Source organism: Alnus glutinosa, chromosome 2, assembly GCF_958979055.1.
Source record: "Alnus glutinosa chromosome 2, dhAlnGlut1.1, whole genome shotgun sequence".
NCBI classification, from domain to species: domain Eukaryota; kingdom Viridiplantae; phylum Streptophyta; class Magnoliopsida; order Fagales; family Betulaceae; genus Alnus; species Alnus glutinosa.
This window is the reverse complement of record NC_084887.1, coordinates 36,605,069-36,726,724: the sequence shown is the minus strand read 5'-3', so window position 1 is coordinate 36,726,724 and position 121,656 is coordinate 36,605,069. Positions and strand designations below refer to the sequence as shown.

Here is a 121,656-nt window from a genome sequence, read left to right as displayed (position 1 = left end):
TGAATCTGCAAATTACGCTTTATGATGGATTTTTGGCATCCACTTATAGAATGAATAAAAGTAAATTTACATAAACACCTAACTTAAAAGAGAACGAATGAATATAAGTATCATTAGAGCTTTAACATAAAACCATTCACCTAGGTAACTGATGTGCGGTCAAAATACAAGTCTACATTAGAAGGGAAGTAAGAAATGAGAAAATCCAATAAAATAAATAAATAAATAAAAAACGTCTAAGTTAGCATCCCACTTGCATCTAGTTATAATTTTTCAATTTTATCTGTTCATATACAGTAAGTTGAAAAACAAAACCTTTGGCGTCCACCAATGTCCATTTCCTGACGGAGCATACACAAATCATTATCAACCAAGAAAGATCGCATTACAGACGGTGCAATAGCTTGAACATGAACGTTCATTTTAAATGAACAATCCAGATTCTGCCTTGTTATTTAAAACCTAACTCTCTCCTTCAAGCAACAGCCGCTACCCTCACCGCCAACTAACAGTCTCCCACCACCATTGTCAGTAATGGTGGTTGGAGATAACAGTCGGCAGTGCAACAGTAAGGCTGGTGAGGATGGCAACGGCTACTAGAAAGAGGGTGGTGGTGGGAGAGTGGTAGTCAGCGGAGTAACTGGTGAAGATGGTGACAACTACTAGATCGAGAGTTTTAGGTTTTAAATGAATCGGCAAAATCTAGACCGTTCATGGTTCAAATTAGAGCTTTCACACGCATGATATGCAGGAGAATCCAATAGACTGCACTGTTCAAAGATCGTTACTCCAAGCCATATCCCCTGAACCGAAAGCACACGAAGAATGGCCGAATGAAAGAGCAGGCTACGAAGATACTCCAGTGGATCCCAGCACACAACTAGTTACGCAAATAGTGGATATTCTCCTTAAAACGTTCTAATACCGTCAGCAGGCAATGATGTGCAAAATTAGTTCTAATGCAAAGATGATCCAACACGTTACAGGTATCATCACATTCACAGTTTTGTAACAGCTTATTGCCTAAAGCTGTCACAGAATCAGGTGAATTTGAACCATAGGAAGATAGAAAACTACAGTTTGGTTTCAGCGAGCAAAAGCAATGATGAGAATTAAAAGAATATCTTACATATTTACCAAAATTTGTAGCCAATCTCAACCTCAATTGGCAATGTCGAACTCAATATGCGTTAAGCAACCCCAAGCAAATTAACTAGCTTTCTAACCTAATATGACTGCAAACACCGGAAATACGTCAGCAATAAATTCAAGAAAAGCAAATTTCAGGGACAAATCAAATTTCCCCGGATTTCTGGGCTGCTTCAATTTTTCTTTTCCGTTCCTTGAGACGATCAACATGATCCTGCTTCCGTTTCTTGCCATGCTGAATTAAAAAATAAATAAATATTAGCCACACCACAGAAAGGAAACACTTTCAAACTCGAAGATAGTACTTCAGATGGCATATGAAGATTTCAGAGGTAAAAGAGCATTTGACAACTAAACAAAATCTACCAGTGATCAAACATCAGGCTGAAAATAATAAAATATTACCTAGAAAAAATGTAGTAGTAACTCATCCACTAAAGTTATATCAACATGAGAATTAAGAAGCAATTAAAGTACGGATACACAAGTTACTCGCCAAAGAAGAAGAAATTTCAAAAGATTTAACTCTCCCCGATCCCCAATTCTCTGCTTCCCACTCTCCTCTTCCAATGTCCTATTTTTTTTTCTAGTTCCTTAAATCCCCCACCCCCTAAAAAAAAACAAAAACCCCTCTTCCTCAAGTCTAGTGGAAACCATTGCATTATGTTTCAAATATTATTTGTTCTAGAAGCATTTGATCAAAGCATCTGACCACAAAAAAGTTTCCATCTTTAGGCGCTAGGACTATACGATACCAACACCTAATCTTCCACAGAAAGTATATTCATAAACAACCTTCACAAAAATTGTAATGTTACAGTTTACTACCAGATTACAATAGCTTTTAGTTTTTTTAAGAGCTGTCTACTCAATTTACTGTATGAAAAGAAACATGCAGAAACAACTTCTACCTCTTGCATAAATACTTTTAAATACCAAGTCCTGATCAAACTAAGCAACAAGGTATCCGTGACAACAATGTACTCGGATGATAAGCAATCAGCAAAAGGCACGGTTCCATTCAACTATGAAATGCCAGTAACTGAACATTGCACATGGACACATTATCAAAATGATGTACGACTTCCAAGAATCCCAAGATAGTAAACCCCGTGCAATGTGCATTGACCAGATGAAGAACAAATTCAGTATCCAGATATACTGCTGTTAGCTTAGTACATAATTTGTCCAAGGCATTCTAACTTCAAAGCACACTTTCTTTTTTGTCATACAACAATACTAACAGCATAATTGATAAATTTACCTGCATAGCTTCATACATTCCCCTCTTTCTACGTGACATCACAACTGTCGACCTGTTTGCATAATCCTGGACAATTTGTTGCAAGTCCGGCTCAGATTCCCTAGCCTCTGTCCCTTTAGAAGAGCTCTGCTTATTATCTGAGGCAGTTGAAGAATACTGCACACCATCAACTTCCAGTTTCAATTCATCGAGATATTGGTTCTGATCAACAAGCATCTGCATCCATTCCAAAACTTGGTAAAGTCAACAGGGATGTAGTAATGAACTTACTATGAAAATGAAGAAAGCAAAGAGCATCAAATTCAATTTAAAGAACTGTTGTGCATATGATCGACATACAATTCAATTAGTCAAAAGAAATGCCTACCTTGCGCTTTCTCTCAGCAGCTTCATTAGCTTCTGCTCGATCAATAATACCTTCAACCAGTAATTTACGAGGATCTTCTAAATCTTCTGTTTCTTCACCCGGTAATGGAAGGACTTCATTTCTAGCATGAGCCTGCAACCGTTTAATGGTCTCCGCATACTCAGGAATGTAACCTTCAGCCTCATTGTCAACAAAAGGTGACAAGTGTGGTGGAGGAACCCTGTTGACAAGTATCAATAATTCATGCATTGTGATTAGTATCACAAATTGTGCAGCAGCTTTCACCTTTAAAGTAACAATGGAAGTATAAATATTTAATAATAGAAAATTATTCATGTGGTTGATACTAGCAGACATGGAGGCCCACAAAGAACTCTTTTCTCAAGAGAGATGGTTTTGTGTGCAGAATTTATCTGCCCAAGCACAGGAAATCAGAACAAAAATACTTAACAATGGCGAAGGCCAGAGAGATTAACAAAGATAAATCAAGATTATGGACACATATACAAGGGACTTCAAGAAAAATTACCTTCCCACCATATAATCTTCAGTTGGCAAAATTATGCGTGCATTAATACAATCATATACCCATTGTGGTTGCACATATTCTCTGGAGAGGAATATATGACCTTGTGTTGGTCGGTCAACAATCTGCACGTACAAAAAGCAATCGCTCAGAATAATCATTATTAAAAAAATTTCAACAAATTGTATAGATATAATATGTTAATGTGCCATCTCATCTATGATGTGTTTAATGGCAAACCTGATGGGTAATGCTTTGATCAGCTTCCTCATATGGAGCCCCTTCTCCCTCCCAGGAAACAATACCACCAAAAGCAGGAATGATAAAAAGCAACGACTCTCTGGGAGCCTGAACATGGCAAATTACATTCATAAAAAGAGAGAATAATCGCGAGACAAGGAAATAGCATAACTAAAAATGTAGTAGAGACTGTTAAGTTACAGCAAGAACATGCAAGTACTGCCTAGTTCCAAACAAAATCTGTACTATGATTCAAAACAGATACATGAGTGTTCTTCCACATTTAAGTGAACTTTCAGGCACTAAACTAAACATACTGATGCCTAATCCCCACCCCCCCCCCCAAAAAAATAAAAAAAAAGTGGACGAGTACATAGTGAAATACATTTTCCCACCTTAAACCATGTCAGTTTTCTCCTCTCCAAAAATTTATATTTAAGCAAGCAATCAACCCCTGAAACTTTTTTTTAATCTATTGCAATATCCTCCTACTACTAATGTTTCTCTCCATTATACAAATTCTCGTGGTTATCACATTATCACATGCTTATTTAAGGCTAAATATGAAGGAAAAGAAGCTTTTTTTTGCTATTAAAGGTGAATCTCTAACTAAGATAAGGGAACTGTGTTAGTAACCAACATAAATACACTAAATCTCAAAGGAAATCTCTATATATTTTTTTGCAATTAAAAGCCTAACTTAAGCTTCCAACTTTGATGAGTGGCGTATGTGCCTGATAAGAGTTTGGAGGATAAAATATTTCCAGAAGTAAATTACGAAGGCAGCCAAAGAAACCAACATAAAATCTCATATATAATAATAACAAAGGGTTAAGCTTCTGAAGCTATAACGATTAGTGCAAAGCTTTCACATGGAATTTCAAAAGCCATAACATGTGGTGGACAACAGACTAGAGACAAAGGAGACTTCAAAAACTTTTGCCAAAGCTGTTGACTATTCTGTAACCTCAAGAATTCTCATCACAGCTAACTCAAAAGATGAGTTTCTATTCAAACAGCAAGTAACCTAGTTAATAAGTTTTTAAGAAGTTGATACTCCACCAGCGGAACTTGTTCCTCTTTGCTGACCAGCTTTTGTATTTTTTATTGTGTAGTTTTTGTTCTACGTGTCATATTTTATGTGAAAGAATTCACCTCCTTTCATATCCTTTAAGTCTCTTCTCATAATGGCAACTCCCTTTGCCCCACCCACCAAAACAAGAAAAAGAGCAATATTGACCATCTATTGGTGGAAAAAAGATCAAATCCTCATCAAGGTATAAGTTTTTAAGAAGTTGATACTCCACCAGCGGAACTTGTTCCTCTTTGCTGACCAGCTTTTGTATTTTTTATTGTGTAGTTTTCGTTCTACGTGTCATATTTTATGTGAAAGAATTCACCTCCTTTCATATCCTTTAAGTCTCTTCTCATAATGGCAACTCCCTTTGCCCCACCCACCAAAACAAGAAAAAGAGCAATACTGACCATCTGTTGGTGGAAAAAAGATCAAATCCTCATCAAGGTCTCACTAAGGTGACAAACTAATCTCACCTCACGACTCAAGAAGAATTTCAGATTCCTAAAGAGTTTTTTACACTCCCTTGTATCTTCATCCTCTTCATCCTCATTGGCAACATCTTCTACAAGGCGCATCAATGCACCAGGTTCATTGGAAGGAAGTTGATGTTGAAGTTGAGCTAGCCTTAATTCAGACTCATCAGGTGGTATCCCCTTTTGTTGGGTCTCAACTTGCTCAGATCCAGATACACTAGAAGCTTCAGGATCCACCACCAAACGTTTAGAGTTTGCATCAAAGTATCTTGACAATGCATAAAGATCTGCATAATTTAGAAAGTACCAAATTACATTAATAATCCATCTAAAAAATAAACTTAGAGCATGAGCTACCTACCAAAACTATAAAATGCAAAATTCCATGATTAGCTTCAAGCTGCTAAAATCTCTGAATCAGAACTTGGAAATTCATGTCCCACTGAACAGTGAAAAGTGTACCTGATGCTAAAGCTTCCAAGCGTGGATCAAGAATGGGTGGATACTTCACGTTTATTGAATGATAGAGGTGATAATTTATGAATGCGATGAGAGTCTGCACCCAAAACAAATTAAGTATATTAGAAAGATGAGGAGAGATTTAATAGAACAAACATCTTGTGAGCAAGTTTTCCCCTTTCTAACAAAATGTGTTGGGTCCTGACTTAACCTCTTTTGTCTTTGTTTCTCCTGATTAGAGGACACCTTTCCCCTTTTATAAGATATAACTAAGCATGCATAAACAATTAAAAATGTTATTGCTTCCTTATTCACATAAGTTTTAGTTTATAATACTCTCGACGAATTCATATTAAGTCATGTGAACCATCAAAAGCTAACCTCATAAACTTCCACGAAAGTTAGCATGACATTGAAGTCAACATCATCACCAGGAAAAACTTGCTGCAGTGCATGAGGGGTCAACCATGTGATCTTTTGACCTTCAACCTCAGCCTTAAAGGACAAACATCACAAAGATTTAAAGATTATCAACAAAGATAATGATGACCAGGTAAAGATTTACAGCAATAATACACGATGGGTAATGGTAGCTGATAATATATCCCTTTCACAGAAGACTTTACCTGATAATATATGCCTTTCACAGATATGAAGACTTTTCGTAATTTATGAGTACGTGAGATGTATGCTTGCCATTCATGACTCAACCTAGCAAATAAACCATGATTTACTTGAGATAAGTATTCATAAGATGATCAGCCTATATAGTGAAATCATTAAACCAATTGTACTTTTTATGTTGGTAGAACACTGGTATAAATCTGATACCATTTTCACCTCACCCGCTCTTTTTCTTTTTTCTTTTTTTTAGGGGGAACCGGGGGAGGGGGGGGGGGGGGGACATACGAAGTATCTACCTTCGACAATTATGAATGCGCTTCACTGCAATTTTTTCCCTCTCCAATGCAGGTAATGCTGCAAAAAGGTGCACCATCGTGAGACAATCATCCAAATCTCTGAGTGCATCAACAAACTTCGGGTACCTATAATCCAAGCATTACGACAGAAAATGTTAGTGATTTTTCAATAGCAGCAAGCAACCCACAATCACATCCTTCAAAGCAAATGGATGGAGTTAACAAACCTCTCACGGATAATTCTATCTAGCTTATAAGAAGGTGTGCGGGTTCGCAAACGATTTGCGAGATCTGGGTTCTTCTTTGACTCGGCTTTCTTTATCTTCTTCTCATACGCCCTTATATCTCTAAATATCTCAAGCAAAGGCTCATGCTGCAGGAAAGCAATATCCTTCACATGGTAATAAGTATGGTGGTTTCCCTTCACCTTCTTCTTTGGCTCCCGGGGGAATATGCCCTTGAGAATGGATAGTTTCCTACAATTTTCAGGCCGTTAAAATAATGAATCATTCATAGTCCCAGACAAATGATCTTTTCCAACAAAACAAAACAAGCCTCTGACATAGTTTATCCAATAACCAGTAATGACATGTCCCCCATACAGGCATATCGAATAGCACTTACTGACAACTACAAGTATGGGAATTTCCATTAAATTTTAACCTAATATAAGTCACTTCTATACTGCAAACTTCAAAAAGAGCTAAAAACAAAAAAAAAAAACCACGTTAGTGCCCATGACAATGATGCATACATTTCATTTGACATTCTCCACCAGCCATTTTCTTAATAAGTATTACTCAAATTATCAAAAACCAAAGCCTACCCAAATGATAACTATTATGCTACCAGCAACAGTACACAAATAAATGCTACCAAAATAAGTGATTTCACTGTGATTTTAAAGTCGCCAAACGAAGCAAATCCAGCTCGAAACTACACAAAATTTACATAAAACCATAATCATATCCCTAGCCCCCGAACCAGAATACATAAACTATATATATAATCTGTGTGAGAGATGAACCTGAAAACAGGAAGATTGACTTGAAGATGCTTGACTGCCTGTGACCTGGTGATGTACTTAGCAGCATTTCCCTCCTTTTTCTTTCCCTGGAAAGTACGAGAGAAAATTTGAACGGGAAAGGGTGAGAAAATACAGATAGTAAATAATCAATGAAACTTTCGATTTGCATATCGGCCACAGGTTATCGGGAAAACATAGCGGTGGAGAACAAGAACTTACGGCAGGCCTGTAGTGCTTCGGCATGGTTACAGCGAAGCAAGCTGAGCCACAGAGCGAGCGAGAGAAAGAGGGAGATGGAGGCTAAGGAAAGAGGAACAGAGTTACGTAGAGGTCGTTAGGGTTTAAGCGGTTGATATTGGGTCGGGTTATGCAAGTTTTATTATGACCCATCCTCGGGTAACCGGGTTGAATGATAATCTGGGCTGAGCTCCGTTTGGTCCATATAAATAAACGATTTATATCCTGTTTATTGAGAATTTTTTATTTTTTATTTTTTTGTAAGGAGCTATTGAGAATTATGGTGTTTGGTAAAACGTTCAAAACCCTTTTTTTCCCTTCTTGAATATTGAAAAATCTTTTTAAATACCGGTTAAAAAAACTGATATTTAGATGTGGCTCTAATTACTAACATACTTTTCAAAATAAACTACAAAAACACTTCTCAAAAAACATAATACAAAACATTTTAAAAAAATAATTAATATTATATTTTTCAATAGGAAGTTGTTTACATACAATTTGTTTTCTTCATGTGTACAAGTGCTGACTACATGTATAACAAATAAATACAATATAATTTTATTTTTTTAAAAGTTTGGGTAGTATTACTACCGTCTAATAGTTCTAGCCACGAATTGACCCTAATTCTATTTGTCGGCCAGCGGCGACTAGGGCCTTGTTTGATAAGCATGGTTACAGAACAGGATAGTGCTTGGCACTATTTACTGTACTTTTTTATTTTTTCCAACAACAATTCACATCAAAACATTCCTACTTTTTTCACTTTTTATATCACATCAATAATTTTTTATTACTATTCAAATAAAAAAATTCACTACAATACAAAATTTTTTCACTTTTTTATACAAATTCTTTTTATTTTATATCACATCATCACTTTTTACTAATTTCAAAACTAACAACCCACTACCCTGTTCTGTTCTGCTCTTTGCCAAACAAGCCCTAGATCTCTGCTACATTGACAACAATTTTTTTACATTGTTATCTTTTTAGTATTTTGTAAAAATTAAAAAAAAAAATATTGTTTTGTAAAAATACATTTTTTATTTTTATATTATTTTATACAACAACAACAACAAAAAATAAAAAAAATAAAAAATAAAAATAAAAATAGCAAAACACTTCTCAAACTTTTTTTGAACTGCTTTTCTTTTATGGACCCCACATACATCACTTTTTTCAATAGTAACCCCCACCAAATCAATTCTCAATTCTTACATTTTGTAAAACTCAAAGCTTTACCAAATAGAAAAATATTTGTGATTTGTAATTGAAGTCTGAAGTATATGTTTGGTTATATTTTGGATTTTGTTGCCATAGTAATAGTTGTGTGTGACATTTCAAAATTACGGTTTACAAAACGGTATTGAAATTACCTTTCCAAAATCAACAATATGTCTTAATAGAGTCATTTTGTAATAGCCATTGTCAAAAATGTTATGAAAAAATTATTGTTATCATTGACGGATGTTAGTGCTTCTTAATGGCCTTTTAATTACCGGAAAATGATTATTACACTCATACTAGATACATGGAAGTGAACAGTGAGTCCCACTTCCTTGTGTCTAGTGCGAGTGTTGGAGTTGTGGAGTGTAAATGTAACAATCACTCCTCTTAATTACCAAATGATTAGCCTCGTCTACTCCAGCCGATTCGAGTGCCCTCTTATTTGCTATGGCATTCAAGTTCGTTTGTTGCGGTTGGTGTTTCTACGACCATATAAGGACTACCACATCAAACCGCCCGAGTGAGGTGGCCTTCTTCTTGGCCCGGGAGCCAAGACACATATGGACCAAATCAAATTTTTGGTCCATTCCCAGTAGTTATAGGATCTTTTCTACACTACACTGGTTGGCTTATTTGGGTGTTTGTTGCATTCAGCCTTTTTTTTTTAGTGTGTTTGATGTTGTTGTATTTTCCTCTTCCCCCTTCCACTTTGTACTTGCTTAGAAGAAAGAAAAGAAAAAAACCCCAAATGATTAGGTCACCTCGTATGGATTCGAGTATAAACAAAAAAAAATCCAATATTCTACTTTTACTAAATTATTGCTCGAGCCACTCGGTTAATAAGATTAACAATTTTACGGTCCATATTGCTAATAATTCAAACAACAAATATTAGAAACATTTATAAAACCAACTTGTCTTAACAAATTGAGAGATTGCCCAACATCTGCTCAAGAAGGTGTGTAGTGTGCCTCTCTCTTAGTTCTTTCAAAGAGCATGTAAGAATTGAACCTCTTGATCAAAACACCATGAAGGGATGAATGATATCCTACTAGAATTAGGACGGTGTTTGATAACATTTGTTAACTTAGAAGGTGTTTTTTGTGTTTTAGTTGAAAAATAATTTTAATGTGACACAAAGATAAAAATAGTTATAAGTGTTTTGCGAGGAAAATTGTTTTTTTAATGTTCTAACATTTGAGTAGAAATAAAAAAGAAAAGAGATAAAAAGTTGTCAAACAAGCTCGTCAACATAATTGTTTTATATTTTTTTGGTTAGTTTGAATTTTCCATTAAAAATAAGTATACTAAGTCAAAATACAAAACACTTCTTAGAAAACTGTATTCTTACATTGTTATAGGAATATTTTGACGAAACATGTATTTTAACTTTTGTAGGATTATGATCTAAGTTATTATTTAAAAATTTTAAAAAGAAAAAGGATTAGAATGGTCTCACTCTCTCTCTCTCTCTCTCTCTCTCTCTCTCTTTTTAAAAAAGAAGGGTTTGTAATAAGGGTGCGTTTGAGATTGCGATTTCGTAGACAATAAGTGCGATTTTAAACCAAATCGCAGAACGTAGATCGTTTGGGAATTGCGTTTTTAAAAATTGCGATTTGAAAATGCATAAAATATGTTTTTTTTAAATCGCAGATAAGATGATGCTTTTTTGAAAACGCAAAATTTTAAAGGTAAATTCGCGAATTTAAAGGTTAAACTGCGATTTTGCCAAACGCTTAACTACGTTTTTAAAAATCACTTTTTTCAAATCGCACATTTTAAAATCGTTATTTTAAATCGCACTTTTTGAAATCGTAAACCCAAACAGACCCTAAGTAACAAGTCATCTTTACCTTTGTTCGGGTTTTTTCAAAACGCTCAATAGAAAACATTTTTTTAAATATGAACCCCTCCAAAACACAATTATAAAAATACTTATCATTTTAATATCACATCAAAATACATTTTCGAATAAAAAATAGAAAGCACTTATCCAAATACATTAACAAACATTGATTTAATTTAAGTGCCGCAAAAAAAAACTACAATATGCTATAATTTTTTTTAAGTCCAAATTTAATTTAATTTTTAACTTAAAGCCAAACCCAACATAACCGAGAGCTTTACTTACGTCCAACTTTTTCGTCCTAAAAACTTGAGTACGCCGCTACAACTACTCTAATACGACATTTGGTGTTTTTCCCATTAAAAAAAAAAAAGCACAAAAAAAACCCGCGTCCGCCAACATTGAAATTTAAGTTCCCGCCAGTACTCAGAAACAATAAAACCATCTCACACGTGCAAACCCTCATCTTCTTCTTTGCCCCCCCCCCCACTCTGTGCAGCTGCAGACTATATTTCGCAAATGGAGAGCTCGAATCCCCAATCCTTCTTCCACAACATCAGATCCAGAGAGCTCAATGGATTCAGAGGTCCCCTCCCTCCACACACACTCTCTCTCTCTCTCTCTCTCTCTTTCTCTCTATGTATACGTATTTCTATGTAATAATTATCTCACATTTCGCGTACGAATATTTTTCAGTTCGAAAACGGCCCTACATTAGCGACGCGGCGTCGGATATCACCGAAATCGGGGCTGTGGCTGTAGAGCACTGCGGCGACGAAACGCCGCCGCTGGCCATCTCATTCTGCAAGGTACAAAAATAAATTTGTCAATCTGTATTTTATTTTGAGTGTTGGTTGACCAGTTTGATCATAGTTTCAATATTTACCCACAGAGTAAGCAAATTCGAAAACAATTTTTTTTTTGGTTGCAGGCTAGCAAGAACTCGCACATTCTTGCCGTGTCAGATGAGGACGGGTACGTGAGCTTGTTTGATACTCGTCGCAAGTTCCAGTCTTCTGCATCTCAACGGGAGAACGCAGGTCTGATTAATTTTTAGGGTTTTGATTGCTGTTAAAATCTCAATTTTTGTTATTTTTAGTATTACTAATTATTCATTTCTATTAATTCATTGAAATTACCTCTTTTTTTTTTTTTTTAATCACCGGTTCTCAGAAAAAGCCAGGGTTTGCGACTGGGTTGCACATCATAATGCCGTGTTTGATGTATGTTGGATTAAGGTAATTGCCGAATTCCTTGGTGATTTTCCGAGTTGGTCCCTTTTAGAGTGAAATTTTTATACAATTTTCGTTGAAATTGTATAAAATTTTATGTTAAAATCGAGTTTTGCTTATTACCATTTAATAATTTACATCTTAGGATTGTCAAGAACCCACACATTTTCAACTGCTTGTAGGAAATGGGAAGTGAGAATTCTGGGTAGTTATTAATTGTCAATTTGGGTCAAGCAAAAGAGTATTCGGCTCAATTCTAAAGGCTTCAGTCGATGCTATGGTTTATGAATCCAAAATTGAGTAAATAATTTGCTGTGTCATAATGTTGATGTTCATCATAATCTGAACACTTCTGCAGGACGACACTCAAATTCTGACGGCGTCTGGTGATCAAACTGTAAGTGATAAACTTTATAGTAGCTTTCTTCCTCGCATTTAGCATGTTTGATATGTAGAATGTAATCTGAATTTGCTTAGCATAAGCTCACTTTTATTTACAAGTCTTGGCTTCTAGCCTGTTTTGTTTGACTCTGTAGTTAGTCATGTCCGTTCCTCAATTTATGTATTTATTTTTTATCATAGTAGTTATATGCACAAAGAATATTAAGCTATGGAACCAACAAAACATGCTTGAAATGAAATATAACGTAATTGTACTTCTTGATAGTTATTCAACGGGCACCCATGGTTCTGTGATTTAAAATTCATGGGCTGGATGCAAAGTTTTTATATTGGAAGTTAGGTTTGATAATCAAAAACCAATACACTTCCTTAATCAAGTTGTGAGCATGGTTCAGGCTATCTTGGCTGATATGTCAAGGGCATCTTAGTCTTCTGACCGATTCAGTTGCTACTCACCAAGAAAAAATGTAATACATTGTTGCAATAAATGAATTAAGGCTTAAAAAGAAGATTCAAATACCAAAAATTAGAATTTGGCTTCCATTGGAAAAATAGTGGTAAAATTAATGTCAAACTAATGACTTTTCAGTTTCTTAGCTAATTATGTTCTTTGGCCTTTCAACAGATGAAGTTGTGGGATGTCCAGGAAATGAAATGTATTGGATTGTTGACAGGGCATACAGGAAGTGTGAAGTCTATGTATTCTCATCCAACTAATCCTGGTAAGTTTTAACTTTCATCTCTATTTCGATATCTTATATTCGCCTCAATCTCCTGCTATTGTTCTTATTTGGTATGTACTTCACCATAACAACTGCTTTCTTTCCCTGACAGATATTATTGTCTCCGGTTCAAGAGATGGGTCGTTTGCTCTTTGGGACTTGAGATGCAATTCAAGTTCCAAAAGTGGGCATGGGGAGCTTTGCTTAGGGTAAGTTATGGTTTCATGCTTCTATTGATCCGATCAACTAGCTTACGTTTGTGACCCAAACATAAGCATATATATTTTTTTTAGTCCATTCAGTTCAATGCAATTCTGTTTTCCTTTTTTTTTTTTTTTTTTTTTTTTTTTTCTTTTTTTAAATATTCTGATTACTTTGCACAGTTCAACTGCTGTGGTCAAAGGAGCGCATCTTTCCCCTCAAGCAAAACGCACTAGGCGGGGCAAGGTTTATTGCTGATTCTGTTTCTTCCTGATCATTTTTTTTTCCTACTCTTTACTGATTCTTTCAACTTCTTCAGGCAGCTTCGATGAGCATTACCTCGGTTCTCTATCTCAAAGATGAGGTTTCCATTGCAACCGCTGGAGCGGTGGACAGGTATCTATGAGTAGCATTTGCAAGGATACATGAAATTAGTTGTTCAATTCTCTGGTAAGCAGTTATATTATACTGATGCTTTGAGATTATTGTTTGGTTTCACCTGTGGTTGGTTCATTGCAGCATTTTAAAGTTCTGGGATACCAGAAATCTGAAAAGTGTGGTAACACAGACATGCCCTCATCCACAGTCAACTGAAAAGGTACTTTTGACTTTACTGCAAATTTATCATGTAAATGCTTCCTTCCATGAAGTAAGCAATAAATCAAGTTTCATACGTATTGAGCCTTGCAATCCACCTTAGTAGTGAACTCAGGATCAATGCCCAAGTTTGGGATTTAGACGGTGGAACTGTTGGTCAAGGTATTGTTAAAAAAGTTGGAAATTCAGATGTGGCAGAAGATATAAAATGTCTTTCTCCAATAATTCCATGAGTTGAACTTTTGTTATGGGTTTTGGATAGTTTGACATATTGATGTCCTGATGGTTGCTGATTCTTTGTTCTCGTTCCAGGAAAGAAGATTACATGGTATATCTAGCTTGTCCCAAGATTTGACTGGAGTGTTTCTTTCAGCCTCATGCATGGACAATAGGTATTCTACCCATTTGATTAGCATCTATTTCTGCCACAAACAGGGCTAACCACTGTTCAGAGAGCATAATCTTAAAATTGTGAGCATGAGAGCTCAGCACATTGCCCAATGCGATGTAATCCTACGATCAAATACTGCATTTCACATCTCAAAAAATTCACCCTTGCTTTGAACCATAGACAGTAAGCAAATATAAGAGCATTGCTAGGAAATATTTAATGACAATTTTTTCTATTCTTGTTTCTTCCAGAATTTACTTGTACAATTTACTTCAGCTTGAAAAGGGACCTTTGAGATCTTTCTCTGGATGCCGGATAGAATCATTTTATGTAAAGGTGAGCATTGCTTTTTGTAAGCCCCAGAACCCATCTTGAAATTGATGTTCTACCTATTTACATATCTTCAATATGGCTTGCGCAACTGCAGTCAGCAATCAGCCCTGATGCAGCTCAGATAATCAGTGGTTCTAGTGATGGAAATGCCTATATTTGGCAGGTTAGCTTTCTTATTTATTCAGGGCTCTTTGTTTGACTTTGATTGGATCTAAATTAATTGGCCTAGTCAAACCAGGTGAACAAGCCGCAGGGCGATCCCATTGCATTGAAAAGCCATGATGGAGAAGTTACAGCAGTAGATTGGTAACTTTTAAACCCTAATGCTGCTGGCTTGAGTGTAACCGGCAAAAAATTAAGCTCCCAAATTTCTTGTGCAGGTGTTCGTTTGAGGCCGGGAAGATAGCAACTTCTTCAGATGATTTCACAGTAAGCATACATATAAGTAAATTAAATACAGGATGATGCAACTATTAACCTATTGTAAGTTATTATACTATTTAGAATTTCCTGTCTCAATCTGCAAATCTTTGTCTGTTAGGTTCGTATTTGGAACACTCAAAGCAGTTGTTGCGCCAGCACAAGATCCCCATCTTCCGTTCGAAGGAGAGTAATGGCAATCCCGAGTGCGGAACGTCACAAGCTTATGTCAAATGAACCAAGTTGTCTTACAAAGGACCCTGACAATTTGTTTCCTTCCAATGAAGTATTACACCAAACTAACTCATCTGACACAATCACCATGCCCAAAATCAGTACTCCTGAGAGCCAGAAGAAAAGGTTCTTCTCAGGTTCTGATTTAAATGATGAAGCCTTAGAGAAAACCCCTAAAGCTACATTGAAGAGCCCGTCTTCTGTTTTGAACCCTCCGTCCTCTATAAAAAGAACAATACGAGATTACTTTCTACTGCCTTCATAATTTGATGGTTAATATCTGTGGGATATTTTTTTTATAGATACGGTATGAAGGTCAATATAGTGAATTCTATTTCCTTGCTGCATGGGTCAATGGCTTGAGAACTGAGTTGTAGATCCATCACTCTTCTCAGATTATAGAGTAAGTTCAGCTTTTTGTGATTTGATTTTTTTAATATGGCACTGTAAACTGTATTCTAAGGGAAAAAAATTTGATCATGTTTGCCTTTACTTTTGCAGGGTTGTATCGGAAATGTAAAGCAGGATACAGGAGGATTGTTTATAACTATATTACACCTCATCAATTTTCCCCTCATGATTGAGGTCAATTTGGAATTGAAAAAAAATATGTACCAAACTGGAAAGATGCTTATTCCACTTATAAAAGGATAAAGTTTTCCTCTAGTTTGGAGGAATTTTTTTCAATCCAGTTTTACATGTGTTCAAAATGCATTTAATTATCACAAACATTTTGCATTTTTTTTGGGGCACTTGTCTAAAAAGATTTTATTATTATTATTTTTTGTTTTTGTTTTCAGGGGTAAAATACTGAGTGGCATGTTTGATATTGTGATTGAACTATGGAGGAAACCTTATGGTATGCAGCTGTAAGGCATTGTCACGAGAAAAACCCAAAAAGAGAACTTGGTAACAAGCTTGAAAATGTGCAGCTAAAGAGCTCGCAATGAGTTGTAATAAAGATCAAAGAAAGCTCCAAAAGCTCTTGAAACATTTCATTTCAAACAATGTGCATAATATACATTAAAAATTCCCTGAGATGAAAAGAAAACAGGAAAGATTTCATTACAAAGTAAATGAAACATTAAAAATTTGCCAAACGAATAATTATTTTGGCTGTATCCATGCTTTCACTTTGACATTATCCAACCCAAATAAACATAAGCTCTGTAACCAGATAATACACGATAATGTAACCGGATTATGCATGATAATTTGTACCTGTGAAGTGGGACCATATACACTAGAGAAGAGTTTGTTAGTTCGATCTTGCTGGAATCAGTTGTAATACCTGTCCACAAATATAATTTTCTTGGTAAGTATACCGAAAGAAATGCAATTTTCAATGTTGAGTAGAGAACAATAGTCCAAACCCATTCAATTTGAAACTGATGTCTACAAATATAACATGTCATTTAAGTTTGAAATGGAACTTAAGTTCCGTTTGTTTCAATGTAAAACGTTTTCAATATTTTTGGGTGTTTGGTCGTAAAACATCTTCGATCAACCAAACAACACCACTTATTTGTAAATTGTTTTCCACCCACAACTTCTCTCTTCAATCTCTCTACCCTAGCGAACACCCAACCATGACACACCCTAGATACCAGCCCTTCTTCCATGGGCATTGACCCCCACTGGAGCCGCCCCCCACCGAAGCCACCCTTCGCCGGTGCCACCCCTCCAACCTAGCACAAAACCATACACCCCCTTTCAATATCAACTCATTTATACTCTTTCAATGTCGCAGCACACAATTTTGATTGACAACCTTTGAAGATGTTGAGAAAGAAAGCAAGTACAGTTATATCTACAAGGTCCGTGTGATTCATTTCCTATTAAACTTTGAATGCATTATTATGTGACAAATGGTGCATTTAGGTTGTTCTAGATGCTGAGTTTAAGTCATTAGCCTCTAAGAGATCTGATCATGTGGTTGACAAGTAGAGTAATGTCGAGTCTCTTTTTCTTCTTCTTCTTCTTTTTTATTTTTTAGAATTTTAAATTTTAGATTTTTATAGATGAGTAAGAACAAATACAAACAAACAACACGTGCAAAAATAGAAAAGGCCAAAAAGAAACTCCAATCTTGATAACAATCCAGCCACAGCTCCAGATGGGATCCTCGAAGGTGGAGAAGGCAATTGAGAATGCTGCCAACGAAGCTGGTTGTAGCGGCTCATGGTGGACAGTGTAGGTATAACAAAGAGGTAGTTGGGGAGACTAAGAGGTAGTTGTACAGTGGCGGATGAGACACTATCTGGGGTGGTGAGGTAAAGAACCACCAAGCTCGGATATTTTTAAGGTCTAGATCTGGATTTGGAATTTTTGATGGATGAAATGGACTCTAGCTCTACAAAGGAGAGCCACAGGTGCTGTGATGGAAAATATCTGCTGTAGGAGATCAAAAGGAGCGGCGACGCGTGTAACCCATGTATGCCACAATGGCGCATGGGGTACACGCGCGAGGGAGGGGGCCAGTGGAAGGTTGAGCAATGGTCGGCAATGGATGAAGAGTTGTGTATGAGTGGTGGAGGTTGTGGGTTTTCAGTAAATCTACCCTCTAATAACCCAATGGATGAAGAAAATTAGGAAATAACAAAGAGGAGAGTACATGAGGGTTGCAGAGCTCTTCCCTCCTCCCTGACTGAGATCTGAGAAGGAGGGGGAAGTTTTTTACATAGAGCGTTTATGGGAGGGAGAGAGAGTTAGTACCCTTTCCCATTGCTGGTCTAGTGTGGAGTCATTTGTCTCTTCTTTCTCTTTATAATTTTGAGATTTTTTTATAGAGCTATGCAAAAATGAAATGATTTAATGTAATAGAAGTCTCAAAGAAGATATACTATGATGATCAATTAATGTTGTTGCCTTGGGTACGCCTCTTATCCGTTTACATGGTTGACATGTTTACAAAATGAGAGAAAATCAGATGTGCTTGGAAAATGTTTGATGAATTTCAAGGAGTGGGATGATATATAGGTATCCTTATTAGACGGAGGATGGGAATACTTTAAACCATTTAAGCCAAGTTTGTTTGAAAGTTTGGACATTAATGATTTCACATTTCTAATGCAAACCAAACAACTTAAAACATTTTCATGTTGACAGCCTAACACCGGAAAATAAGTTGTTTTTCCATGCGAACATACTCCCCATGCGGGAAACTTAACACGTTTGCCACAACACTACACGTGTCGATACACAGTGCCTAGCATCTATTGTTTACAGCTAGGGGTACTGGGATATCTAATTTCATTCGCTCCCCTAACTCTTAGTAAGAGGGGGAAGGATAAAGAATTTACCCATTGTGAGATGTCACATTGTTCAAAGAACCTAGATGCTGTTGGAGTAAAACATCAGAAAATATTTTACGTTGAAACAAATAGAGCATTAGTTAGAATTGAATCATTAATGAATTTTCTTAACAAGAAGATGCTTTCACATTCAAAATAAATTTCAATTTTGCAATGGCTACAAAATCGTAGAAATTTTTTTAGAAAGTCAGATAAACATGTGAACAATTGTTGAATTTACTGACCTGGGAGCTAGGAGGGAATCCTCACCGTTAGTTTCTCTACTGAATAATATACAGCTCCTGCTTAGCTATGAGGTAACAACCAATGAGATTGCTCGGTTCCATGATGAACTGCTCATGGAATGTTCCCATCCGCTTGCTAGATAAATCAATGGAAAGATCTTTAAAGTTTGGCAGACCCTCTACTTGTATGCCATCTCCACAAATAAGGAATTGATTCCCAATAATGAAGGATCCTGATACCCTAATGGCAACTCCATCTTGACCATGAGCACGGCACTGAAGTTTTTCCACAACATGCACAAGTTTTTCAGGAGGCCAGTCACCAGCTAATGTAGTTCGGATATTTGACAGAGTTGTAAAGATATCATTTGGACCAACAGAGTGTTTCCCAGAGAAACTGGAAGAATAGAAGCTCATATAAGTGATTATTAAAAGCATTACTACTACAAAAAAAAGAAAAAAAAAAAAAAGAATAGTATGATGATAAGCCAACAAGAAGCACACACTATCAGTTTCTCATTTTTAAAAAACTGACTTTTGATAAAACTACATTTGTTGAGTATGGAACACCTCCTTTCCCAGAACCTTCTTCTTCCCATGAAAAGCATTCCAAATTAGCTATGAGACATTTCTTTTCACAATAAGAAATTTCTTTCCTCTAGCAATTAACTTTCACTGACACCATTTTCTGTCAAAACAGGGGAATAACTAATCTTCAAAGTAAAGATTCATTATTTACTCGAAAGGTGTATGAAGCTCCTTTCAGAAGAAGTTTGTATGGACTGACAATGTTTGACCAATTTAAACCTTCCCCTTCCAGAACTAGTAACTTTTGCTTCAAGAAAAAAATTGTTACTGGGTAGTTCAGCACCTGAAAGTTGAGCCTTCTTTATATAAGGTCCTTATATGTTGCCAGTGTTCATCAGGTCCATGAAAAAGTAGGTAGTAATGTATCGCCAGCATCTGGTCAGAAACACATAACGTGTATCAATATCCATTGAGCATAAGCACGAGCAATTAGCTCTTGTTACAATTACTGATTCAAGCTCCCATCCAAGTGCTTTAAATTCAATAGGTCTTTGTTAAATTAAACCATTTCTTTTATAATGTACACCAAAAATCATGCCCTTCAACATGGTAAGGTTTGAACATGCCATATCTACTTGTCAAGGTCTGCAACCAGATCAAAACATTTTATTGATCCAACCTCACATATCTACAAAAATTGAATTTAGGTTGATAAGATAAAAATGAATCTCTCATTTTAAATGACGGAGGATAATTGAAAAATGTGGTGTAGAAAAATTTCAATGCAAATGGTCAACTATCATGTATTATCTAAATTTGGTAAGTTTTAACATAGATGAATTCCTAAAAAGGACCATCCAGTAGGTGTAGGTTCTAAGATGCCATGCAAGTCAAAACTAAAAACAAATTCATGTTTTGGGTGCAAGTTGAAAGACACTGCCCTCTTCGTTTTTGCATTCAAAGCAGCTTGGCATATAGAAGTTTTGTTGTCTGAAAGTTGATATGTACCAGCATTGTAGCCCAATTCACATGCAACACTCCGAGATATGATTTACTAATTTTCTTGTTGACAAATTTTTGGTTGTTAGCACATTTATACGGGAAACATAGAAATTAGAAGCTTTCTGTACTCACATCTGCCAAGTCCTTCATTCTTTGAGTAGGATCAAAAACGCTTTGGACAAATTCTTCTAAATCTACTCCGGCACGTTCATACTTTGTAATAAATGGATGTGAAAGTAGCTGCAGTTGGAGAGTACTAATTAATCAATGTCGAGTAGCCATCATGTCTTTATTTAATGAAGTACCTCAAGGCTGAATTGACCTACTACATTGACATGAGAAATCACATTTGGTCATGACTTTTTCAACGACACATTCAAAAAGGATGAAAAGTGGCAAAAGGATTCTCAGAGTAATTTCTTCAAAACATTAAGCAAGGATGATAAAAAAAAAAAATAAAAAATGTAGGAATAATTAAAAACGGAGAAGTGGAAGTCCATAAAAAAGAACTAAGAACTAAATGTCTGCACAAGCAGATCCATGGGCATTGGGCCATGTAGAAGAAGCATAAAAGCCATCTTTTGGTAATAATTTCAACAATATTCAAAAAATTTGTTAAGTTATCCTTGAACTAAATTTTACCACAATTAAGATTTTTTTTCTTTCAAAACTGATGCCTCTTCTTTTATTCACACTAATTATCAATTTAAACCATAGGTTTATACTTCACCAGCATTTTCCACAGCCCTTAGCATGCAGTTAACTTCTGCCATATTTACTCACCTGCTCTGCTGTTGGCCTAGCATCTGCATCCTTCTGCAAGCAGGCATCAATAAATGAGCAGAATTCCAGTGAAAAATTGCATTTTGATGGTGATGGTGATGGGTCATCCAAAATCTGCCAAATCAAGAACTTTTAGTTGCAAAAAATAACATGACACAAAGGCAATAAAAAGCATAGGAGTTCAATTGCTGAAATAGTATTATAACTGGAAACATTTATTATTATTATTTTTTATAATTAATCGAAATATTATTAAAAGTGGAAAGCGCAACCCAGGACAAATGAAGTGTACAAGAGAAACGCCTATTTAGAAGGATAAAAAATAACAAGAAATTATTACAATTGGGAACATGACCCCAACATTCTTTGATCATGAAGAGTATTACAGCTACTGAAATATTATGTTTGTTATATTGGATATAACTGATATGAAACAGATGCAATTTTCATTTTTCTTTTTCTAATTTTACATACCTGCCAAGGAGTTAAAAACTATTGTTATATGGAACCCTTGTAAACATATCGGCATGGAAATTTTAGAAAGAAATCTGTTTGGAAACAAGTGCTTGGCACTTATCTTTTGAGAGATGTAACATAAAATAAGGGACATGTAACTTCAAAAGACATTGGCATATCACCTGTAACATAAGATTGACAGGTCCTTCATTAGCCGAATATGGAAATTCCCCTGTGCCACATTCGAAGAGAGCAAGACCAAGGCTCCAAATATCAGCCGGATAAGAATAACTCTCATTTCGAATTCGCTCAGGTGACATGTATGTAACAGTTCCAACAAAAGTAGCACACTGGTAAATTACATTCACAGGTAAGTGAGTACCAAAATAAGCAGCTCAACTTTTATGTCTCAGTGTAACTAGAGAGTAGACATGCATTAACAAGCAAGAAGCATACAACAATAAAACCAGCACTTTTATTACTTAGATTGATGTAGTATGTATCACTAACCATTGCCATTGAATTCTCTAAGCCAGCACTTATACCAAAATCTGTTATTTTTGGCTCTCCCTTCAGATTCACAAGCAAATTTGCTGGCTTTATATCTCTGTGAACTAAATGTCTAACTCCATGCAAGTAGCTTAACCCCTTCCAGGATGAAAAACAAAATGTTAATAAAGAAGAATGCACCGTGTTCTGATTAGGTGTCAAGCCTCAATAATGAGGAAAACCCAGGTGAAACTGAAAAGATATTCTTACATGCAGGAGCTTTTGAAACATAGATGAAAGGACAGGTTCGGGTATTCTTTTCTGCAATCTTAAGATATCTGCCAGTGAGCCTCCATCCATGTACTCCAAAGCTATGCTTATTTGCCCAGAGTCTGGAGTATAAAATGCCCCATGGAATTCTACGAGACCCTGATAACAAGGTGCTTCACACAATGTCCGTATCTCAGTAAGAAGCTGTTGCCTTTTCTCCTAGTATGCACAAGGGAATACTTATATAAGACAATATGATAAATGAATACTATATTTTACCCAACATTCCTTCATGCTGAAAATTTTAGACGTGGGTATGTAGATCAAGATTTTGAATTTTGTCTACCATAGAACAGATTAGTACATTTTAAGATCATCTAGAAGGGCAAATAATCTATATTCTATAGAGGCACATAAATTGATACTACAACCCAGAACTTGTTTATTAATTCTTAACTCGTAGGCGGTGCTGCCTCTTCATACACAACGGGACATGTAGGATTTGAAAATCCATTCATGCAATTAGTGCAAAACCAATTTCAGATACTTCAGAACATAGAAGACTGTTAAGAAACGCAAATGAGCCGAACATGAAAATTTACCCGCTTCCTTCATGGCATTGTTCAAACCCCATAAAAAATGAGCCGAATATAATCATATTCTTAATGTACATTTCACAAGCATTTCCTTTACAATAGGAAAACCAATTCCACCAAATGGCAAAGTTATATAATAGGAAAGACGACCCTAGACCGCCTCGTATGGTGATCGAACAAGTAAACCAATTGACCTATTTTCTTTATCTTAGTCCATGAGAAACCAAACTCACATCATTAAATTCAATAGAAATTAAGACTTGGTAAGCAATATACCTTCTCAAAGATGTTGATCTTCTTCAAGGCTAAAATCCTATGACTGGGAATATGTATAGCTCTCTGCACAACACTGCTCGCTCCACTCCCTATTGCCCCAAATATCCTCATCTCATGTGAGGCACACCGGTACGTCCTCTCGCTCCGGTCCTCCTCACCCACCAACGGCCAAGACGTGCACTTTTGCAACCCTAGCTCGTTGATATTGTACACTCCGTACGATCTACTCAACAAATTCACAGTCCCACCGTCCGATAGCTTCACAAAAACAAACAATTTCAATACCAAAAAAAAAAAAAAAAAAAAATCAAAATCTCAATTTTCTAATCCAATTCAAAAAGATTACCGTGTAAGAATCATCACAAGGGTCCAAAGTGGACCCGGACGAGAAGCCCTTCTCGGCATCAAACAAAGGAACAAGCTTTTTTCTTAGCTCCTCCAATCCAGCCATGGACGATTTCGCTACTGTATTCATTAAGAATCATAATGTTTTGGCTTGATTAACCTTGATTATAAATCTAAAAAATTGAACAAAAAATCAATTGGGTATGTACTAAGCAAGTGAGACTGCGATCAGAGACCTTGAATTGAAATTAATACAAGAAGAATTCCGAAAAGAGTTCTCACACTTACAAGTGAAAGCGCTAAAATTCCAGAGCAGTTCTTTTACCTTGAATTTAAATTAACCCTTTTTTTTGGTGCCGTTGAAATCTGAGCCAACTAGCCGATTGGTTTATTTCGTTACGGTTAGGTTTCTGTGCTGCATCTGCAATTTTGATGGACCAGTCACCAGGCGATGACGTTGCTTCAGTTTTGAGCTGGAGATGAACAGCCCCACGATAACGTGGAGTATGTTCTTAGATTCAACGGTAATCTTGGCACTCAATCTATTACATCAATTTCACATTAAGTGTTTTAAGAAGCTTTTCAGGTATTTTATTTTTAAAAAGAAAATTACTAAAAACATGCTATATTCATCGATATAAAATCATGTGGAATGATCGAGCATCTCACAATGTTTTTTTTTGGTGTACATCTAGAAGGATAAAGATGTAATTTTTTTATTAAAAAATTATATTTATATTATCTAAAAAGATATATAAATAATTTTTTAATTACATATATGACATTTCAGATGTACACCAAGAAATGCTTTAACATTCATTTTATAAATGAGATTCATAAAAATAAAATAAAGAATGTAATAATAATTTTTTTTAAAAAAAAAAAATCATGCGTTTTGATGCTAGGTATGTATGAATAGATTCGAGAATTGAATAATTATTCCGTTATTTGACAGTCTTATGAACTCGTTAATTTTGTGTTGAATTTGCAAGTCGTATAAAAGTCAACTCTAATTAATTAAATAGGTTAGATTCTTCTAACTCTAAGTTTTTAACCCGCTAGTTTCGTGTTAGGTTCACGGGTCGTATAAAAAATTATTAGTCCAAAATGTCGAGTGTCGGATTTGATCAAGTCGTGTCAATTAAGGCATAGGTATAACACTATATATATAAGTCAACTCTAACTCGAACTAACCTTCTATTTTCAAGTTGAGTTCGAATTTACGAATATATCAAAAATTGTTAATCATTAACTATGCACACATGGGCGGAGCGACTACCAAGCAGGCTTCAATTTATTAGCCCTTCTAAAATTGTAAAAGCTAATTTCGTCCTTATATACGCACATGCACAAGATAAAATTGTCAAATCAATAATTGACAATGCGCGACAATTTCACCATGCGTCCCGTGTACGTGTATAGACAAATGACACAAACCAACACACATAAACTGAAGCACATGGCCTTCTGCAGGGAATTGCTGCATAGGTATCTCATGTTAATAAGTAAGCACATGGCCTTTTAAAATTGATGTGATTTTTAAAATTACCATTAAATTTTTGATATGTCAATCTTGAATTTTGATTCAACGGTGATTTCAAGAGCCACATCAATTTTAAGAAGGCAAGACGATGATGTATAGCATTACTCGTTGAATTCCTTAGAGAGAGTACTACAGATAAAATAAGGTAAGCGTTAATCAATAATTAGAGGCAGTATGCAGAAGCAATATAATGTGGAATCCACTTTACAAGACACTTTAATTTGTAAGAGGTGCTTCATGAAGCCCCACACCTTCCACTTTGTACGATCAGTTTCAAATCCTCTACTCTTTATAAATTTTGTAAGCTATTTTCCTCTTCATGCATAGACCTACCACCTTCCAATTTCTAATCATTTTTCACTCTCTTTTCATAATATCCATGCTAGCCTTTTACGTGCATTAATTAATAACTCATAGTGCCTGTAGAAAACCATGTAGGTAATAAGCTATATATGATACTATATATTAAAGAAAATTATGTACAAAAAGCTTTGATACTATATATATATATATATATAATATAAAATAATATAATATGAAAGAAAAATAAAAAGGAGCTAGCTAAAGTGGAAAGAGACGTATGTGTTATATCTTGAATGAATTGTATAATTAAAATCACTATATTCAGGGGCGGAGCCACACTTTGGTTTGGCCCCCCAAGCCAAAGGTCTCCCCCCCAAAAAAAAAAAAAAAATCTAAAAAAATAATAATAATAACAACTTTTACCCCTATTTTTTAAAAAAATTTATAGTTTTGGCTCCCTAAATTATTATTTTTCAATTTGGACCCCCCAAAACTTAAAATCTGGCTCCGACTCCGACTATATTGAACTATATACGTATTACAATTTTCTCAATTTATAGAAAAACTAAGAGCAATACAAATAAATTTAAAGTAGACCTAAACTAATTAAAGAATAGAGTAAACCCTAAAAAAAAAAAAAAAAAAAAAAAAAAAAATTGATGGAAAATATAAAGTAGATATATACAATCAAACCTAAATGAAAAAATATTATTATAAAATAAGCCGACATAATATGAAATATATATTATATCAGAGCCACCGCCTTCCACCGGAAAGAGCTGATGTGAAGGGACAACATATATATATATGAAGCCGCTGGAATAATTAGTACAAGGGTGGCTTAATTATAAAAGCAGAAGGGGTTAATTAGAAGAGCAGAAGGGTGTGAAACTCAAGTTGAAAAACTGATCACAGATGGGAATCAGGAGGTCGGTCAACAAAGTACGTACGCGCGCGTTGGAGGACGGTCGCAACTGCAGGAATTGCAAATCCACCACCAAAATTGGGAAGAGAGTGACTGAGAAGCTTCATGCTGTGGAAGTCTTGAAGAGGGAGCTAGGGAAAGTTTGGTGAGGTAGCTCATGACAAAATGCGCGCCTTTAACAACTCAGTCTAGTACTCCGCCAGTCTCCAGGGATTGAGAAAACTACGGCCTTGGAATTAATCATCTTTGAATTCTAGCTGGGGCTGCATGCCTTATTAATTAGGGTGAAGAAGAACAAGGGGTAACTCGATCATTGCCTAAATACAGATTGAATGAAGGCATAGACAAGACAACAGTACTAGTGACTCAAATCAACATCATGTACGTTGCTCAACAAATTACCCCAACTGGTGTACAAACTTGATAACATTTAAACTGACACAGGGAAGAACATATAGAAAATTAATATATACACATACGAGGAATGCTATATAAGTTTAAGGGTCTTAATTAAACAAATTAAAGAAGCTAGGCAAAGATAATATCCGCCCAACATACTCAAAATCCGCGAGCTATCAACCACATGCATATGGACGGATGTCAGATGTTGTATCCGCCCGCCCAAGGTTATGAGCTAAATATTTGTTGTAACTAGGGGTGTAAACGAGCTGAGCCACTCGAGAACTTATTCGGGATCGGCTCGATTTAAACTCGACTCGTACTCGAATCGATTATTAAATGAACTGTTCGTGAACACGAAAATATGATCGATTATTAAACGATACAAACTCGTATAAACTCGGCTCGACTCGATTAAAGCTCGTGAACCCGCTCGTATAAGGATCGACTTGCTTATTAAGGCTCGACTCGTATATATATATATTATATTAATTTGTTAATATATAACTTATTTTTATAATATAGTATATTAATAAACAATATACTAATGTAAGTATAAATTAAATAACAAATAACAGTGGTCATTAGTTAGTATATATTAATTGGTTATATGTATAAAAAATAGTAAAAATGAATAGTATCAATATTTAATTGTTAGTCATATATATGATATGATGACAATCCAAATACTTAATCATATTATTCATGTAATATAATAGGATTAAAGGAATATATGATCATATAATAATATAACATTGTGTCATATGACATATAATCATTTTATTATATGTTATAAGTATTATCATTAGATATTTAACAATTATTACATCATTTATTTTTATTGTAAGTTATATAGTTTATTTAACATAAAATATAAATATATATTGTTTATATGTTATATAATGTAATATTAATTTTTAAATGAGCTCACCCCTTTTTTGTATGTTAAATAAACTATATAACTTACAACAAACTCAGCCGAATCGAACTTAATTTTTAGAACTCCTCATGAGCTCGAGCTCGGCTCGATCGAGTTCATTTAGCTGACTGGAGCTTAATTGTTACCGCTCAAACTCGGCTCGAGTTCGTGATGAATGAGCTCGAGATCGGCTCGGGCTCGTGATGAATGAACTCGAGCTCGTAATGAATGAGCTCGAACTCGGTTCTAGCTCGCTCAAGCTCGGCTCATTTACACCCCTAGTTGTTGTAACCCATGCGGGTTGGCAGATGGCGAAAACGAGCTGATTTTTAACCAATTTGCTGTACAAGCCTAACATGGATAAAATTGAACTTGAATCTTCGGCGAATAAATATGTAAATTTAGGGAGATATTACACTCTTTTTTCCTGTAAAAATAAAAAATAAAATATCAATGTTTTATATAAGATGTTAATAATGACGGGACAAACTGTAACTTCAACTTGGTTAAAAATTGAACAAATTCGAATGCTAACTACAACCAAGGAAGTGATGCAATCATACGAACTTAATTACATAGTCTCGACAATCCTAATAGACTATATATATATATATAAAAGAGTACTATACCAATTAAAGCCCATGGAATTGAGTAAATTATGTATATGCTATCCATTAATGACATGAGAGTGGCAAGTGGCAAGACCGAGTGAAGCACTCAAAAAAAGTATTGGGTTCAGAAATGTTAGGTGAAGAATCAGAAACTTAATTCCTGCAGCCACGGTGGTCATCATCATCATCATCTCTCTCCAAATCAATTTCGAGGTGTTAGAGGCGCAGGAGATCTAGAGGACATATTCTCAGCCCAGAGCGCGAGCAGAAAAGCCCACCCAATTATTAATGTTCATCCCAACCATTATAATTAATTAAACCTAGCTATTCCTGGCGGCCAATTAGGTAGCCTTTTTTGTATCCCTCTTAAACATGAGCGAGGGCTAATCACATGTATCTAATTCAGACAAAGACCAAGACCTCATTAGCCAACCATTAAGAATGAGTGCTCACTGCAAGTTTTAATTGTTAATTCACGAATTGGCGAAGCAGTCCATAATTTAATGAAATAATTAAATAAAAAATTAAATTTGTTAATTTAATTAATAAATGGCATTTGACATTTCGACTATAAGCAAATGATCAACATAATTAATGCAAGAAAAGGAGAAACTGTACATCAAGCCCCGTATAGGGAGACAAAGAAATTAAAATAAATGGTACTCCCCGCCCTTTACTACTAATAAAATGACGAGACGTGCCTAGCTAGTCATGATAAAATGTAGGAGAGAATTGAAAAGCTCGTTTAGGAGCTACCCCATACATTTATGATCTTGAATTTATTCGTGAGATTTGCTATTGTTTTTTTTAGCTTCTATCTTCCTGCTAGCACTCTTAATTATTTAATCAATTACGAACGGCCACATCAATTTATATGAAAATTGTAATAAAAACTATGGTATCCCGGCCAATTAGTATTCTCCATTAATTAAGAAAAGAAAGCTAAAACTAGAAAGTAAGTTAGCTCTTTGAACCTTAATTACCCAAACCAAAATATTCTCACATTTATTTCCCTCCAAAGATAATACACCACGTACAACAGCGAATATTAATTTAGCAATAATAATACTACGGAGGAATCTGTCTTTAGCAATGGATACCGGCCATCCATTGAATGGTGCTCCTGGCCTAATCATGTTAGTCCAAGGCAAGTTGCGTTTGCTGTAAAGGAGATTGATGCAGTATATTATATATATACCTTCAAAATATATAGAGACAAGAGAAGAGAAAGAGTGATTGTGGTTCTCTCGTACGTCCTTAGCTTGATACCTTAGTGAAGAAAGGATGGATGTGGGTTTTTGTGGTCTCCATCTCTTATCAACTAATCCTTTGAATTCAAAATATAATGTAGAATCATTAATCACATTAATTGTTTTCAACATATATATTTATACTGAACTGAGCGTGATATATAAATATATATTCTAGTATATCAACCAATAATTGCCTTGCCTCTCTAATCATTAGGGCCATGCTGCATCATAATTTATTTGATTAAAAAAAAAACAGAAACTTATTTATTTATATCACAATATATGCATATATCCTTTGAAACTTTTCTCGATGATCGATCAGTTGCAATCTGACCCTTATAGTGTGTAAAGAATCCTAGCAGGCATGCAGAAAGGAGAGTTATTGCAGTACTTAGCCAAAAACGCCGAGGAGGACATTAATTAATTATATATATATATATATATATATATATTATATTGTTTCTCAAAGTGCCCACCATCTCTCCACTTGTTTTTCTTGATGCCCAAAGGCTAAATATGATAACATCAAATAATAGTAAATTGAAAGGAAAGGGAAGGTTCATTTAAATTATTTGATCTTAATTTTCATATATATAATTGCTTGTCGTATAATAAGAAAACAAAAGCTTGATTACGCATATCTATGTACATATATACAGATACTGGTCCACATATGATGAGATCGACTACAAAAAGTAGATTCGTGTACCTTAATGAGGAGATCTAAAGGAAAATCATATCATCATTATATGTTCATTACTACCCATTATATTGATCTCCAATCATGAATAAAGACACATGGTCTTAACTAAATACATATGCTTCGTCGACTAATATATAAATTGTACAAACAAATAAAGTTTGATAGAAATTGTGTTTTGACAAATGGGATTGAATTGTATAATATATATCAAAGGCGGATCAAAGCATTCTACCTAACTATATCTCTAGGGAACCCGTTAGGAAAAGAAAAAGAAAAAAATTGTAGGGAACCCACCACACCACCCAACCTTTATATATATAAATATCCTCTCTATATATATATATTTAAGTAATCTCACGCCTTTTTGGCTCTCTGAAAGATCGATCAAACGACACTAGGAATTGAAAGTGTATGCATATATAGGTATATATACATAGACTTGCAAAAAAAAGTGCCAAGCTTAATTAGTTTTTGACTTATGTGACACATATGAGTATTCAACAAGACTACATTGACTTCTACATATTCACATAACATTTTCCTCACTTTATTAAAAGAATATGTTTCGAGTATTACAAATTTTACTATTAAGTCATTAATTTACAAATTAATAATACGACAATCTATAATTAGAATAATTAAGAGAAATTGAAAAGCTATATTTTTAGCTTAATTATTTTACCAATTATAGACTTCAAAACCTTGCACGTCAATTAATTTGTAAAGAACTTTGTAATAAGAGACGTTGTACTTAGTATTTACCTTGGCCGGCCCTAACACCGGTACACTCCTATTCATTTGCCTTGCTATATATGCAGGTGTGTTATACATAAATAAATATTGTTGGTACGTATATATCTTAGTGTTTTATTGTTTCAATGTTTGTTAGCTTGGTTCCTTCAATTTGCAACCAAGATTGTGATCTCATCAGCAATATTAGTCTTCAAATCACAGTTTAAATCTTCAGGTTTTTGGCAATTATTGACTACAAAACATAATTAGTCCGACGTAATTTGTCGATCAGTACTAGGTACGAAAAAAAACTAATTAAAGCGTACGTGCTAGTTGAGAGGTGAAAATGCAAAGAGATAGGCCCAGCCACATTTAATTGGTATCTGTCCTTATATTTCAGCCACGTTTGTCTGTAATTAACTACACCTGTCTACACACTGATTACTGAATACAATAATGGAAGGTAACAGTAAAGCTTTCGGAGTTTCGTGCTCATACTTCTAACTCAATAATTGAAGCCAACAGTGGTTTAAAAAAAAAAAAAAAAAAATCAGAGGTTGGGTGTGCATATATCCTACCACAATATCTTTAAATAATGAACCCCCAAGAGAGTTCCGGTGAGAGAGAGAGAGAGAGAACCCACATGTGTACATTTATGCCACATAGAAAAAGTTGAAAGATTTAAAGATATCTAGCTAGTGTGATTGTTCTTGATCTCTTTGGGATATCTTCATGACCAGGTCTATTTGATTTCTTATATCCAATGGCGCGCGCGCGGCAAAGAACGACGAATTCATGTTGCATGCATACGGTAATTGAGATTTAAGGGGTAGGATGTCGTTTCTGCATATATATTGTTTGTGCTACTGATATTAATATATAGTGACATATATATTAATGCATGCACACCTTTGTGTTACTAGCTAGCTAGCTAGCTAGCTGGGGGGTTTTGATCACAACATATTTCTCTCAGGTGTGTCTCAAAAAACAAAAATTTCCCTAGATGCTCTTTTACAGTGAAAGAGAATTTCTTCCGGCCACCACCTGTAGAAGACTTGGATATACAGGTCAAAATATTTGTATTCAAAGAGAGATCGACTTGTAACATATATATATATATATATGAGAACAGGAGTACTATCATGAAGTTGTGATGGGGGCAAGTTTGAAGTTAAGTTGCCAGCGCCAGGTTATTGAACAGTGTTTGATATTATTATAATGGCAGTGTCGTAGTCACCCTTTTTTTCTTGTAGCCCCATTTATTGCCCTTGTCTTTTGCTTTCCGTTCCTTCCCACTGAAAATGCTCTTTGCCTCCCCTTTCTCTCATCATCCTTACCTTTTGTCACTGTATTTGCATCTCTCTCTCTCTCACTCTCTCTGACCTGCAACTAGCTAGGGTTTCCTCTTTCTTTGAACTCACATCCAATTGTAAATTCCTAGGAATTTTAATTCCTCTCTAAATGGCTGCAACTTCTTTTTCCTTGGGACTATCAGAGAATAGATCTTGAAGGAGCTTGCACGAAGGGAAAAAAAGGTAATAATATTCTTTTCTGATCAAAGAAACCTAGGCAGAAAAGGGTAAGTACAAGGTGCAGCCTCTTTATTTCTTTGTATTTTTCACTAATAACTCTAGCTCCTTTGTTTTCAAATAAAATGTTGCTAGAATTTTCAGGTTATAATATATAAGTTGATCTAGGGTTTTGGGTATGGAATTTGACAGCTGTAGAATTCCAGTACTTCACAGGAGAGATAAAGGTTGAAATTACACTAGTGATCAGAAGCCATACTCTATAAGAGAGAGAAAAGAAGGATGCTAACATGTGGCCGGTAGGTGGTGTAAGTGATTGCCATGAAATCGAGGAATCTAAATTTGTGGTGGTGGCTGGGGGGAAGGAGGCAGAGAGAGAGAGAGAGAGAGAGAGAGAGAGAGAGAGAGAGTTTTTCAAAGGACAAGTATGTTGATTGAATTTTGGAACTATTGACCAAATTGAGGAGAATCCTAACACAGGAAACCATCTTTATCTTCATGTGTCGTATTCCTTTTTCTTTTGTTTGTTTGGGGGGGGGGGGGGGGGGGGGGGGGGGGTCTGTCTAGTAAAATCTAAGATGCATTAATATCCACAAAGTAACACTCATATTCAAGAAAGACTGCTTGGCATGCGAAAAAAAAGTAAAAAGGAATATGAAAAAGTAAAAGATAGCAGCAGATCATGTTTTTAGCAACTACACACCATAAGCAAATGGTGCTAACTGCGAACCCTAGCTAATTCTGTAGTCCCAGAAATCACCAAGTTAAATAGGGTAAAAAAAGACTTTGGTCTTTAAAAGGAAAATACAAAAAGAAAAGGATAATTTATGTCTTCCAATTTCAAGTAAGTTTGCAATAAACTGCTCATGAATAATTAGATCGGTGATTGATTTTTGCTGCAGTGAAGATATATGGCATCTTCCAGCTACTCCAATTCCCCCTGTGCTGCCTGTAAGTTTTTAAGGAGAAAATGCATGCCAGATTGCATTTTTGCGCCATATTTTCCACCTGAAGAGCCGCAAAAATTTGCCAATGTTCACAAGATATTTGGCGCAAGCAATGTTAGTAAGCTCCTCAACGAAGTCCTTCCCCATCAGAGAGAGGATGCAGTCAACTCTCTGGCCTATGAAGCGGAGGCGCGGATAAAAGATCCAGTCTATGGGTGTGTTGGAGCCATCTCAGTCCTCCAAAGGCATGTCCTTCGGCTCCAGAAGGAATTGGAGGCCACAAATGCAGACTTGATGCGCTATGCTTGCAATGATATGCCTACATCAACAACGTCGTCCCAGTTTGGAAGAAGGATGGGTCATGAAGGAGGTTCTTTTGGTCAAAGTTCTGGTTTGTATTATTCTTCTCCATGGAATAATGAGCCTTATGACCAGGATAGCCAAGAGAGAGGAGGGGAAGGCAATATGTAAGATTAATTAATTGTATCATTCTATATATTTAAGTTTTTACCATTTGGGGTTTCTCATAGAATTGGAAGGGGGAATTAATGTGTATCATGGTATAACATGGGTGAATAGAATATGGGGGGTATCACTGAATGCTACCAAACTTCTCAATTGAAAAAGTTATCAACTTAAATATGCAGATATGAGATTCTGCTGTTGCATATGGGAATATTTCTAAGTAAAGCTTTTGAAGAGCGTGGTTCTAAGCTTAATTAATTAACCTTGTACTACATTTATCCTTGCCCCTTGGTGCATTAATTATTTGAGTATAGTTTGGTGCATTAGGAAGACTTCCCGTTTGTTTAAGAAGGATTATGAAGATTCTTCTCTGATATATTCCAACTTTTTCTTTAGCTCAATCATATATAGCTGGTCATTGGTTTCAGAAGATGATATTCTCTCTTTTCTTAATAAACAAAATCATTCAAAAGGTACCCAATTTATGTATCTCTCTAATATGAATTGGGGGTCTCCTTCAGTTTTAAGGCCACTAATCCAACTTCTTTTAAGACTAAACTTAGCTCAATGGTCCACTTGGCAGTGCAGAATCCGCCCAGTACTGGTGTTTATCAATATATAGTGAGGTGTCTTGAATCTTGTTAGTTTTTGACATTATTAACTTAAAAAATGAAGTACTATTTCATGATGTTTCAATGACAACATACTGCATGGGGAGCACAATTCGGTATCCACCTCTTGAAGCATGGACTTCCCTGCCATGTATTAATTGCTTGGTACAGAGGAAGCTGATGCAAATTATGCTACTCAATCCATTGTCTTCAAAAAGATCTAATAGCCTTCCTGCAATATTTTTAAGAAACATCCTTTTTAGGACAATGTTTGTGCTATAATATTTAGAACTAATTAACCAGCTGTAATGCAAATGATTTATCAAATCACAATAGAAAGGGAAAAAGATAACACACATCTCATCCAACTAGTACTAATGGGTTCCCCTTTTTGTTTTGCATGAATGTTATGGACCTACGTGTGAATGAACAGATCATTGGTATAAGATTCTTAGAGCTTTTGGCACATCAATCTTCAAACTCCTCGATGACAATTTTTTTTTTAGAAAACTTTACTTAAACCCTCTTAGCTTTCATAACTTTTGCAATCTATCCCCCTAAAGTTCAAAAACTCTCAATTTAGAATATAATACTTCTAATTTTTGGCAATATCATCTATTCGTTAAGATTTTCCATTAAATCCTAATGGAAGCCTAGAAATTTACCAAAATACCTTCTCTTTTTTTTTTTTTTTTTATTAATTTTTAATTTTTAATTAAAGGTAAATTTGGAATTTCATAAAATTTTCACGGGTATAAAGGTCATATATTTCACACTTTTTGTTGTTTGATTTAACCACAAACCCTAATGGAGGGATGACATTACAAAAAATTAAAAGTTTGAACACTAAATTAAGAGTTTTGAACTTTTTGGATTAATTACAAATGTCATAGAAGTTTATAAGGGCCAAGGTTGGGTGAAGTTTCATATTTTTTAAATTATTCATTATGGAGAAAAGGAAAGGGTTACAAAGGAAAAAAGAAAAAAAGAAAAAGAAAAAGAAAAAAAGAAGTGGGCTCTCCAACAAGGCTCAAATAGTAAATACAGTGCTTAAATAAAATACCACCAAATAACTGGCTATGATTCCAAATTGTACCCAGTCCAATAGTTCTTGTGCTAGAAACCCAAACAAAAAGGGGCCCGCATAGGACAGGTTTTTATGCAGACCAAAGAGAGCCTACTTGAGAAGTCATGCAACATCAACCAATGAAGATGGAGACCGCAGTAGGAGTGGAAGCACGGTAAATACTAAATTTGGATCCGATGATGAGTTCTTTTCAAAAAATTTGCAAGACGGTGCCCGGCTACTAAAGCTTAATAGATCACAATTTATTTTGTTTGTACAACACAAAGTTGGACACATGAAGTAAAAGAGACTGTAACCCGCAATTTATATTTTATATTTTTGGATAACTTCACAAAAGGTATCAAATTATATGCATTTTAGATGGAAGCCTATCAAACTAGCAAACGTTTCAAACTGGCAAACGTTTCAAACTGGGATAGCCAAGGATCCAAACCTCTCATTTAAGGGTATTCTGTCAGGATTCGCTGTTTAATTTTGACGGAGCCCCCGTCACGTGCCATAAACGTGATTTTTTAAACCCAAACTACCCATTTTGCCCCTATCAGTCCCTCTCTCTCTCTCTCTCTCCCTCCCTCCCTCCCTCTCTGCGTGCCGACCGAAGATCCATTTGACAAACACTTCGCATACATGTCCACCAAACAACAACCAATACAAACATCTAAAGCAAATCCCACCTAGATAACCCAAGAATGCAATTGCTGCCCAAGCGACAACAATTTTAACTCTGCACAAGCCGATAAAATTCCACTTAGTGTAAATCGATCCAGAACATTTCCACTCAAAACCATATCAAAGAACAAATCTATAGCCGTTATGCCCCTCAGTCCCTCTCTCTCTCTCTCTCTCTCTCTCTCTCTCTCTACGTGCAAGAATTGGGTGCAAGTATTGGTGCAATTGGTAAGGGCGAGCAAATTCATGTCAGTGTACTAATCAGCCGGCATGCAAAGAGAGAGGGACTGATCAAGGGCATAACGGGTAGTTTAGGTTTAAAAAATCACGCGTGTCGCACGTGATGAGGGCTCCGTCAGGATTTAACAGCGAATCCTAACAGAATACCCTTAAATGAGAGGTTTGGATACTTGGCTACCCCAGTTGAAAACGTTTGCCAGTTCAGTAGGATTCCGTCTAAAACGCGTATAATTCAATAGCTTTTTTTATGAAGTTATCCTTATATTTTTTAAAGAAAGAGCAATAAAGAAGCTAATATGTAGCTCCGGTGATTAAAGAAAACAGTAGAGAAGCGCGTGAAACCACACAAACAAGAGGAGTGAGATAAAATATCTGTGTTTAATGAATCGAAGGTTGAAGGTGTGTTTATTGAAGAATTGAAGCCCAACGACAACTTGCTTCTACTCAGAATATGAAATTCAATGATAAAGAAAAGGTGTCACTGCAAACTTGTTGACTTTTCAACAACTCAATTTATAAAACTGTATAATATATAATGTTTGATTGTGAAGTTCAAGTTCCTCCCCAACAACATTTGTCATTGTCTAGAGCAGTAAGCTACACAGATGCCTATCCTCGTAGGATCGCCACGCGAGGGATTGTTCTCCCATGTGATGAGGGGGTTGAACAGCAAGAAAAAAAGAAAAGTAAACATTCCTTTATCTTCCCTCTACCCTATTTATTTATAAAATATAAGGGTAATAAAAGACTTCATGCCTGTCCAATTCAAACTTTTCCCTAAAACCCAGTGATCGATCAGAAGAAGAATGCTTTTTCCTTTACATCAATTTTTTCAAAAGTAATCACACAAAACTGAGGGCAAACGGTAGCACGTCACCATCCTCATTTCTCTTTATATATGCACTAGGTAGCTAGCTAGGCTTATTAATTGAATATATTTAAATAGTGATCATGAAGAAAACAATTTGATGAGATTGGGATTCACATTGTCTGATGAAACTAATACCGATAATTAAAGAGTCTCTAGCTTAAATGAATAAATTAAGTTATTTTAAAAAATAAAATAAAAATTGGTTGGTGTAATTTTTTTCAACCTAATTTATTAAGTTGAATCACATCCATTTTGGACGTAAACTTTGTTCCTCTTAATCACATGTGGGTTGATCAACAAAGTAAGGCCAATTCATGATTGAAATATTTAACTGAAATTGCGGTTGGTAAATTTTGAAAGTTAGTGTTCAAACTTAAAATCTTTACTTTAATGCTATATTAAATCTTCAATTATTTCATTATTTAAAAAATTAATAAATAATATAAAACATTAATTCGAAATTAAATAACGTTAAAACACTTTTTTCAGACAAGAAAATAAAACACATCTTCAAAAAAAGCATTAAAAGGTAGAGACATAGATGGAGAGGAGAGAGAAATAGATACTTTTTATTTTTTATTTTTGGTTGATGTCTCTCTTTCTCATGCAAAAAACAGCACGCGCACGGCCTACGCCCTAACCGTAACAGAGTTTTGCATTCAGAATGTCTTAATCTGAGACATGGGTCCGAGGTCACGTCTATCTCTCTTTCGGTCTTTCGAATCCACGGGCCAGGAGTCAGGGCCACCCGCAACCGCCCAAAGGATCGAACTGACCCAAAAGGTCCAAGACCGGGACAGCTCTCGATGCAGAAGTTGCAATCTAAGCTGATTGATTGATTGGACGTGCCCGAGCCAAGGGGGCTTATGCACATGCCCACGTGATGAGAGTCTCAATCGGGGACATCCATTCAACGAGATACCCAATTCAAGCGTCACTGTTCATCTGCATGTGTGCATGCGGTATACGTCATCGTGGCCTCTATTGTGGTCGACAACCGCCGGATTTACAGGGTTCACATGAGCTTTGCCTCAGTAAATAAAAAAGGTTATAAATAAAATAATAATAATAATAATAACAAACCGCCGCAACCGAAAAAACTTATAAAGCACCGTCTCATTTAATAATGTAAAATTTAGCACTCATAAACTCATTTATAATCCATCTACTTTATATGAGCTAGTCATCTTCTCAACGTAACTGGTTGTTACAGCTTTTATTATAAATAATATGTAAATTTAATTATTTAGTGACTAACATTGTAGGTGACACGTGAACTGATATGTTAGTTATAAGGACTTACGATAAAAGCTGTAATATCTTTAGCAATAAGAGATGATTATGAAATTTGGACGGTGAAAGACATCGACACTGCTTACGAATAGGGGTACGTGGTTAACATAAATTAATTAATAGGTTTCGATTTTTATATTTAATAATGTCCTAAAGTACATATTATAGTAACATAATTAAAAATATGGGGGAATACGATTTAGTATATAATAATCTCAAACAATAGTCTTAAGGAGGTGTTTCTTTGCATGCTTTTCTTCCTTATTTTCCTCTCTTTGGTCGGAACTCATATCTTTGTGTATCTATCTATAACTTGCATTCTAATTCAAAGATATATACAATTACTTAATATCCGGTGATTGCTAGGATATGGCGTGGATAAAGGGCGTCAATTAATCTATTGGATTCAAACGAGGAATGAATCAACCAAGAATTAATATTATTTATATAAGTCTGAGCTACGTACGTACCCTTAAAACACGATGTCCACATTGTTCTCGGTCTGGCCAGACATATTCAGATATATTGTTCACAAATCTCCTTAAAAGAAGTTTCCTCTATTAACAAAACTATTTTTTTTAAAAAAAAAATAATAATAAAATTATAAAATGACAAAAAAAATTTACAAACCGATTTATAAAAAATTTTATACATTCTACATACAAAAATGACATGCAAATCTCCTAAAAAACATGTGAGAAACACATGCTATTTTAATAGCATTAATTAAAAAAAAAAAACATGTATTTCTCATATGTTTAAAATACACGTATCATTCTTATATGTGGGTTGTATCAAATTTCTTACAAACCGGTTTGTAAGAAATTTCTGTCATTTGCATGAAATTCCTTACAAATTGATTTATAGGAAATTTTTATTCTTTGCAATAAGCTCTGTAGGGTTTAAAAAGCAACTTAAAACTCTATGTGATAAGCATAAATGGCAAACGATTTCACTTTCCGAACTTCCATTTGAAATTTTGACAATAACCATCGTCGAATCACCCCCAAATCCTTGGGGATGGTTTGGCTACTTCTTATGATCATCAATTTGGGGTGGTCCAACCATCTCTTAGCTAGGATTTCTTTCTTTTTTCTTTTTTTAAGGTTATATATATATATATGGGACACACGACGTGTTATTATTGTTGTTGATGAGGCATTTTGATAGTTTTTGGTCAAAATTTTAAATGGAAGTTCAAAGTAGAAAGTTATATTTGTCAGCTATATTATGCTAACCAAAAGGAGTTTTAAGTTAGGTACCTTTAAACTTTAGGGAGCATATTGCAAATTAATCGGTGTAATCAAATAAACTTATAAATCAGGTTAACAACGAATCTAAAAATAGATGTCAGTATAATAAATTAGGTTAAAAAATTGTTTCAACCCAAGTTTTTTTATTTTTAAATGAAACCTTGGCTTCCATCCTCAAATCTCTAATTCAAGTTATAATGGCTCAAGCTCTCTTGTTTAGGATGATCGATAAAGAAGTCAGTTCAATTGGGCTAAACGACTTGACCCATAATTAATCAAGTGCAGGCCCTGTGTATAGCCCACCTAGCTAGCGATTGGCCGGTTTGCTGTGCTTAAACCCCTTCAAATTAAGCTTGAAATCTATTACATGTAAATGTAATCAACAATTACCGTGTTAACTTTAACTTTAATTTTGACAATTAGGTTCTTAAGTTTTTATCTATTTAAACTAAGTCCCTCCATCAACTAACCAAGGGGTTGTCTAGCCTTAAAGCATTTATATGACAAGCACTTATAGTGCTATTCTTTACAACTATTTATCACAACAACACCAACTGACGTAGCGTGTTTTAAATGGCTTGTCACGTCAATTACTTAAAAAAAAAAAACAACAAAAAATGAGTAATATTAAAAATCACATTCGAATTCCACTTTTTTCTCACTGAACTGATGTAGATTGAGTTTATTTATTTATTTATTTTAACAATAATTGATCCAAAGATTTATGAGCAATGCCAAATTTTCCCAATGGGGTCGCTGGGTCGGGGTGTGATTTCTAGAATTTTTTTAAAAGAAAACTACTTAAAACACGTCATAATAAATGAGTGGGAATAACAACATTACTCTTTTTACATTGATAAAAATAGCAAAACGAAGATTGGTGGTCCTTGATCAAAACATTAAAATAAATCCTCCGAACTTATATTGAATTATTATAGGACACATTGTTAGGGGTGGAGCTACATTGGGCCTTGGGCGCCCCCCAAGCCATCATGTTTTTCCTAAAAAAAAAATTAAAAATTAAGATTTGACTCATAATTTTTTGGGGGTTAAATACATAAAAGCTACCTAAACTACTACCCTTTCTCTGAATGATCCCCTGAAATACTAATGCTAGCAGTCCAGTCCTCCCAACTACTAATTGTTTACTTTTTGGCTCCATTCATCACTTTGGGCCGTCTAAGTGGACGGAAACCGAGTCACATGCACGGCACATGACTCTTTTAACCAAAAAGCCCAAAAATACCCATTTCCCAAAAAACAATTTAACCCCCAAAACTACCAGTCATTCTCCAGATAGCCCCCCGAACTACCAATGCTTTGACTTTGGCCCCCCAAACTACCAATTTTTTTTTTTTAAAAAAGTTATTTTTTATTTTTTTAAAAAATAAACTAAAATTTTATTTCTTTTTTTTTTTAAATTTTTTTTAAAAAAATATGGGTGTTTAGGGTGGCGTTATTTCCCAACACCCCTCCGGCCATTGTCCGTTTGCAACACCGTGATGACCGATTTTATAGCCCGGTTCGGCAAGTTTCGATTTGCAATCATCAGCTCGCTGATCTCGGCCTGGCTCAAGCTGGCCCTACTCTGAAAAATATCCTCTACCTGAGAAAAAAACTTGTGATCCTTGAGCCACATGTAGCTATTGGACAACGTTTTGAATACCAAAAAATCACAGAGAGGAAAATGGATATGAACATCGACGAACAAGCTCACAGCCGTTGATTTCTCCGTCGGAAACCGATCGAGGTCTTCCCGACACCCATCCAGTCACCATCCGTTTGCAACACCGTGATGACCGATTTTATAGCCCGGCTCGGCAAGTTTTGATTTGCAATCATCAGCTCGCTGATCTCAGCCTGGCTCAAGCTGGCCCTACTCTGAAAAAATTCTCCACCTGAGAAAAAAACTTGTGATCCTTGAGCCACATGTAGCTATTGGCCAACGTTTTGAATACCAAAAAATCATAGAGAGGAAAATGGATATGAACATCGACGAATAAGCTCACAGCCGTTGATTTCTCCGTCAGAAACCGATCGAGGTCTTCCCGACACCCATCCAGTCACCATCCGTTTGCAACACCGTGATGACCGATTTTATAGCCCAGCTCGACAAGTTTTGATTTGCAATCATCAGCTCGCTGATCTTGACCGGGCTCAAGCTGACCCTGCTCTGGAAAATATCCTCCATCTGAGAGAAAAAACTTGTAATCCTTGAGCCCCAGGTAGCTATTGGCCAACGTTTTGAATGCCAAAAAATCACAGAGAGGAAAATAGATATGAACATCGACGAATAAGCTCATGGCCGTTGATTTCTCCGTCAGAAATCGATCAAGGTCTTCTAACACAATGATAGACTTGTTCGTCGTTTGTACAAAACACAATTTAGATTGGAATCATTCAAAACTTTCGAAAGATCAATATCATAGACATCGAAAGATAGGAAATTAGCCATGTCAACGTTCGGAGAGGCGGGGATGAGTTCGCTAAGCTGCAGGCGTGCATCGTGCCTAATGACGATGTTGGAAAGAAGTAGTACGTCCTTTGGTTGATCGCAATATTTTTTAAAAAAAAAAAAAAGAAAAAAGACAATTTTAGTTTTTTTTTTTGAATTGAAAAATGACACGTGACAAGGATATATTATGGGGATATTTCGCCACAATGAGCATTTTTTAAAGGTTTCGGTAGTTTGGAGAGCCAGAGTGCAAGCCTTGGTAATTTGAGGGGCTATCAAGATAAATAGTGGTAGTTTGGGGGGCTAAATTGTATTTTAGGGATGAGTATTTTCGGGTTTTTTGGCTAAAAGAGTCACGTACGGTGCACGTGACTCGGTTTCTATCTACTTAGACGGCACAAGGTGATGGATGAGGCCAAAAAGTAAGCAATTGGTAGTTGGGGGGACCGGACTGCTAGCACTGGTAGTTCGGATAGCCATTTGGAGAAATGATGGTAGTTTGGAGGGCTTTTATATATTTAACCCTAATTTTTTAATTTTAGTTTTGCCCCCCAATTTTTTTTTTTTTTAATAACTGGGATATTCAAAGCTTTGTCCCAACTAGATCTCTGGGACACCGTGCAAAATACTTCCTCCACACGAGTCGATTAAAGCTTAGGCTTTCATCCGCGAACATTGACCTAAAAAATTATTTGCACTCAAGGAGATCGAACCTTAAACTTATTGTTTCATGAGACATCGGAGTCGAACGACTTATCACTCAAGCCAACTTCTAAGTGCTTAATGTAATTCCATACCAGACGGCCCAAAAAAACGAATTCCTAGGGTTTCGGTTGAAACTTGTCTAGCCACCTTCTAAGTGGTATCCATAAATTGATTTAGACTTTTGTCCAATCCTATAAGCCTCGTGTCCGTTGACAGCCCAATAAACCAAACCACAAAACCATCCACGAGCAACAGGCAAGAGCCCACAAGGCCACCAAGGGCTGCTCCAGCGAGGGACCAAACCCACTTGTTTGATTTGCATGCACTCACTCCATTAGGCACAACACACCCAAGAGCAACAAAGATGCATGTGGCAACATGTTCATGACAAAAAGGCCACGTCACTGTAATCCTTTTCGTTTTTTCCATTTTTTGGTTATGTTCCCAAAAGCCAACATGAAACTTGTTCCTCATGCAAAGCCCTTACTCACCATGTCCCATGTACGTGTCGACACTTGCACACCCCCCACCCCTCTATATAACACAACCAGCCCAAATCTCTCTCATATCTCTCTTGTTTTTCGCTCAATCTCTCTCAAATAGCTCAACCAGCATACCAATGGCTGACCGTCCGCACCAGCTCCAAGTCCACCCACAACGCGGGCAGTTTGAGGGTGGTGTCAAGAACCAAAGGGGGGGTGGTCCATCAGCGACCAAAGTGATTGCAGTCCTTGCCGCCCTCCCTGTAGGTGGCGCGCTACTTGCACTTGCTGGTTTGACGTTCATTGGCAGTCTCATTGGGCTTGCTGTAACCATCCCACTTTTTCTCATCTTCAGCCCGGTTCTTGTCCCGGCTGCTATCGCTGTCGGCCTTGCGATCACCGGCTTTCTGAGCTCCGGGGCTTTAGGTTTGACGGGGCTGTCATCGCTCTCTTGGGTCCTCAATTACCTCCGTCGGGCCAGCCAGTCCCTGCCGCACGAGATGGACCAGGCAAAAAGGCGCATGCAGGACATGGCAGCTTTTGTGGGGCAGAAGACCAAGGAGGTTGGCCAAGAGATCCAGAGCAAGGCCCAAGAGGGAAGGAGAACATGAAAGGCAGAAGAGGTTTCAACTTTTAAGACCACTCCCCAAACAAATTAAAAAACGAAAAAAGAAATAAAAAAATATTAACCTAGAGGGAGAGAGAGAGGAGGATTGGAGGAAGGGAAGATGGGGCTGAAGTTATGTACCTTTGAAGGGTTTCGTTTTGTGAGTGCTGATGTTGGTTTTGTAGGTTCATCTGTGTTGTTAATGTAACATGTACGAGTGTTTGGAGGTACATTGGAATTTAGTTTGTGTTTATGGTTCTATTGTTGAATTTAATGTACTGCGCATGTCCTAGGTTGCATAGTCTCTCTCTCTCTCTCTCTGCTCTTTCGAGAGATTCATTCATGCGTACCACCCAAGTCATTTCTGGTACGGTTTTGAGTCTTCCTCACATACAAAAGGACACATGGCATTTTTATAAATTGGGTTTGGGAAGTTTCTACTTTCTATAACCTGTTTGGAGGAAATCTGTCCCTTTTCAGAATATACGGCCAGATGCATTATAAAATAACAGAGACAAAGCTGATTCAAGCACAAACCAAAACTTTTACAGGCTCAATTAAATTAAGTCAAAGTCCATTATAGTTACAGAGTTGATGTAATCCAGCGATGGAAAATCTGGGCTCATTGAGAAATATGTTCGGATTGACTTGCAGCTTCAGTTTCCATGGAACCAGGTTCAGCATTAGACTTTGAATTGTCGGGTATCCAAAACGTGAGAACAGTTGATGCAGCAACGAACATGGCCCTACGAGGAGCCCACTTTAAGCACGATGCAACACCAATGTGGCTGTTCCAGCATGCCACCTGCAAAGCGATCGAATCGGTGGTTAGCCTTTAGTCTTTCACAGGGTAAGTGATCTAACAGCATATGCAATCAAATTTACCAAAGTCGATACCAGAACCATGCTATACACAGACTGAGGAGCTGGTGTCCAAAATTTGGAAAATGCATGGATTCTCACAGCTTTAATATAATTGAGGTGACAATTCACTGCATCGTTGTGATAAGTGCATAATTGTGATAAGTGTAATGTAAACTTACAAACTCACAGAGTAGCTGATGCTAAATTTAGTATAGTAGCTGATGTGGTAAGTGTTGTGTAGGCTGTCTTATAAGTAGTAAAAGCTGTAACACGTGATCTTAAATTTATATATACGACCAAGTGAAATAGTGAGCTAGGGTTTACACAACGTAACTATATATCATCAGAAAGGGTTCTGTTCTGTCACATGGTTTCCACTATAAAGATTTCTAATGATCACAAGCCAATGCATGTAGCTCCATCATCCCATCTAGAGGCAGATAGTTATCCTATAAGCAGTATAACTGAGCGTTTTGATTCCTCAAGAAAGCTCTTAAGTAAAAACCTGTAACATCCAATACTAATTCCCACTTCACTCCAAGAATAAAGGTCCCATTACTATTATGATAGGCACAAGTCTTCCTTTTGCAACTTTCCAGTATAGTGAGCTCACAAATCACAACATGATACAAGTCACCATCAAAGAGTCTCAATAGTTTTCCAACCCAACTAAATCAATTAGTTTTAGAGGACTATCAATCCTATAGTTGTTGATAGCTTAAATACTAAAGAGTGGAACGTCTAGAGATTAAATTCCTACTAGATAACTGTTAACGGTATAGATTTCTGACCTTCTACCTTTCCTTCATAGACGCGGGAGGGGGGGGAGGCATAAAAGAGAACAGATTGATACCTCATTTCGCATGTTGATGCTCCAGGCATGTAAGGTTCCATCTCCTGCACCTTAACAAAGAGAAAAAACTAAGCTTAGTTCTGATGTATGGTCGTTTGTCAAAAGTTATATAGGGCTGGGAGTGACTTAAAAGTTCGTGCAACTGCTGAAAACGTATAAAGAACTTTTCAGTGCACAGAATTTAATGTTCTCAGAAAGAAGGGTTATGAAGTATTAGCACAGAACGAATGATGGGGGCTATAGGGTATAAAAACTTGAGCAAAAGAAAAAAACATCAAACACAAACAGACAAGAACCAATATTATTTATTATACATGTCAGTTTGTGAAGACGAGTGATTTTCAAGAATGGTTAATGAAGTTTTAGAACATAACAATAATGCGCCACAAAGTAGGACTGCTATAGAAAAATAAACAAAACATGAATCAGAAATTAGGATAAGAACTAAAATAATTCGCTATAACTATTAGTTCGTGAAAACCTCACTGATAAATATTAACAATAGGTATTGAAAAGTCATTCTTGTATTTGAAAAAGATACATGAATTTATAGTTTGAAATCTATAATAGGTATTGCAAGTTTTATTCTTTATTTGTTTCTCCTAATAGGTGACATCGTCAGTTAAATCAGAAGTAAAAGGAGTGGAAGAAAAGTCTGAACATGGACTAGATTCTACATGTTACTTTGTTGTAAATAGCAGGATTAAATACCTGAGACCACGTATTGGCCGTCTGGGGTAAAAGTTGCCTCTATATTTGTTGTTTGAGATGGTTCCAAACTGAACCCACAGCGCTGCACAAGTGAAAGGTTGACAAGTTACTATAAACATCAAGTGTATATCAATTAAACACAACCAAGAAGCCAACAAAATCTGTAGGTCTACTGTCGGTCAGCCTATGCAACAGTAGACAGGCTTTATATGTACACACACACAAAGCTCCAAGCATTATATATATATATATATATTTTTTGATAAGTAAGCTCCAAGAATTATATTTATGAGAAGACAAAATCAAAATTACAAATCAGAGTAGCCAACCTTCTCTCCTCCATATGCATCAAGAACATAAATGTTGTTATTTGTGGTCGTCAATAGCATTGATTTTCCATCATTGCTAAATTTGATATCGCACACCTCAGCCATATCTCCACCAACTAAAAAGGTGTCAAAGGGACCCTACATTTGGAAAATAAATGAAGGATTTTGACATACATATTGGAAAATGGAAGTTAGCGCATTATGTGTAAGAATGTGTAAGAACCTTGTCATAGGAACGTGAATCGAACAATTTAATAGCACCCCCTTCCATTGCCACAGCAAAGACAAGGCCTTGTTGGTCATACGCAACTGTAGGTCTACCACGTAAGCGTAGAATTCCCTGAAAACTATAATGGTAAGCATAAATCATAATCACGTCTTCTCTTAATGAGAAAATGCAGCATTTACAATTCTCCATTGATCCTATCTTCTTTTTTTTAATAAGTAATTCGCTCCAATGGGAGGGGGAAGGAGATATTCTAACTACAAACTTCCGCTTCATGAGGTGATCCTCTTGGCTGATTGGACTACCCCTTGGGTTCCTTCCTTTTTTTTTTTTGAGGGTGGGGGGTAGGAGGAGGGGATGCAGTCCTCATTTAATTAGGCAGGTATACCTCAGCTTCTCTTGATAACGTTTCTGTACTCAACCAACAATTTTCATATGAATCATAAAAACCAGAAACCAACCTGGCAGGCATTTACGCGAAGATCCCATATTCTGACACTATGATCGAGAGAACCAGACATGAAGCTATCATTAATTGGAGACATGCAGAGGGAAATGACTCTACAGAAACACATTTTAGAGCATAATCAGTATCATGGCCTAGTAAAAGAAATACAGGGAAAAAATCCCCAGTATTGATAACTTTACTGTCTTGTACCATGCATATCAATTATGTGAATAGCAAGCAAAAGAGGTTGCCACAGAAAGAGGAAAGTGGGGAGGCGTACTGAAATGTATCAAACAGACTTCGAAAAAATGAAGTGGCCGTGAATGCATAAACTTCATATTGTTTCTTTCTACATTTATCATTTCTAACATGCTTTTCACCAAAAGGTTAAGAATCTACTGCTTCATACATACCATGTAAGATAATATCATCATATTCTTTTTATGAATGGATATGAACTTATTGAAACCACTTTCCCACTTCTTAATAGAGAACCAATAATTCATGGGATCCAAACCTGTCTTTATGCCCTTTGAAGTATCGAAGGCACCGATTATCATACATTGACAGATACCACAGGGATTCTGGCATGTTGAAAAAAAAAAAAACCCATCATTTCTCATTCACAAACACTGGAACTATGGTTCAAAACCATCTACTTTACACTAACAAACTCACCTCCACTGGACTCCAAATTGTATCTTGAAGAGCATATAACAGAGCTAGGGTGGTGCGTAAAGCATATACGATCAGCACCGTGCTTCTTGTGATATGTTGTCTTCAACAACCTGGAGTTCATAAAAAATGTCAATATAAAAACTAAATATAAAAGAAGAAGAAAAATAACAAAAGAAACTTTAAAAAAAAATTAGGCCTCATTATGTAAGTTGTCAGGTTTTATTTCGAAACATAGTCCCCCCTTCCACTATAGATGATATACTTCCTTTTTTAAACAACCCCATAATATATGAAAGTTTCAAAAATAAAAGGCATGTACCCTTTTAAGTTCCAATATTATTGGTAAATTCAAACCCACCAGTTTTAAATTTAAACCCATCTTTCTTGGCCCATCTAAGCAAATTTTAAGAAGAGTACTGGTTTCATTAAAGTGCATGATTTGTAAACTTTCATATGGTATGGGACAGAGGGGGTAATTCACATTCGTGTTGAGGGGTTTGATACGATTAATTAAATGGATCGTATTCGTATTGACTCATATAGTCGTATACCCATGACTCGATATAACAAGAACCTTAACAGGAATGAGGAGTTTGATACGATTAATTAAATTGGTCGTGTTCGTATCGACCCATACAATCGTATACCCATGACTTGACACGAGACAAACTCGAATTGTCACCCATCAGAATGAGGGGTTTGCCACGATTAATTAAATGGGTCGTGTTAGTATCGACCCATATAGTCGTATACCATGACTCGACAAGGTATGGACCCGATCAGTATTCTGGGATGGGTTGGCTCTTCAATCCAATCATTCACACAAACACTAACATCCTCGGATGGCAATACCAAAAAGAGAGAAGTACTCTGGGGGTGCATTCTATTGAGTCTATTGACACATATTACTGAGTTCAAACGCATTTTAGCATCAAAGCTTAAGTCAAACAAAAGAAAGCAATGCACTCCAATTTAACTTTGGTGCATAATATACTTGATTATTGACAGTCCATTCTACACGCTATAATCACCATAGCCATATAGTTCAATCACGGTAAGAGTGAACTCACTTAGCATTTGCAATGTCATAGAATCGAACCGAATCATCCTCACTGGCTGTAACCAGTAAATCTTCCTTCCGATGGAAATCAAGCGAATTTATCTTCCCACCCTGAAAAATTCTCACACAAACTCAATACTAAGGCTCCCAACTAAAAGAAAGTAACAAGCTTTTCTCACCCATTATAAAGAAAGTCTCTTAATTACACAGTGGTAAATTTGACAGCGTTACTGTGGGATAGTAGTAGAATATATACGACTGAATTGAAAGAGAAACAGTTAGTGAGGTTGAAAGGGGAAGCAAAACTTACGAAGTCCGAGAAAACTGCTCCAATTGACATGCTGCGCACCATATCGTCGTCGAGCTCCGTAAGCGACATCGTCCCGGACCTCCTGCTTGATGAATTCAGAGAGAGACAGAGTGAGAAAACCGGTGTTCTTTTTCTATTTTATTTTGATGCTTTTTTCTTTTTCTTGTTGGACCGGACGCGGCCATATAGGGCCTGTGGCCATTCAGGCCCCTCCCCGAGAAAAGGCCCAAAAAAACAAAATAACAAAAAAGTTGTAATGCAGTATTGGCAGAACAAAATTCTCGGAAGAATTTTTTTTTGGTTAAAATTATTTATTAAATTTGACATATGTATTAAGAGCAGGTAATTTTTAAAATGACATATAATTTTTATATATATTTTAAGTGAGAATCAGATACTTTATTACAAATATCAATTTAATAATCACGATTAAAAGAATTTTCTCCATCTAAATTCTTTTATAAATTTTCTCCAACTAATTTTTTTTTTTCTTTTATAAAGAGTGTGTAAAATACTTTAATTATGTGTAAGTGGATAAATTTTAGCATCTGGGCTACCCTCATCCAAGTATTAGCATGCTGCATAACCACTAAAATGATGTAGTTGCGTAATAAATCACATTACCCTTACAAATAAAGGGATCCAAATCTAGAATTTAATAAGAATATTTTCTTTTGGGGTGGGTTTGCGGTTATTCCCAAGCCCGATACCCGAATGGCAGCAGGATTCCGACCGGATTCGGGTAGCACGGGGCGAGGCGGGACGGGTATTACTCGCATGATAATTCTGAGAGACCGTGAGAGAGAGAATCGAGAGATCGAAAGAGAGGGAAAGATAGAGAGAAATACATGAACTCCTCGCCGACGGCAATCTGGAGGGTGTAAGGAGAGCGTGGAGGTGGCGACTGGAGCGTGTTATTTCGCAAGGCAGTTCTGCCCACTCCTTTTAGTATTCAACTGCTGGCTCATAAAAAAAAAAAAATAGCATTCAACTGCTACAAACTAGTAAGGATTGTACCGCATGGGGGGATTACTCTAGGAAGCAAGGGATGAAAGTGGACTCTCCTCTAATACAGAATATGAGCCTTTAAGCCAAGCCCTTGAATTTGAGACTTCAAGATGGAGAGGAGTTGCGGCGGACTGGGTAGGTCTGATTCTAGAGTTTTGGGGGCAATATACAACAAATAACCTCGGGGCGGGGCGGGGCGTGCTTGCGGGTTGGAAAAACCTATTTCTGCAAGCCGCCCCGTAAGCCAAGGGTCAACTAATTATAAGCCCGCCTCATGCATTTTTTTACCAAAGATCCGTAAATTTCGAGTCGGTGCGGTTCGGGACGGATTCTCGGATACGGGCTGGTTCGGCCTACTTCTTTGCCGCTGGGCATAACTATTTTTAAATTTTTTATACAACCCCCCAAAACAGGTATGTGCAATTGTGCACCTATATAAAATCCGCAGGCAAAAGTAAATTATTATTGCAATTATTTTTTTTATTAAATTTTGTCTTTTAATTTTGACATATCTTGATCAAAATAATAATTCCGCCACTTACTATACAATATTGTAATAAAAATTCATTACAAATGCCCTACGAGACTAGGAAGCCAGTATCCTTATCTAGTAATTCGTCACGAAATTAAAGGAATTGACACGCACTATTTTTTGATCTGTTATATTCTTCATTGCAGATCATTTCAAGTACTTTGACCTTATGACCTCTTAATTTCACTTGTTTGAGCTAGAACACCCATTTTTACCCTTGGACATTGACATAAGTGTCAATTTAGTTCTTATATTTCTAATTAAGCAATTTAATCTTTACACATTATATTGATGAGAAATCAGACCCTTTCTTGGTTTTTTTTTAATATTAAATATAACAAATGCTTTGTCATTTATCAAAAAAGAAAAAAAAAGAAAAAAAAAAAAGAGCTTTGTCAAAAAGAAAAAGAAAAAGAAAAAGGCTAATAGTGTACGGATATTTACTTGACTAGACGGCGTCGTTTGCTTTTACAGTTACAGCCATCGACCATCGTTATCTTCATGTTTCGCTTTATGCTACAGATACTCTCACTCTCTCTCTCTCAATGGACTCGTACGCTCCCTTACTCGAAAGGACCAGAGTGCCGCAACCTTCCCTCCAGAAGTTCGCGGTTATTTCGATCTTCTCTAAGCTCCGGTCCGCCCCGAAGTACCTAGACTCCGAATCCGAACCCGGAAGAGAGGCCATCTCTCAGTGCCTCCAGTCGCCCTCCCCGCCCGTCGTGGACCAATCGGTTCGCGAGCTATGCCGTCTCGTTACCGACTCCCAAATGGACATCTCTCGCGGGTTGCTGGAGCTTCAGTCCGCTCTCGAAGGATCCGACTCGAAATTCGCCGACCTTTTCGTCAAAGCGCTGGGGTTTCTGGTTCGATTCTGGTTTCAGAAGCACAATGGCTCTTGGAGATTTGCTTCCGCGGAGACCCACCCGTTTGTCAAGGTGTGAGAAATGAATAACTCTTTTTAAGGCTGTTTTTGGTTGTGAACTTGTTTATATTAGAATTTAACTTTTCAGTGCGGTTTATTGGGATTCTGGACTGTAATTTTCACTCTAGAACTTAAATTCGGGATTTACATAATTGGAATTTAGTTCCGAACTATAGTTGCTAAAGCAATAACGCTACAGAATTGCATTTAAGCCTTCGGGTACAAATTCAATACCACCAAATGCAGTCTTAGTCTTTGGAAACTTTGAGTATTGTAAGAATAACATTCATTAAGTCATTTAAGTGAACATATTAACAAGTTTTTATCTTTAGGAGCAATTAGCTAAATCATTGTAGAATTTGGGCCTTCAAGCAGTGTTTGTAATTGGTGGCAGATTCTCTTGTGCCGATCGGAGGTTCAGTCCGAGCTCATGCAGCAAGTATTACTGTTTATGTCTCAGAATAAGCGGTTGGGAATGGTGGAGGTTTGCGAATTCTTAAGACCCTTTCTAAATTATTCGATTATGAGGATTCCCTTTTCGGATTTGTCATCCTCTTTGTTTGTGAGGCATTTAATATCATCGATGGCATCTCTTTGTTGCTTGTTCCCTCACGAGGCAATGCCAGTTCTTGAGTTGCTAATGGAATGCATTAAGTATCTTGCCCGCAGAAATTTGGAAGTAAGTATACTTGTTAGGCGAAGTATTGTCTCCATGGCTTCATTTGCTTCTGTTAAGGGGATTAGTCTATGTAAAGGGTTGATTGTTTCCACGCAGATTCATGCTACTTAGGTTCTCATTTCTTGATAATTCTCAGGAATTTAGGAATTTTACGTACTTCGTGGAATGTATGGTGGACGCGTATATCGTGGTGTTGAGAAATTTGGCTGGAAGGGGATTGGTATGCTCTTATAACTTTACTTCGATGTATCTTGGAGTTATGAAATAATTTTTCTTGCTTGTGGTGTCTTCACCTGCTGGCAGTTGATGCTGTACTACCTTGTTTCTTTTGTTGATGCTTTTTTTTTTTCCTATGTCTATATTAGCAGCTGATGAATAAAGCTCAACTATGTGGTGTGGAACTGTCAGGGACTGTTCTTTCTTTATGTACGTGGAATCACAGGCACTCTGGTGGGAATGAGCCTATAGTAGAACTGGTGAAGCGATTAATGTTTGTCCAGAAAGATCTTGGGTTGCACTATGTGCCTGAATTATCATCAAGTGTGCTATCCTTATTTGTTATCCTCGTTCAGTCTGAGCTTGAACATGAACAACTTTCTATATTGAAGTTTTTTCACTTCCTCCTAAAGTGGAAATATGAAAATGGTATGTTAAACTGACAAGTTCATAAATAATCTGTTAATCAAAATACATGTTGTGCCTGACACATTGTTAAACTAGAGTTTATGAGTTTTAAGTTTATAGGTTTTTGCGAATTTGAATCCATGAAATTCTTCAAGAATATCTATGCAGTCTCTCAATCTTTTTATATGCCTTGTGCGCCTAAAACTCCATTTGGTTACTGGTCTATTACAAGTCTATTTGCCTTGTTCTTATTATGTGCTTGTGATCATGAATTGTTTCCTTATGAAGGTATTATTTATGCTTAACTTCCTGGATTAATGTGTAGTGTGACTATGATCTTACTTTAATCAATTTTTATTTTTTAATAACAGCTGGTCTCACTATTCATCTTGCTTATTGTTATCCTGGATGTGGTCCTCTGTTTATTTGAATTTGTTACTGATTCTTTTATATAATTGTTTTTCTTACTTTTCCTGGTACTTTGCTTATATTGTATTTGCTATTGCAGAATATGATATTGGCAAGACTGCATCTGTTCTGAGTGAAGAGCTTTTATTCATATTTCCTGTCATCAGCCTTATGTCATCTCCTTCTAAATGCATCAAAGGGGCAGCAACTGATTTGCTTGTCACATTAGAAAAGCTTTTAGTAAAAACGTCAGTGGCACCAAAGAATGAACAGGCAATGGAAGGGGGATTTCCACCTCTCAGTACACCTGGAAGTGTAGCTTTTAGGCTTTTGCAACATTTATGGTTTCAGGTTTCTTTTTGCTATCTGATATCTGGATCTTTTCTTTGTTTGAAATGATATTTTCTTGATCTTTGATTTTATGATTATTTATTTTTTAGTGTTAAACAGAATGTTGAACGGAATACTTTAAGCGCTTAAAGTGGTCTCTGTTTCAAATTCATGATTTTCATTCTGAATTTAATTTTATGTAACTTGAGACAGCCTAACAATCATTACAATTACTTGTCAGCCTTATATTTAGGGTGGGAAGGATGAGGGTGGTCCAATTTTAGGGATGTAATAATGTAGATATGTAACTCATGCCAGCACTATAAAATTTATTTTTGTTCTGTTTTTCAGGATCAGTATTCTTTATCCAGTTTTATGTTTTTAAATTTTGCTTCCACTCGTAAAGCTGATGGCAAACAAATGCTTAATTTACCAAGATCCTGGGCTTCTCAACTAAGACAATACTCTTTATGGATCGTTGACAGACGAAAATCTTCCCTACCTCTCTCTCGGTCTCAAGAATTGTTTGTAACAGGTAATTGGTTGCGTTCCTTAGCATGCAATAATGGGGAGTTGTTCGGTTTGGCATAATTGTTTTAAAGGGGTGGGATCTTTTGCGTTATATTTTCATTGTCCCACTATTTTCCTTGTAGAAATGCCCTTGTTGCTCAGTGCTGTTGCTGGTGTTTTGGTGATGCATCAGTCACTGGGGAGTGCTGCTCTAGATTCTTTGGCCGCTATTGGCGTTATGGATGCTAAACTGGGAGTTCCATTATTGTTAGCAATTCTATTTTACAGTAACATATTCACCAGGAATGATATTATAAGCCATAATATGTTGGTTAGCTTTCCTTAACTATGCTGGTTTTGTTCCTCTTGTTCTTAGTGCAGGGAGTATTAGCTTTTGCCTTTTGGCTCTGTCTTATAACCATTATCTTTATGTTCCTTTTTCAACTGTTCTTGCAGCTAAAGATTTTGGGAATGCTTCCATCACTTGCCTCACATTCTGTGATGATTCCACTCATAGTTCAAACTATCCTGCCAATGCTTCACAAGGATGCAAAACCGTATGTTCTCCGAAGAAAATATCCTTTATGTCTTTCATTTCATTCTTTTGTGATCATTTTAATGGCCTCACCTTGTGACAGCATGTTTTTTGACAATTTTTGCTATGTCGTGGAGGATATTCATTAACACATACTGATGTTGATAATTACTTGTAAATTGGTTCATCTGACTTTTATTTTGTGACTAATAAAATTCAATATGAATTAGCACATGATTCACATGTAGATGAAGAATGGCCATAACTCGGAGAGTGAAGTTTTATCATGCTTCCTGTTTATTTTTTTCTTTATTCTAACCCAGAGTCTTTTTCTGGAAATACATACTATATAGCTTCTCTGCATGAATGACTGTATTTTGATTTGGCAAATTATATGACCTTAGATGCAAACACAGGGCTATTGTCCACACACCTCATTGCCCTAAGATATGCTAGTGAAGTAATCCAACATTATTATTATACCTTCCCAAGCACATGTACCAGAAGGAATATTGCATAAATCCCAAGTGATAGGACCATGGGTTTTGTCTTCTAGGAGGACCATGGATTGCTTTGTCTCAGAATAGAACTCCATATATACATTATATGGTTTTGATCAATTTCTCCTACTATATTAAATTGTGAGTTTGAAGCTTTCTTGACATATTATTTAACTACCTAAGGGTTGCCGTTGTTTGCATTTTGGATGCTCTTACGACCTCTTGTTACTGTTCCTAGTGGTTCATATCTACATCTCAATACTGTGTAGTGTGGCAATTCTCTTAAAACCAAATGGGGCCTTGAACCATCTCCATGCCTTCAAATATATTAAAGCTTCTATTTTTGCTGTATCTGGTTTTTTAACTGACGACTTGTCAGCAGTATAGAGTGGTGCTTGTCATGTAGGCCTAGGTCTCATATGAAATTCAAGTGGGGCTTATGAGGAGACTTAGGCACTTATGTTGCTTGTTATCATTTGAACATAACATGTACAATTAGGTTGTCTGCTTATGTTGTTTTTAGCATGTCTTACTAATTTTTATTTTATATTCAGAACATTATACGCTACAGCCACTCGTTTGCTTTGTCAAACCTGGGAGACCAATGACCGTGCCTTTGGAAGTTTGCAAGTAAGAACTCTGTTGTGCTTCTTTCCTATTGGCTGATGGCATATTGCCTTTGTTGATTTATAGACAAAGGTTGGAACAAAATGCAGACAATATGAGGATTGCAGAAGGGTACAGTAGTAAATATTGTGTGATGAGGGTCCATTTTTTTTTCATAGGGGTTGCAGGGGAGATTGATTGAAGGAAGTATAACAGTGTGATTATTTTCTAAATTTTTGGTGTATGTTGGGCATTGATCTAAATAGACAGTCATGGTGGTGTATCTTTAATTTCTCCAGTGGTCTGAAATATCTAATCAACTATGTCAAGAAAATGCATCGAGTAAATATTATAAAATTAGTTTTGGGCGGCACACACTAGTTTTAAAGAATTCCAATAATATGTGTAACTATTTGGTAGGACTGTCATGGGTGATTGTCTTTGATATTGTTAATATGGTTATGTATGTTTGTGTGTCAGTATGTATTTTCTTTCTAGTCTTGAATGAGATAAGTGTTTGGCCTTCTTTTGCTACAATTTACTGACCGTAGTCTAGCAGTGCACCTATATTTGGGGTGGCAATTTGCCAAGCGAGTGCCTGGGCAGCCTTGGCACACAGATGATACTTGGGTGAGGCATGGTCCAGTATTTGGGGCTGTAACCCAGACCAGCTCTTATTAGTAATGTCGGTACTAGTTTCTTTACCAACTCATATTTTATCGAAGTCAAAGGGAAAGAAGCATGTTGGTTATGGAAAAAAGATAAAAGAAAATGCTCTCTTTTCTGCTTGGTTTTTATGATGATACAGATGACCTGTTCTTTTGGACTTCATACCAAAATACCACTTCCCATTTTCTCAGTTATTATTGCTAATTTTTCTCTTTTAATTCTATTTTGCTTCTCAACATTTAGGGTGTGCTACTTCCAAAAGGGTTTACTGAATTCGTATCTGAGAGAAATATTTGTATCAGTATCGCTGCTTCCATTCGGGATGTTTGCAGAAGAAACCCTGATAGGGGTGTAGACCTTATCATGTCCGTTTCGGTATGGGTTTTCAAAGCTGGTTTGTCTTTGCTTTGTCTATGCATGCAGTTCTAAAATAATTCTTTTTATCTTCTAATCCATAGGCTTGCATTGAGAGCCGAGATCCTATGATCCAAGCTCTTGGTTTTCAAAGTCTTGCCCACCTTTGTGAAGCTGATGTAATTGGTAATCTTAATTGTTCTGTGAATTTAAACTCTTTTTCCATTTCCCAGTTATTCCTTGAGTGCAGCTTAAATTTGGAAACGTGGCCTCTTGAATTTTTTTAACATATCTGCTGATTGTCTGAAAACCTCACCCGATCTTCAGCAACCATTACTAACATCGTAAATGGTGTTTGATCTTTCTCAGGTTTATTGTGAGTGGTCAAGATATACATAAGATTTCTCATTTCTTTCTTCTTCTTCTTCTTTTTTTTTTTTTTTTTTTTTTTTTTCTCTGTTATATATATATATATAACTTGTCGTCACATCAGTAAATACCTCACTGTGGCCTGAACTGTAAAGATTTTATAAAAACAAAAGATGCCCTGGAGGTCCTGTGATTCCTGATTTGCATGTTTACTCGGCATCAAGCAAGGCATTATCCTGAGTGAACTGAGAAGCCAATAGTAGTATTTACCTATCAGTTGGTTAAAATGCTGCTTTTACTGCACATAGTGTTTATTTGGAATCCTGAAGAGCATAATTTATGTTTCAAAATGTAATCAACACATAGTTGTGGTTGTCCATCCATGATCACTTCAAGATTTAACAATTTGTTTGGAACCTTGGATGATAATCCTTTTTATTTATTTTTTTATTTTTTATAAGTAATTGAAATATCTTTAAAAGCGTAAGGCGTACCCGGGTACACGGGAAATATACATGAGAAAACACCTAACTAGAAGGAGTAAACCTTGGATGATAATCCTTGGCACTATCTAGATTGGTTGTTAAGCCGCCTCGTTAGTGAATAATAAGCCTAGGTTGGGTTCAGATAAGCATTTTTCTCCAGTTTCAATTTAGTGTGTTACAAGGGTGAGTACACATTCCTTTCAGTATACTCAATCATTGTTGCTGATATCTTTATATCTAAATAGGTGCCAATTTTCAATGATTTGCAATTTGTTAAACATTTTCATTTTTCTGAATGTTTCTGAAACTCTTTTTTCCGGACCAAACTGAAGTGATTGATACTCCAAAAATGAAAAAAGAAAAAAAGAAAAAAAAGAAATTATATGGGAAAGACAGGATATCATGGTTTAAACCCATTTGTACTTTGTGGAATGCTTAAATGTTGTAATCCGTTCCAAGAATTTTACTTCTGATGTTTTTTCATATGAATTACACTTGCTTATCAAAAAAAAAAAAAAATTACACTTGCTTATTTCGCAAATAAAAAGTATTCTGAAAGTATATGCAATAAATTGTCTGTGCAGATTTTTATACAGCATGGGAGGTCATTGTGAAGGATTTGCTAGATTACTCTGCTGACCCAATTCTCGCACAAAGGTAAGTGTGTCTGGATATGATCTTTATTTTGGATTATGGGTTCATTCAACCGGCACTGATTACCTAATTAATGTTGGCAAAATTTTATAATAAAGATGAGCCATGTTGGATTCAACTTACCAAGGGACTTCCTTGCCTTTTGCAACCACTAGGCACTAACAACCAGCATTAAGAATATTTTATGTTTAGCCTGGCAGATAAATAAAATAAAAGAGAAGGTCCTGGAGTGATTTTGAAAACATTGCCAATATTGCTGGAAATCTTCCATGTAATTTTAGGAAAAACGTCTCCATAAGCCCTCACTTGCTGAAATAGTGATTCTTTCATCTTTTCTGTTGTTCATTCATTTATCTTGGACTTTCTGCCACAATATGCTATTTCTGTATTTTTATTTGAATGTGGGAGTTGCTTCTACTGTACAGTATTTTTGCTCTCATTCATTTGTGGGGCAAATGGTTAAAATTTTGATATTTCTTAATAAATTTTGTTATTGTGTCTTCAAATCCAGTGATAATTAAGTGCCTCTTAATTTTTGGTTACTGGCAGCATTTGCCTACTGCTAAGGTGGGGTGCAATGGATGCTGAAGCGTACTCAGAAGCTTCATCAAATGTTTTGCAGATTTTATGGGGCATTATTGGTTCCTCTAATCACCCTGATCTTGGGTTACAATGGGCAAAGGCAAGGGCCTCTGGTTTTGAGGCCTTGATCCAATATGAGGTAAATTTATGAATGGTTTCAGTCAACTTCAGCCCACTTTGATCACCTTATGCATTTAATAAGTGGACCTTAACCAATCCTGCATTTGTTTTTGTTTGCTGCTCTTGCGATATCTCTGTATTTGAATTTACTTTCTTTTTGATGCAGTCCTCTTAAATTTTCCTTTAAAAACATTTTCCCAGGTATCACATATTGATAAATATATTCCAGAATTCAAGAAAAGAACCACAGAGTTGCTTTTTTCTGAGACCAACCCCAATGTACTCAAGGCCATGGAAGAATTTCAAGTCAAGATCATAAAATACGAGCACATGTAAACTATAAATTTCCTTCTAATTTTTTACTACTCCATGGGCTTGAGATATACTTGATACTGATTTTTGTCAGTATGCTTCAGCACTCGGCGAAGATTGGTCAAGGAGAAAAAAGTCGCAGGAAGTAAGATTGAGAAGCTGCTGGATGTATTTCCCCAGGTTATCTTCTCTTCAGGTAGCATGAGCTTACTGGTCCATATAGTGTCCTAAATATAAATGCTCGTTACTTTGAATTTCTGCTTTGTTGATTGGAAAAGAAAAAAAAAAAAAGTCTGACTGATAGTACTTAGAATTTCTTCATCACTTTGGCGGCATTATGACAAATATAGCTGAGTACAAAAGTTTGCTTAACTATTTCCACCTGAAAACATACAAAATGTTCTTTGAAAAATTAAGAGAAGATGGAAGTATAAAGTGATATGTTACAAAAGATAATTGCTTTTCTTCAACAAGTTTAGGCATTTAGCTGTGTTGGCGGCTTTTGTTGATGGTAATTAATCAAAATTGTTTATGTTTGTGAATTCTTCTTATGTGTTTTAACAGTATATAGCCCCCTCCCCTCTCTTGTTTTTGTTCTGACCTTATAGAAGTTGCATTTGCAGAGGAAAGAAGTAATGCCACAGAATTACCTGGTGCAGCTCTGTTATGTCTTTCCTTCACTCCTAAAGATGTGGGCAACCGAGGGGCATTGAGAGTAAGATAATCACAATAGATGATATCCTTTTCTTGAGGATATACTCTAATATTACATAGTGTTCAGGGATTACAAGATCCACATGCTGGATATGAGAATGCAATGGTGGAAATAGCGGCATCTCTTCAGCTATCAAGAAATGTTTTTGTTGCACTTCTTTCGCTGCAGTCATGGAAACCCTTCATTCAACGTTGGATGAGAGCTAATATCTTGTATTTTGATGCTAAATCACCTCACAGCGTCTTGGATAAATCTTCTAAAGCTGCTAATGATATTCTTAAGGTTGACTGTCGCCTTTGGCTTTCATTATACTGCTTCATGACTAGTGTCTTTCTGCACCAACTTTAAATATTCAGTGTCAACCGTGATGCAATTATTATTTTTTATCATGCAGAGCTTGATACAAATGGCAGAAGAAGCTATCCCTAGATCTTCTGAAAATATTGCACTAGCCATTGGTGCACTTTGTTTGGTAAGAATTTTATATGATAGTGTATTTTTCTCTAGATTTCATAATTTTGGTCAACTGTCAAAGGAAATACATGAGATCAACAGAACCATCACGAAATAATTCTATATTATTTCCAATGATATGACGAGATGCAATATGTCGATTGTGGGAATAAACCCTGCCTCATTTTTTCAATTATAGACAGTTTTGTTGTATATATGTGGCAGGTGGCAATCCCATTTTCTCAAAGTATCTTATTACACCTCTTCCTCATTAAAATTTAAAATTTTGGATCAGTTGGCAGGCTCAGCAAGAACCCTGCTTCCCCCATGTGATCCTCTCGAGTGTCTTTTGTGCAGTCAAATTTTTTGTAATGAATTTCTTAATCAGTAATGTCACTTTTTACTAGTAGGAATTTGATTTCATAATTTGCATTCTTTACTTAGTCCAATGTTTGGTTTTGATTGCTTTTATCAGGTCCTGCCTCCATCTGCCCATAGTGTTAAATCAACTGCTTCAGAGTTCTTGTTGAATTGGTTGTTCCATCATGAACATGAACACCGCCAATGGTCAGCTGCAATTTCTCTTGGATTGAACTCATGTTGCCTACATGTAACTGATCATAAGCAGAAATTTCAGATCATTAGTGGACTTGTTGAGGTGTGCACAGTTCTGCTTTTGTACTGATTTGGGTTTTTTTTTTTTTTAATTTAATCATGTATAGTATATGTCAAAATTCTATGCAAAACTAAATAATTTGCTCTAATTTGTTTTTTTGCTTGATCAGTCAAGTCTAAGGAAAGGCTTGCATAGAGTAAAATACTGTGTCATTTTCCATCTTGTCTCACCATGTAGTTCCAATTAAATGCCTACTCGTTGCCTCCAATCTTTGAGGATTGGAGCATATTCTTGAATTCCCATCTACAATAAGTTGATATTTCCTTATGCAATTTACTTCATGGTTACTCCTCTTATATAAGACTGTTAAGTATACTCTTGCCACTCTGTTCAGGGGATCACTTTTTCTTTTTCTTTTTCTCGTTGTCATCACCTTTGTGGTGTCCTTCTTGGGAACCATTATTTTTCTTCTCAATTATTAAAGAATCTAAGATGTTCCCACATTGATTGGAAGTTTTATGGAAATATTTTAGAATAAATTAAACCAATTTCCCTCAAGGTTTGGGGAAATGTTAGGCATTTTCCTCATTTTTGAGATCGATAGCCCCATCCTTTGAGTCAATTTTTATTTTCCTTGTCGTCTAACAGAGGTCAAAGGATCCCCACCTGATTTTACTTTGGATATGGATATAGTTTGAAAAATAAATATATATATTTTTTTTGATAAGTAAGAGAAATATCATTAAAAAGCGCAAAGCGCAATCAAGTACACATGAAGTATACAAGAAAGGCTTCTAAGAGGAAGTAGAAAACAATACAAGGAAATCATTAAAACTAAATGTTAAAGATGCGAAGAACGCAGCCGACCAAGAGTACAAAGAATGAAAGAAAAAGGAAATGAGATCCTCAATGGTTCTTTCTTTGTCCTCAAACTGCGTATCATTGTGTTCCCTCCATAAGCACCACAAAAGGCAACAAGAGACCATCTTCCACACGGCTGCACTCCGGGAGCGACCACCCGTTCACCAGCAAGCGAATAAATCTACCACCCGAAGAGGCATAACCCAAGACAGACTGAAGCGACTAAAGATGGCGTTCCACAAAACGCGTGCAACCTCACAATGGAGAAGAAGGTGATCTACCGACTCCCCATTCATTTTGCACATGCAACATCTATCAATCACAATGACACGCTTCTTCCTGAGATTGTCCAAGGTAAGGATTTTCCCTTGCACTGCCGTCCAAGCAAAGAAAGCCACTTTCAAGGGAACTTTGGTTCGCCAAATACTTTTCCAGGGAAAATGAGTAGCCTCTTTGCAAGCAAGAGCCTCATAGAAAGATCTAACATCAAATTTCCCTTTGTGAGAAGGAGACCACCATAGCTGATCCTCCCCATCATAATTCACTCTGGTTGAGTACAACAAAGAGAAAAAAGAGGCCAAAACATCCACCTCCCAGTCGTGGGCTGCTCAGAAGAAGCTAACATCCCACTGATAAGACCCGCTCACCACAACCAAATGGTCTGCAACAAGAGCATCCTTGTCACACGCAATGTCATACAAAATTGGTAAAGCTTCCTTAAGAGGCACCTCACCACACCACACATCATCCCAAAAACGGATCCTAAATCCTTTTCCCAACAAGAATCTGGTATGGTTGCAAAACAAACTTCATCCCTTCCTAATATTCTTCCAAAGCCCCACTCCGTGAGATCTACGGTGAGCTGAAGAACACCAACCATTCCAACGAGAATCGTATTTTGCATCCACAACAGATTTCCACCAAGCCTCTCTCTCATGGACATAGCGCCACAACCACTTCCCTAAAAGAGCCTTATTGAAAATCCTCAAATTCCTGATGCCCAAACCACCACTTGAAATAGGAGAACAAACCTTGGACCAATTAACCAGATGAAATTTAAATTCTTCACCTATGCCACCCCACAATAAGTCTCGATACAGCTTCTCTATACGACTAGCAACACTGGAAGAAATAGGGAGTAGAGATAGAAAGTACGTAGGAAGATTAGAGAGTGTTTTTAATCAGGGTTACTCTGCCACCCTTCGACAAATACAACCGCTTCCAGCTAGCCAGCCGTCTCTCGATCTTTCCAACTACCTCATCCCAACTAGACTTAGCCTTAAAAGGGGCCCCCAACGGAAGACCAATGTACTTTAAAGGAAGAGAAGAGACTCCACAGCCCAAGATGCCAGCAAGATTATCCATATTATCCACAAGGCCCACAGGAACCAAAACTGACTTATCCCAATTAATCTTCAAACCTGAAACAGCTTCAAAAGACAGTAATAACATACAAAGATAGAGAAGATGATCAGGACTAGTCCCGCAAAAAACTAAGGTATCGTCTGCGAATAATAGATGAGAAATATTAATCACTCCATTGCTGCTAGAGCCCACAGAGAAGCCAGAGAGAAATCCCCTTTGAACAGAAATAGAGAACAACTTACTAAATGCCTCCATCACAATGACGAACAAAAGAGGTGACAGAGGATCACCCTGTCTAATACCACGAGAGCTGCTAAAAAAACCATAAGGGATGCCGTTCACCAAAACCGAGAAACGCACCGAAGAAATACAATGCGCTATCCAAGAATACCATCTCTCCCCGAAGCCACATCTTCTCAACATATACAATAAGAAGTCGACAAGGGGATCCTTTGTCTCCGCTCTTGTTCGTGATGGTGATGGAGGTTTTCAGTCGGATGACATATGCTGCAGTGGGTAGTGGGCGGCTATCGGGTTTCTCAGTGGGATCGAGTTCCCAGGTTGCCATGAAGGTTTCCCATTTATTATTTGCGGATGATACGTTGATTTTCTGTGATCCTGTTGTTGATCAGGTCCGAGACCTGAGGTGTTTGTTGCTTTGTTTTGAAGCAGTTTCGGGCTTGAGAATCAATTTATCCAAATCTGAGATGGTTCCGGTGGGTGAGGTAGGGGATGTCGAGGAGTTGGCTTGTATCCTTGGGTGTGGTGTGGCATCGCTTCCGATTAAGTATTTGGACCTTCCGTTGGGTGCTAAATATAAAGATACTAATATATGGAACAATGTTATTGAGAAGATGGAAGCTAGACTAGCAGGGTGGAAGAAGGTGTGTTTATCTAGAGGGGGGAGGTTAACTTTGATTAATAGCACTCTCTCTAGCCTTCCTACGTATTTTCTTTCTCTTTTCCCTATTCCTGTGGGTATGGCTAATCGGATGGAGAAACTTCAGAGAGATTTCCTTTGGGGTGGTGTTGGTGATGAATTCAAAATTCATTTGGTTAATTGGCGTACGATTTGCTCTTCTAAAGCTTCGGGAGGGTTAGGAGTGAGAAGTTTGGTTAGATTCAACAAAGCCTTGATGGGTAAATGGTTATGGAGATTTGCTATGGAGAGAGATGCTTTTTGGAGAAAGGTGGTGGAGGTCAAATATGGTAGTTTGAGGGGTGGTTGGTGTTCTAAGGAGGTTGGGGGTTCTTATGGGTTTGGCGTGTGGAAAAGCATTAGGAGGGGATGGGATGATTTTGCTGCGCATGTGAGATATGAGATCGGGAATGGCTCGAAAGTCTTGTTTTGGCATGATGTTTGGTGTGGGGATATTCCTTTGAAGATCCTCTTTCCTGAGTTGTTTCTTATTGCTAGAAGAAAGGATGCTTGGGTGGAGGATATTATGCAGAGACAAAATGGCATCATCTCATGGAATATATTGTTTGCTCGTCCTGTTCATGATTGGGAGGTCGAAGCGGTTAGTAGGTTTTTTGGGATTTTGTACAACTTCAAAGTTAGCAGCGAGGGAGAGGATAAGTTGTGTTGGGTGCCAGCCCGTAAGAAATCTTTTGAGGTAAAGTCCTACTATCAATTGATGTCGAGTCATTCTCAGTTCTCTTTTCCATGGAAAAGTATTTGGAAAGTTAATGTTCCCCCGAGAGTGGCTTTCTTTGTTTGGACGGCTACTCTAGGGAAATCCTTAACTTTGGATAATCTTCGTAAGAGAAACTTTATCGTAATGGATTGGTGCTACATGTGTAAATCCGCTGGAGAATCCATTGATCATTTATTTCTGCATTGTATGATGGCTTCTGAATTATGGAGGGCACTCTTGCAACTGTTTGGGGTGGAGTGGGTAATGCCGAAGTCGGTGAAAGACATGTTGGGGAGTTGGAGGGGCCAGAAGGGTAATCGGACCTCGTTACAGATTTGGCGCATGGCTCCGTTGTGTTTGATGTGGTGCATCTGGAGGGAACGGAATGCTCGCTGCTTTGAAGATTGTGAGACGGATTTGTCGAATCTGAAGAGAAAGATGTTTCAAATGTTGTATATGTGGAGGGATAGAATTAAGACTATGCATGAATGTTCCTATTTTGATTTTTTAGATAGTTGTTTTCTTTCCCCCTTACCTTAGGGGTTCCTTGTATACATCCTGTGTACTTTGGGTTGCGCCCCTTTGCGCATTTTCAATAAATTTTACTTATATAAAAAAAAAGAAGTCCCAGTTGACATGATCATAAGCCTTCTCAATATCCAGTTTACAGAGTAACCCTGGCTTACCTGATTTGATGCGGCTATCCAAACACTCATTCGCTAAAAGAACAGAATCAAGAATTTGCCTTCCATTCACAAAAGCATTTTGGGGATTCGAGATAATCTTCGCCACAACCCTTCTGAGTCTATTAGCAAGAACTTTAGCAATGATCTTGTAGACACCACTTACAAGACTAATAGGCCGAAAATCTTTGAGCTCCACAGCCCCAAACTTCTTCGGAATTAATGCTAAAAAAGTGGCATTAATGCTTTTGACAAACTTGCTATGAGTGTGGAAGTCCTGGAATACCCCCATGAGATCAGTCTTGATCACCTCCCAACAATCTTGGAAGAACGCAAGAGTGAACCCATCGGGACCTGGAGCCTTATCACGATTCAGACCTTTTACCACCTCTAAGACCTCCCTCTCCTCAAAAGGAAGTTCTAAGGAAGAGGCTTCACCCGCATCCAAATTGTCAAAGACAAGGTTATTCAAACTAGGCCTCCAACTGAAAGGTTCTGCAAATTACAGTTAATTATGGCATGTGAGTGTAAGAGTATATTCTGTTATTTTTCTTTGAATTAGGGGCTTCATGTATACGTCCTGTGTACTATGGGTTGCGCCCCTTTGCGCTTTTTGAATATATTTTACTTATTAAAAAAAAGAGTGTATTCTGTTATTTGAATTGCCAACTTCAGGTTTTAAAATGCCGTTTCTGAAAATAGGAGGTGCCTGACATTTCACCAAACCTCAGTAGAGATTGGTGTAATTTACCGTCATTTAATTACACAGCTAATCAATTCCAGCTCCTAAGTGAGTGTAAGTTTGACCTGAAGCCAAACTTTAATGCATGCTACTGCTGCTTTTTTTCTTTTCTCACCTATTATATTTTCTTCTTCAGAACAAGTAGAAACTAAGCATTTCGTTGTTACTTCTGTGCTATGTTCTTGTCTAGCTTAGGCGTCTAATTCATAGTGGTGTGCTTACTCGAATAGAAGAAGAAGCACTGATGTTTTAGAAGCACCAAGAGTTTTGTGTTTGCTCAATGCGAATTTAAAATGGTTTACCAAATTATCTGGTGGTGTACTTTACTGATAGTGCTCTGCTTTCAGGTTTTAGGTAGTAGCAGAAGCACCCTTGTCAAAGGAGCTTGTGGCGTTGGCTTGGGTTTTGCATGCCAAGATCTTCTTACAAGGGTTGAAGCTGCTGATAACTCTGACTTGGACAAAGAAACCAGAAAGATGCAGGAAGAGGACTTACTAGGAACGATACTAAGAGCCTTATCTCTAATGATATGTAACCTCACTCAATCTTCATCGGATATCTTGGAGAGTATCTGTGAATTTTTCACATCAGACAAATATGATCTTGATTCTATTAGAACTGCTGACCTGCCACGTGAGAACTGTGATGACTTGGAGGAAGATATCTGGGGCGTTGCTGGACTTGTTCTTGGTTTGGCAAGCTCTGTTGGTGCGGTATACAGAGCTGGGGCACATGATGCTGTGATCAAGATAAAAGGCTTAATCATATCATGGATTCCACATGTGAACACTCTAGTTCATAATTATGGTTCTTGCAGTGAAGGTCCTGAGATTGTATTGGCAGTTGGATCCTGTCTTGCACTTCCGATTGTAGTGGCTTTCTGCCAGAGAGTAGAACTGATGGATGATGATGAACTAGATCATCTGGTGAATGGCTATAGGGAGCTCATTTCTGAGTTAGTTTCTGTTAAAAAATCTGGCAGTTTTCATCAGAGTTTGTTGATGGCATCATGCATCGGAGCTGGAAGCCTCCTTGCCTGTATTTTGAATGAAGGGGTGCATTCTATTGAAGTTGAATTTGTCAAAGATTTACTTGAATTATTTAGAAAATGTTATTCCAATCCTTACCCGCCTCTCATTCATTTGGGTGGGTTGCTTGGAGTTGTTAATGCTATGGGAGCAGGTGCTGGGATTTTGGTTCATGTGTATACTCTAACAATGCAGACTGGTTATGAGCGAAAGGTGATTTTGCTGTTCTTACCAGAGTTTTTTTTCTCTGATATTCATTTTCTTAATTGGTAATGTGTACCGATAAATATTCTTTTGTTTTCTGAACAGGAATCTCGTTATCTCAGGGGTCCTCTACTTTCAAGCCCTGTTTGTGAGCCGAATTTGACATCGTTGATGCAAGAGATATTTCTTGTTGCCCAGAATTCTGATGACCATCAGCTGCAACAGTATGCAGCATGGGCGGTTTCATTTCTTCGACATCATTTGTGGTCCAACGAACCTCTGAACATTGACAATAGTATCAAGAGTAATGCAGAAGGTTCAAGATCTGTCTCTCAAACTTTTTCGGAGGACAGTGTAGTTATGAGGCTCTGTTTGTGGTTAATGCATCTGAGTGTTTCTGAGGTAGGTCTGTTGCTATAACTCCTGCAGTTGACTGTGAATTGATGCTATTCCAAAGCTCTTTTGTTTTCTCAGGAAGTTCCTTAAAAACTAAGATATATGTGCATTATACAAAATGCTTATCAATGCCATTTCTTCTCACTGCTGATGTTGTTATTATATTTTTTCTCATTTATATATGGTTGACATGGTCTCTTTGATACTCCAGTTGGTGGGTGGTGGACATGAAGTCATGAGTGATTGTATGTTGATGCGAAGTCTTCTAGTTTTTTTTTTTTTTTAAAAAAAAAAAAATTCACATAGGACGTGAGGTTCTTTTTTGTTGCATTGTATATCTGCTTATATGAAAGAAATGAGACTTGTGAGAAGGTTGAGCCATCACTTGATAACTTGTTCGCAGTTATGTATGTTTTTAGTCATGTGCATGAATTATACTTATAATCCAAGAATCAACTTTTGATTACTTTCATTACATTGTGTTCTACATGTTAGTATGTGATAGAAGCCAATCCTTGGCTCTCTCTCTCTCTCTCTCTCTCTCTGTGTGTGTGTGAGAAAATTATGTCTTGTAAAAAGATTCTGCTGGCCAGTCTAACTAATTTCTCAGCTTTCTTAAATTCAGACAGATACTGTCGCACATGTTGGCACTATAGTTACTGTGTTAAGGTGTCTTTCACGTGCTCCTAGGTTGCCGGTCTTGGATTGGGGTGCAATCATAAGACGCTGCATGAGATATGAGGCTCAAATTGATGAGTTGTTCCCATCAGATTCAGCTCTCAAGAAAGGAATCCTCAGGGAGGAATGCTTGCAGTTTTCATTAGCTCATGCAAACCAATTTGATCCACTCTTAACTTTCCTCGATGAGCTCTCTGACCTGTCCCGGTTTAGGGTACTTGAGCTGAATCTGCAATCATACCTGCTCATTCATCTGGCAGACCTGATAAAAGTATTCTCAGGTTCCAGGCTCGAGAAACTTTTCAATGATATAACTCTCTACTTGTCTTCGGTTACTTCAATGTTACGGATTTCATGCTGGAAGGGTCTCTATCAGTGCCTAGATGAAGCTTCTCTCGACTCTGTAGACTACACATCCCACGTGGAAAGGTGCATGGAGGTGCTGTTTTCCTTGTTGCCAGAATTTAGATCTGCCACAGTCATAGAAGTGGATCAGCTGAGTTCTGTGGAGGAGTGGTCTGAGGCTGTTAGATGCTTAGGGAAGGCTCAGCGTGGTTGGTTATTGGATTTTCTGCAGGTATACCTATCCCCTTGAGAAATTTTTTGTTTCATCTTGCTGTTTCATAGATATTCTGACGTTGAGATTAGATGATTGGCAACATTCTTTACGGGTTACACTCTTTAAAGGAATGTCATGCCTTCCATTGTTTTCTTGGTACAGATTAAGTGGAACTTTTTCCCTCATGATTCACTCCATTAACATGTGAATTCTGATTTATTTACATTGAATTCATAAATATATGTGTAGCTTTTAAACCTTCTACTATGTTATATGCTCGATACCTTTAACTGCCATTTGCACCTCACAGGTTTCACAAGAGGACCTAGTCCAAGGAGATGGTCAGTTTATTGAAGTGGTGAAAAAGATTCAAGCCAAAGCCAAGCTAGTTAGGATTGGTTCCCTCCCATTGACTGAGCTGGGAAGACTAAAAGCTTATATATTGAACTCTGAATCACGTGGTTAGTTAACCAATATGATATCTGCTCATACTTGAAAGCATCTAAAGTTGCTGATATATCTACTCTTACTATTTTCAGGTGTCTGGGATGTGCTCGTTGAAGTTGTGGCAGCTCTACAACATGCAGAGGGAAGTGTCAAAAGACAGTGGGTTGTCAACGCAGCGGAAATTAGCTGTGTATCAAGTTATCCTTCTACGGTAGGCACTAGGCATAAAATCCCTCTAATGTGGAATGATTACATTAAAATTTATACTTGGTACCATTGTTATAAACACGTACACGGTCAAGTCTTGCATCTATGCAGGAGTGGAATAAAAAAAATCCATGTTATTGGTGACTTGAACCAGAAGAAATGAAAAAAGTTAATCCATGTTGATGATATACCAAGGACTTCCTACCGTATTGTTGGTGAAGCCTGCAATATGAAACCATTTTGTTTGGCAGTGAAAGTGGTGCGATGTTGGAGTTTATACATATTAAGTTCAAATACTGCTAACAGTTACTTTTTGGGGCCTGTTTACTTGTCCCACGGTGCTTCCCTTTTTTTCCCTTCTCTAAACCAAGTGTCTTAAAGGCATTTAGGTGAAGAGCTAGTGTATTTTAGTACTCCCCCTTGCTTTTTAAAGTCATTTAGGTGAAGAGCTAGTGTATTTTAGTATTCCACTTGCTTTGACTGCCAACTTGGCATACCCTTTTGGACAGTGCAGTGGCTTGCCATAACTGGGGACTAAATGAAATATTAGAAGAGGAGAATTTTTGACTGTCAACTTGCCCACGTTTTTAACTAACGTTCTCTCTTCTCCAGGCGCTGCAGTTTCTTGGTCTGCTATGTGGTAGCTGCTGCAAATATATGCCTCTTCTGATCGTGGACCAACTTACTGTGTTGAGTGATCTACCAGTTACCCTCACTTCTCTTTTGTCAGACCCCAGTTGGGATGTTGTTGCAGAATCCATTGTTTCTAATCTTTGGGCATCGATGGGACGCATTTACGACTGGGCTGCGCATAAAGTACACAGTGATGATACACCTGGCATACAACCTATTGATGAAAGTGAGAATGATATGGCTGTGTTTCTATTGCGTGTCTTGCATTGTGCGTGTCTATCTTTAAAAGACCTCTTGCCTCTAGAGAAACAGTTGAAGCTTGCGGACATGGTCATCACTTAATGAACACTTTTCTCTGAAAATGTGGCTTTTATATGAGCTCAAAACCAGAATGTAAGGGGCATTTTTTTTGTTCTCTCTTTAACATGGTCAAATTGTGGCCTGCTAAATTTGTATCTAAATTTTTAGAAACTACTTCCATTTTTTAAACTTTAAAGAATGATAGAAAAGAAATCTTGTATATATTTAGTGGAAGAATAGCGTCATCTTCTACTTCCTCTTCTTCTTTTAATATAATACTTTATATAACAGAAGTTCTATGTCTACTGACAAAGTTTTTTTTCAAACTGGATTGAAGGCTCAATCTATTAAACTAACATTTGTCTTTGGAGCATGTGAATCTCGCATGCATTTTGAAATTATAATGCATGTAAGAATCACATTCTTTTAAGTCAATTTAATAGATTGGGTTGGAGAAATTTCTTCCCACCCAATTTTGAGGAAAACTTTGTTCATAAATTAATTTCTAAGCATTTGCTTGGAGTTGTATTTATCTTTCACAGGTCTTTCCATTGTCTTGCGGAAAATCATTTGGAATGAAAACCACAAATTCTAATTGACCAGTGCAGCTGATTTTCAAATTTCTTTCTTTTTACCCCTTGTATCATTATTCTGGGGAGATGACTGCTCGGAAAATAAAAGACGACCAAAAGTTTTTAGCAGAAATTTTGGGTACATTTGAGGGACAATGGACTGAGCAAAGCTGCAAGTTCTGAATTTGCCTCGTGATTAAGGCATTATTACCTCAAGTTAAATCGGTAAGACTTTCTTTCGGGAATTTTTCTACCTAAACCCCAAACGAACTCCATCACTAACAAAATAACAAAAACGAGAACAAAATAGCTGGGAATGTCATCTGCTACTACTACTACTACTACTAGTGCAATAGTTTTAATATGGCGTCCAAAAATCTGCCAGTGTCATCTACTTGGCGAAAAATGTTTTTCAATCACATTTTCAGCAACCTCTATGCCCACTCTTGCTCCTGATCTTCTGCCACCTCCTCACCATTGTCGAACTTTTATCCCTTCACCTTAATCATTGCCGTCCTGTCGTGCAAGGTGGCCATACCAACTTTGGATGGTGGAACTATCCCTTAGACCATTGGATGTATACCAAGTGGTTTCCAAGGGGCCAACTGGGGCAGATGAATCACCCTAGTGGCCAAATGAGTAGTTTAGGCACTTCCAAATGTGGTTTGGTCAACCAACACAATGGGACAATGATGATAAAGGTGGCAGGATAGGAACTCAATGGTAGTAGGAGGTGGCGGAGAAGTAGAGGAGGAGGCCGTGGGCGGAGAGGTGGAGATGCAAAAAGAAAAAATTAACATAAAAGATGACATCACTTATTTTGAGCGATTCATTTAAAATTAATAGCCGGAATTAAAGCTATTGAATTTGTTACAACATAATTAAAAAAATAAATCTAAATGAAAGTACTTTTTAAAAAAAAATGTTATATATCACATCTTTTATCTTCCTTTTATCTTACGAATGATGTGTTATGTACTATATAGCACTTCTCTTTCTTTCTTTTTTAAAAAATAAAATAATAAATAAATAAATAAAGGAACAACTTCTGTTAATTGAATACCAAAAATAAGTAGGAGAAGAAGAAGAAATTCTTTAAACAGCAACAAACAAGAAGTGTTTATAACAATTTTCCCAAAGCGCGCCCCTTCGTCCAAGTCCAAGGCCTGGTACGCTTCTCTCTCTCTCTCTCTCTCTCTCTCGCTGTGTCTTCAACCTTCATAGCTACTGATGCGTCGAACAAAAACCGGAATCCTCATTGTATCAACCAACGCTGTGTCTCATACAAAGCCGCCGTTGAAACCATTCCCCAACATTAATTTCATTTTCCGATCAACTTTCTCTTCCTCTTCCTCATTTCTACAAACCATACCAGACACAGAATCCAAATCAATCTCAAACCCACTTTACAATCTTCTCCCCCGAACCAAGAACCCCAACAACTTAGTCAATCTCATTTGCTCAAACCTCAAACAAGAAAATACCCATCTAGCTCTTCTTCAAAATGACATTAAAGGGATTCTTCCTCATCTGGGTGCACATGAAATTTCAAGAGTTTTGTTGAGGTGCCAATCTGATTGTTCCTCAGCTCTCACTTTCTTCGATTGGGTTAAAAATGATTTGTGTATCAGACCCACTACCCAGAATTACTGTTTTATTATTCATATATTGATTTGGTCTCGAAAATTTTCGCATGCCATGAAGTTGTTTTCTGAATTGATAGAAATGGTTAAGGATGTGTCACCAAATGATGATGTTTTTGAAAGTTTAGTTTTGTGTAGTGAAGATTGTAATTGGGATCCAGTTGTCTTTGATTTGCTTATTAAGGCTTATGTGAAAGTCAACATGATTCGAGAAGGTTTTAGGACTTTTAGGAGGACTGTGGAGGTTGGTTTTGTCCCCAGTGTGATTGCTTGTAATTTGCTTTTGAATGGGTTGGTGAAGCTGAGTCGCGTTGATCAATGTTGGGAAGTATATGAAGAGATGGGGAGACTTGGGATACACCCGAATGCTTTTACGTTTAATATGTTGACTCATCTGTTGTGCAAGGATGAAGATGTGGATAAGGTGAATGGCTTCTTGGAAAAGATGGAAGAAGAAGGGTTTGATCCAGATGTGGTGACGTATAATACATTAATTAATAGCTATTGTAGAAAAGGAAGGCTTGAGGATGCATTTTATTTGTATAAGATTATGTATAGGAGGCGTGTGTTTCCAGATTTATTTACATATACTGCCTTGATGAATGGTCTTTGTAAAGAAGGTAAGGTTAAGGAGGCTCATCAGCTTTTTCATCGGATGGTTCATAGAGGGCTAAGTCCAGACACCAAGTCATATAATACTCTTATTTGTGGATATTGCAAGGAGGGGAAGATACAAGAGTCTAGGTCATTGTTGTATGAGATGATAGGAAATGGGGTTCGCCCAGATAGTTTCACTTGTGGGATTATCATGGAAGGATATGGAAAAGAGGGTAGGTTGCTTTCAGCTTTGAATTTGGTTGCGGAGCTTGAGAGATTTGGAGTTCCTATTTCTCGTGACATTTATGATTATCTAATGGTCAGACTGTGTCAGGAAAACCGGTCATTTGCAGCTAAAAGTCTTCTGGAAAGAATCTCTCAGCATGGTTATCTGCCTGATATTGATGTCTACAATGAACTGGTTGAGTCGCTTTGCAAATGCGATTATGCAGAGGAGGCTTTGGTTTTGAAAGCCAAGATGGTAATTCAAAATATAAAACCCAATCTTGTTACATACAGGGCTCTTATAAGCTGCTTGTGTAAAATAAACAGAAGTGTGGATGGTGAATCTTTAATGGAAGAAATGGTTAAATCTGGCGTGGCACCCGATCTAGCAATATGCAGGGCATTAATAAATGGATACTGCAAGGAAAGGGATATTTACAAAGCAGAATCACTATTGGGCTTCTTTGCCAAGGAATTTCAAATTTTCGATACTGGAAGTTACAATACACTTGTCAAAGCCCTCTCAGAGAATGCTGATGTGGCCACTTTAATGGACCTCCAGGATAGGATGCAAAAAGTGGGGTTTGCACCAAATAGCCTGACATGTAAGTTTGTGATCCATGGGTTATGGAAAGCTACAGCACTGGACAAAAAGAAGCTTAATGTGGAATGCATGTAGGGATGGAATTGTGCCCTGTTCTCTCTGGATAGATGATCTGAGGAAGTGTCAAGTATCCACGGTCAGGGGGTACAATCTGTCTTGAGTCTACCGCATCAGCTTATTATGTGCTTGATTCTACGGTGGTCTTTCTGCTGCTTGGTGGGTGATGTGGATAAATTAAGAGCTTTCAGCTGAAGAACACAGCAGATAGGGCAGGCAACAGTGGCAAACCCGTGTGGGCAATTCCCAACTTATGGCATGTGGAGGCATTGGCAGTTGGGAACCAAATACAACTCAAAATGATCCCAACTAGAGCTCTAGGACCTGTTATCAGTGATGAGTTCCAGGGCGGCAGCACTTCCCTGATTCTTCTGACCTCCCCTCAAGAGTTCAGGTTTGATGAGGGAAACACTTGCAATTGCTCGGCGGGGTCGCTTATAGAAAGTAATACCAATATTGATACCATGCCTTTGCATGCGTGGTAGAAATTCAAATCATTTTAAGTTTGTTTGTATAAATCATACTTCTACGTGGTCTTTGGAATTTCAATAAAATCCTCTGTAAAGTCAACAGTTGAATAGAACTTTTGACTTCCAGGGTAACATTCTTTGTGAAATCTTGCCTTGTCCAGTAATTATCTGGTTGCACTGGCCACCAAGTATCACTTAAATTGCTGAAAAAATTAAACAATAATAAATATAGGGGAACAATGGAGATTGAAAGAACTTGTTCATTTCATTTGTAAGTGATTCTCTTTTCTTCTGAATATTGCCAATAGATCCTTGCTAGGGTTGGATTTTAAGTCTTGCTTTCCATATCAAAGTGGCAGAAGCCTGACTAATAGCTGAGAGCCATGTACTAATTGACACATCATATTCGACTTTATTTTGTTTGTTTTCGAATTCAATATTAGAGCAGAAATTATTCAGCTCTTTTACTCTGCAATTTAGTTCAGAAATTTCCCTTTTCTTCTTGATTGGTGATAACTTCTTGAAAACTCCATCTTGGCTTTTTCTTGTTTCGCAAAAGTAATTTTCTTTGGCATTGACAAGGAGAATATAGTTTTGCCAAGAGAATATACAAGCCAACTAAAATTGAGAAAAGACAATTGCTTCACATTCTCCGCGGGATTTTGGAATCAGCACTGCAATCACACGTATCCTAACAAGAGATAAAGCAAAAGAATTACAAGATTTGAGCAAGATTTCAATAAAGAGAGACCATCGAGATTCAATCAAAAGAATTAAAAAATTTCAAGCAAAACTAAACAAAACCAAACTAGAAAAGCAGTTACATAATAACATAGAGATATTGTCATCTCAAGTAGTCACATTCACCACAAGAACAGTGTAAGAAAACTAATAAAGAAAGGCATCAAAAGGCCCTGTTCTTGGGAAAAACCCACTTGCCGCCGACCCATTCAAGATGAGCCCTTAACTGAGAGGATGGATATGCAATCTCAACCCCATACTCATCAAAGAACACAAGGTACTTAGACCCTTTCCTGCCACTGATCTTGCCCACCCACCAACCATCGTTGTCAAAGGCATCAACCTCTTCATATAAAGCAAACCCAGTTGCCAAAACTTTGGGTGGCACAGGCCTGGCATCTTCAGCATCGACCACCTCAATCAACGGCCTAGATTCGTCTTCTTCCAACAGGTTCTTGTACTGCACTGCGTATGAGTTGTCCCCATGTTCTCGGATCACGGTTGCTGCATAGTAGGAACCCACAAACCCATCTTGTTTGCTGCATACTTCGACTTCACCCCCTCTAAATAACGACGCCATTCTCGAATGCAAAACACGCATTCTTGAAACTATTTCAAGTTAGAGAGAAACGGAGAGAGGATGAGATTTTGGAATTTGAAGAGAGACTTGGAGAGCAATCAATGTGATGTGTATGATAAGTTGATTACGATCGACCTCGACTGGGTTTTATATTATAAACAGAGTCGGTTTCGTAATCCTTGGCCGACTTGTAATCCGACCGCTGGGGGGAAATTCCCAGAGAGTGCCACGTACCCTTTTCTAAGGTTCTTATTAGCCAAAAGTTTAACGTTGCCTCCCTCAAATACTATAATAATAATTTTTTTTTTTTTTTTTTTAACATGGCTTTTAGTTCTCGAATTTTAACATTTTTCTCGTTATTTAAATTTTCAGGAAGAAATATATCGTGGGTTTTCTTTCATTTTCCAATACATAAACTGCTTATACTATTTGATTTATTTGATTTATTTATTTATTTTAATCTATAAACAAACAAAACTTGTTTATTTCCATTTTTTAATGAATAAAAAGTTCATCACTTTTTATATATAGATTTTACTTTCATTTAAGTTTTTTTTTTTTTTTTCAGTAAAATAGTTCCTTGCTTTTATATAAATTTTTTACAAATGATCACAATCAAACCCAAAGAGTAGCATTACAAAAATAACCCTAACGGAATTATCATATAGTCTAATTTTCTTGTATAACCATAACCATATCCGATTAAAAAAAAAAAAAAAAACAAATAGTGGCATCAAAAAGATAAAAGGTTCATCATCTAGAGAAAGTTTTAATGCCTTATTAATAAAAGAATAATGTTACTCTTAAATTCTTAATAAGTATAGAATGTGGGCATTCTTGTCATTTAAAAGAGAGAAAATATTCTCAAGGCCAATGGAATGTGGATTGCTACACCTCTCTAGATGGGAATCCACATCTCCAGCAAAAAGGGCTCCACTTAAATACAAACAAACGAGATAATCTTTTAGGATTTTGAGAATTCAAAAAGATTATCCACAATCACATCGCCCCCATAAGAGAATTTGAATAAAAACGGAGAAAAATGGAAATAGATTAGCCAAAAAAGTAAAATAGTAAAAGGACAATTTTTCTATGAAATGGGTTGGAGAAAATTTCTCAATCTAGTCTATTAAATGCTATAATATTCAAAAAAAATTAAGAGAATTTGAATAAGAATAAAAATGGAAAAAGGATTAGCCAAAAAGGTAAAATTGTAAAAGGACAATTTTCCTAAGAACAAATGTCTATTTAATAAATTGGATTTGAGAAATTTCTCTTAACTTCGTTTGGAGAAAAACTTTGTCCATTAATATTGGGCAGACTTTGTGAATTTTTGGCTCTCAACCCACGTAGGCTACCAATCTACCATTAAGTCATAAACCAAATGCAGTCTCCCACTTTGATTATACAAGCCAACCAAATATGGAAGAATCTTTAACCCATGATTTTAGTACAACCTCCAAGCAAAAACCCTCAACTCTTAACTATATGGCTATTCTAAAGGGGTGGGCGTCGGTTCGGTAGGCGGTTAAGTTGGTTCAGTTAAATCTGTAAAGTCGGTTCGGTTAAGTCGGATAAGTCAAAATTTTGTCGGTAAGCGGTCAATGTCGGTTCGATTGCAGTTCGGTAAGCGGTTGGTAAGTGATAGTCTGATAATTTGCCCACAAAACGTTTGGTAAGCGGTTAAGTCAGTTAATTCAACTTTGTCAGTAGAATCGATAGGCGATCGATGTAGGTTCGGTAAGCGGTTGGTAGACGGTAGTCGGATAATTTGCTCACCCCTACTATTTTGGTCATCCTTAACAATGGGAAAACAGGATTGGATATTACTAATTTATAATCATCCTGAATGTTTTTACATATTTAATTCATAGACTAGATTTGGATTAGTTTATCAACTTTTAGTGAGCCAATTTGATCAGGTGATTGGACTATGCACGAGAATAGTTGGTGATTTGGTTTAGTCCAAAACAATTCAAATCACTATTTTTAGTAAACAAAAAGTATAGAACGTTAGACCACCCATTTATTATATCTTTATTTGGTCCATTTTAATAAAAAAAAAAATACAGCCTCTATTTACAACAAGAGAATGGAAAATAGGGGAAATTAACCTAAATTCGTAATTTTCTGCGAAGTTCAACTGAGGCGGTGCCTGGCAGTTGATGAGCAAGGGACGACCCTTCTCTCCAACAGCCAAAAAGGGACCTACTCGGCGACATGAAAGAGGGATGGCACAAAGGGTGGAGAGAAGGCTAGCCGAGACTAAAATGGCGCATGGGCTGTGGAGGATGGTGAAAAGTGACGAATCTGGGCTTTCTTCCAAAATGAGCATAAAGCACACTTAATTTTGCAGACGCTTAGAGTCACTCCACGCATGGTGGATCGTTGGTGTTGTGGGACGACCAGGTGGAGGGAGGAGGCAGAGGCCGGAGGGGAACAAAGGGAGAAAAGCGGGGGCATAACTCCTCCCCCGCCACTCGCGGGAGAGGGGAAGGAGGCTCCCACTTAGAAAAAGGGAAGCTCTCACTTACAAAAGAGGGGAGAAGTGGCTCCACTGAATATAGCTGGCGACGTCTTCATGGTACAAATATGTGGAAAAGTAACAAAACCACTGAAGAAAGATGATGACGTCCTCATGGTAAAAATGAAACATAACAAGAAAACGATACTAGGAATTAAAAACCATCCGGATCAACTCAAAGTACAATTTGACTACAAACAGAATGGGAATCAGATCCCAAATCTTCGATATGTAAACATTTGATTAATTTTCAACAGAGTTTTTAAACATATATCCTTTGGTCCTAGACATCTTCTAAGCTAAAAGACCACATGATTAACCTCTCAACTATACCAACCAATATCTCAGGTGGCAGTCAAAAATCAAGAAATCCCCTTTTTACACATCCCCATGCATTCAATAAAAAACGTTGGAAAATCAATTTTCAGCAATTGGTAAAGAAACATTCCTGAAAATTACAGATTAATGATTTAGCATTTTACCTCACTGTACAAATCCGACTAACACATCTTCAACAGACATCGCCTTTAGGCAACTCTTTCTCGCCAGACGTTGAGCTTGCACCAGGCTCTGAATCTTCACCCAGTTCCATATGATCAACACAACTTTCTCTTATTTGATTTTGGGGCTCTCCATTTTCTGATGCAGAAACCTCCTCCTCGGAAACAATACAAGCAAATTTTTCTGCAGCCTGTGCTTCGGGTTCTGAATGCCCCTTTTGATTGGATGGAGAATTTTCTCTCACACCAGGGTCGCTCCTAGAATTGCTAGATGTCAGCCACATAAACTTCAAATTGTGGCCTTGCCAGCATTTTCCATTAACAAATGCTCTCTCAGCTGAACGACGTGCCGCAAAAGTTATACAAGCCGAGCAGTTTTTCAATCCCTCTGACTCGCTAGCTTCTAGATCTTCTAGCTCCACATTAGAAAGATCACCATATGATGAGAAGTGTTCCTTCAAAACAGTAACCTAGAAGACACAATAAAGACATCAGCTTATCTTTCATTGATGCATCAATAAATATCATGACAAACCGATCCTGGAACACTTAATAAAGAGACTGCTGGGGAGATTTGGGGGGGGGAACCAAAAAGACAAAAAGCAAGGAGAGAACATGCAAATAGGTGGTATTTTACTCCTATGGCATATGTACTTCAGGCCTGAGATACATGGTGAAGGGAATTTAAAAAAAAAATTAACTAAATGACAAAGATATGGTAAAATTATTTTAAATGGCATCTGTACAGGCCCACTGTAGCCAACCTCTCCTCTTATATTCTATAACTCATGGAGGGAGTGGGGGTTTACTCACTTTGTATGGCCTACTACCGCTGATTGGTTGTAACAATAACGATATGTAATGCCATAATGCATTTCAGAGTACTTAAGAGAGAAAACATTATAAAAGGAATTGGACTTTATAATGGAGGGTCAAAATCACAGGCTCTCTGCCAGATTTTGTTAAGGTACTACATATCTCAAACACTTAAACTAACAAGAAAAAGTGAATCTACTCATTTAGTTAATATTCTAACAGATTTGTCACAACTTCTTCGGAATTCTTTTCCAAAATATGTCATGCAAAGCAATGATCAATAACTACTAACAAAAGATACACAGCTTCCTCTTGGAAATGCTACACAATTAATTAATGCATTTTTGTTCAACTGTTCTAATTTATATGCAGCTTTATATGTCATCTCAAAAGGTGGTCCTGAGGCCTTGTCTGATGTCTTCACCTTTTAAAACATTAAATAAAAAGGCTCCTCACCACTTCCAATGTTCATGATTCAACACCTAAAAAGCTTAAAACCTTATTCATAAAAGCACCATGCAGGAATGCATTCCAACTACCCCATACAAATCTCTCCTCCTGTATATCAAAAAAGATTATACCACATCCCCAATCCATTGTAAAAACGAACTGCCCTCGTGTATATATATATATATATTACACACACAAAAAGACTTACACTAGCAAGTCCAGGCGGTAAAGGCGGAATAATTCTAAATGCAGGAGGACGATTGTCCAATTTGTATCTGTTCATTGGAAAAGGTGCCCCTCCTGATGCTAATTGACGAATTGGCTCCTTTAAGCTAATAGATTCTTGAAGCACCACGGTTGTTCCTGTTTTAGGACTCTGGGACAAAACATTATCCACTGATTTGTTCTTATCCCCCACCATCTCAGCATGTGGCGATGCCACAGAACCAGGATCAGAGGAGGACCTCGGAGTAGCAGGTTTAGCAATATCAGCCACTATTTCCACTTTAGGTCTCTTAGCAGCTTGTTCAGCAACTACCTCGCCCTTAAGTCCTGAAGCCTGCAAAAGGTCAAAATTTGAGATAGCTGACGAAAAAAAAAATCGAAATTTTAAAGGAGTACATAGATAATAATTTTTCAACCTTGTGATTGTAGGGTGGGAAAAAAGAAGATAAAGATAACTCATTAATCTGCCCTAATCCAGACCTATCCTAACTCATTAATCTGACCAAATCCATATCTATCCCTCAACTATTTTGGTGAAATCAAATAAAAGATACAACTCAAGCGAACCATTTTAAGACTGTCCAAGCAGCAAAAGTACTGAAAAGTGCTCCTTACTGTAACCGAAAAAAATGTATATGCATGTTTGGCTTTTTATATTCAGGACAGTACCTGATACCCAATACCAATACTTATATTACCAGATATAGGCTCATGGCAAGCCAAGAGGTTGCGGGCCGCACATTGAACACGTAACATTAATAAAACATATAGCTAGGAAGTGAAATTTTAAGGGTAAAGATATTCGATTTTACTTGTTTCTCAAGTTTTTGTAACTGGCGCCGGAAGTCATTCCGCTTCTGGTCCAGCAATTCCCGTTTCTTGCGAAGTTCATCTTTCAACTGCTCTAAACTCTCTAGCTTCTTTTGCAGAGGAGGTGCCTTAGGACTATCTGAGATGATGGGCTTAGGATGTTCAGAGACAGGTACAGGAGCATCAGAAGCATGGAGAACACTATTCTTTGGAGCAGCAGATTGATTAATATCTTTTCCTATGCTAGCAACAGAAGGATGAGATGGAACGGAAGTGGCTGCAACACCACGTGGAGTTACAGATACACTACTGCTGCTGCTTATGCCATCATCAGGAATGCTATCGCGATTAGCCCACCACAGCTTGATAAAGCGGTTACCCATTACAGCATCAGGTGCCTTGAGAGCAGCTTCTGCCTCTTCCCTTTTTGAGAACTGGACAAAAGCTCGTTCACTATTTACTGGTATATAAATATCGATTACCTCTCCAAATTTTTGAAAATGAGAAAGAAGATTCTCCCTTTTATTGCTTTTCTGGGGAATGCCATTGACAAATAGAGTGCGCAGTGCCTTTTGAGAAGGCTTCCGAATGTTACGCGTACTATCACCCAGTGTTTTGGAAGATGAATCCATACCTTTTGGGCTGACATTCTCGGTAACAATCCGCTTTACTTGACGGGAAGTGCCTTGAACTCTGGCTAAGGCCCCTTTATCTTCCTGAGCTTCATTCTCAAGATAATCAGAGGAATTCATAATAGAATCAATTTTTGCCTTCGCATCTAATCTATTTTTTGAACTACCGATTCTACCCCAAACAGACGAACTGGTACCCTGTGAACCAACAGCAGTTCCGGTGCTTCTAACTAAACAATCATTATCAGCACCGTCACATAACCTGCCATTATGCCTATCGGAAGGATCGTCATTCAACACAGACTGAGTTTCATCATTGGGTGATTGTAGGGTGAGCAGGGCATTTGATGTTTCAGGACAATTATTATTCCACAGGGGTTGATCAGGATCATATAAATCAGCTCCACCCGCACAACCAGAACCAGAAAATGCACCATTCAAGCCCAAACCATCATCAGCAATACCAGGCTTGCCACTTTTGCTATGCAATCCTTTGCTGTTCATCAAAGTAGTTGAAGAAGCACTAACTGATGATAGTGGTCCAGTTCCAGCAGGTGTTCCCAGTAGGTGCACACTTGGTAGTGAAACAGGAAGGTTAAACTGTGAAAGACTCTGCAAATTGAAAACAACTAATTATTTATGGCAACTTAAGTACACACTCAAGACAATAAAGACCTTGGTCTACAATGTAATAAGTATCATCCGGGAACAAAACCCAGCATAGAAACTGAATGCACAAGTGAACATATGCACTGCATATTTGAATTCTTGTTGATAGATGACTCAAATACATAAGATAATCCTAATTACAAAATATTGACCCATGTGAACCATTTCCCTGATGGCTTGGGATTCCCCAGCAAATGGCCAGGAAATTCAAATTACATGGTTGGAAAGACCTCTGTTGCTTTTGCTCATCTCATGGCTCCTCAAATAACAAAAGTGATCCATAAGAAGGAAGGAATCAGGGATATAGAGGAGGGCCCCACCATCCAGAGGCTTCTCCAGCAGGTTAGATATTCAAAGTCTAATAATTATGCAAGAATGAGATTAGTGTAACAAGAAACAGCAGGAGGTCTGTTTGTGTGGTGCTGTGTCATCTCTGGAAAGTTTGTTAGACAAGGTTATGACCAACAAGACAATATAAAGCTAAACAGAAAATGGCCTGCTAAAAAAAAAAAAAGGGAAATGACAGTGCCCTAAGTTGGTCCAACCAATTACTTAGCAGGCCTTGGAGAGGAAAGACTCAAAATCAAGACATCATTAGGATAGTTTTAATCCCTCTCTATAATTAGTTGATTTTGTTCTCTCTCTTTTTTTTTTCTTTTTTCTTTTTTTATTGGTAAGTTACACACACACCTTGTGGGACTTGAACCCATGACATCACCCTCCACCTTGCTGCAAAGGGAGGAAATACCATTTGAGCTAAAGCTCATTGGCAATTAAATTGATTTGGTTCTAAGAGAGATAGAAGGTTGATTTGGTTATAACGGAAATAGAAGGTTCATTTGGACTCATTAAGTGGTTGGTACGGAGCCCTAATTACGATGAAATGCCAGTTGACTTTAGTTGCCAAATGTGTAAAGCATTCTGCATTCCCAATAAAGAACTATTAACGTCTTGTGGTTCAGCAACAGGACATATCAAATACACATACCTGAACATCTTCAATAACAATCCGATTGACGCCATGCTCCATGGGGCACATGTCCCCTCTCAAACAAAATCCACGCTCCTCAAAGTCTCTACAGCGTTGGCGAGGAATGCCCATATTCATTGAAGAATTGATGGGTGGTCCCAGTGGTCCTTGCAAACCAATGGAATGGAGCGTATCCAGGCCACCAGTTGGTAGTCCCGTAATTAATCCAAAAGCATTCCAGGATGCACTTTGTGCATTTGAAACATTTGGCAACCCTCTTCCATTATATAGGTTTGGAGGAATGGACCCCTGCTGAACCATTTGAGATGCAATGTCAACTGAGCTGAACCTAGAATCACGTAGGTTCCAAGAACCAGAGTCCCTGCCTCGTCCCCTACCAGGACCAGCTCCAGAAAATGTTTGGTTTGCGTGAAATCTTTGATTTAAATCAAAAGAGGCTCGAGGGAGTGACGTTAAGCCAGGGCGTCTTCTTTCAAACTTTGAAGATAAGTCTTTCTCACTTGCTTGAGATTCATTTTCCCTGAAAGGATGCCCATTTTCGAAAGGTTTGTTGCGTTTTCTATACGGCCTTGTTATCACATGTTCCAGAGCATCTCTTTCCAAAGATTGAGAACGAGTCTCCCGCCTACGATGCTTATGGTTTCGATCATCATCATCATCATCACTGACTTCCTTCTCCTCAGGATCACTGACACAATCAGGAGAAAGACTCACTGGCTTTAGAGATGGAACTTTCAGCTCCATTAAAATGTCTTGAAATATCCACAATACTACTTATGACTTCCAAAGTTGCAAACTCTCACTAGATGCAGCAACCAAACGACTTCAATTGCCTGGCACAGTTCCAGCAATAATAGAGAACCTAGAAACAAGGAAAAAGATTTAAGCCAAACAACAACAAAAGCAATATATGGCTTGATGTATCTACACCAGCAAATTAAAAAACTAGCAGTAATCATAAGCCTATTTACTTTGATCCAATGCATTAGAGTAATGGTATACACCATTATTCAGAAGGGAAAAAAAAAATAGCAGAGCAACGGAGATAATTACAAAGATCAAAATAGAAAACATTACATCCAGTAGAATTTAAAGTACTTGGGTTGTTTTGTGGGTGCTATGTTTGGGTTTTTGTGGGTTGTTTTTGGGTGTAGCTTTGGTTCTTGTTGGGTTTTCTCGGGTTAGCTTTGGTTTCTCCTATGTACGTAGGGGCGCCTTAAGCTTTTTATTTTCAATAAAGTTTTGCTTGCTTATCAAAAAAAAAAAATTCAAAGTACAATCATAACAAAACAAAATCAAATGATCATGTAAATTTAAATCACATACCTGGAAAAGCAAAACTAAAAGTTAATGATGCCATGTAAAAAATACAATTCCTGGTGCCCATACACTACATCAAAAATGTAGAAATTCCTAGGAGTGAACACAAATAAATCCACCAAACAATTAGACACCATGATCTTATACACTTGTTCCCCTCTAAGTTGCACAATTTCAGTTAACATATAAGACCAGAGGTCATTCATAACTATATTTTGTCGAATACATTAACAAATAATATTTGAGGTATTAGCAACATTTTCTTAAGGAATCAAATCAAATAGGACGCAACCCCAAAGATTTGCTAACAGCAGCACCATATACGTAGACACCTAATTTCAGCATGGTCTTTCCCTCATGAAGTTATATACAATTTTTATAGAATATCTTTTATTGTACTTGGATTTGGAACATTTGGTTGACATAAACATGATTAGGGCATCCATCTTAAAATGTTAGGATTAATTGTTTGTTTATTAATTAGTAAGTTCAGGTTTTGTCATATTTGAGATGGGAAATGGGCCTAAGATCAGGTCTTAGCATAATTTGTGGTGTGGGGACCAAACCTTGAAGGCAGTTTTTTCCGGAGTTATTTAGTATTGTTTACTGTAATGAGGCTTTGGAGGCTGATCATGTCCAGTTTTCCAACGACACTCTCAAGTTGAATATTATTTTTAACAGATTAGTGCACGACTGGGAGGCGGAATTGGTCACTTCGTTCTTTAATCTTTTTGTACTCTATCAGGTTGAGATGAGGTGGTGAGAATAAAATCTGTTGGATCCCTTCCAAAAGGAGGATGTTCGAGGTCAAATCTTTTAATCAAGCGCCTTGCCCCCTGCTAGTTCTTCATTTCCTTGGAAGAGCATTTGGAGAATTAAGGCTCCTTCGAGAGTGATATTTTTGTGCGGATGGCGGCATAAGGGAAGATTTTAACTATGGATAATTAAGAAACAGGCACATCATAATGATGGATTAGTGTTGCATGTATAGAAGAGCAGAGAGACCATAGACTATCTTTGTCTCCACTACGAAGTGACTAGAGAATTTGTGGGTATCAGTTTTCCGACTTTTTGGGTTAGAGTGGGTCATACCAAAAAGGGTGGTGGAGTTGTTGGCTAGTTGAAAATGTTAGTTCGGAAGTTGTTGCAATTAAGAAGTTCAGATGATGGTCCCTCTGTGCTAATGCGATGCATTTGGAGTGAGTATAATGCGCAGAACTTTGAAGATTGTGAGAGAACGGTGTTAAGAGTTTTTTTTTTTTTTATAAGTAAGCAAAATTTTATGAATGAAAACGTAAGGCGCCCCTAAGTACACAGGTAGTATCCACAAGAACAACCAAAGCTAACCCGCAAAAACCCAACATAACCTACAGAACCTAAACCCTAGAACCCAAAAAGAACACTCAAAAACAACCCACAAAAGAACCCAACAAAAACACAAGGAAAAAAGCCCTAGGACCTGAAAGACAACCCACAAAACCCACCAAGGCACCAAGGCACACTACCCTACATCATGTGTACGGTGTTAGAGTTAAAAGCTATTATGTTCAAATCTCTGTGTTTGGATGGCGGCTTACAATAGTTCTCGTTTCTCTAATTTTCCAGAATTTCTGGATTGGTGCTCTTCTAATGCTTCCTAATTGGAGGTCTCTCTTGTATACCTCATGTATACTTAGGTTGCACCCCTTGGCACTTTTTAATAATATTGAATTACTATCAAAAAGTTTACGTACCCACAAGGTTTTGAACCCACCATACTCTCCACACATTGTCACAGGAGGAGGAGATGCCATTTGAGCCAAAGATTATTAGCTTAGAATATTTGGACTAGTTTCAGGTGGCAAATATAATATGCTGGCTTTCCTGCTAGTTAATTGCAGTCAAATGGTTCGACATGTGCTCCAGTCCTTATAAAGAGAAGCCCAATAACAGACTAATAGCATTTGGGTGACCAAATGTCAAATCCAATGTGCTATTCATCATTTGGATCTACTTCCTATGCAGAGATGTCATGTGGTAATTAGCTTTTCTCGCATCTATTTTCTATGTAGACCAGAAATTATTCCCCCTTATTGGAAGTGTATGGCTCATCACTAACAATTTCTTGATAGATTTGTAATACATACGTATCATATCTTCAAAGAGCAAAGTCGCTCAAATATTACCTCTTTATAAGCAAGACATTTATAATAAAAACATAAAGGACTGCAACCCATAAATGTGATAACATGTACATGAAAATGCCAAAAAGAAAACTGCTAAAATCTACAAAAGCCAAAAATGAAGAAATCAATGCAGGGCCGCATGGACATGCACTCAAAGAGCGACCTAAGAGACATCATCATGATTCAGTGCCTTGGAAACTTAACACTTCAAACATCCGCTTGTTAGGTTCCCATAAATACACCACATAAGACATAACAGAACTGCATTTCAAATCACACAACTCTTACACTTGCAAAATCACCCACTCCAACATTCCAAGACCAATCTAGGCATTACCAATGAATGACAAACAACACCAAATCAGACTACCACAAAATTGTTTAGCAATGTTGCAGTGAAAAAATAGATAATTTGCTTCCTCACCACGCAGCATTAATCAACTACAATCGTTTCTCACTTAAGAAGATTATCCACAGTAAGAACCTTCCTCAAGGCTTGAAGATTAAGTATTGAAACACAAAAGCTAATTATAATCTATCCTTGTATTAAAATCCATTAAGGAGTAACGCCCAAAGAGACACCTAAAATCTATTCCCTAGCCCAATTAAGAGTAACCCTGAGCCTGAGTCAATTAGGTATAGACACAACTCTTTTTTGCATTGTTTTCATTTTTTTTAGTTACAAAATGACATAATCTCAAACAAGCTGCAGTTCATAAACCAAATGGCCATGACTAGAAAAATAAAGAACCAAAGCACCATAAATATGGAATCTATACTAAGAACAAAGAAATGTCAAAGCCCTGACAATTAACAGTATGAATTTCTCCTAAACATCAAGTAATAACACAATTCTGAAACTCATCGCTTCTGTTAATATGACTTGGCTTGTTAATAGTAAGTACTAATAGAAGCTTTTCAGCCCTATTAAGTTCACCACTGTCTTGGGTTATGCCTAGACGAGTAGCCGACTTATATATGCGTGTTGGTGGACTGCTGGTAGCGCTCGGAGTGTTGCTGTGTGGAAGATGTTGCCTTCATGTCTGTTGTGATGTCTATGGAGGGAAAGGAATGACACACAAGTTTTGTGAACCAGGAAATGACTTTGCAGAAGATTAAGGCTTTATTTTTCTATACATTTGTATCTTTGGACAGCTACTTTGTTTCTCTTTTGGTGATTAGTTATTATGATTTCCTTGCTCTGTCTTTCTCATTCTAGGTATGTGTTTTACCTTGTATACTTCATGTGCACCTGGGGATGCCTTACGCTTTTAATAATATTTTGATTATTTATCAAAAAAAAGTAAGTTCACCACTTGTCATGTTGACATAAACAAAAGTTAACTTTGTAGTCAGAATAGAACACAAATCCACGTTACAAACACAACCTACTACAAAAAGGTTCCCAAAATACTTGTAGAATTGCAAGCTTCAGGATTAAACCGAGCAAAAAGATTTAAAAATGAAAGCCATTCATCTGCCACCATGCCAACGTCTTTGCAAAGTCACATTATCAACTCAAAATCCAAAGGCTAGACATGTACTGCTAGTCCTACCATGTGCAGATAAGGAACTTGACAACCAAAATTAATTCTCCCACCAATACCACACAAAAATCACACTACAAAAATTCCCTACAGTTTTTTTTTTTTTTTTGATACAGGGTGTCCTCCGAGCCACTTAAAACCACATTTCATTCAAGGAACCGTTTTGATATTTTTTTTAAAAAATAAAAAATAAAAAAATAGACCAATTGACCTCATCGAAAAGAAACAACGTCAGGAAAATCTACAAGAATACAGACTAAACAAGTAAAATCTAAATAAAAAACACTACCTAGAACCCTACTCTTATTCACTATCAAATTAAACTCCTTCAGGCCTCTAAACCAGTAAGTTTTCACAGATACATAATCAAATGTTAAGTTAACCAACAAACCTAAAACAATTTGATGAATCAAAGAACATAGAGATTACAATAAACAATAACAATCTACGTTTAGTCCAAAATTACAATTAAGCAAGCATAGAACCCTATGCTTATAATCTATCAAATTAAGGTCCTGAAGGACTCTAAACCAGTTGGTTTTCACAGACGCATAATCAAATGTTGCGCAAACCAGTAAACCTTAAAAGAACTTGATGAATCAAATACCGTCTAGATTACAATAAACAATGATAATCTAGGTTTAGAAACAAAAATAATAATAACAAAAAATCACAATTAAGAAGGCGTAGACTTCTTACAGAATATTCTAGAAGAAATGCGAAGCCAATGCCTCGAACAGCTTCGCCTTATTATAGACTGATTCTACTCAACGAATGACGCAGAGGAAGACGGCGAGGCGGCCATGGGAGGGCATTTCTGGAAGATAAAATAGTTGCAGAGGGGAGAGGGGCAGGATCGTAATAAAGATATAATCGAGGGGGGGTTAAGGGTAGCTCGCTGTGTGAGAGATTAGGGTTTTGCTACTGTGGATTGTTTGGGTGGTCGGGTTTGGCCCGTTTGGGGTTTCAAGCTGTGAAGAGCAAAACAGGATTGTGTAGACAGAGAGAGAGAGAGAGAGAGAGAGAGAGAGAGAGAGAGGGGGGGGAGAGAGAGAAAGAAAGAGAGAGAGAGGGAGAAACGATGATGTACCAAAATAGGAACAAATAAAATCAAGTGTGGACGAAAACCATATTCCAAAATTGTATTTTCGCCCCCCCATTGGGGTTTTCCTTTCCTTAATGCAAAGTGCCTTCAATTTTATTTTTATTTTTATTTTTTTTCTAAACAATGGGAAAGAAACATAAACTTTCTACAAATGGGTTTGTAAAGAATTTCATACAACTCACATATAAAATTGACATGTGTTTCAGGGCATGTGAAAATCACATATTGTTTTAATAGCATTAATAAAAAAAATATGTGTTTCTCATATATTTAAATAAAACATGTCACTCTTATATGTTGATCGTATGAAATTTCTTACAAACCGATTTCTAAAAAATTTATGTCCATGAGAAAGGGGAAAATTACACGGGTGAGCCTTTCCCACTGTTAATCCAAATGGCCAAGAAAAATGGAGAGTAATTGATAAAGCTTCCAAATATTATGTGAGAAGCGGCCAATTTAGCAAGCGCAGGGTCTCCAAAACGGTCCGACTTTCAAAAAATTTGAGCTTGATTGTCTTCAATGATGGGAGAAAAGTTCCGATTGGAGAGGGTCCTTAACTTTATTGATTGCCATAATTATAATGAGTAAATCTCCTTCTTAATGGAGATAATTGCAACCATAAGATGTAGCCAAACTCGCTGCCAACAAACCCGTGTGAGCTTCCCCTACATTAACATCCACCCCGGAAACATGCCTAGAGACGACGACAAGAACAACAATAGTACTGTTGGAATCACCAAGCACATCGGCTGCTACTTGAATATTTTAATGTATAAAAGTGTGTGTGTGTGTGTATATTTGCACGTGCGCACGCGCTTTCATTGGTGATTATATTGCCATGACGTATTACATGTGTTTAATGAAAACATGTTTGAAGGAAAAAGATTTATGAACGAAAGTGTTTGAAAGGAAGCCATGAATGTGAACAAAGTGGGATTCGTGCAAAGTATTGATTTGTGAAAATGAATGTAAAATATGGGTACCCGACAGAAAAACGAGGTTATACACTTTAACACTAACAGTTAGGAAGGGGAAATTAAAAGCTTAACCATGTTTTGCAATAGTTGTTTAGTAAACTCAAGTTAGAGAAATTTTATAGAAAATAATGCACATGATATGATCTTGATGAATACACTTGTTGAACTGTGGGCTTACACATCCAACTTGTGGTAATTTTATAAATGTTGTCGTGGAGACAGTTGGCATGAACCTCGTACACATATGTCTGAGCTTTTGTCCAAGAGGCCAACAGGAGGACTCACTTTTGAATAGCTTATTTACTATTCCACTATATACCACTATTCCAGTTTAGGTTTGTAATTAGACAAGTGTGATTTTGTTGTAGACGGCAATATAAGTTATGTTTATGAAGATGTGTTTTTATTTGAAGCTCTAGTGCATTATATATTTCATTGAATTTGTAGTTCATAAAAGTAAAAGAATTTTTCTATACAGTTGGTAATTTCCGATGCGTAAGTTTTTAGTAAATAATAGCATCACGTGAGAATTTAGATAATTCTGCTCACGACTTGTTATCAAAGCCGGGGCATTATAGGTAGTCCATAAAAATTGCCATCTCACATAAATATACAAGTTAATCATTCAAAATTATATTTGTGCCCCATTAGAATTCCCAAATTGGAAAGAGTCATTTCTATATAAGTATATGAGTTGATAAGTTTTTTTTTTGTATATTTTTGTATTGCCAAACCTAGTGTTGATTTCCATTTTCTCCTTGTCTATGATGTTTTTTCATACCAAGAGTTTTATGGATCACATATGGTTTATTGGAAATTTGATATATGACATAAATATAAGAAATATTAATTTATTGTGGATTCATATATTTTTTTCAATATAAGAAATACTAAGATCCTGTTTAGAACACAATAATAGATTCATGAATTAAATAATTATTCAGTTAATTATTTGGTTGCGCCACTATTACTGCCCAAAACGAGGAATAGATATTCATCTAAAGAAAAGTAGAAAATATATATTCAACAGGAATGGAATAGCTATAAAAATAATATCCCAAAAAACTATAAAAAAAAAATAAAAAAAAAAAAAAAAATAGTTGTCTCCCACCTTGGGGATGGTCTGCGTTGCATGAAGCAGACAACAAATGCGAATGGTTTTCTTGTTGCGTGCCCAACAAAAATAAAAAATAAATGGTGTTTTGGGTATTATTTTTATAAGAATGGGTATTTTAGAAAATCCACTTGAAATCGGATTCCATTCCAATTATTAAATTTGGTCATTCCTTTGGTGTTATGAAACAAATGAATATGATGAGCATTCTATTCAATCTTCTTGTATTCTTGGTAATACTCATTCTTATTATTAGATAATCAGTATTCTAGTGTACCAAACAAATCCTAAGAGTTTATATATCTATAATTTCAAGTATTTCACAAGTTTATTTTTATTTTTATTTTTTAAAAAAAGTAGATATATTTATAAGCAAATAGAAAAACAAATAAAGACCATCATAAGGGGATCGGAGAGGATGAAGGACAGATAGAGGGAAGTACTTTATGTGAATGCTTCCTGAAATATTGAAGGAAAAGGAAGAAACCCATTTAATTGAGCTGTGTCTAACGAAATTGATACTACATGAATTTTTTTTGGAAGATCAAACAAAAGCCTTCATACGAGGTTATAAATATACGAGTAATGCCCTAGAAGCCGGAGAATAATATCTAATTGTGATTTTAAAAATCATAATATATTTGAAGGATAAAAAAGGAATAAGTTTTGCATATAATAAAGTTGGCAAGATTTAGAGGGCTTATTGCCGATTTTTAAATATTTAACGTCAAAACACAAATAGATGAATACTTCAATAGGTAATGTGTACTTTCTCCCTAAGTATATGAATTAAGACATGAATGTAGGGCTAATAGTACTTTAAGGAGATGCTTTACAAATAGTTGAAGCAAGTTATTAAAGAAAGGCTTCATTTTCAAAACAATAATAATAATAATAAATAAAAAATCGATAGTGTCTTTTCATACATAAAAATGACTCGATTTGACTTTTTCAGTATTATTGAAAAATTAGAAAAGAAAAAGATCTTAAGAATTAATCCTTCAACTATCAAAGGACAACATTCCAATTAACCGTTGAGTTCCGTGCTCCAATGGAATTCATTTCCATCCTATAAAAGGCAAAGCATATATAAATTTTCTAAAATTTGGGTCTCATGATTTTTTTTTTTTTTTTTTTCAATTTCGTCTCTAAAAGTATTATATATTTTTTTGAGGACGTAAGAAACATATATATATTTTTTTTTTTAAGAAGCATGTGCTATTAAAAAAATATGTGATTTTCATATGTTAAGGGACTCATAACATTTTTAAAGACCGAGTCGAATTTTTTTTTCTAAAATATAATTTGTAAGAAATTTACGCCCAAAGCAAAGTGTGACAAAATCGAAGGTTTGCAGCTTTTGGTCTGCTTGAAAATGAACTTAATTCAAATATGGATTTTAAATTTTAAAAATTTATGTAGTTATGGGTGTTTTGGGCATTTAAAATTTGTACTAAGTGTGAATTTCATGGAGAAAAATAAAGGTATACTCAAATAGAAAGGATCCCAAATAAAAAGCTACAAACTAAAACTATTCTAAAGCTACAGTTTACAAACTACGAGCTAAATGCAATTGATGAAGAAAGGGATCTTTCCTATAGGGTCATAGACAACCGTCTTCCTTTTTGTGGATAAAGAGGTGGCTTTCCATCTAGGACTGGGACTGGTTGCACTTTTCAGTCCAAAATGTAGCCTATTCTACTGTAATCGTAAAGATGTTTTTGATAAGACCCATATACCCAAATAGATGTTCGGACATGTAGCTTCGTCAGGGGGTGGGGTTTCAATTGCATGTTCGTTCGGAATTTTCAATTGTAAAGAATCTTGATTCTTTTAGGATTGTAAAAATTTTATTTTGTTTTATCAAACTGTGTATATTATACTAAGCCATTTGATATTATATACATTGTTAAAAAAAAAAAAAATTAAAAAAAAAAGAAAAAAAAAATTGACCATAAAATATTCCGCATAGAGGAGGTATTTTTCATGCCATATAATTGCTCAATAACTCGTTGCATGCCAACGCGTAGACATTATAATTATGTCTAAAATACAGAGGTCAACTCTCATGCAATGCATGGACTTAAAAACTAAAAAGCTTGCTTGGAAAGGCCTGGCCTCGGGGCTAGGCTAGTTAGTAGGCTTTATTTTACGTGCTTAAACCAAGTAGCCCCCTTTTTTTTCTCATTGATTTTGCACAGTTTTATTCCAAAACAATTGGAGAAAATATGTCCGTAATTCATGTGATTCTTAGGGCATTTTCTTACGAGATTAATAAAAAAATGTGATTTTTAATTTTTTATATACATTTAAAAAAAAATATAAAAATTACATGCTCTAAGAACAAATATTAATTTAATAAATTGAATTAAAAAAAAAAATCATCTAATCCAATTTTAAGAGAAACCTTATTCATTACATAAAAGGCGGGGAGAAAATTGCCACCTAGATGTTTTTACTTTTGTAGACTTTCTAAATTTATTACTTGTTCCTCCCTTTTAGGGGCGCTCTTATATACTTCCCATGTATTAGGGTTATGCCCCTCTGCGCTTTATTGATGAATTTGAAATTACTTATAAAAAAAAAAAAGGTGGGAAAAAAATGACCACTTTGTTTACTAACACATTTTTTTTCAACTCCTTTTTGTTTTCTCTTTATAAACAAACTCAAAACTATTTTTACATTAACATTCTTTCAAGAAAAAAAAAATTCATTTAAAAAGCATTAACAAATACGTCATTCTACGGTTAAAAAATGGAGAGAAGGCGTAGAGAGTTCTTAGCTGCGTTACATTATAGAAATAAGAACATCTCCGTTTCATTTAATAAAATGAAGATTATCAATTTTAAATGAAAAGTCAGGATTTAAAATTGGTGCATGTAACGATATATATAAAATCATTGTTGACTCGTCTTTTAAAAATTTAAATAATATGAAATTATATGCATTATTAGATGTATCAACTTTAAATTATGATTATAAAATGAATAGTATCCATTTCAAATGAAATGAAGAGGATCGTATTCTTATGGGTGACAAAAGTTTAGATATTAAAAACTCATTAATCCACTTTCAATTATTGTCGGTATACACAAATGGAATTTTAAGACATGGACTCGCACACCAGAGCAAACAAGAAAAGAAAGGGGGGAGGGGGGAAGACAAAAAGAAGATAGGTAACCACCTAACTACCGACCAAACCAACCTCCTCTTGGGGGCTGGAGTTCCCCATCATTCATCAACTTATCCAGCACTACATTCAGGTCAACCGACTGGCCGTTTTCTGTCAGCTTTCGAACTGTTGCCCTCACGTGGTCTCTAGGGAATCCCATATGGGTCACTTTGTCAATCACATCATCAATGGGAACCCTGCTCCCTGTTCCCGCAGAACCTGAACCACCACCAACCCCAGAAGCAGTAGGCAAGGCCTGCGGTAGCACCCGAGCGGTTGGGAGCTGTGGGTAACCACTTCCACCACTCTGTGCCCCAGCAGGAGAAGAGAGTTGTGGTTTTACTGCAGAAGAACTACCATATTGAGGAGATACACCATAATGGTATGGTTCACTGGGCCCGGATGGTGGGCCATATCCAGCAGGAAAACCTGAACTCGATCTACCAGATGGTGGCTCATACATGTGAGAAGGTGCCCCATAAAACTGTTGCGGGGGAGGGGGTCCACTGGGTGGCTGCTGAGGTGGGGGCTGGCGAAGGATTGGTGGGTAGTTCTGAGGAGCATAGGGTGTTTCTTCAGCATGGTGGCCTAATGAAGGTTGGAGTTGAGTGGGATTAACAGCTGAAAGGGATGGGTGCTGTTGAGGCGGCTGGGATGGTGGCTGGGAGAACTGTGGTTGAGGGGCCTGTTGAAATTGTTGATGTGGTGGCGGTGCTGCAGGAGGAGGATGTGCCTGTTGACTTAGAGATGATTGATATTGCTGACTTGGGACTTCTGGAGTTTGACCGGGTGGTGGGAAGTAAGGCTCACGCTGAGGAATAGAAGGGATCTGGTTCTGAAGGAGTTGAGGAGGAAGTTGAACTGAAGGTGGAAGATTCTGATGGAGAGAAGGTTGGGGAGGAGCATTAGGGGGAGGAAGCGCTGGGAGTGATTGTGGAATATTAACAGGAGGAAGCTGGTGGTGGGACTGCTGAGGAGCAGATGCAGCCTGCTGCACAGAATCAACTTGCATACCATGCTGGGTTTCTGGTTGATGGTCTACCTTGGACAATTGTAGCTTCGCAAGCTCTAGTTGACCATCAACTATTAATTGTTTATCCTTTAAAACCTGTACCCCTGCTAGCACCTGTACGTAAATGAACAAACACCAAAGGGAAACAATAGAATGATCAATAAAGCAGCACAAACGCAAACAAGAAAGTGAGCATACTAATCACATTGTTGGAAGCCTACCTCTGCTTCAGAGGATTTAGTTTTCACTTTCTGCACTAGGTTTTGGGTTCTCAAACAAATGAACTGATGTAAATAGTTCTGGAGGCATTATTTTAATTCAAAATATTGTCAAAGATCAAGGACATCCGAAGGAAGAGTAGAGCATCATTTCTCGAGGAATAATAAGTTGAAAATAACCAACTTGAAATTGCGAAAGCTTCAGCACCAAGTTTTGGGATCTCAAGGGAAGAAATTGACATTGGGGTAAAAGAGTTTTAGATGTCATCATTAGCCAAAAATTCGTAAATATCACCAAAAGGCACTACTGGAAAAATGGTTGGCCGGCATCACACTAAATATGAACGAATCAACATGAATAGCATGTAAGTATATATATGCCGCAAGCATCGATATATATATGGTGCATGCAATATGGCACCTATGGGTGTATGTCATGTTGGACAGGCTTAATAGCAAGAATTGAACATTTAACAACGATCAAAACCAATCCACTTAATTTTGGACCTGCACAGAGTTCAGTTCAGCAAATTATCCACTTAACTCCCAAAAGATGACTAACTTAACTCCTAAAAGCTGACTTCCCGCCCATATTACCACTTCGAAAATTGCTTTCAACAATGAAAGCATTGCTAATCATCATATATTGCGATGTGGAAAATGGTTATTGATCTGAGTTATGCCTAGACGTATTATTGATCTATATGACTGATGGTGGTCCTCTGGCAGGCCAAGGAGTGCTGCGGTATGGAAAATGGTGCTTACATGCCTCTTTTAATGTTTTTGGAGGAAAAAGAATGACAGAAACTTAGAGGAGAGGGAGAGGACTATGGGAGATATTATTTATATGTTCTTTGAAACATTGTATTTTTAGACGGCAATGTATGTGTCTCATTTGTCAATTAATTATAGTGACTTTCTTGTTCATTTTGCTCTTTCTAGTTAGGTGGTTCATTTTGTATACTTCTTTTATACTTAGGGGCGCCTTACTCTTTCAATAAGATTGGTTTATTACTTATTTAAAAAAAAAAAAATCAACTTATATTGTGAGCATGTTCGTAGCATGAGTTGATGACATCCACCAAATTCATAAAATTTACCCAAATCCCAAATGCACTTAACTGCTACAAAGCACTAAAAGAAAGGTTTGATAGAGAAGATACCTCTCTAACAATATTCTCCAACTGCCGCATTTTTCCATCAGTGCTTCCATGGTTGTTTCCAACAGATACCTTAAAATCATCCACAGAATTCTCAAGGTTTCGGGTTCTGCTTTCCAGCTGAGTTAGCCGTGCGCTAACACCTTCCAACACATGTAGCAAATTATCCGCATGTTTCTTCATTGTTTGATCAATCTCAGACACAATTGTAGCATCAAAGACATTTAGATCCTTATCCAGAATGACTTTTGCAGGTTCAATGGAGTCCAAGGAACCATAATTCTGTATAAGATATGGAACACCAATTAAATGTACATGAAGAGAATACTCAGAAATAAATAAGATAGCCTATCATCAATATCTCCAAATAACAGAACTACAGAACAGTAGTACTCCCTACAAATTACCCATAAGACAAGAGAAAGAAAGTAGTCCAACAAAGGCAAATAATCTGGTCAATCCAAAAGAGAACGAGAAAACTATACAAAAGTATAAATCAAACAGAAAACCGAGAGGGGAGAAAAGAAAAATAACAACAGAAACCATCTGTATTGTCTAAAGACCAAGGTTTAGAACCTAGACACAGAAATCAAGGTAAAACTCAACCAGGGAACTCAAACTAACTTTAGTGCCAGTAAATTAATCCACAGAGCAAGAGCCTAATTAGCAGTAGTGTTTTATATGGGACATAAACAATGCTCTGGACACTCCGTTTACCACTGAGCGCATAACAGCAGTTTTTTTTTGCTTTTAGCATGTCAGGGATTGGATGGGGGGAAGACATTCGAAGGGATGAAAACTCATCTGATTGCCCTAACTTTTCATTTTTATTTTCCAAACTAACCTTTCCTGATTGATAATCAGATAAATTCATGCATGTTTCAGCCTATGATATCAGTGATTTTAATTTCTATACATGCTGGAATTAGTTTCATCAATACGTACACATGAATTCCAAGTCCAAAAGCATCTAACCAACCAAACATCAAAATATGTGTCCAACATATTGTAGGTTATCCTATTTAAAAACATAACATATATAAGCATTCACAATGTCATCATTGCCAATTGATCCGTTTTATTGATTAAATATCTTATGGGAATCTGACTGTTCTGTCAAAGCTAGGAGCATATATTTTCTTGCTCCAAATGAAAAGATCTTCCCAGCTCAACATGTGATAGAAACATCCGATCGTAAAATTAGACCCTAGATTGTTCCCAAAAGTTCTGACCACTTCTTCACAAACTTCAATCTCGAAGATAACGAAACAACATCCTCCCGAAGAAAAAAAAATGGTAGATACACCATACCAATTGATCATCGATTAAATCAAAACCCACCCAGATATCTTTAGAGCAAAAGATAAGGAACCTTAAGACACTAATTACTACTAATACTACCGAGAGAGAGAGAGAGGGAAAAAAAAAAAAAAGAAGAAAAAGGTATAGCTCCAGACAAATCAAGTAAAAAACCTCAAGTTCATGCATAAACCACAGGAAAAACAATATGTTTCTTCAACCATATAAACAGGTAATATTCCTGGTGGGTCTTGGGTGTCAGCTAGCTCAACAGATAAAGTCTTCTATTATCTGGGATCGAACCCTGACCATCGTCTAGGCCACAGACAAATTGAGCCACCAATGAATCCAAAGAAAAAGTTAAATATTTATTAGATATTCCACTACAACCTATGCATACAAATATGATACCATGGATCGGATATTTCGAAGCTTTTTTTTTTCCCCCCAATTAAGCTATAGATCCCCAACTCCTTTTCCCAAAAGCAACTAGTTCTTTGTGACCCATTATCAATCCATAACAAACCCTCAACCAAATCATCCTTTCGTTATATATATATATCGCAATTCGCAAATCAAGAAGAAAACTACGAGTCCGATACTGAGCATTGCCTAAAGAACTATAACCAGTACAACAAATTCATCGTAAAAAATAGTTAAAAAAAATAAAAAATAAAAAATCATAAACCCTATGTAACAACCAAATGGAAACCCTAAATTTCAGAGAGAGAGAGAGAGAGGGTTACTCTAATAGGTGTGGTGGTGGTGGTGGTGGTGGGCTTGGAATCGGAACCGGAGCTCCATGCCCGAGCCTGGAGATTGGGAGAGGCATCGAAATTGGGGGGCTGATAAAGAGGGCGAATCGGCTGGAAATCGTAGCTGGCCACGATCTCCTCCTTCTGATTAATCCCATTCTTGTTGACACCGCCAATTTGATGCGTGTGGCCGTGATGATGGTCGACCTCCTCTTCCTCCTCCTCCGGATGGTTCATCAGGTCGATGAAGTCCTTGCTCTGCGTCGCAGCAGATCCCTGCGACAGATCCATTATCTGCTTGTCCATGTACGGCGTCGTATTCATCGGCTCCCCGCACCGCCTCGCAAAATGGGACCAATTTCGGTGCTTTCTTATTTTTTTTGTTGGGTTTGAGGATTGACAGGAAACCCGAATGACGAAGACAATCTCTGTTTTTTCTTATTTTTCTTTGGGTTACTTCTTCACGACGGAAATTTGACTTTTCTTTTTTTAATTTCTTGGGAATTTTTTTATTTATTTATTTTTTAACCGTGTTGGTGTTGTCATTATGACATTATTTATATTTCTCTTTTAATTTGTTTAATTCAATTTATTAAATTAATATTTATTTTTAAAGTACATTATTTTTACATGTAAGATTTAATACTTACATATTAAAAATATATACGAGAATTATATTCTTTTTTTTTTTGAAGTTAGAGAATTATATTCTTTAATGACGGCCAGTTTAATAAATTTAGAAGAAGAAAAAAAAATTAACCCAATTTAAAGAAAATTTTGTTCATACTCTTCTTCTTTTTTTTCTTTTTTTCTTTTTTTTTATGAATTAAAACCTTCATTAATCTGACACATCAATCTACAACTCTCTCCGGTGAAAAACTGGACGCAAAGGTCCCTTAAAAGGGAACAAAACACTCCCTAACAGAGCAGAGAAAAGAAAACCATTACAACATAAAAAACAGACAGAAATTACAAGTTTCACAAATGAACAAGTTGAGCATTAAGGCCTGTCTTCTTGAATCCTCCTTTAGCCATGACCTAAGACCTAACCTCCCACTTGATTTGCTACTCCACAGCCTCTTCCACTCTAAGAGGATTGCCATAACATAAGTCATTTTTCAACTTCCACAAATGATAAACCGAAGCACCCAAACATAGTATGTACAGATTCACCCATAAACTCCTTTCTATGAGATTAGACACACTCCAGCTCACCGCGTCCTCCCACTTAACAACAAGATTGACCACCCTACATTCGACCAAAACAGCCCTCTAAACACACCTGCTAAAGCTACAGTGAAAAAACAAATGTTCCACACTTTCTTATTATTCAAAACAAAATTTGCAAAGGATGTCCGTTCCATATCCCCAACTATGAAGATTAACTTTCATGACAAGGGCCCCTCTAAACACCACTCAGAGCATAAAAGAATGTCGATGAATCACCATTGAGTACTAAACAACTTTAAACTGGGGAATAATTGGTTTTTCTCCCTTAATCTATCCCAAGTTTGAGCATCATACTCTTCCATATTATATTAATACTTTGCATTTTTTTAATTGTAATGATAAGTGTAGGCACAAACCAATATGAAAAATGCTAAAAATACAACAAGTGTATTACTAGTGTACAACTTCAAGACACATAGGGTGGAACCATGATACATGCACAACAAGTGCACAACTAATGCACAACCGCAAGACACATTAGGATGAAACTGGCATGTATCATGACCCGACCAATATATGTACAATGCAACTTTAAATAGAGGATAATAATAAATAAAATAAAATAAAATAAAATTGTATGATTAAAGTGATTAACTTTATTATTTTAAACTCTGTGTTTTATTTTATGGAGAGAGGAAGTAGCTAATAGCTATTGTCCGAGTAATTTGATCTATGGGCTGGGCTTAACAATCTGGGCCCAAATTGTTTTACAATTGTGGCAAGATAGCTTGGGTTTTTGGTACGAAGGGTTCTAGATTGATAAAGCTTAAACTCATTGCATAACCATGAGAATTATAAGTCAATCTCAGTCGTCTATGTGGAGGTCGAATAGAGATCCATACATAAGGAGGGGAAAAAAAATGGTTTGCAATACAAGTGGTTGCTATTACCAAAGGGATGGTTCAGCCACTATCAATGTTTAAGAGTAATTCGACCACCTCTTAATAAATTATTTATATAAGAAATATTGCACATGGTGCAACCATATCTCAATAAGTGGAGACCAAATTACTACTAGTTCAGCTAGAGTGCTTTTTTTTTTTTTGGGTAACCAAGAACCTGCCTGTAAATTATGGACATTTGAACGGTCCTAGCCCAAATATCAAGTGAGTTCAAGAATTTGAAAGTGTGCCAACAATGTAGCCATGTAGGGAATATATTCACTTACTAAGAGTCTGTTTGGAATTGCGTTGGGAAATATAGCTATTGTCTATAGAAAATGCTTTTTAGAGAGAGAGAGAAAAAAAAAAAAAACAAACAAAAAAAAAAAAAAAAAGAGGAAAACTTTACTTATAACCCCTGAATTTTCATCACTTTTGCAATAAAGTACTCAAACTTTAAAAAGTATCAATTAGGGTATCCATCTTTCACCTTTTTTAATTTTAACCGTCCGTTAGAATTTTTCGTTAAATCCTATCAAAATTTTCAAAATACCCTATTTTTTTTTTTTTTAGGAAAAAAAATTTCAAGGAATTAGTTGTTGGTCAAAATTTAACAGAACGAGTATTTTTGTAAATTCCGTTAAATTATGATCAACGCATAAATCATTGCAATTTTTTTATTTTTTTTTTTAAAAAAATAGGGGTATTTTGAAAATTTTGACAAGATTTAACTTAGCTAAAGCTTTGTTCAAGATCAATCAAAACTTAAACTGAATGAGCAAATGTCAATCCTTCTTTATCTTCGAGTGCAAAGCTCGATAGAAATCTAACCAAATTTATAGAAGTGATCCTTTTAGCCCTAATGGATGATTTTTTAATTGGGTCAAAAATCCACCAACATCTAATGGTTGATTGAATAATGCTATTCTTCAAATCTATTTATCATATACATTTCAAATCAGTTGATGTAACATGTTTTAAGTAAGTAATATGGAAAGTCGCTTAAAACACGACAAATGAGTCCAAAAAGTAGCATTACTTTATCTCATTTACTCTTTTATTTACTTTTATTTTCATTTTTTGAATCCTAGAATTCCTAAAATAATTCAAACTTCAAAAGTAGGGATTTCAAATGGGCCACCAACACTTGAACCTTTAACTTATTGTTGGATCCAAGACCAATCACTATGGTCCTGAACCCAACTCCATTCGTGGACCATTGCAAATGAGCCATCACATATTCTTTGCTCAGCCGCCCAGGGACCAACCGCAATCCGCGAGTCGTAACCATGAAATAAAGTAGATGTGATAAGTGAAACACAAATTGGGTTTTTATTTATTTATTAGTCTTTTTTTTCTTTTTCTTTTTTTTTTTTTAAAAAAAAAAAATACCTTATACTCTAATATTAATTAATATTCTAACACTCTTACTCACACGTGGATTCAAATTAAACACGGATCCTCTCTATTTCATAGTTATAATTTAAAGTTGATTATTTAAATTTTTTAAAAGACGTGACGTGTTAATATTGAAATCATATAAACTTTTTTTTTTTTTTTTTTTTTTTTTTTTTTTTTTTTTTTTTTTTTTTTTTTCAGATGCATGTAAACAGATTACAACAAAAGATAAAATACAAAATAAAACACGAATGGGCTAGGCAACCCAAGAACAAACCTAAGAACGAAAGTACGCGGGAACAATGCTTCCGAAGATGCGGGCCCTTTGGCTCGAGGCATGGATGCCACAAAGTCTGGGTCACCATTGAAGGTGATTTGAAGAGTGTATTGAGTCACAAGGACCCAAACACCTTGATTACAGGGGTGAACATGGGGAAAGTAAAACAAGTAAGCCCAAAAAAACAAAAACAAACACAACAGAGATCCAGAAGCAGAAGGCGGTGTGGGAACCTTCCCTAACGGCACGTGAGACACACGCGCCGCCAAAGGAAAGCCTCTCAGTGGCCAGAAACGCTGGCAAACCCATGAAACACCGGTGGAAGTCGTGGTTGAAAGTGGGGAGACCAAACATGGCATCCATGCGCCGAAGAGAGCAGAAAACTCTCTGGAGAGTGTGCGCCACGCACGACCTTATAGAAGGAGGTGGAGTGAACAGAAACTGTTGGTGGATGACGGAGACGCCGATGAATCCGGTGGTGAGGAGCGTGTCATGTAGAGGTTGGGGAAAGAGCATAGATCTAAAACGGAAAAATTGAAACAAAACTCGATCCCAAAAATTACAATAGATATGGTGGAAGGTAAATGACAGGGGTTGCTGCTGTGAAGACACAAACCATGACAAGAAAAAGAAATTGTTGTAAAGATAGGTGGGTAGATGGAGATTAGGCCTTAACTCCAATGGCCAAAAACACTGAAAAACTGTAGTAAGATAGATGGGGAACTGGAGATTTGGCCTTAACTCCAATGGCCGAAAATACAAAAAAACAGGAAGAAGGATAGAGAGAAAGTTGGCAGAAGGTAAGGAAGATGGGGGGTTTTGTGGTGAGGTGGATGGAAATAGTAGGGAACGGGTAAAAGTGTTGGAGTTGCTCACAGTAGGGTGCAGTGATTTTAGAGAGAAGGGGGACGATCTCTCACTAGGTTTTGGTACGAGAGTTATGTAGTAAATCATATAAACTATTAGATGTACTAACTTTAGTTTTTAGATCATGACCATAAAATACATACTACTCTTCATTTTGAGTAAAATATTTAATCGAAATCAAATTAATATAAATGACACAAACATGTTTCGAACTTACGGCTATAACATGATTCTAGGAATTACAAATCTCTATGCATGGAAGATGACAGATGATTTGATACGAAAATAGGAGATTGGTTTCCTTAGCTGGAGATATGATTTCTTTTCCTTCTAGATGACAATGACGATGGTGGGTTGACTTCAACGTTAGAAAGATAGGACACGGTTTGAGGTTTCATTTCTTTCTAGATGACATGACAATCACCGTACGTGGTGGATTGACTTCCATGTTAGGAAGATGGAGATTTGATTTCATTTCTTTCTAGATGGCAATCACCGTACGCGGTGGATTGACTTCCATGTTAGGAAGATAGGAGGCGATTTGATAACATTAGAAATTTGGCTAACAGATTTGAGAAAGAGAATGGCAGAAATCACATTTGAGAAAGAGCTAGCTATTGAGCTAAATGTTGCAAAATTGGTAAGAAAACATAACTTTATATCGCTTGATTTCACTTAGTAAGTTTCCCCCATCTTGGGAAAAAAAATTAAGTCATCAAAGTCCTTAAATACTTAGAATCATCAACATCCTAAAGGAGCCAAACTAATAAACAGCCCCTGATTAACTTCAGAAGAAGTAGTCAACTATAGATGAGTTGGAAGAATTAGGCCATGGCACTTGAATAACAACCATGCAGCCCTCGTACTCAAATGGCACGACCTTGTCATCAATCTTGCAGGCAATTGGCTTCTGGGATGCGAACACCCTCATTTCTCCGGTGCCCTTCACTCCAATCTGAACAGACTTCCCCTCCTCATTGAAGGCCAAGGACTCAATGGCGCCGCCAGTGTTGAGCATATTCACCAAGCCTATGGGAGCAAACTGAGCAGCTGTTCCAGCCAAGACAGTCACTGGGGAAACAGTAATGAGCTCGAAATTGAATGGCTCCAAAGATATCTCCACGTTCTGGGTTGGCTTGGAGAGGACTAGCTTCTTGGCCTGGTGATAATACAAGGCAAAAACTTGTACACCCTCGATGGAGATTGGATTCTTGCCACTCTTCCATTCAATGTCTCTTGGGTTGGTTTGAGAGGTCACAACATGGGAACATTGGGAGAAACATTGGTTGCGCCTGCTTTCACGACACCATCCACCTCCTTGGCAGTTGAATGCCCCAAGAACTCCAGTATACTGTTGGAAAGGTAAACAAAAGAACATCGATCAGAATGGAGTTTTCAAAACAAACCAATCGCAATCGCACTTCGAGCTGTTCGGATCACCGAATTGCAGCCGATCTCGATCCCCAATTAAGTGGACTACATTATTAATTGTGGCAAGAAGGCTCACCTTGTTGAGGTTCCAGATTTTGAGCATAGTTTTTCCATCGTGCAGAGGGTCCTCAAAGAGGCAGTCTCTGGTTGGAAGGGCATAGTATTGGCAGCGCAAAATGGAGCCATCAGGCAACACAAGGGTCTTGAGCAGCTCAAAGTTGTGCTTCCCAACTGTGTCACTTACATAAATAGGGCCACCAGAAATTGCCCGAGATGCGGCATGGAAAGCAGCGCATGGGTGAGTAGACTGGAACATGTCCCAATCTGGGTGTATGAAGTTGCCCATCCACAAGCTATTGTAAGCACAGTGCACCATGTGACATCCCTGTAGCCAAAATGTGCCATTGGGATCACCAGATGGATCGGTGCACCAGAAATCATCCCCTGTTTAATTAATGCAGCATTTAAACATTAGTCCAGAGTGATTCTCGAAATTAAGGTCACATTAGGCTGTCTCTATGGCCTAATTTTATCAAGACCAAAAGAATATTTTGGTCACGACCGGCTAAGGCTAGAAATTCCATTAAAGAGCGTTTTCATTGAGTAGAACCTTTTCAAGGAATAAAACATATCAGACCAAAAGAATATTTTTGATAACGACCGGCTAAGACTAAAGTTCAATTAAAGGGAGTTTTCACTGGATAGAACCTCCTCAGGGAATAAAACATATCAGAATGATAGATGGAGCTTGAAAATTTTCCATCAACTCAATCGTAGAAATTTTTATCCAGTTAAAAGTGTTTCACAAGCCATGAATTAGTTGCAGTTGTTGACTTAGTACAGGGGTTTATCCACCTGGTAGTCAATGGTTAATGAAAGAACACGATGAGAAACTTCGATTATTTTATTCTTAAAAAAAAAAAAAAAAAAAAAAAAAAAAAAAACTTTGATTATTTTATCAATCAAAATAAATTAATTTCAAAAGTCAGCATCATCAAACTCAAACAAGTTATATGGAAAGATTTGGTTCCAAAAAACTACATGGTCTCTTCCTTAAAACACATGGTTTTTTTTTTTTTTTGGACAAGTAAAATTTCATTAATATTTTTTTTTTTTTTAAAAAAAAAAAGAGGGTTAGGGCACCCCATTTGGTAGGATTAGAACACGTGTCTCCTATCACTTGTTTAAACCAACTAAATGGGGGCTAACTTAACAAAAAACTGGAATTAATTAAATATAAAAAAAGAAAAAGATTGCAAAGACATACCGACACGGCCAAGACAGATGGCTTCCGTTCCAAGGAACATGAAATCGTTGCAGTGCTCCATGCTAGCGATGACGCCGTTGCCATTGAAGTGCTTCCTCACCGAAGCAGTGAGGGCCTTGAAATATGCTTTTGCTAGCTCAACTCTGCCACCATATTTCTCGCACAACATCTCCAGCAACTATAAATTGAAAATAAAAATATCAATTAATGAACATCACTCACGGCTTGTTCCTCCAAAAAAAAAAAAAAAAAATTCAAACGATCCCAAGGTCTGTTAAGTTACGTGGCCCTATCAAAACTTTTTTTAAAAAAAAAGGTGGCCCTATCAAAAGCCCGTAACAATTGTCTATTTTATCGTAAGTTTGGAATCACGATTTCATAATCAATAAGTACAATTTTAAACCAAATTTTTTAACACAAATCGTTTGAAAATTATATTTTTAAATATTACGATTTAAAAATTTAAAAAATTTGATTTTTTAATTTACGAATAAGAATGTAAGATGGTACTTTTTTAAAAATATAAAATTTTAAAAGTTAATTTACAATTTTAAAAATAAAATTGTAATTCTATCAAGCCCTTAATTATATTTTAAAAATTATTTTTTTAAATTACACATTTTTTTAATATAGCAAAACTCAAATACCATAAGGACAGCAAGTCAAAGGAACTTAATCCGTGACTAGAATTGTCTAGACTTTTCCTTTCGGATAAGAAAGCAATAAAATCAGTTGGGTCCTACAATAAGACAAGTAGCACTTACTTCTTTTGGTCCAAAGTCATATCAAATGTCATTGTCGGTCCAATCACAATCAAATCCAACAGGAAAAAAAGAAAAAAGAAAAAAAGAAAAGGTGGTTGGGACTTACATGGATAACGTCCACCTTGACCCCATCAATCCCAACCGCCTCCAAGTGTGAGTGAAGCCCCTCGTACATCTGATCAACGAACTCCGGTGGGACCAACCCGATCCCAGTTTCGACGATCTTATCCACCGCCAGATCCTCCATGGTCATCTTCAACCCCGGTGAGAGCTCCGGCCTCACAACCACTGATTCAGGCAATCCGGGCACCTTGGGCCGGAGACCACCCCAGTACCCACACAGCGCGTGCCACACATACACGTAGTCCACGCTCTTGAACTCCTCCTTTAGGTCCTTAATAAAGGCACCCATGCCCTTGTTAGAGGCACTTTTCGGACTAACATAGTCCCTAAACTTGTAGTTCTCTTGGAACTTCAAGAGCCTGCATGGCATTTGCTCGCCGGCGATGGTTTGGTTGATGCCTTCTTGGGTGATTGGGTCCGCATCATGGCCAATGGACTGCCACCCGTCGTCGAGCAAAACAAGACCTGGTGGGCACCCACCTTCGACGAGCCCTCTCACGCCTTCTAACACGCCATGAGGATGCACCGAAAGATAGAATGCATCCCAGGTGCACCAACCGAACTTGTCGACGATGCCGGGAGGGGTTTTCTCGTCCAAAAGCTTGAACGTGCCCAAATGAACCCTGACAACCTTCATGGCCTCCTTCACCAACATGAACGGATCTTCACCGGCGTGCACGTACATGACACTTCGGAAAGAAGCTCCGGCGACCTCCGACGATCCGCTCTCGACGCAGAGATCAACGTTGTCTTCGTAGCCGGGCTGAATCGAGGCTCGGAAAGGGCCTTCCAGAAGAGGAAGGAGGAGAACATAGGGACGACCAGATTGCGAGTTTTCGAGAATCACCATCTGGGTCTCGTGCTCGAGATCTCGGCCGTTGGAGCCAACCCAGTGGGTGGTCCACCAGACCTTGAACCGGAATATGCTCATGAACTTAATGTCTCTCAGCTTGCCGATGGGCACCACGTGTCGGCTACTTGACTTGGTGGCGTTGAAGCCCACAAAGCAACCGACGGTGGCGGTGGACTTGTCGATGGATGTGTAGGGAGATGGGGTGGCTATGATGTTATCAGGGACGTCGGAGAGAATGACGTGGCCATTGGCCAAGAAATTTGAACCCTCCAACGTGATTGGAGAATGGTTATGGCCATCGACGAGGGTTTTAGCATCGGAGCCAGTTTTGCTCAAACTTGGAGCCATTGATGAACGACTAAGAAGAAAATGGTTATAAGGAAGTAGAGAAAGATTATCAAAGGGTTTTTGTGGTGAGAGGCGGAGTGCCAAAGTGTGGTATATATAGGAAAAAAAGGTATAGGATTGAATTTACAGAAATGAATGAATATATTGGTGAAGATTCTTTGTGATCTTCAAGAAAAAGCTCTTACGTGATTCTGTGTGTTATATGAAATCTTTACCTTTGCGGTTTCTATGGCTCAACGAATATGGCAAGTGCTGATTTTATAGACGGAGGAAAGCTTAAGGTGACGCGAAAGTGGGTCTGGAATATTGTATAATATAATCTAATATATTCTTAATAGTCTCTCTTTAATTTTTTTTAATAGTTTTTCGGAGTTATGACTTATGAGAATGGGTCATACACCGAAACGTCAAGGCCTTAAATCTAGGTTTGACCAATTGAGAAAATATTACATTAAATTGGATTCAGTTTTAATTAGTTGAATTGGACCGTGGGATTAAGACACGTATTTGTTGCGTTCTATTACGAGACATATGTCTAAATCCCAACGTTTTAAGACGTCGGTGTTCTACTGTTCTTAAAAAAAAAGGTCTCAGTATTTCTATTCCATCTTTTCCTGGTTAGTAAAACAAATCATAAATGACTTATCATTTATCAATTTATAATAATGTTCTCTCATTTATGTGCTTCCCTTTTTTTTTCAATGGAAAAAATATATATATTTATTATTAAAATATGTTTAATTAATTTAGAAGGAAACCAAATCTTAGCCAAATTGTGGGTCAATTTTACGGAATTACAATTTTTTATTTTATTTTTTATTTTTTTCATTTGAAAAGAAGTTAAACTTTCTTTTTGGGATTTTCTATGGAAAATTATATGATTCTAATTTTAGCTTGTGAACCAAAACATTTCGAATTGCGTGAGAGGAGAGCAAGTTGGAGATTTCGGGAGTGTAGTCTTTTTTTTTGGGGGGGTTGGAAACTTCCAATTAAATTACCCTATAAAAAAAAACCAATTAATTTTTTTTAAAAAAAAAAAAAACTACCAAGTAAACTAATACATAAAAAATGATATGGCCTATTGGGTTGTGTTTTTTTTTTGTTTCAAAAAAAAAAAATGATAATAATAAAAACAAAAATTTAAAAATGTGTGTTTCAATAGTTTAAATAAATAAAAACAGTTTCATAAATATCATTTTGATGTTATGGAAATGAACTACTAGAATGGGGTAATATATAGCTCAATGTACACTAAACCATGTGGATACACTAATTCCCATACTTTTGTACACAATAACTGAATATGATCATTTGTTAATCTGTTCAAATCAAAGTATGGTCGGCTTATAATTGTAAGTATAAGCAGCTCGTAAGTTTCCACTACATAAATTATAATTCTCATTCAAGTTTTTGCTTCTTGATCAATTTATTTAAGAGTAATACTATATTATACCTACAACTCTTTTATAATTTGTTGAAACTATCAGCAAATAATTGGGGTTCCGTCAACCACTAAAAGAAAAAACACCCTCACATACGGATACATGCTAACAAGTTGTAAATGGATTGTAGGTTTAGCATTTTCCTTTAGTTAATTCTTATGGTTTAAGAGGAGATATCATTTGATCTAGTTTAAGGTTTTGGATTTGTACTTATATAGTTTGCTTCTCTAAAAGTTTTATTAGTTTTTTATGCTTAATTTGACCATGGTATTTGTATTTAGTTTATTTCTCTAATTTATTAGTTGTGAGCTGATATTAAGTTATTTCCTTTGGTTTCATTCAAAAGGTGATTGTAATTTATACCATTTGAAATTTTTTGTTAATGATGAATTATACTTATAATAATTGAGAACCCTGGTTATTAAGTTTTAAACTACGATTTGTTAATGATTATTAAAATTAGCATTGTACTCATTAGCACCTTTTTTTTTCTTTTCCTTTTTTAAAGTGAAAGATCTTAGTATTTCATTAATCAAAGATCATGAGCATAAAGCTTTTACATCACAAAACATAAAGCTCTGCAAAATCATAGCCACATACTATGAGGTTACAAAATCATAGATACAAACAAAATTTTTACAATAAAGTACCATCTACGACTTTTATCTTCCGCTAACTCAAGGACGGAGCCAAAAATTCTTATGAGTAGGGGCCAATGGCCAAAAAAAAAAATTTAGTAGGGGCCAGTAAGCTAAATTTTTATTTTTTACCTTATATTTTTTAATTTTTTAGGGAAAAAAAAATTTCCCACCTTATATATATATATATATATATATTTTAGGAAATTGGAGGGTGCCAGCACCCCCCCTCCTCCGTCCCTGCCTAATCACTATATAAAAATAGTTAAAAAGTAGATCTGCTCAGAGCAGACTAAATCTAAGACAATGGTAGCTATTTTCTTAGAAAAATTTATTTAAACCGGACGTAAGAGATAACCCTTTACACTGAACTATCTAACCCATGAGAGATAACCTCTTACACCGAATTATCCAAGCCATAAAGATATCCTTAACACTTAACTAACCTTCATCCCATAGATCGTCTATGATGTCAGATCTATGGAAAAGAAAACTCTTATTCAAAAACAAAAACACAATCAACAAACAACAACAGCGGCCATGGAAGAGATAAACGGCGCAATACGAAGGTAGATGGACGGATGTATAGAAGAGAGGCCAAAATTGTTGATCTGGTTGGAAAACACCTGCAGACAAAAGAAAAAATTAGAATGTGAGGAGGATGGTAGGAGTGCGTAGTAGAAAGGGAAAGAGAGATGAGGAAAGAATTTTCTGAGAATTTTTTTCTCTCATTACCACCTTTCTTAATATTGTACTAAGATCTTTCACATCCGAATCTGTATTCTCATTTTGTGTATTAATTCTTTCATTATCAAATCTTGAACTTTTTTTTTTTTTTTTTTAAATAAAATTTTGATATGGATGAGTCCGGATCTTACATACGGTGGATGAGTTAATGAACTGTAGTAGCTCATTCAAATTTGTGTGTTTCGTAATATATAGTGGTGAATTATGATGTATAACACGTTATATGTTGTAATTTTAAAACTTAATCATTTTTGTAATTCCTTTGGGTAGCTTTAAGTAGTAATGTAAACAATTTTTAAAATTGATTTAGTTATGCTCTTAATAGTCATTTACTTTTTTTTTTTTTTTTCTCAGTAGAATAGACATTTTGCATATCAAGTATGCCCTGAATTTTGTTCACATTATCAACCAGAAGAAGCAACTGTCACACCTTTAGACATTGATAAGTCTTACATTTGTCCTCTGATCGTTGTGTTCAAGAATAATTGTTGGGAAAACTACATTTTACCTTCTCAAAGTTTCATCTAAATTACAAATTTACCTTCAAAGTAAAAAAAAAATTGCAATTAATAGACCCTAACCAAGTTTCTTAATTTTTCAATGTAGCCAATTCTTTTAAAAATACCACTAAAAAAATCATTTTTTTTAATTTTTAATTTAATTTAATTTTTTATTTTTAAAAAAGACTAAAAAAATATCCTCAAATGCTCCATGGAGTGGCTTCGGCCACCCCCAATATTTTTATTTTTTTTTTGTTCTTTTTTTTTTTTTTTTTAAAAAAATGATTTTTAGGAGTATTTTCGGAAGAATTGGCTACATTGCAAAATTAGGAAACTTGGTTGAGGTCCATTACAACTTTTTTTTTTCTTTTTTTTTTTCGCTTTGAAGGCAAAATGTCAAAATTGCAATTTGAGTAAAACTTTTGCGGGGTGGTAAAGTGTAGTTTTCCCATAATTTTTCTATCAATAGTTTTCAAAAAGAGAAATGCTATAAATAGAGTGCCTGTACACCATCAGTACAGCCATCAAGCAATAGGCATAGGTTAGAAGATCCCTCAAATAATCTTTCTTGTTCTTCAGATGGATCGTGAAGACGCTTGAGCAAACATGGCTAGAGGTAAGCCTGAATCCTGTTTATTCGTTTTCCGCTGCGCATGTTAGATTAAATAATATGTTGATTATTTCTAACAGTTCCGTCAACCACTAAAAGAAAAAACACCCTCACATACGGATACATGCTAACAAGTTGTAAATGGATTGTAGGTTTAGCATTTTCCTTTAGTTAATTCTTATTGTTTAAGAGGAGATATCATTTGATCTAGTTTAAGGTTTTGGATTTGTACTTATATAGTTTGCTTCTCTAAAAGTTTTATTAGTTTTTTATGCTTAATTTGACCATGGTATTTGTATTTAGTTTATTTCTCTAATTTATTAGTTGTGAGCTGATATTAAGTTATTTCCTTTGGTTTCATTCAAAAGGTGATTGTAATTTATACCATTTGAAATTTTTTGTTAATGATGAATTATACTTATAATAATTGAGAACCCTGGTTATTAAGTTTTAAACTACGATTTGTTAATGATTATTAAAATTAGCATTGTACTCATTAGCACCTTTTTTTTTCTTTTCCTTTTTTAAAGCGAAAGATCTTAATATTTCATTGATCAGAGATCATGAGCATAAAGTTTTTACATCACAAAACATAAAACTCTGCAAAATCATAGCCACATACTATGAGGTTACAAAATCATAGATACAAACAAAATTTTTACAATAAAATACCATCTACGACTTTTATCTTCCGCTAACTTAAGGATGGAGCCAAAAATTCTTATGAGTAGGGGCCAATGGCCAAAAAAAAAAAAAAATTAGTAGGGGCCAGTAAGCTAAATTTTTATTTTTTACATTATATTTTTTTATTTTTTATGAAAAAAAAAAATTTCCCACCTTATATATATATATTTTTTAGGAAATTGGAGGGTGCCAGCACCACCCCCCCGCCCTCCGTCCCTGCCTAATCACTATATAAAAATAGTTAAAAAGCAGATTTGCTCAGAGCAGACTAAAGCTAAGACAATGGTAGCTATTTTCTTAGAAAAATTTATTTAAACCAGACGTGAGAGATAACCCCTTACACCGAACTATCTAACCCGTGAGAGATAACCTCTTACACCGAATTATCCAAGCCATAAAGATATCCTTAACACTTAACTAACCTTCATCCCATATATCGTCTATGATGTCAGATCTATGAAAAAGAAAACTCTTATTCAAAAACAAAAACACAATCAACAAACAACAGCAGCGGCCATGGAGGAGATAAACGGCGCAATACGAAGGTAGATGGACGGATGTATAGAAGAGAGGCCAAAATTGTGGATCTGGTTGGAGAACACCTGCAGACAAAAGAAAAAATTAGAATGTGACTATGTGAGGAGGATGGTAGGAGTGCGTAGTAGAAAGGGAAAGAGAGATGAGGAGGGAATTTTCTGACCTTTCTTAATATTGTACTAAGATCTTTCACATCCGAATCTGTATTCTCATTTTGTGTATTAATTCTTTCATTATCAAATCTTGAACTTTTTTTTTAAATGAAATTTTGATATGGATGAGTCCGGATCTTACATACGGTGGATGAGTTAATGAACTGTAGTAGCTCATTCAAATTTGTGTGTTTCGTAATATATAGTGGTGAATTATGATGTATAACACATTATATGTTGTAATTTTAAAACTTAATCATTTTTGTAATTCTTTTGGGTAGCTTTAAGTAGTAATGTAAACAATTTTTAAAATTGATTTAGTTATGCTCTTAATAGTCATTTACTTTTTCTTTTTTTTTTTCTCAGTAGAATAGACATTTTGCATATCAAGTATGCCCTGAATTTTGTTCACATTATCAACCAGAAGAAGCAACTGTCACACCTTTAGACATTGATAAGTCTTACATTTGTCCTCTGATCGTTGTGTTCAAGAATAATTGTTGGGAAAACTACATTTTACCTTCTCAAAGTTTCATCTAAATTACAAATTTACCTTCAAAGTAAAAAAAAATTGCAATTAATAGACCCTAACCAAGTTTCTTAATTTTTCAATGTAGCCAATTCTTTTAAAAATACCACTAAAAAATTCATTTTTTAAAATTTTTAATTTAATTTATTTTTTTATTTTTAAAAAAGACTAAAAAATATCCTCAAATGCTTCATGGAGTGGCTTCGGCCACCCCCAATATTTTTATTTTTTTTTTGTTCTTTTTTGTTCTTTTTTTTAAAAAAATAAAATAAAATAATTTTTAGGAGTATTTTCGGAAGAATTGGCTACATTGCAAAATTAGGAAACTTGGTTGAGGTCCATTACAACCTTTTTTCTTCTTTTTTTTCGCTTTGGGGGCAAAATGTCAAAATTGCAATTTGAGTAAAACTTTTGCGGGGTGGTAAAGTGTAGTTTTCCCATAATTTTTCTATCAATAGTTTTCAAAAAGAGAAATGCTATAAATCATATGATTATCTTTTTTAATAAGGCTGATTGACATTGTCACGTTAATATAATTCAAACACATTTATTAATATATATATATATATATATATATATATATATATATATATATATATATATATATATATATATATATATAAGCCTTTCAACTAACCGTTGGTTTGAAAATAGCCTCTTAAATTGATAAGTGTGCTAAAGTAGTACGCCAGTCAAATAAAATGAAGGTATAAAAATTAGGGATTTGATTCCTGCACTACACCATCACAACAAGTGCACAACAACCCCTTACATGAGAGTAAGCCCCACACACTGGGGCTCACCCTCATGTGAGGGGTTGTTGTGTTGGTGTTGTAAATCTAACATTTTCCTAATAATTAACATCTCCGATAAAGATAAAACATTTTAGTATCGTAGCTTCCGGAGGCATGATAAATCTTCTAGAGATCAAAAGTTGGTGTCCACTAGGTTATCAAGCAGACCTTGTACGTATCAAGGGATATTACTACACAAATATCATAGCTTCTATGCATGACACATATGTATAGCATCACATATCGCTACCCTACCAATATATATCCAAAATATTCTTAATTTTCTTTAACGTGTGTTTCTTTTTTGGGGCTTTTTTTTTTTTTTTTTTTTTTTATTTTATTGTTTTCCTGGTCGTGGAATTGATGGAATACCAATGAAATACTCCCATTTCATTCTTTCTAGTGTTTGGACCTCCTAATGTCATCCCAATATACCATTATTCTAGACCCTCTCGAATATCTTCCCCACGTTCCTTTTACTTTCAAGTTTCAATCATCATGTTTGGCGAATCCAAAGGCCCTCCGAATCAAGGAAGGAATAAAGAATTTTCTCTTTTTTGCTTTGGAAAAAATGAATATTCTACTATAATCTGCATAGTGTGTGGATGACAAAAATTATTCCAAAGAAATGGCTGACATTGTTTGCATTTTAAAACGTGGACACCTTTTCATTCAAGGGGCATCATAAGTAAGTCCACGCTAGTTTGTACACGCATCTAAAATGAGAAAATTTTCTCTAAATTATACTAGAATAAATTGTTATGATCCATTTTATTAAATGGGTTTTAATATTTGCACAACCCACCCACCCAGGTGGTCATACTCATATGAGTGGTTGTGCATAATTGTTGTGTAGCAAGCATTTTCGTTATTAAATTAACATTTATTTTTAGAGTACTTGGTTTTTATATGCATTTTTAAAAAATATTTGTAGCGCCCATACATTTCATCGCCAAAGAATCCAAGCAAGGCCTATCTACGAGCCCGAAGACACACATCTCAAAAAATTTCATGATAGATTTACTAATCATCTAATTGAAGGACTTCTGTAGGACCATGAATTCTCTACTTAAGAAAAGGGTTTCATTCCCCAAGAGAAAGCTCAGCCAGTCTATAACTCGATGAATTTGAGACCACCAGGGTAGCCCAGGTATCAAATCCACCAAAAAGATCCGTTCGGCCGATCAAATTTGAGCGCAATTTTCCTAATGCCAATATATAAGACGTAAGATACGCATTTTTACACATTCGATCACTAAGTCAAACACTACACACTTTTTCTTCTAGAGCCCTCCCCCTCCCCCAAATTGATTTAGGTGTCGGAGTCCTTTCGGTCCTTTAAAGACCCACGGGCTTCTGATGATCTCTTCAATCTTTTGGAAAGCAATGTCCCTCTTTTAAAATTGGATGAAGTCATTGTAGACGATCCGTGCATAAACAATATAAACAAAAATGTAAAAATCATGTAATGGAAGAGCATATATTAATTTAATAAATTAAATTGAATAAATTTTTTCTGACTTAATTGTTTTTTTTTTAAAAGTTAGCCCATCTAAATTCTAAACTAACCAAATTGCCAAATGACCTTCAAAGCCGCTTGGATGCTTGTTAAAAAGAGGCCAAAAGACAATATTCTTATTCCAAGCGTGTAAGAGTGTCAAGTGTGGGCTTGGTTCAACTTCAGCCACTAATACTACGCCACGTTTGTGTGCTTTAATCCGTTAACATTTTCGCGGGTACTTCACTGTGCCAAGTTGTATAAAGAATACATCCCCACGTGGACGCTGGACTCCTCTGAGGCGGTGATCCACCGACCCCATAAAGTCTCATACTTTTCCCAGATAACGTGTTAGGCGGGCTCGTGCAGAAGGTGACACCTGGAGACTTCTCAGGCAAGAAATCAATTTTGGAAATTCAGAAAAACGATGTTTAATTAGTCCTTCTTACAAAATAAAAAAATAATTAAAATTAAAATTAGTCCAACTACCAAAACGGCTCAACAACTGCTTGGTGAGGTGGGTTTTACACGGCAACGACACGTATGGTTAAATTCGCCTCCTAATTATTAGGTAGAATGATGAACTTGTCCGGTGTATATATATCCTAATGATTTGATTTAGGTGATGTAAAAAAAGATTACAATATTTATGTTCTGTTTGTTTCGATATAAAATAATCTCTAAAAAATAATTTTGATATTTTACGGTGTTTAGTAGGGGTAAAAATAATGGTCAATGAAAATCATTTTCGGTTTGACTGTAAAACATTCTTTAATTTTTTGAAAACGTAAAAATTGTAAATCATTTTTCGAAATTAAATTTTTCGTCCTTGCATGCACGTTTGATATCCGGAAGTGGTCGCTAGTCGGAATCCAGGCGGCACCGGAATCCGGCAACATCCAGCCACCGGAAAACTGCCGAATCTGGTCAAAATGGCAGGGATCCGGCCAGATCCGGAGGAGTCTGGCAATTTTGGCTGGATCCGGCCAAACGTGTTTGCCGGAATCCGGCAACGTTAACCGGACGTTGCCGGATTCCGGCGACAATTGCATTTTCTCATTTTTGTAATTTTTTCGTGTGAACCAAACGCCATAAAATATTTTCGAGAAAATTATTTTTTTTGAAAATGATTTCGTCGAAAATATTTTACGACGGAAACCATTTTACGTCGAAACAAACGGAGCTTTAATATGTTGTAATTTTTTAGGGGTCTATAATTAACTTTGTTTTCTTTCTCTTTCTCATAGCACACTAATTTGTTGAAATTAAATTTGGACCCTTCAATAAACTATAACATAGATGTTGTATTTACATTTTACCCCAAAAAGACATTAACAAACATATCTAGCTTGGAATATACGTGTAATTGAGGGTCATTGATACAAAAAGAGTATTTGGTAAAATATATTCAACTTATATTTATAAATTTAAGTTTTTAAATGAAATGATGTTTTAATGTATTATATGAAAATCTTATTCTAAATCTTTATCTTTCCAATATAACTTATCTTTAGCGTAGAATTATATATCTAATCAAATCAAGTTCGAATCAAATCTTTGAGTTTCCAATGCTTTCTTTTGTTAAGAAATATCTTGGCATATTATTATAATATTTTTAACAAACAATAGAAGATCTATTAACCCCATAACTGAAACTAATAATGCAAAACAGGAAAAAAGAAAAAAGTGAGTATGATGAACTTGAAAAAGAATGAAGAGTACTTCCTTATATTATGGCATAATTATTCTAAATCAAATCAAATCAAATCAAATCTTCAAGTGATTCAGCCGAATCCCATCGGAATACATTATTCAAAATATCTGACGCATATTATTAAAAAACTCATCACATAGTAATGCTGCTATTCACATATACTTATCGGATTATTTTTTTTTATTTTCCTAAATTGATGTGCATCTTGAAATTATTATTACCTTTGAGATGGATCAGTGCTATTAAATTTTGATCTAATCATAATTTTAAGAGCTACTTCAAATTTTATAAAATAAAAAGATGATTTATAACATTACTATAATTGAGTAACATTACTTTTATTCCAAATCTCTTACAAATTTGACATGCCAACCCATAATTAATGAAATTATTAAGCAGAAAATAAACATGTCAATTTAATTAGTTAGTGGTTGACTTAACAACTATATACTCTTAATTATTTCATTAATTATGAATTATCACGTTGATTTGTAAAAAGATTGTAGTAAATAGAAAGAGTACTTATACAATTCACACCGCAACACAATCACACGATATCAGCACATGCCGCGGGCAGTTTCCTTTTAGATTTGGGTGCCCGTGCCCGTGCCCATCAGCCCATACCATGTGCCGGACTGCCGGTGAGTGGTAGAAAGCGGTCGGTGATTACAATTTACGTGTGGGGTTTCCGTGTTTATTAAGTTTGATGGATTTTTAAAGCCCCAATTGGGATGGATAGAGCTAATATTAATGGCAGAGAAAAGACTTTGATCTACAACGAAAAGTGTCTATGGGTCAAACAAATAGAGACAAAATAGGAAACAACACTCGGCCCGCGACCCCCGGAACCGACCAAATCAAATCCTTATCCTACTTAAAAGCCGGCCCCACAGGCTATAATTCTGAAGTTTCCTCTAAAAGAAATTTAAGAAAAAATAAAAAGAAATAAGAAAGAGAAAGAGAAAGAAAACCTAAGAGAGATGTTACGTAGAATTCTTTTACTCTAATGGTATACACCACACTTTTTTTTTTTTTTTTTTTGTTCAAATAGAGTAATGTTTTATGTTTGGAAACAGAGAAATGCTATCTTGCATTCCAATAATATTCTCACCGGGAAAGTCATTTTTGGGCGGATCCTTGGAGAACGTTCAGGTAGCACAGATGTGGAACTTGGTCTGATGTGGTTCTTGTACAGTGATAGAGCTCTGTTTCATGTTGAAAGTTAATTAGAGCTGTGTTATTTTTTGTTCTTGTTTGGGCTTTGCGCCTGTTTTGTTGTTTTTGGCAGGGCTGGATGGGCTGATGTCCGTCTGCCATGCGTAGTTTGCACCTTCATGTTACGTATTACGCTACTATGAGTAATGCTAAAAGGAAGATTTTTGTCGACCTCTTGTTTTTCTAAAAGTGATGTGACTTTTAAAATTATAATTGGATCATTCAATCTAATAAATAACAGTCTTTATTCAAGCATTACTTAATTATTACACTCTCATCTTACTTAACTAATGTAATAATGCGCACGAATCATTAGATTTTTTTGTTCTTGTTTTAACAAAGGTTGATGGACATCAACACAAAAAAATGAGAGTAACTTTTGGCATAGAGTTATGTTATTTGCACACACTCACAATGGTTGTGAGGCCCATGCATGTGGGACTCATGTGGATGGGTCCCATATGCATGAATCACACACCCATTGTAAGTGTGTGTACAATATATGTACAAAGTGTATGTGTATAAATATCGATTTCATTTTGCATATTCAAACTATATGTGTTGCCAAAAACTAACTTTGGCATGTGATATCTCTACATATGCGCTTATATTCTTTCCCATTTTTATTTTTTGTATTATTTGGTAATTTTCTCATGAATTTTATGCTTGCGATTGGCTTCTAAAAACAAAAAGAGAAGCTCGTGAATATTGTTTATTTGGAAGAGAAATTTTCATTGTCATACTCTCGTCTCACCCTCAGTGAGAT

General features: G+C 36.4%; 12 protein-coding genes across 26 annotated transcripts; 5 read left to right on the top strand and 7 right to left on the bottom strand.

Moving 5' to 3' along the window:
- Positions 1 to 1,066: 1,066 nt before the first annotated feature.
- On the bottom strand, positions 1,067 to 7,864 carry LOC133859889 (pescadillo homolog). Its single transcript, XM_062295455.1, has 13 exons — positions 7,723 to 7,864; positions 7,504 to 7,589; positions 6,704 to 6,952; positions 6,477 to 6,602; positions 6,183 to 6,267; positions 5,938 to 6,051; positions 5,560 to 5,653; positions 5,098 to 5,384; positions 3,547 to 3,654; positions 3,310 to 3,431; positions 2,781 to 3,000; positions 2,414 to 2,629; positions 1,067 to 1,384 (listed from the first exon to the last, which is right to left on the bottom strand). The coding sequence occupies exons 1-13, from the start codon at positions 7,744 to 7,746 to the stop codon at positions 1,295 to 1,297; spliced, it is 1,821 nt and encodes a 606-aa protein (XP_062151439.1). The 5' UTR covers positions 7,747 to 7,864; the 3' UTR covers positions 1,067 to 1,294.
- A 3,448-nt stretch (positions 7,865 to 11,312) lies between these two features.
- LOC133861589 (uncharacterized) lies at positions 11,313 to 15,975 on the top strand. The gene is made up of 17 exons (XM_062297381.1): positions 11,313 to 11,402; positions 11,513 to 11,625; positions 11,748 to 11,856; positions 11,990 to 12,054; positions 12,407 to 12,445; positions 13,076 to 13,172; positions 13,285 to 13,381; positions 13,556 to 13,619; positions 13,693 to 13,769; positions 13,893 to 13,971; positions 14,283 to 14,362; positions 14,613 to 14,697; positions 14,789 to 14,857; positions 14,933 to 15,000; positions 15,075 to 15,123; positions 15,236 to 15,751; positions 15,850 to 15,975. The coding sequence occupies exons 1-16, from the start codon at positions 11,336 to 11,338 to the stop codon at positions 15,611 to 15,613; spliced, it is 1,536 nt and encodes a 511-aa protein (XP_062153365.1). The 5' UTR covers positions 11,313 to 11,335; the 3' UTR covers positions 15,614 to 15,751; positions 15,850 to 15,975.
- A 330-nt stretch (positions 15,976 to 16,305) lies between these two features.
- Positions 16,306 to 24,168, bottom strand: LOC133859888 (mitogen-activated protein kinase kinase 3). 5 transcript variants are annotated; one of them, XM_062295452.1, is made up of 11 exons: positions 23,920 to 24,168; positions 23,633 to 23,751; positions 23,287 to 23,544; positions 22,415 to 22,633; positions 22,166 to 22,303; positions 21,838 to 22,005; positions 21,200 to 21,313; positions 20,549 to 20,656; positions 19,758 to 19,849; positions 18,887 to 19,283; positions 16,306 to 16,639 (listed from the first exon to the last, which is right to left on the bottom strand). In XM_062295452.1, the coding sequence occupies exons 2-10, from the start codon at positions 23,735 to 23,737 to the stop codon at positions 18,923 to 18,925; spliced, it is 1,563 nt and encodes a 520-aa protein (XP_062151436.1). In that variant the 5' UTR covers positions 23,738 to 23,751; positions 23,920 to 24,168; the 3' UTR covers positions 16,306 to 16,639; positions 18,887 to 18,922. The 5 variants fall into 5 exon arrangements, with proteins under 5 accessions (XP_062151436.1, XP_062151437.1, XP_062151438.1 ...); XM_062295453.1 differs by having other exon boundaries at positions 23,957 to 24,168; XM_062295454.1 differs by lacking the exon at positions 23,920 to 24,168 and adding an exon at positions 23,868 to 23,888.
- Positions 24,169 to 31,630: 7,462 nt separating this feature from the next.
- On the top strand, positions 31,631 to 34,218 carry LOC133859887 (LOB domain-containing protein 25). 8 transcript variants are annotated; one of them, XM_062295447.1, is made up of 3 exons: positions 31,631 to 31,848; positions 31,993 to 32,554; positions 33,456 to 34,218. In XM_062295447.1, the coding sequence occupies exon 3, from the start codon at positions 33,460 to 33,462 to the stop codon at positions 33,964 to 33,966; it is 507 nt and encodes a 168-aa protein (XP_062151431.1). In that variant the 5' UTR covers positions 31,631 to 31,848; positions 31,993 to 32,554; positions 33,456 to 33,459; the 3' UTR covers positions 33,967 to 34,218. The 8 variants fall into 8 exon arrangements, with proteins under 8 accessions (XP_062151431.1, XP_062151427.1, XP_062151429.1 ...); XM_062295443.1 differs by having other exon boundaries at positions 33,451 to 34,218; XM_062295445.1 differs by having other exon boundaries at positions 31,993 to 32,598; positions 33,451 to 34,218.
- A 9,515-nt stretch (positions 34,219 to 43,733) lies between these two features.
- LOC133859375 (oleosin 5-like) lies at positions 43,734 to 44,316 on the top strand. Its single transcript, XM_062294768.1, has one exon. It carries the CDS (start codon positions 43,764 to 43,766, stop codon positions 44,235 to 44,237), a length of 474 nt encoding a protein of 157 aa, XP_062150752.1. The 5' UTR covers positions 43,734 to 43,763; the 3' UTR covers positions 44,238 to 44,316.
- A 371-nt stretch (positions 44,317 to 44,687) lies between these two features.
- Positions 44,688 to 50,857, bottom strand: LOC133860921 (protein ANTHESIS POMOTING FACTOR 1). 2 transcript variants are annotated; one of them, XM_062296588.1, is made up of 11 exons: positions 50,561 to 50,857; positions 49,713 to 49,794; positions 49,413 to 49,513; positions 48,343 to 48,452; positions 48,182 to 48,248; positions 47,678 to 47,777; positions 47,214 to 47,330; positions 46,991 to 47,128; positions 46,662 to 46,743; positions 45,951 to 46,000; positions 44,688 to 45,038 (listed from the first exon to the last, which is right to left on the bottom strand). In XM_062296588.1, coding segments are annotated over exons 1-11 (1,032 nt in total). In that variant the 5' UTR covers positions 50,563 to 50,857; the 3' UTR covers positions 44,688 to 44,855. The 2 variants fall into 2 exon arrangements, with proteins under 2 accessions (XP_062152572.1, XP_062152573.1); XM_062296589.1 differs by lacking the exon at positions 50,561 to 50,857 and having other exon boundaries at positions 49,713 to 49,850.
- An 885-nt stretch (positions 50,858 to 51,742) lies between these two features.
- On the top strand, positions 51,743 to 71,690 carry LOC133859886 (protein RST1). Of its 3 annotated transcripts, none has more exons than XM_062295440.1 (25): positions 51,743 to 52,190; positions 52,572 to 52,856; positions 52,993 to 53,076; positions 53,225 to 53,501; positions 53,989 to 54,239; positions 54,570 to 54,753; positions 54,872 to 55,059; positions 55,185 to 55,285; positions 56,318 to 56,393; positions 57,282 to 57,413; positions 57,497 to 57,578; positions 58,831 to 58,903; positions 59,450 to 59,621; positions 59,804 to 59,934; positions 60,019 to 60,110; positions 60,538 to 60,629; positions 60,696 to 60,911; positions 61,024 to 61,101; positions 61,558 to 61,740; positions 67,334 to 68,227; positions 68,324 to 68,620; positions 69,240 to 69,869; positions 70,162 to 70,312; positions 70,391 to 70,509; positions 71,118 to 71,690. In XM_062295440.1, the coding sequence occupies exons 1-25, from the start codon at positions 51,798 to 51,800 to the stop codon at positions 71,478 to 71,480; spliced, it is 5,544 nt and encodes a 1,847-aa protein (XP_062151424.1). In that variant the 5' UTR covers positions 51,743 to 51,797; the 3' UTR covers positions 71,481 to 71,690. The 3 variants fall into 3 exon arrangements, with proteins under 3 accessions (XP_062151424.1, XP_062151423.1, XP_062151425.1); XM_062295439.1 differs by having other exon boundaries at positions 53,222 to 53,501; XM_062295441.1 differs by lacking the exon at positions 51,743 to 52,190 and having other exon boundaries at positions 52,591 to 52,661; positions 52,804 to 52,856; positions 53,222 to 53,501.
- A 1,414-nt stretch (positions 71,691 to 73,104) lies between these two features.
- Positions 73,105 to 75,706, top strand: LOC133859884 (pentatricopeptide repeat-containing protein At5g40400). The gene has a single exon (XM_062295438.1). The coding sequence runs from the start codon at positions 73,241 to 73,243 to the stop codon at positions 75,152 to 75,154; it is 1,914 nt and encodes a 637-aa protein (XP_062151422.1). The 5' UTR covers positions 73,105 to 73,240; the 3' UTR covers positions 75,155 to 75,706.
- An 804-nt stretch (positions 75,707 to 76,510) lies between these two features.
- On the bottom strand, positions 76,511 to 76,927 carry LOC133860587 (protein AGENET DOMAIN (AGD)-CONTAINING P1-like). The gene has a single exon (XM_062296165.1). The coding sequence runs from the start codon at positions 76,925 to 76,927 to the stop codon at positions 76,511 to 76,513; it is 417 nt and encodes a 138-aa protein (XP_062152149.1).
- Positions 76,928 to 79,643: 2,716 nt separating this feature from the next.
- LOC133859883 (zinc finger CCCH domain-containing protein 41) lies at positions 79,644 to 90,626 on the bottom strand. The gene is made up of 5 exons (XM_062295437.1): positions 90,276 to 90,626; positions 84,542 to 85,406; positions 82,255 to 83,496; positions 81,426 to 81,776; positions 79,644 to 80,421 (listed from the first exon to the last, which is right to left on the bottom strand). Exons 2-5 carry the CDS (start codon positions 85,286 to 85,288, stop codon positions 79,963 to 79,965), a joined length of 2,799 nt encoding a protein of 932 aa, XP_062151421.1. The 5' UTR covers positions 85,289 to 85,406; positions 90,276 to 90,626; the 3' UTR covers positions 79,644 to 79,962.
- Positions 90,627 to 95,817: 5,191 nt separating this feature from the next.
- LOC133859882 (uncharacterized) lies at positions 95,818 to 100,835 on the bottom strand. The gene is made up of 3 exons (XM_062295436.1): positions 100,383 to 100,835; positions 98,341 to 98,619; positions 95,818 to 97,073 (listed from the first exon to the last, which is right to left on the bottom strand). The coding sequence occupies exons 1-3, from the start codon at positions 100,713 to 100,715 to the stop codon at positions 95,964 to 95,966; spliced, it is 1,722 nt and encodes a 573-aa protein (XP_062151420.1). The 5' UTR covers positions 100,716 to 100,835; the 3' UTR covers positions 95,818 to 95,963.
- Positions 100,836 to 105,681: 4,846 nt separating this feature from the next.
- On the bottom strand, positions 105,682 to 110,056 carry LOC133859881 (probable galactinol--sucrose galactosyltransferase 5). The gene is made up of 4 exons (XM_062295435.1): positions 108,613 to 110,056; positions 107,743 to 107,920; positions 106,552 to 106,919; positions 105,682 to 106,395 (listed from the first exon to the last, which is right to left on the bottom strand). Exons 1-4 carry the CDS (start codon positions 109,828 to 109,830, stop codon positions 105,832 to 105,834), a joined length of 2,328 nt encoding a protein of 775 aa, XP_062151419.1. The 5' UTR covers positions 109,831 to 110,056; the 3' UTR covers positions 105,682 to 105,831.
- Between the last annotated feature and the right edge of the window lie 11,600 nt (positions 110,057 to 121,656).

Excerpts from the sequence above, each read along its gene's own strand:
- LOC133859888 (XM_062295451.1), bottom strand. The coding sequence starts at position 23,761 with ATGAATACAGTAGCGAAATCGTCCATGGCTGGATTGGAGGAGCTAAGA. Across the intron at positions 22,006-22,165 it reads TAGAGAATTCAATGGCAATG|TGTGCTACTTTTGTTGGAAC; the intron begins GTTAGTGATACA and ends GTAATTTACCAG. Across the intron at positions 20,657-21,199 it reads CTAGGCCAACAGCAGAGCAG|CTACTTTCACATCCATTTAT; the intron begins GTGAGTAAATAT and ends CTCCAACTGCAG.
- LOC133859882 (XM_062295436.1), bottom strand. The coding sequence starts at position 100,715 with ATGAATACGACGCCGTACATGGACAAGCAGATAATGGATCTGTCGCAG. Across the intron at positions 98,620-100,382 it reads CCACCACCACACCTATTAGA|AATTATGGTTCCTTGGACTC; the intron begins GTAACCCTCTCT and ends TATCTTATACAG. Across the intron at positions 97,074-98,340 it reads TGGAGAATATTGTTAGAGAG|GTGCTAGCAGGGGTACAGGT; the intron begins GTATCTTCTCTA and ends ATTTACGTACAG.
- LOC133860921 (XM_062296588.1), bottom strand. Across the intron at positions 46,001-46,661 it reads CGGCCAATACGTGGTCTCAG|GTGCAGGAGATGGAACCTTA; the intron begins GTATTTAATCCT and ends CTCTTTGTTAAG. Across the intron at positions 45,039-45,950 it reads GCATCAACATGCGAAATGAG|GTGGCATGCTGGAACAGCCA; the intron begins GTATCAATCTGT and ends ATCGCTTTGCAG.
- LOC133859883 (XM_062295437.1), bottom strand. The coding sequence starts at position 85,288 with ATGGAGCTGAAAGTTCCATCTCTAAAGCCAGTGAGTCTTTCTCCTGAT. Across the intron at positions 81,777-82,254 it reads TACAAAAACTTGAGAAACAA|GCTTCAGGACTTAAGGGCGA; the intron begins GTAAAATCGAAT and ends GACCTTTTGCAG. Across the intron at positions 80,422-81,425 it reads TACCGCCTGGACTTGCTAGT|GTTACTGTTTTGAAGGAACA; the intron begins GTAAGTCTTTTT and ends TGTGTCTTCTAG.
- LOC133861589 (XM_062297381.1), top strand. The coding sequence starts at position 11,336 with ATGGAGAGCTCGAATCCCCAATCCTTCTTCCACAACATCAGATCCAGA. Across the intron at positions 12,055-12,406 it reads TTGATGTATGTTGGATTAAG|GACGACACTCAAATTCTGAC; the intron begins GTAATTGCCGAA and ends ACACTTCTGCAG. Across the intron at positions 13,620-13,692 it reads AACGCACTAGGCGGGGCAAG|GCAGCTTCGATGAGCATTAC; the intron begins GTTTATTGCTGA and ends CAACTTCTTCAG.
- LOC133859375 (XM_062294768.1), top strand. The coding sequence starts at position 43,764 with ATGGCTGACCGTCCGCACCAGCTCCAAGTCCACCCACAACGCGGGCAG.
- LOC133859886 (XM_062295439.1), top strand. The coding sequence starts at position 51,798 with ATGGACTCGTACGCTCCCTTACTCGAAAGGACCAGAGTGCCGCAACCT. Across the intron at positions 54,240-54,569 it reads TGCAACATTTATGGTTTCAG|GATCAGTATTCTTTATCCAG; the intron begins GTTTCTTTTTGC and ends TCTGTTTTTCAG. Across the intron at positions 68,621-69,239 it reads TGCATCTGAGTGTTTCTGAG|ACAGATACTGTCGCACATGT; the intron begins GTAGGTCTGTTG and ends TCTTAAATTCAG.
- LOC133859889 (XM_062295455.1), bottom strand. The coding sequence starts at position 7,746 with ATGCCGAAGCACTACAGGCCTGCC. Across the intron at positions 6,268-6,476 it reads CGCATTCATAATTGTCGAAG|GTTGAGTCATGAATGGCAAG; the intron begins GTAGATACTTCG and ends TTTATTTGCTAG. Across the intron at positions 5,654-5,937 it reads CTTTCGTGGAAGTTTATGAG|ACTCTCATCGCATTCATAAA; the intron begins GTTAGCTTTTGA and ends TTTTGGGTGCAG.
- LOC133859881 (XM_062295435.1), bottom strand. The coding sequence starts at position 109,830 with ATGGCTCCAAGTTTGAGCAAAACTGGCTCCGATGCTAAAACCCTCGTC. Across the intron at positions 106,920-107,742 it reads CATCTGTCTTGGCCGTGTCG|GGGATGATTTCTGGTGCACC; the intron begins GTATGTCTTTGC and ends TTAATTAAACAG. Across the intron at positions 106,396-106,551 it reads AAATCTGGAACCTCAACAAG|TATACTGGAGTTCTTGGGGC; the intron begins GTGAGCCTTCTT and ends CCTTTCCAACAG.
- LOC133859884 (XM_062295438.1), top strand. The coding sequence starts at position 73,241 with ATGCGTCGAACAAAAACCGGAATCCTCATTGTATCAACCAACGCTGTG.
- LOC133860587 (XM_062296165.1), bottom strand. The coding sequence starts at position 76,927 with ATGGCGTCGTTATTTAGAGGGGGTGAAGTCGAAGTATGCAGCAAACAA.